The following is a 139,674-nucleotide window of genomic DNA, read 5'->3' on the forward strand; positions in this document are numbered from 1 at the left end:
ACTATCATTCTACTTAATTTTTCGTGGCTTGCAGATCTTCATCTAAGGCTGGTAACTTGCTATATGAGTCATAATCAAAACCACAGGCATTTTGGGCTCTGAGACCCCTGGCAGAGGTCTTGGCTGCTCAGAACAGCCAGAGGAATGTCCTGGGTCCTGACAGGGGACAAGGCACCTTCCAGACTGTCCTCCTGGTCCTGCAGCTGCTCAAGCACAGAGCAGGGGGGGACAAGGACTCACCAGAGCCATCTCCAGACCCACAGATCCCCCCCAGCACGAGAACAAGGCAGATGTTGCTCTCTCCCCAGCCAGCCACATCTGGGGGCTCCCCCAGCCACAGATGTTTGCCCAATGCTCTTTGAGGTTTTCTCTCCCATAGCTCAGGTCTTTACCCCACCCTGTGAGAAGCTGCTTCCCAGGCAAACCTGGGGCTGCTGGAGGGAGGCTCTGAGGCCATCAGGTGCTCCCAGCAACTTGATGAAAGCTGTCCTGGGTCCCACCTCTCCTCCACAGCTCTCTGGTTACCATGATATTTTATGAAAAATCCCTTTGCCAGAATTTTTTCTCCTGAGAAGCTGGGAAGCTTCAGCTTCTCCCTGCTACTTTGGAATGTGATTTGGAGAATTGTTTATCCAGCATGTGAATTGTTTTTAATTAATGGCCAATCCCAATCCAGCTGTGTCAGACTCTCTGAGTCTGTCACGGGTTTTTATTATCATTCCTTTCTAGCCTTCTGATGCCTCCTTTCTCTTTCTTTAGTATAGTTTTAGTATATCATTTTCTATGATATGATATGATATGATATGATATGATATGATATGATATGATATGATATGATTGATATAATATAATAAAAAATCAGCCTTCTGAGAACTTGGAGTCAAGTCTCATCTCTCACCTTATCCTGGGGACCCTCACAACACTGCAACACTCTCTGGTTTCTCAGTCTCAGCAGTGCCTGGTGCCTGGGACACAGGCACACCCCAAAATCCCCCTGTCCCCCCCAGCCCCACGGTCACTGCAGAGCAGCAGCAGGGACACTGGCACACACAGGGTCCCCGAGGGAACACAGACAGACTGACAGACAGACTGACAGCACTGAGGGCACTGTCCAGGCCAGCTGGGTTACCTGGCCAGGTGTGGCCATGGGAGCTCCTGGAGGGCCACAGTTCCCCCAGCAGCCCGGGGACACAGGGCAGAGAGCCCTGGTGCTGGCCGTGCTGCCCCCAGCCCTGCCCACAGTACCCAAAGGAGGAAGGAATGAGTCAGTGCTCCGAGGCCACTCATGCACGGTGTGGGTGGAGCAGAGCTGCAATTTCTTCCCCAGGAGATTACACTCCTTGCAAAGCCTCCTTATTTATTTCTCCTTTTGGAACACAGCAATTGCTGACTCGCCGACTCCCCCGCACCTGGGGCTGCCACACGTGGGCAGGGGACACTCACAACCTGCAGTGTGCCAGGCTGGCAGCACAGCACAGCCAGGGCCACAGGCTCCTCCCAGGACCCGTGTGACACTGAGGAGTCAGGAGGTGACCAGCAGCTTCACTGCTGGGCCACAGGACACCTGTGGCCCCGGGGGCAGCCCCCGTCCTGAGCGGGACACCTGGGGTGGGGCAGCCAGAGGGTGCCAGAAGTGCCCAGCAGTCAGACACAGCCTGCCTGGGGCAATGCTGGGAGAGAAGCAGGAGAAGCTGGGGGGATGCTGGAAGGAGCCTCAGGGCTCCTCCTGGCTCTGTGGCACTCTGTGCAAGCTGACATGGTACTGCCCCATGTCCCCAGAGAAATGCAGGGGCAACTCAGTGCCAGCTGCAGACAAACAGAGCCTTTAGTGCTGGCGACACTCCACGACACGTCCCAGGGACAGCAGCAATGTGCCAGCTCTGAGCAGAGCCCTGGGGCCGCTGATGGCCCTGCAGGAGCCCTGTCCCAGCCCCTCAGGAGTCTAACCCTAACCCTAACCCTGTCCCAGTCCTGCCTGGCCCTGGGGCTCAGGGAAATGAGGGGACGCGCTGAAGGGCTGCGAATGGGGAAGCATTTCTTTAATCTTCATTTCTTTAATAGTTTCATTGCTTTAATTTTCTTTATTACAGCTCTTAGATTAGTCCATGGTTCAACCTCCAGGTGATGATCCTGTATCCAGAATCTGATGCTTGTTCTCAGCAAAGGAGTTGATTTATCCATGCTGATTTGTGCTCCTAGTTCTTGAAGAAAAATGCACACAGAGTGGTTAATTGTGTTAAGGTGAGGAGTGTTTGGGTGTCAGAGGAGGAACTCATCCATATCAGCAATACTCCAAACATGAAAGAGGCTGATGCTGATTTCAGCTGTGAGAGCAAGAGAGAAGGGATGGAGGAGAAAAGGACTGGGACAGACTCCCATTGCAGCTTTCCTAAAATAGTAGAGCATTCTCTGTCAGATAAGCAAGCCTGCTCCCATTAGCTGGGTTAATAGGAACATGATAAAAAACCTGAGGTAAGTCCAAAGAAATCCTGGGTATCCCCATGGGCAATATCCCACAAAGTGTGGTGAGATCTGGGGCCCAGTGTTTTGGAAAGAGCACAGAGTTCTTTCCTCTGGAGAGCTGAGAGAAATCCACCACAGGGCAGGGCACCAGCCAGGCTGTCCTTTGGGGAGGGGACAGGGCTGAGGACAGCACTCAGCACAGCTCACATTCAAATATCAGAGGTGCCTTCAATCAGCATCACCAGAGCTCAGGGCTTCTCTAGGAGCAACTTCAGGCACTGCTGGGAGAGACAGAAAATCCACCAGATGTTGTCCAGGCAGGATGGAAGGAAAGCAAAATCACTGCAGGAAAGGTCACCTCAATGTAAAGCTCCTCCTGTTGTCCTCTCAATGAGCTCTCCTTGCTTGCAAGGGCACAAGCAGGGCTGAAGTCTTCCCAGCACACGGCACTGTGCTGTGTGAGGCCTCTGCTGCCCACCAGGAGGGCATGGGGAAGCAGCAATGGCCTCATGTCCTGCCAGGAGAAGTGCCCCCAGGGCAGCCTGCACCCCCCAGCCCCAGTGCCTGTGGCACTGATGGGCTGCTCCTGCTTTGGCACCCCATTCCTCCAGAGCAGAGGGAGTGCAGGGCAGCAGGAGGTGTCCCCTGGGCAGGGTGACTCCTTACACACGTGTCACCTCCAGCTCAGAGCACATCCAGCAGGCAGAGGGATGACCCTGTGGCTCTGCCCCAGCCCTGGCACTGGCTCCCAGCCCCCCTCACCCTGTGTGCCTCTACATCATCCCCCCACCAGCACATTTCTCATCCCCAGTGTGGGACTGGGGCCTCCCCTGGCTACTGGCCCTGCTGCAGAGACCTTCCCCTGGGGCTGAGCCCTGTCCCAGCACATCCCAGGGAGGAAGAGCTGTGGGGTTGGAGGCAGAGATCCCCTTGTTCAGCCCTGTCAGGTTTTGCTGTCCTTCCTCATGCCAGACACCCCCTGTCTCGCCTCCCCCAGATCCCACTGCCCACACAGGTCCCCATCCCACCTCACCCCCTCACACATCCCCCAAAACTGCCTTCCTGGTGTCTGCTTGCTAAATCCAAGCATTTGCATTCCTCAAACCTCCTCCAGCTCACTCCTGCCCCATGTCCTTGTGCCACCATCCCCATGTGGGAAGGTCATCAGAGACTGCTCTGCTCCCCAGACCTGCAGGGGCTCTGTTCTCCTGGAGATCCCACTGGGTGTTTTCTTGGGCTGCTGGTGCCACACAGGGATGGGAGGGAGCAAAACACCTCCAGCACCTCCTCAGGCCAGCCCTGGTGCCTCTGGTGCTCAGCACTCCCCACACTGACCCGCACAGTGAGCCAGGTGTGATGTGTGCCCCCATCCCCCATTGGCCTCTGTGGGTTCTCCAGGGCAAAGGGCTCTTCCAGGGATGCTGTGGCACCATGCTGGTCACACATCTGTGTCCCATCTCACAGGACAGGCTCCTGGCACCAGGACTGTGTTGGGGCCAGCCCTCTGCAGCCACCATGTCACCATCATATTTTCTGGAAATATCCCCTTGCCCAGGATTCTTCTCCTGGGAAGCTGAGAAGCCTCAGAGAAAAAGGAAAACAATATTATCTCATTTGCTTCTCCTGTGTTTTGCTGCTTTGGAATGTGTTTGGAGATTGTTTACTCACAGGTGATTGTTTCATTGGTTTCATGTGAGTGTTTTCACTCTTTGGTCAATCAGGGCCAAGCTGTGTCAGGGTTCTGGAGAGAGTCACGAGTTTTCATTATTATCTTTTAGCTTTCTGTAAGTTTCCCTTCTGTATTCTTTAGTATAGTTTAGTATAGTATTCTTTAATATAATATAGTATCTTAAAAAATCAGCCTTCTGAGCACATGGAGTCAGATTCATCATTCCACACTTCATCTGGGAACCCCACAAGTACAAGAGCACTGCGCTAGCAGGGCCAGTGGACGAGAGCAGGTACCTTGGACAGCCTCCACTCTCATTCCTGTTCCCTTTGGGAGGCAGCCAGGCCGGTGGGAGAAAATGATTATCACTTCCAAGAATTTAAAAGGTTTATTAAAACCTTATCAAAAATACAACAGAAGACTGAATAGAGAAAATATTGCAGTGCCAGGAGCAGAGGATCTTTCCCACCCTGTACTCACCCACACCAAGGAGGTTCCACCTTTTAACCCTTTAGATCCTCCCAAAGCTCTGTCCATCGACTCCTCCACTGCCCAGTGGTGGAGATCTCTTCCTCAAACCCTGATTGGAGCTCAGGTGCTGCCATGGGAACGAGCCAACCCTCCCAAATGTCCCAAACCCAGGGCACCCCTGATAACAAAACAAGGGAGTAAAACATAACTATAAATCTATAAAACTTAACATATATACAGGATATTGCCCTTTAATTGTGAGAGCCAGCCATGGCATGGCTCACCTGTCACACCGGGCGCAGGGAGGGCACGCAGAGCTCTCCAGCCCTGCATCTCCCGTCGAGAACTGAGCAGCAGAGAGAGAAACCAGGGCCGTGGGGAGGAGGAGGAGCAGCTTTGAAAGAGGGGCAGCCCCAGGGGATGGAGGTACAGCAGTGCTCAGGCAGCTGCTGCCCGGGACATCCCGTCCCTGTTCCCCCACCCCGCTCCTGCAGGACACGCGGGGCCGCTGCTGGCCTCCCTTGGTGGCCGCAAGGCTTTGTCACCAACAGCACAGGGAGGCTGAGCAGGTCCTGTCCCGGCAGCCGGGCTGGGTGCAGCCAGCCCTGCTCATGCCCGAGCCAAGCCCAGCTCCTGGCCTGGAGCTGCTGACCGGGGACACCCGGGCACATCAGCCCTGAACCCTGCACAGCTGCTTTCCTTTGGAGAGGAATCCCCGGAGCCTCTCCCAGGGGTTCCTCTTTCCATCACCTCCCCTTCTGCCCTGCAGAGCAGAAACCACTCGAGCCCCCCCCACCCACGTGGAAAACACGTGCACTCTCCTGTGAAAATGTAAAACGTTCAGTAAAGGGCAATGGGAGACAAGGAGCACAGAGCAAATGTTATCATGGTGCCCTGAGCCAAGAGCACCCTGTTACCTTCGGGGTGTCCCTTAAATACCTTAAATTACATCAGCCTGTTACATTTTCATAGACCCTCATGCTCAGTAAACTTTTCCCCAAACCAGTTCACATGCTCCAAGAATTGTTTAGCCCGGCTCCTCCTTGGGTTCACCTTTTTAGAGCGTGTGTATTCCTCGGCTGTGGTTTCAGTCCATTCCCATCACCTCCAGTTCTGGGCCCTGGCCCACACTGCCTTCAGAGGGTGAGTGCTGATGGCTGGCAGATGTGTCCAGGTGTGCTCATCCTGTGTGCTTTGGGTGTTATCCCATCCCAGCAGGCATTGAACACAAGCACACTGATATCAGCTCTTGCACTGAGATCATGAACAACGGAAATAAAAACTGTATCTTTATACCAAAGTTACTTTAACACTACAGATATACAATCCATTTCAATATCTGCAAAAAGCCAATATTACATTATGTATCTATAACACCCACCAGGACATGAGGCAGAGGGGAGGTTCTGAGGGCACTGGGCAGAACCAGGGGCAGAAGCTGAGCTCAAACGCCACTGCCTGCCCAGGGCCCTCAGCTGAGTGATGCACACTCAGGAGCTGCCCTGCCTGATGAGAGGAATGGCAGATTTCTCTTTACAAACCAGCTGTGGGTCTGCTGGTAGAGAAAACCAGCACTGGGAGATAAAAGAAACAACGGGAAGGATTCCACTGATTGATGAATGGGAAAAGATATTTTCCTTCACAAATAAACTGTAGGTTTGCTGACAAATGAAATTGGATTTTGAAAGATGAAAGTAACAATGGGGGAAACCTCTGAATTCCATAAGAATTAAAAAATTAAAAGGAGAGTTATACATTAGAGGGAAATCTTTGGTGTCAGGCATTCTGGGAAGTCTGAACCTCTCAAGTACCTCAGCCAAAGGGGAAAGAGAGAAGAGAAGTGTGGCTGGGAAATTGGGATAAAAAGGCCAGTGTCAAAAAACCTGTCCTCCAAAAATTTGAGAAACCCTGGGGGAATGCCCCATGGCCTCTCCCTTTATTTGAATAAAGTAAAAAGGACTCCTCTGTCTCCTTTTTGGACATAAACCTCTGATGTCTGTGGATTAACTTTCCTGAAGCCCAAGCTGAGCACCTTGGACTTCAGCTCTGAGGGACCCTCCTGGGTGCACAGGCAAAGCCACCAGAAGATGCTTTCACTGTTTTGGAAAATATACCAAGTTTAAATTGTTTTATTTTATAGTTTTAGTCAGTTTTGTTCACCCTTGGCACAGGGGAAGGGAACTGAACTTTCTGTTCAAGGGCTTGGTCCAGCAGGCAAGGTCTGATGAGCTTAAAACTCAACAGACTGGGAGTGGCACAGAAGGTACACCAAAGATAATGACCATTAACGACCATCAACCCCAAACATCACCCCTGGCTTGGTCAGAGATACCTGGTCTGGGGAAAAGAGAGATAAAAATGAGACCCTAATTAACATTGAAAGTGAAGAGATTGATAAGCAATAGGAAACCAAATACTGAGAACTGAGCGAGGTGGGACCAATGAACATGGAACGAATGAATTGCTATGGGTTGTGACAGTGTGTGTAAAAATTCTAGCAAAGTCTATATGTGATGGACATATAAACTGCACACCTGGGCAATGTGTGGATGCCATGATTTCTATAGCACATCCTGGCCAGAATGAAGCAATGCCTTGATTCTCTTACACTGAAAATGTTGGAGAGATTTTGTTTTTCCTGCAGCTTTAGTGACAACTGGGTGGTGACCCTGGGGAAAAAAAATGGTTTACTGCTGGTGCATGACAAAATCTTCCATCTCCTTCCATCTCCTTCCATCTCCTTCCATCTCCTTCCATCTCCTTCCATGTCCTCCCACTCCTCAGGGGTGGGGAGGCTGATGGTTGAGCCTCACTAGAGCTGGGTGAGGACCCCAGCCACAATCAGAGGAGTTGTCTCATCTTTTGAAGCAGCAATAAATGTTTTGCCACTGAAGAAGGAAAGGGAGAGGAAGAAAAAAAATGTAAATCAAAGGTAGCTTTTCCCTTGGGAGTTTAAAAGAATCTTTGCAGGGAACAGTGGATAATAAGGAAGGTGGAACATCTTTTGGTAATGCAAAAGATGGAGAGCTCTTGACCTACCCGATTCTGCTGAGGAATGAAGCGAGTGAGAGCCCCGGAAGGAACATTAGGTACACTGGTTATCAGTCTTGTTAAGAAATTCAGTGCATTAAATGAACACTTCTGAGCACTGAGGAGCTTCAGCAGTGCTGAGCACACAGAGCCCTCCCCAGCGAGCAGGTGCTAATGAAATAAAGCCATTAGAGCCCCCAAGTGACCACACAGCACAGCTGGGTGACGTGTTTAACTGCTCCCTGCTGCACTGACTGCCTGGCAAGGTCTCAGAAGTCTGTGGAGCTCAGCAGACTCTCAAGTGATGCTTTTTAAAGCATCACTTTAAGCATCATCTTGAAGTGGCTGTCTGACAAACAAAAATACCCCCAGACAGGAGGCTGTGCTTCACACAAAGGGAAAAATCGAGCCCAAGGGGCTGCCCAGCAATTCTGCCTGACTCCTCTCCCAAAGTTTGTCAGCTCATCCTGCTCCAGCCCCTCCTGCCCAGGTACCAGGAATTCACCCCAGGGACATCTGTGGCTCTCACAGAGGTGCTCAGGCAGTCCTTGTGGCATTGCCCTGCTCTGGAGCTGCTGGCCACGGGTGGCAGAGCAGGGCATCCCATCCCACAGGATGTGTGTGAGCAGCTCACACCCCTCTGAAGGGCCTAAGAACCTTCCCAGAGAAGGGTTTCAGCACTGAGTGAATACATATTAATGTGGCCCCATAAAATCCTCCATCAAACCTTATTAAAGGATAATTCACTTTCTGTCACTGGGAGCAGTCGGGCTCTGCCTGGAGGGAGCAGCTGACCCAAAATCAGGTCCTGGCAGGGCTGTGGTGCAAAGCCTGCCCTGCTGCTGGATTATACTCTTTTCTGACCCAGAGGTGGGGCAACTGAGAGGCGCTTAAAAACTTTTATTCTATTTTTAGTCTCATGAGAAGGGTGAGATTTTTTGTGGTTTTGATGCTGAAATTTCCAATCCAGCATTTTGAGCTCCACTGATGATGCTGTCTTGAGTATGGGCTCAGGTGTGACCCAACACCCTGGTGCTCCATGGACCAGGCAATCCTGGGGGATTCCTTCCACACCAGCAGGAATTGGGGCATGTGGGAAGCACCAGCTCCCAGCTGGGATGCTCTGGACAGCCCAGGATGTGTCACAGCACTCCCAGGATAACCCTGGGCTAACAATTCCTTAGAATGTCTGCAGTGTAACAGCAATCAGGCTGGATAATAATTGATATAGACTCCATGTATTACAGAAGGCTGATCAATAATGATAACCTTTATTAAAAAACCTATACTTTCATACCTTAGTTTGCTACAGGTTACCTAATTGGTTCTCCAGTTCAATCATCATCACCATTGGTTAATTAAGAAACCACTCTTTGATAAACAAATCTCCATAACACATTGCACATGTTCACAATAGCAGGTGCAGCAGGGTAAGATAAGAATTGTTTCTCATTCTTTCCTCTGATTTTCTCACAGCCTCTCCCAGGCATCATTCTGGGACAGTTTTCTCTTTCTGTCTGTGGCCAGAGAGCTGCTGCCACGCTGCAGTCAGGCTGTCTCCTGCCAGCTGTGCTAGGCAGCACCAGGATTCCCTGCTGAGCACAGGGACAGGGACAGACCAGGAGCACAGAGACGTTCCTGCCAAACCTGTGAGGATGGAGCCACCCAGAGGTCCCTCTCCTGCTCTGACACAGCAGCTTTCCCTCTGCAGCCTCATTTGCTCCTGCCAGCCAAATTTTAACAGCCAAGTTGGATCTGAAGCCCCTGAGGATGCTGCTCATGGGAACCCTCCCCAAAAAGGCAGCACAGGCAGCCCCTCCCTCCCTCCCAGCACACATGGAAAGGGATTTTTGGGGAAGTAAGAGGAACTCCCACCACTGACAGCACTGCTCCTGGGACATTTGAGCTTCTTGCCAGGCCAGGGAGGGGATGAGCAAATGGCACAGTAAGGGCAGAATCCCACAGCAATTCCTGTCCTGGCTGGCCTGGGGCACCCAACACTGACTCCTGAGAAACAATCTCTGGGAATCCCCACTGTTTAGAATCCCAGAATGGTTTGGGCTGGAAGGGACCTTTAAGATCAACTTGCCATGGCAAGGGCACCTTCACTGTCCCAGGCTGCTCCAAGCCCCATCCAAGCTGACCTTGGGCACTGCCAGGGATCCAGGGGCAGCCACAGCTGCTCTGGGCACCCTGTGCCAGGGCCTGCCCACCCTCAGAGGGGAGAATCCCTTCCCAATATCCCATCTAACCCTGCTCCCTGGCACTGGGAAATCATTCCCCCTTGTCCCGTCACTTCATGCCTTTGTTTAAACAAAGATAATTTCATTAAAAAAAAAAAAAAAAAAGAGAGAGAGAGAGAAAAAAAATCTTGACAGGATGAAACAGGTCAGATTCTCAAGGAAAGTCCTGTGCCCCAGAGCTCCTTTCCCAACAGATATGCCCCCTTTTTGCTTGCTGAAGTGCAGAAAGAATCCCCAATTCTGTCCAGTCAAAAGAAACAGCTCTTGTTTTGTGTATCATATGAAACCTCCACAAATCCATGTCTGCTGGGAAGGGATGTCTCTTCCAAACTCAGCTTTTTCAATAATATCCATTACATGCCTCTTTTCCAAATTCTTCAGCCTCCTGTGTACCCACAGCTCCACCCAGGTTAAGCTCTCCTGGGTGCTCCAGGCTCTTCCTTGCACTTCCAGCTGCTCCTCAGCTGAGGGAAATCAGGGATTTTTGAATAGAGACCAAAGACAATTTCCTTTTATTTCATTTATTTATTTAGAAACTTGAAGCCTGCTTTTGTATTTACTGTAATGTATAAAAATCAAAGCAATCCTCTCTAAGCTGCTCTCCCCCAAAAGGGGGCACAGCCATCACAGCTGGGAGGAGAAGCAGCTTTAGCTATTAAAAATCAACTAGTGTGACTAAACCTGTCCTCGGGGGGAGGAAAAAATACTAAAAAATGCTAAAAATCCTTTAGATAGGATAGAACTACACCTGTTCTGGCCAGCCCCACACGTGCCAGGGGCAACCAGTGCCTCCCAAGCCTAACCTCAACCTCCAGCCCAGGGGGTTTGAGGGGCTCCAGGCTCCCTCCCTCATCTTCCCACTCTTCACTAATCCTCCTTTACAAACACCAGCTGATTTCCTGAATTATTTCATGGCTGTGCTGGAAGGAGACATCAACTGTCCAGGCAGACACGAGAGCAAATTGCAGAGGGGCACTGGGGGGCACTGGAGCTGCTGGCACCTTCCTCCTGCAGGGCAGCCTTGCCTGGCCCTGGGAGAGCTCCAGCTCCCTCAGCCAGGGGGAACATTTCAGGCTGTGCCTTCAGGGCTCTGGGGGCTGGAAGGTGTCCCAGCAGTGTGTGACACATTCCCAGTTTGTGCAGGACACAGGGGTGGTGTGGTCTGCAGTTGTTGTGGTGTTGATGTGAGGGTCCCCAGGATAAGGTGAGAGATGAGAATTGACTCCAAGTTCTCAGAAGGCTGAATTATTATTTTATGATATTATATTAAAAGAAAATGATATACTAAAACTATACTAAAGAAAGAGAAAAGAGACATCAGAAGGCTAAACAAGAATGAGAATAAAAACTCTTGACAGACCAGAGTCCTGACACAGCTGGACTGGGATTGGTCATTAATTGAAAACAATTCACATGGAACCAATCAAAGATGCACCTGCTGGTAAGCAACCTCCAAAGCACATTCCAATTATTGTTTACGTTTCTTTTCTGAGGCTTCTCAGCTTCTCAGGAGGAAAATCCTGTTGAAGGCATTTTTCATAAAATATGACAGTGACACAGGGGCACCTCCCAGGATGGAGCTAGGGAAGGCAGCCTCGTTCTGTCCCTGTCCCTTCCTGCCAGGGCCTGGCTGGGGCTGTGGCTCAGGGGGTGGTTCCCAGCTGGGGCTCAGCTCCAGGGAAGGTGCCAGCCCTGCAGGATGCAGGGTGTGAAAAGTGCATCTGATATGACCCTACGCAGATATTTACAATGTGTATTTGCTGTATTGATGAGTAGTGCTGTATTAACATATTATTAGTATGGTAAATGTAGTTTTGTAGTTAAAAGGTAACTTTTGTAGTTAAAATAGGAACTCTGTAGGTGGGATAGTTCTTTAAGAAAGGAATGAGGTACTCACACCAAATAGCAGCCACAGGACACCGAAATCTTTCAGAGAAAGAGAATTTATTGCTTCATTATCAGAAGAAACCAACTTCTTCCAGCCTTGCTGAGCTCTGAGGATGCCATTTAGGATTCAGAAGAAGCTGACACCGACCAGACAGAATTCTGTGTTTGAATGGAATTTATGCATCATGTATGAGGTGTATGAATATGCAACAGGCTATTTCTTTGAAGGGTTAATCCTCTGTTAACGTGGGTCCTTTTTCGGGCTTATGTTGCCCAAAAAGAGGTACCTGGACTGTCCATAACTCTTTTGTTTCTATTGTCTCATATTGTCCTAATCCCAATTATCCAAAATTTTTATTACTCTAATTATATTGCTATCTTTATAACAATTTTATTACTATTAAACTTTTAAACACTTTAAAACCAAGCGATTGGCATTTTTCACTCAGGGCAATCCTGCTGCAGCTCCACTGGAGCGCACTGGGCAGGGCAGGGGCGGGACCAGGGCACCCAGAGCAGCGGCCCCATGGATTTTTCCTTCCATTGATTGACCCACATGGGGTTCATTTGCATGGAGGCTGCCTTCCTGCTCATTAGCGCTGTCCTAATGAGGCCCCTGCAGCGAAGCCTCTGTGGAGCATCCCCAGCCCTGCCCAGCCCCTGATTTGCTGAACAAACAAACTCCACAACTTGGTGACAGTTGTAAAGCCGGTATGTTTATCACAGCGCTGGACATGTGGGAATCGTTCTCCTAAGATGACATGCGTGCCTCTGGCAACTCCAGATCCTTTTTTATTTCCTTCTCAAACACATATGTGAGCAATTTCACAACAGGTTCATATATATTCATTCCACTGACTTCGCGTGGCCTTTGCCACTAATTCTTCTTTATCAGAAGGAGTTCCTGGGTCAGGTTGCCTTCTCTCAGTCTGTCTGCCCCCCCCCCCTTATTTCTGTCCTTTGGCTGCAGCAGCTTCTCCCAGCATAGGCTTTTTGGGAGAACAGGCAGTCAGACTAAGAGCTATGTTTGCAAGCTACAGACTTAACTCAAAGATTGACATTTCACCTAAATCAAAATGGATTTTTATTCTGGAAAACTTCTGCTCTTACCCCAGCCCGGCTGGTGCCCCCTTTTCTCACAGGCAGCTCCCAGATCCAGCAGAGCAGGACAGGAGGCTCCTGGAGGAGAGCAGGAGTGGCTGTGGAAGAGCTCAGCGTGGCAGGAAGGGATGGCCAGAGCCAGCACATCCCTTCTGCAGGAGCAGGGCTGCCCAAGGAGCCACTGAGACTGTTTGACAACTGCCAGTAGTACCAGGAGTAAATGATTTCCTTCTCAGAGAGGGGAATCAAGGAGCTCCACTACATCTTTTTCCATATTCCAGGAGCTGGGTGCCAGCCAGTCCATCTGCAGCAGCTGGGCCAAGCCCTGTGCAGCTGCCAAAGCACAGCAGATATAAACAATGCTCCAAACAAAGATGGTGTGTGTCTAAGAGACCCTGGAAAACCTCTCCCTCCTGGGAGCTGTTGGAGGCACAAATGGATTTCTATTGTGTTATTTCTGAAGAAAAATAAGGATACAATAACAACAAACACCAGAAAACCCTAATAAAACCAGAAAGACTGGAACTGGTGCACAGTGGACAGAGACAGGCGGGATTGCCACAGCAAAACACCGAGCAAAGAACAGAAATTCAACTTACCCTTAAGCAGGACAAGAGAAAGCCCCAAGGAAGAATTGCTGGTTCAAAAAAAAAATTAGCCCTGAGCTAACTTCAATTCCAAAGCACAGCATTGCCAAGCTTTCTGCACCTTCCCACCTGCTCCCTTTCCCCTTCAGTTTGTTTTTAGAGAGCAGGAACCCCCTGGCTCACACCTGACACCCCACAAACCAGAGCTGCTCGAGGGCTGCACAAACCCAGCCTGAGCTGCAGAACCACCCCAAGAGATTCCCAGAGCCAGGGTGGAACCAGGGGCACCAACCCAGCCCAAAAGAGACAGAGGTGCCCTGCCTGGTGCCCTGGCAGTGGGCAGGAGGGGGTGGCAGTAACAGGGAAGTCACTGTGGGAGTAACAATGGCACTGCATACACAGCTCAAAAATTGGCCACGTTTCTGATGGACTGGGGTGCTCACCACACTTTTGGAATTCCCTATTCCCCCATGAGTCAGACAATTGTTGAAAGGACACACCACACTCTAAAATGCAATCTAGATCAACAGAATGGGGGAGTGGCCCAAGCAACACCTCAGATGAGGTTGAGAAAAGCTTTATATACCCTTAATTTTAAAAATTTTTCCCCAATGTGAGAAATTATACTCTCAAAACATGTAAAAGGTTTATTAAAACCTTATCAAAAATACAACAGAAGACTGAATAGAGAAAATATTGCAGTGCCAGGAGCAGAGGATCTTTCCCACCCTGTACTCACCCACACCAAGGAGGTTCCACCTTTTAACCCTTTAGATCCTCCCAAAGCTCTGTCCATCGACTCCTCCACTGCCCAGTGGTGGAGATCTCTTCCTCAAATCCTGATTGGAGCTCAGGTGCTGCCATAGGAATGAGCCAACCCTCCCAAATGTCCCAAACCCAGGGCACCCCTGATAACAAAACAAGGGAGTAAAACATAACTATAAATCTATAAAACATTTCTTAACATACACACAGGCTATTTGCCCTTTAATTGTGAGGGTCAGCCATGGCATTGCTCACCTGTCACACCAGTAAGGAAGGGAGTTGTGCCACACTGTGACAGGAGAGCTGCACATCGCTCATGCCTGGATTTGCAGGTGGATGAGACAAGCAGCAGCAATCCATGGTGCAGGACAAGCCAGAGGCCCCACATCTGGAAACTGTCCCTGGGACTCAACACTCTAGTTTGTCCAGCACCAGTGAGCCTGTGGAGCAGGGAGAAGGAATGAAGAGCAGTTTGGGGGTTGGATGCTGTCTGGGATTGTAAAATATGTGTGCTCTATTTCCCACCTGTCAGAGCTGGGGCAGTTCTCTGCTGTTCATTGGGCAGTTTTATCTCTTCCACAACCAATCCTCCCTCAAGGAGATCTCTGCTGTTCATGGGCCATTAATTATTTATTATCTTCTGTCCATGTCCCTGCATGGCTGATCAAATTCCATCATCCCAGGGGAGGAGCCAAGCATTCCTACCTGGATCCAATCTGACCTGGGAACAGCCCAGCAGCCTTTGCCCACTGCATTCCCAGAGGAGCAGCTTTCTGCTGCCCTGCATTCCCAGAGGGAGAGCAGGCCCATCTCCAGCAGCCCTGGAGCTGCAGAGGAAAACTCCCCCCTTGTGCAGTTACCCTGCTCCAGCAGAAAAACAGCTGGCACTGCAGGAGGGCTGAGCCCCCCTGGGATGGGACTGTGCCACCACCCTGACTCTGGCAGGGTTGTTTTGTATTACTGCATTGTTTGTTTTATTGTTGTTTTCTTCCTACTGTTATTTCTGCTCCCATATCGTTGCCTGAGAGCCCCTTAATTTCAAAATTATGACAATTCAGATGGAGGGCGTTTACATTTTCCATTTCAGGGGAGGCTCCTGCCTTCCTTAGCAGACACCTGTCTGTTCAAACCAAGACACACCCCTAAAGCAGAGGTGCTCCCCAAGCAGGGCATCAGCTCCAGCCCAGCAGGAGAGGAGAGCAGGGATGCAAAGGACAGCTGAGTGCAGGAGGATTGTGGCAGTGTCAGGTTTAGGGTTGAACTCCATGATATCAAAAGGTCTTTTGGAACTTCAATGATTCTGTGACTTTGTCTGTGGCTTGTGTTCTAGGAGGACACACTGCAGGAGGGCTGGGAAAACCCCAACGTGTCCAAAGCTGCCACATGGCAACACTCAAACTCCTCCAACACCTCTGGGCTCCTCACAAAGCTCAGCATCCTCCTGGGTTTCCCACATCGGCTTCTCCAGCAGAAAGAGGATCAGCTTCAAGACACAGCCCTCAAGAAGCTGGCAGGGTTGGAGAAGAGAAGGAAAGGGTCATTTTAGAAGCTGTTTGCTCCTAAGGGGGCTTTTGGCTCAGTCCACCTGCACACCCTCAGGCAGCTCGACCACCACAGGGGCACAGTCATCAGGCTCTGCCTCAAAGTCCCATCTGAATTTCTTTGTCAGGTGAGCCTTGAACTTCTCAGCCTTGTTCCTCAGAGCCTCATCCACAGCAGAGCTGCACGTGCTGGAGAACAGCACCTGAAACAAAGTGCAGAGGTCAGGGAGAGCCCAGCCACGGCCCCAGCTGGGCACCCCCTCCCTGCAGGGACACCAGGGAGCACCAGGAGAGAGCCAGGCTGGGATCTACACCCTGGGACTGCTGCAGCTTTGGGGGACCCAACCAAAGCCCACACCTGGCACAGCACAGGCCAAGCCCATCCTGCCCTCACACCACCGAGCCAGCGTCGCACACATCCGCACTCAGGTGAGAGCTTGGTCTGAAGCAGGAGGGTGTTTGTTACTGACTTTGTACTGTGCAATTCTGAAATATGCCAAAGGGTGAGCTCAGGAAAACTTCTTGATAGAAGGCATTTTAAAAAATTCAAATACAAGTCGGCAAACTTCCAGCAAGTGTCCAAAAGGCCAGCAAATAATTGCACCCCTCATTTCCATGGGGAGAGATCTCCCAAAGTATTTTTGTAACATGGTATTACTAAGACTTCAGGACACAGAAGAAACTTAATGAAAATACCTTGAATGTCAGAAAAGAATGGGAGCTGTCTGGAAGAAGCTTGGTTATCCCCAGCACAGCCATGCCCTTGTGCACAGGGTGCTGCAGTGTGGAGGAACCTCTGCCTTCCATCCCCAAACACAAAGCTGTTGACATGTCACAAATTCACAGCCTCTGCTGGACCTCAGGGGGAAAGCACCTGTGTGATGAACAGAGCACTGAGCCCCAGAGCCCAGCCCAGCCTGGCTCTGCTCCTCCTGAACTCCTGAACCAGAACTAATTGCCATAAAAAGAAATTCCTCTGGGGAAAACACAGCCTCTTATTTACTGGAAGCTGGATAAAACACTGACAATGAGCAGCAAAGTCCTCTGCTTTGTGGATGAACATTTGCCTTTTACTTGCTCATTCTACTGGAAAACTGCCTCTTTCTAACAGAATTCTTACACAGCAATGCTGCTGGTAGGGAAAAAAAAAATTAGAAGATTTTACTTCCTACTTCTTCTCAATGAACTGCACATTAAATTAGTTATTTCACCAAGCTGGTGTTTTTTCTTCAAGCACTGGTAGGGCTGCAGAGTCACTGGTGGCTGTGCTGTGCTCTTCTTGCCTTGGCTCAAACTCCAAAAATGAAGTTGCTGCTTCCAGAGCTCAGCAGGAGCTGCAGAGACAATGCTCTCCCCACAGCTCTGAGGATCTGCCCAGGGCCAGCTGAGGCAGAGAATTCTGAAGGCTGTGTGTGAAGTGGGGTAAGGCAAGGCCCAGAGCTTCCCTGGCTCCACTTTATGAAATCCCACGGGAGCAGAGCAGCGGAGAACTCAGTGAGGAGGGGCTCAGTCTTCAAGGGGAATGTGGTGACTCCTGCCAGGGCTTAGGGGTGATCCTGACACCAGCACAGCTCCTGCTGAGGGAGTGAAACACAGACTGAGGGAGCCCTGGGATGGACAAGACTCGGGCAGCCAGAAGCAGCAATAAGTGTTTCCCAAATTGCCCTCAGCAGGAGAGAATGGCTGGTGCCATGTTCTGGGTACTGCTGGAAACTGACAGCACTGCTCTGAGCATGCTGCAAACACAGCTGGGCTGTCCTGTCCTGTAGTGGGATGGAAAAAAATCTACCAACAGAAATAAAATGTAAATTAAAACCCTCCCGAGACTTCTAAGAATCAGAACTGAAAAATCTGAAAGCCACTTGATTAAAGCAATGCTTCCCAAAACATTTTACCCAGCAATTGAACCCAAACACTTTCACCTTCTCCAGAAGTACAGCAAGAACTCGGGGTCAACAAGGAGAGGAATGGAACTGCACCTGCAGCAGAGCTTCCTGCTGGGCTGGTTCCCATTGCTCATCTTTATCAGTGTGTCTGACTTGGGCTCTTTTTTGTAAACTAAGCCTGTTTGCTGCACTGCCAGCATGGTCACCAGCAGTGGGGTTACTGCTTTCGCTGGGGCTGAGGCACAGACCTGCCCCACCTGCCTCAGCAGAGGCAGCACCTTTTGTATTTTGGAATAACCATAAATTCCCTCTGGATAAGAACTTGACTACAGGAAATCCTCAGCTGTGCTAAGCAATGGAAAAGCTTCTTAAACACTATCCCTGCCCTTAGCTCAATAAAGCTTTGCTGCAGCTCCCCTGCACACTGAGCAAACCATTCCAAAAATCAGCATCATCAGTCCTTCATGCCAAAGCTTTGTGTGTTGTTTTTTCTTTTGAAAAATGAATGGCCCTTTGGAAAAATTAAACAAACAGAAACCACGGTGCAGTTGCCCAGCCTCTCCTGTAGCTGCTGAGCAGAATTTCCTGCTGAATAACAGAGGGAAAAAGCCCAAGTAAAGCCCTGTGTGCTCAGACAGGCTCCCATCTCCCACACAGCTTTGGAATTCCTTTGGCAGCTTCTCCCCAGATTTGATGATGCCCTTCCTCCCACTCCATTTCCCAGGGAACAGCCCCAAACACACCTGTAAGGTGCTGGTTAAAAAGTTGTCCTGGGAGACAATGTCCACAAAAAAATCTGCTGGGATCTCGTTGAGCTGGTGATAGAGCACAGAAATGAGGTTGATGTAAAGGTCCTGGTACTTCCCCATGGCCTCCTCTGAGCGGCACAGGATGTTCAGGAGCCTCTTCCAGTGCTCAAAGGCATCATACACATTCCCAATCAGGAAGCAGATGAAGGCAAACTGCAACTCAGCTGTGTGAGTTCAGAGAAGGGAAACATAACAAAACACGTAAGACTAAACAGATATCCTGGGAATGTGTCCTCCCCAAAGCTCTGCAAATGATTTCTAAACTCTGGCTTTTACAAAGGGCATTCATACATCAAACACTGACCCTGTGCTGCTCTTCAGCTGGGGCAAAGCAAAGCAGGATGGGGCAGGTCACCTGTAACTGTGACTATCAGCACTGGAGAGGGACTCTACAGACAGCAAACACCACCAAACAACAAGGCAGGCCCTGCTGTTATTCTGTGAGTGTTCAGCACCACACGGGACTGCAAACAGCACTGTCCTGGAATTCTGAGAGAGGTCAGCAGTGCCTCAAAGACTGTGTTTGCCTTGTTGAATTAAGGGTCAGGGTTCATCACACTGGATGCTTGGTATCAGCTGCTTTGCCACCATTCCCTAAGGTAATTTGTTCTCTCTACATCCTACAGTTGTCTTTGGTAATTTTGAAAACAAGTAAATTGTATAACGTTAATGTACAAAAAATGAAAGAATGGACAAACAAAGGCTTATTCCAAACCTGGGTTCCCGCTGGGAGGGCTTCTCCCTCCATCCTGCAACAAAACAAAACCCTGATCCAGGACCTCCACAAACCCAGCATTTATTTGTATCACAGGTTGCAAAACAGGCTGGAGAGCAGTGGAGCTCTGGGAGGTGTGGTGTCCCCACAGCAGGGCTGGCACAGCCCGGGCACTGCCACTGTCACCAGCAGCACATGGAGCACACAGACGGAGCCAGGCCAGGAGGGGCTGGTCCCTGCAGCAGGAACGAGGCCCACAACCCCTCCCTAACAGGAACGAGGGGCTGGGGGTGCCCATCCCCACTCGATGCTCCCAGGACTCTGTAAGGTCCTGGGAGGTTCCTCAAGAGGTTCCCTGAACAGGTAAGGTGCCAGACACCAGGGCCACCTCTGACAGCTGCTTTTGACTTCATCTGGGGCAATCTGGGCTGCAGCACCATGTTCCCATATCAGAGTCACAGAACAGAATGACAGAATATCCTGAGTCAGGAGGGACCTACAAGAATCATCCAGCCCAGCCCCAGCCCTGCCCAGACCCCCCAACAATCCCACCCTGGGCATCCCTGGCAGTGCTGTCCAAATCCTCCTGGAGCTCTGGCAGCCTCGGGGCCGTGCCCATTCCCTGGGGAGCCTGGACAGTGCCAGCACCCTCTGGGGAAGAACCTTTTCCTAGTATCCAACCAAAATTTCCCCTGACAGCTCCAGCCGTTCCCTCGGGTGCTCTCCCTGGTCACACAGAAGAGAGATCTCAGCTGCCCCTCGGGAGAAGCTGCAGCTCTGGCCTCAGCCTCCTCCAGGCCATGGGAACAGCCCCTATGGCTGCTAAAAACTCCATAAACTTCTGTCCCGCACTGAAGAGGCCCCTCGGCGCGCCAGGGAGCAGGCACAGGCTGCACCCCCGAGCACAGAAATGCCATTTCCCCGGGCGGGGCTCACCGAGCAGGCCCAGCGGCCGGCCGGGGTAGCGCTGCTCCATCACTCGCTGCAGGACGTAGCTCAGGTCCATGCTGTGCCGGGTGATCTCCTCGGGGGTGGCCCCGTCGGGGAAGGCCTGCCGAGGCAGCTCGGAGAAGCGGATCTGGGTGCCGGCTCGCGGCCGCATGCGGGGCAGCCGGGCCATGCCCTCGGCGTAGCTGCGGCACTCGGCGCCCAGCGGCGGCCGGCGCTGCCCGGCGCGGTCCCGCGTGTGCCGCCCCGCCGCCTCGGGCAGCACCTCGGCGAAGGCGCAGATCAGGCCGCTCTCGGGCTGCAGCTCCTCGGCCGCCGCCTCGCTGATGAAGCTGCTCAACGACACCCACTTCTTCAGCGTCTCGTAGGGGTAGGGCCCCAGGAAGGGGTCCAGCTCCCGCAGGCTGTCCCGCAGCGCCTCGCCCTGCTCGGGCGGCTCGGGCCGCACGGCCTCGCCCGCGGGGTCCCAGCGCAGCACCCGCACCTCGCGGCGCCGCAGGCTGAGGAAGCGGCCGGAGCGCGGCCCCGCGTCTCGCCCGCCGGCGCCGGCCGCGCTGCAGTGCACGAAATGCAGCCCCGGCGGCACCATCTTTACGCCGCGGAACCGCGGCCCCACGGCCCACGCGCTGTAGTCGATGCCGAACTCGGTGCCCTCGGGCACGTCCAGCACCACCACGGCCGCGCCCTCGAAGAAGAGCTGCCGGGCCAGCTCGGGGTCCGACCGCAGGGCCGCCATGGCACCGAGCACCCCGCGACCCTGCCCGGATATCCGGCCTCGGCGGTTCCGGGCACGGCGGCGGGAGGAGCCTCCGCCCGCCCGGCCCCGGCCCTGCGGCGCTCTCGGGCGGGGCCGGGCTGCGCTGCCCGAGCTGCGCTGCGGCGGCGTCCGGTGGACAGCTGGAAGTGCCCCCGATCGACCCCGGCTCGGTCCCTGCTCGGTCCCTGTCCCCTCCGCCCATCCCCGGCTCGGTCCCTGTCCCCTCCGCCCAGCCCCGGCTGGGGGCTGCTCCCCTCTGTCTCTCCGTGGCTGGCGGCTGCTCCCCGCTGACCCATTGTCCCCAAAACCGGCCCGCAGTCCTGCCATTCCCCTGGGCCCCCGTGCTTCCACCCCCCCAGCGGGACAGACGGACAAGAGCCGTCACTGGGACTGATGGACCGAGAGGCCCCCCCGGACAGACACACGGGGACCTTCACTGTGACACACAGACACTGTCCCAGCACCGCGTCCTCCCTTCCAGAACAGCAGACAGGCTCGGGGTCCCCAGAGATGGGCAGTTCCCAGCACTCCCCGCATCCCGAGCATTCTCACAAGCACCTTCGCTGCCCCGCGCTGTGTCCCAGGCTCAGCACCCGCCACACGAAGCCGCTCCCGGCTGCAGCAGCTGCAGTTTCCGACCTGGCAACATCTTCATCTGCCCTTGATGCGCTGAGAGCCCACCTAAGAACAGCGTCCAGCTCTGGGCTCTGCAGCTCTGGAGGGTTGTGGAGATGTTGGAGTCCGGAGGTGGCCATGGAGATGCTCCAAGGGCTGGAGCCCCTCTGCTCTAGGACAGGCTGGGAGAGCTGGGGGTGCTCACCTGGAGGACACTCCAGGGAGAGCTCAGAGCCCCTTCCAGTGCCTAAAGGAGCTCCAGGAGAGCTGGAGAGGGCCTTGGGACAACGGGGAATGGCTTCCCACTGCCAGAGGACAGGGCTGGATGGGATATTGGGAGGGAATTATTCCCTGGGAGGGTGGGCAGGCCCTGGCACAGGGTGCCTAGAGCAGCTGTGGCTGCCCCTGGATCCCTGGCAGTGTCCAAGGCCAGGCTGGATGGGGCATCCTGGTCTAGTTGAAGGTGTCCCTGTCCACGGCAGGTGATGGAACAGGATGAGCTTTATATTCCCTTCCAGCCCAAGCTGTTCTGGGATTCTGTGATTTCTACCATCTTCTCTTTAGACAAAGCCCAGTATTTCCATGTGCAGTGCTCCTGTTGCAAGGTTCTCCCTTCCCTTCTCCATCCTCTCAGCAGGAAAGAATCCACCGAGACCCATGGCTGATTTAGCATCAAACACATTTATTTCACTTTTATTGAATACAAGAACAGTGAGCACACACGCATACACCACCGAGCACTGAAAAGGAGTATGACCAAAGGGGGAGAGGGAGAACAAGGGAAGAGGAGAGTTAGTGAAGGAACAACAGAGCGTTGCAGTTGGTTGGTAAGGTGCTTCTCAAATAAAAATAAATATTATTATTATTATTATTGTTATTGTTACTGTTATTATTACTCATGCAATCGCAGGCCAGGTTCAGAATGAATTTGTGGGATTGGGTAAAAACAGGCACTCATGTCTCCCACCCCTTTCCACAGAAAAGGCCCCTGGAAGAAAACAAGCAGTGGTCAGCTATCTGAAACAGAGTGTGGTGATGGGCTTGGGCTGAGCAGCAGTAAGCCACACCTTGCCAGGAGAACAAGCAGTGAGCTTTTTTTCTGTCCTTTTTTTCTTCTTTTTTAAGAAAAAAAAAGGCTTTGACAGTGCCACCCATGAACACGCTGCGGGAGCCAGGGGTTGCTCACTGCAAACAGAACTGACAGCAGCCCAAGCACAGGGAGCCTCACTCTGGAAGGCTGCTCAATCCCAGGGCAGCCTTCACTTCCCAGGCTGGGCACCACACCAAAATCAACTCTGCAGGCTCACAGCAGCCTCGGGTGGGCTGTGGAGGTGCCCCAGCGAGGTGGGCTCCCCCAACCCTGAACTGTGCCATGGTGAGCACCCTCCAGCAGCCCTGGCAGTGCCACTGCTGGGCACGGCCGGCTTGGGTGCATTGGGAAAACAAACGAGAGAAAAGGAGCCTCTTTGCAGCTGCCCTAAGTGCTCTGAGGCTGGGGCTGTGCTCTCTGGAGGTACGTGGCTGGCAGCTGGGCAGAGCCCCTGTGCTCTTGCCTTCCATGCCTCTCTGCCAGAAGAACAGAGTCACTGGGGAGCAGCTGCCCAGGAGCAGCTCCCTGCTGGGCAGCGCAGGTGGGAGCAGGGGCTGCCCACGGCCTCCTTGTGGCTCAGGCACTCCTGCTCGGGCATCCTGCGAGCCCTGGCAGGGCCTGGCACAACACACCCGGGCCTGGGCACAGCCTGTGTCAGGGGTGGGAGACTAAAGGCAATATGGTGCAGAATCATGGGCCCTTCTGTTTCTGCAGGAGCTAGAGACAATTCCAAGAAGGAAACCCATTTCTTTCCTTTCCTTTCTGGTTTTGGTTGGGAGCCTACCCGAACTGCCTGGTTCACAGTGTACAGGGCCCTGGGCTTGACCCACGGTCCCCTTCCAAAGGCAGCCCTGGAGGAGCCTCGGCTGAAGGCTGAGCTGGGAGCAGCTCCACTGACACCTCCTGGGCTCTCCCATCCAGCCTGGGATGCTGGGGACACTCTGCAGGGATGGACACAGCACACTCCCTGCACTGCCTGTCCCTAGGCAGACAGGGGAGCACTGCCACGGCCCTGCCAGCGCTGTCCCCAGCCCTTTGCCATCACACCCCTGGCAGTGGGGGAGGCAGGGCACAAGCAGCCCCTCTGCCTTTGACCCTACTACAAAACTCAAGTACCTCCATTACTGGGATCCAGAAACGAAGCAAACCCCACCCCCAGCTGGCAGGGCTCCTGCAGGGGAGCCCGGAGCCCTGCAGCTCCCACCTCGCTCCCAGCTGACCCTGTGGCTCTGGGGGCTGGGAGCCCATCCTGCCTATGGCTCTCGGAGCTGAAGCCTCCCCTCCAGGTGACGCTGCCCTTCCAAACCTCACCACCACACACTGCACATCACCAGCAGGACATTCCTGCCCCTCACCCTCTCCCCTTCCCCCACAGCCAGCAGCAGCCAAAACCTTTCCCATTCCTTCCTGCAGGACTCAGAGTCCCACGGGTGATCTAAGAGTCTCCAAGTACACCAACTACAGTCAATCCAATAGTTAACCTTTAAAAATGTTGGCATCGTCTGTACCAGCACTGTTGAATTGTTTCAGCATTGTTCCCTCCCTCCCCCTCTGTTATATAGAATAATATACAGAACTGAAATGCACATCCATAGGAAACCCCACAGGCTGCTCGTTAGAGATGAGGAACCATGTACATATTATTTGCTTTGTTTGAAATGAAACCCATTCCTAAATACCTTCAGAGAACAAGAGGTTGGACAAGTGCACAGAGAAGATAAGGAAGGGAAGGGAAAGAGGTAACAGAACCCCCAAAAAATGCAAAAAACCAGCATGGAATAAGGAGAAGGGCGAAACGACACTTGTGAATTGGAAAATAACTCTAAGGTCGTAACTTGAATGTTTTTCTCTCTTCTTTCCAGAGGTGGGGAATGGTTTTGCTTCTGCTTGTGGTTTTTTACTTCAGTTTGCTTACTTGCTTTGTTGCAAAGCAGTTTTCCTTTCCATTCAGTGTGCAACAAATGAACTCATGATTGTGTGTCCTTTCATGTAACATGCAAGATGGTGGCTTATTGTATTGTTACCAAGATTATTGTTATTATTATGACTTTAAATCTGATTTGATCACCAATCCAGGAAATTCTTCCATTTATCTGCAGAGGGTTGGCTTTGTTTGTTGGTGGTGTTGTTTGCTATTCATTTCCAGCATATAGCAGCAGTGCAAGGATGCATTTTGTTTCCTGTTTATATATATATATATATATATATATATATATATATATATATATATATGTATGTATGTGTGTATATATATATATATATATATAATATTTTTGCTATTCCTTTTTTAAAAATTTTTGTCTCTTGCCATGAACATTGCAGCCAGGATGTCTGTGTCTTGCTGCTAAATCCAGCATGAAGGCTCCTTCTCCCCTGTTCTCCAGGTTGGAATACAGATGTTGGCTTCCAGGAACATGTTGGTCAAGATTCCTGTGCAAGGCAGATGGAAAGGACCAAGTCATGGAGTGGCAGTCCATGGAGGCTCCTCTTTGGATGAGGGCACTGGACAGAAACTTTGCAAACACTTGGGGCCACAGTTTGCATTTAATTAGCAGGAGCTCTGGTAATAGGAAGGAATTCAGGCACTGTGCTGGTGCTGTGCACGAAGGACATGAAGGGAGCTCCCTCACTTTAAGCCATTTAACTAAAAGTGGGTTGATCCTGTGGATGCAGGAATGTCTGGACTCGTTTGTACTGTGGGACAGGGTGAGGCAGCTCCACCAGCCTCTCATGACCTCCCCAGCTGCATTGCTGGTCACTTTTCCAGGCTTAAAAGCTGCCAAACAGAACCTTCATATGATACAGAAATGGAAAATCCCAGTTCCGAGGAGCCTCTCCAAAGGCACCTGCAGCCTGACTGCTGCCAGAGCCCCCAAAACTGTTCCTTCTCCTCTCCACCTCTGTTCCCACTGCTCCCACACAGGGGTCTGGTGGCTGTGCCAAACCAGAGGAGCTGCATCTCCTGGCTGACAGGGGGAATGGGGTCAAAGAGGGGGTTCAGGGTGGGCCAGGACCCCCCAAGCCCTAGAGAAGTGTCTGGGACTGTGACAGCTTTGGGGTGTCTGCAGGGAGGTGCAAACCTTGCATGCTGCTGCCTACACCTATGTGTGTATACCTGGGGATCTGAGTGGGACTGAAAGCCTGTACAGTTTTTGTAAAGAAAATATAATTTCTGCCAACATTGTTCTGATACTTTGGCTTTGCATAACCTGTAGCCAAGTGCCTCAGCCTACCCAAAAACCTGAGATCCCCTCATTCCCTTCCCACCCCAGGGGGATGAGCAGGTCCTTTCCAAGTCCTTTCCTTTTTACATCAAATGCCTCCGAGCCCTGTGCTGAGCAGGACAGCAGGGTGACATCCACAGCATTGCTTTCAGTGGCATGGTAGTGGCTTCCTGACCACAACCAGGTGGCTGAGCCCTGAGCCACCATGCCACCATCTGTGGCTGGTGGGGACCAGAGACCATGACCTGTTACAGCACCATTACCAGCAGGTGTAAATCACACCTGGCAGCTTCTCCACCTACCTGAGGTTTCTTGTCCCTTTCCTCTGGAGAGGGCTCTGTTTCTCTGTACACCACAGCTTTGGTTACCAGCATGTCAGGGTGCTGGAGTTTTGCCTCTTTGATTGCTAAAGCCAGTGCCTGGAAAGCAGAAGGGTGAGAGAGAGCATTTATCCTCCCTCTCCTGCAATCAGGCACCCTGACTGCAGCCAGAAAGCAGCTGAGTAGCATTCCAGTGGGCAGAGTGGGATTCCAGGAGGACAGGAATGCAGGGGTTCAGAGCTGAACCCACAGCAGCCTGGAAGAAGAGGCTGAAGCCCAGCATGGGAATCCAGCATGATTGAGAATTCATCCATGACTCAGAGCCCTCACGAGCTGCCTTTCTCTGCTGTTTTCCTGTACAGATGCACTACTGAAACCTGGGCAGAGGAAAACACTAGAAAAATCTACAGGAATGATAAAATTTATTATTATAATTCTAAAAATTATTTCAGAGCCTTTTAATTACTTTATCTCTTTATTTTTTTTCTTAAGTAACAAATCCCTGTGAGGCCACAGGAAAGTGACCTTGTGGACCTAAAGACTTGTGTCAGTCTTTGTTATTTCATCCCAAAAGTGTGTCACTTTTTGTCCTCTGACACTGAGGCACCGTCACTTGGAGAGGCTCAATCTGTAGTGAGATTGTGCTGGAAGAGAGAGGTGACCTGGGTCACTTTAGAGTATTCCAACAGAGAAAGGACACCTAGAAATGTGTTTATGACCGTAAAAAAGTGATGCCATCACTCTGTTCTGCACTGGGATGTGGCCTTTGCCATGGCTTCATGGAGGGAGATGGCCTGAGTGTCACTGCACCCGTGGGAACCCACCCTGCTGGACAGGTCTGGGGTCTCGGTGGTCAGTTTTTGGCCAAAAGCAGTTAACAGATTCAGCCAGAAGCAGAAACATGCAGTGCTGCATCCAGGGCAAGCCAGAACTAGGCAAAGGCAGAGTATCCTGCTCCTACCTGGTCCTGGTCCACATCTTCATCTCCCGTGATGATGATGCGCTTCTCTATCCGGGTCTCGGAGAACCCTCCTTTCACAGTCTGCGTGAGGAGAAAGAGAGCTCTCACCCCTGTCCCAGCAGTCAGCTCCAGGCAGGGGAGGGAACTCTGCCACAGGAGCAGGAACAGCACCAGCATCCCCTCAGAAACTGCCCCGTAATCCAGCAGAGCTCCCACTGCCCCTGGCTCAGGGAGAAGTGTGGCACACAGCACCCCCCAGGGGGGAAGGAGAAGGGCTGGGGCAGGTGCCGAGCTGCTCAGCTCCCTCACAGAGCTGCTTCTGTCTTTATAAAATCACAGAATCACTGAGGTTGGCAAAGCTCTCTGAGATCACCAAGCCCAACTGTTCCCCCAGCACTGCCAAGGCCACCACTGATCACGTCCCCAGGTGCCACAGCTACACATCTTTGAAACCCCTCCAGGGATGGGACTCCACCAGTGCCCTGGGCAGCCTGTGCTACTGCCTGGCCACCCTTTCTGTGAGGTTATTTTCCCTAATATCCAATCTAAACCTCCCCTGGTGCAACTTGAGGCCATTTCCTTCCATCCTGTCCCTTGTTCCCTGGAAGAAAAGAGTGTATTTAATCTGGGGATGCAATGGCCATGGGTGAGACCCTCTGCTGCCGCCTCGTCTCCTTCACTTCCCAGCCCTGGCCTGCCCCTGGCTGAATGCACACCCCTGGCTGTGCTTGCCTGGCTGGATGGCACAGGTAGCATTAAGGGCACAGAGCACTCTGTGGGATTGCCATTCCATGGGACAGCACACAGCTCTTGGCTTGTTGGAAGGAGAGGGGCCCTTTCTGCTGTACCTAGCACAATATAAATCCACCCATCCCCTAATTCCAGTGGCTTTCAGGAAGTCCTGGAGCTGCTCTCACCTTGGTGACATGCGTGGTGGTGGAGGTGGAGAGCGTTTCTGCAGTGGCACTGAATATGCTGGTGAGCACCTCCTTGCCAGCAGAGCCACCCGAGATCTGTGGGACACAAGCAGTGCGGTCAGGGGAGTCCTGGGAGCCCCAGCCCTGGAAGCCAGCTAGGAGTTCCCACTGGGATGTACCCCCTCAGCCAAGCAGGGAGGGGAGAGCACAGCAAGGGAAAAAGGCAATGAGTTGTGCTTCCAACTGCACCAAGGGCTTGGGGGGGGAAAGGGAGAGGTTTCCACAGGTATCCAAGCCCACAGCAGCTGCAGAGGGCCTCTGCACTGGGCAGAGGGTCTTACAGCTGCTTTTGGCTCCTCTCTACCCACCCTCAGGGCCACTCTAGCATAGAGTTCTCAGGCTGCCTCTGTCCATCCCACTTTACATGCCAAGGGCTGGGAAGGCTGGGAAGGATGCACTGGTACCCCAGCACCAGTGCTGCTCTCCCTGCAGCACAAAGGGATGAGCCTGGAGCAGCACCTGGTGTTTGGCCAGGCTGGACTCCATCAAAACAAAGGGGTGGAGTAAGAAATTCCTTTCCAGAGGAAGGGCTGTATTGGGCAGGATGGTTGGTGACCACCATCTGCACTGGGAGTCAGGAGACTTTGTGGGTGGGTGGCCTTCGGTAACCCCGCAGGACACCCAAAGCTAAATGCATCTCAGCCCAATGCAACAGGGACTGGGGTATTTTGGGGAATTATCCTCCTCAGGCAGATGCTCAAGGTATGGATCTGGCATAGGAAAAAGCTCACAGGCTGGGGCCTCCTGACTTCTTGCTCCCCAACCTCCTGAGCATCCTTCTTCCCTTCCCAGTACCAATACATCAGCCAGGTACCAGTGCTGGGAACACAGCAGGGGGCCCAGAGGGACCAATCCCACCCACTTCCAGCCCCACAGGGTTGGCTTCCCCAGCTTGGCCTTGCTGGTGGCACCAGGTCCCCCCTCACCGGTGACAGGGAGCGAAGGTCTGTGGTGGGAGCGGCCCCTTTACCAGCCTTGGTGCCGTGATCCTGAAAGAAGAGCAGACAGGCACATTGGCTCACGTTGGCATGGGGTAAACGTGGCAGGTGTCACCCTCCAAACTGTTCCCCCCCACCCCCAGTGCGGCAGGGTCCCCCCAGCACAGTTGGCCCCAGTCACTCCCACAGGAGCAGAGGGAGCGCAGGGGACGGTGGCTCCCCCACCCTCGAGGGCCAGCCCCGCTTACTGAGGTCACCGGTGCTGTCTCTGTGGTGCCAGCCTGGCCAGTGGTGGTGGTGGTGTCCCTGCTGCCCGGGGTGCCTCCGTCCACCTGCCAGAGCAAAGGAAACCAGGTGAGCCTGGAGGTGCCACCAGAGAGTGGGTGACACTTGCAGGGACAATGTGGCCATATCCTGCTGCCAGAGGAAGCCAGGGAGGGCAGTGAAGCTACAGCCAGCTGGTGGCTGTCACCCACTATAGATGTTCCTGTGTGCCAGCACTACCCAGCAGCATGGCAGGTGGGGCCAGGGACATTCAGACAATATCTCTGGCTGGACTTTAGCTTGTGTTTTTTGAAGACTTCACCACGCCAAGGGTGAGCAGAGGCCCCCAACCACCCCACAAAGCCGCCGCCCTCCCAGCCCTGCTGCCAGGGACAGGCTTTGGTGAGCTGAGGCTTAGGGCAGCCTCAGGGCTCAGGCTCTCTGGGGAGCCACCATGTCACCTGGGCCGTGTCTGTGGTGCTGACCCGATGGGGAGCGGAGCCTTCTGCTTCGGGCTTCTTCACAGTCACAGCATCTGCTTTTGGGGCTGAGGGCTGCAGGAGGAACAGCAGAGAGTCAGCAGAGCCAGGCCCTGGGACACGATGCCAACAGCCCTGAGTGCTCTGTCCACAGCACGGTGCTGGAAAGAGATGGCCTTTAAGGTCCCTTCCAGCCCAGCCACTCTAATTCTGTGCTCCTTGTGCAGCAGCCCCTGGCAAAGCATCCCTGCCCTGGTCTTTTGCAGGTGCCACACACACGATGTTCTGTGAGTCCTACCCAGGCAAACTACAGGGCTGGCCTGCTGCCCTGGGCAGACAGGCACCACTCACAGTGCCCTGTGACCCACACACCCCAAATCAGGCCTGCTGCTCTGTCCCTGGGATTTTTGGATAGATTAATAGACACCATGGATAAGGACAAACTGTTCTTCAAAAGCCAAGTGAGAGCCACCAAACCAGTTTCATGCCTGTGCTACAGTCATTTCGTGATGTGTACCAGCTCCTGGTAGCTCTGGGTACACCTGGAATGTCAGAGCCGCAGGGGAATGGACACAGGCTGCCAGCACTGCCCTGCTGCAGGAAACTGGAGCTGCCAAGGGCTCCTGCATGGGAGATGCTTCACCAGTGTTCAGTATTCCCGAGCCAACAGCCCTGGAGTGGATCCCCCACGGCCACAGCTACACACCAGGGTTTCCAGGCTGACTCAGAGACAGCTCCCTATAATTCTGCAGGTCTTTCCTGGCTTTAGGTCTGGACTAACGTCAGCAGCTCTGGCCAGCACTGGGACTTACCTGCAGGGCTAGCGGCTGCCCTAGGTGGGTGTGCCAGAGATGGCTCTGGCCCAGCACAGAGACAAGGCCACATGGAGCTAGGGCTGGTTCTGCTGTTCCGTCCCCGTGAATGCACTCAGCCCCACACACATGCACATGCAATTTTGTTAGCCCTGCTATGACCCCTCCCAGCACAGAGTGACCCTCTATGAGCTCCAGGGCGGCTCCACGAGGCCAATCCCTCCCAGCGCCAGCATGACCAGAGAGGTTAGTGGGCAGCACATGGCTCTGCACTACACAGACTGGTCACTGAATTCATGCAGGACACGAGGACAGCTCCGACAGTCAGTGCCACGTGCCCTCCCTGCGGCGCACATGCTGCTGTGGGCTGTGCCGGGGCAGCCACACGCAGGGACAGAGGTGACAATGACTTCTCCTGGTTAGCAGATGCACGAAGCACGTGACAGAGCCATGCAACACAGACACAGCGTGCACCAGGCAGGAATGGGGGGTGGCAGCCATGCTCCCCAAAAGCAGCTGGGAGCGCAACCCGCCAGGCAATGCCGGGCGCAAGGGACACGGAGGCATGATGGCACCGGGCCGGTCCCGGTGAATGGTGTCCCTGTGTACCTCTGGCTGGGAGACATCTGGGCTGGGCTGGGAGACCTTATCCCTGCCTTTGACATCCTCTTCCAGTCCAGGAACTACTTTGTCAGTGTGCTGGAAGGAAACCAGGCCTTCATCTTCTGTTTCACTCTTGTCCTTGTCCAGCTCGGGCAGGCTGCGGGAGATGTCCTCAAAGGCTGTGCCGTGGAAGTCCCCGATGACGGTGAAGTCCACCTCTGCCTCCAGGCTGGAGGTTGAGCTGACGGTGATGCTGGAGCACTTGCGCTCAATGGCCAAATGGTTGTCCTTCAGGAAGACCGAGTCCTTCTCCTGGTCGGGCTCCTCGTCGCCGGTGTCGCTCTCGGGAGCCCTGTGCCGGGGCGGTTTCACCCTCTCCTCAGGACCCTCCCTCACGCCCGCTCTCTGAAGGAGACACAATCGTGGAGAGACGGGGCCGTGAGCACCGCGGGGCAGCGCCGGCGGGGACACGGCAGCAGCAGGAGGAGGAGGAAGGCTGCAGCAAACATCACAGAGTAGAGTCAAACACAACTCAAGCATGGAGACCGAAACCTTTCTGACAGCAGTGGCTTTGCTGGGGGAGAGAAGGCGACTCCATTGGATTGTGCCAAAAGTTTGTTGGCAATGAATCATCTCAAAAAGGCTCGGTCAGACAAAAAAAAAGCTCGGCCAGCTTGGAGGCACTTCAGTGCGCTGGTGGAAGCAGATGGATGCAAAACAATGGGTCTGACAGGAGACATTCAGAAAGAGCTCAGACGAAGGATCGAATGTCAGTGCCTCAAAAAAAACAAACAAGGGAAAGAAAGAGAGAAGAGTTTGAAAGGAAAGGGCCCATCAGCCAGGCATGGTGAGGGAGAAGCAAAGGAGGATGCCAATTCCACTGAGGAGGAGTGAGCCAATTCCACTGAGCATCCTGTGAAGCATCACCCTGGGGGGAGGTCCAGCCCAACAGCTGCCCCGGGGTGAGTCTGCCCCACTGACACCAACTGCCCTCCGGAGGCCTCGGGTGAGTCTCAGGGCAACCTGGTCAGTGTAATTGACAGCATGGCCAGAGCCAAGGGATGACCTCCCTCCATCCACTCTTCTCCAGACACGGACATACCTCTCAACTCTGCCATCGGAGGGGACGTATCCCATTGCCCCACTTTGCCATGAAGCCATGGAAAATCTACACCCAGTTGACCCTTAAGAACAGCTCTAAGCTCACCGATGCCAGAGGAAACCTCACCTCCTGGCCTCTGCTCCAAGCGTTACAGCCAGGGCCATCCCCCATGGGCCGGGCCATGCCGGCACACACCTCCCTCGGCACTGTGGGAGGTTGAGAGGTATGGGTGAAACACAGGGTGTCCAGCAGCACCAGGGGAACACACCTGCAGACACGTGTTGGGGGGTGTGTCTGACCAATACATACAGAGAGCCCTGCAAAGGGAGCGGAGGGGCAGCACAGCCCTGGCCGCGGGGCGAGCGCTCACACTGCCGGGAGAAGCACTTAGCAAAACAGCACTGAGACCTGCGACACCACTGGAACAGCAGCCTTTACATTCTCTTCTTTCAGGCTGGATTTTACTGATGGGTCACATAAATCCTTTTCTTCCCCACTTGGTTGCTGAGATTTGCTCTGGATTAGAGAAAAGGGTTAGTTGGAAGGAAATGAACTCTGCAGGAGCTGCTCTAGTGCTCACGAGAGCGAGGGAAGCTACTCCATCAGCCGGCCACCAGCTTGCTGAAGGCAGGGCAGGGTGGCAGCTAAGCAAGAAGGGGTAATCAACCAACGTAGGAAATGCAGGGGTGAAGCTGGAAGTGTGGGCACACTGCTGCTGGGGCTGCGTGTCCGTGACAGTCCCAGCTCCTCCAGCCACCCCCCAGCACCCTCTCCTGCTCCCGGCCACGGAGCTCGGGTGCCCCTCCTGGGTTCAGCGAGCAGCATTCTCCAGGGGGCCAAAATGTTGGGGGGGCGCAAAACAAAAGCTGATGAACCGACTGGGCAGCGGCTGCGCATGCAGCCAGTGAAGCCTGACCACACACACAGACAGAGAGGACAGGGATGCAAAGCGCCTGCTGCCAGTCAATGGATGTGTGAGGAGCCACTGGACACGGGCAGAGCCACAGAACATGCGCATGAATGTCCCGTCCGGACGACTCGGTGCAGTTACCACGGCCTCGGCCAGGGTGAGCTCACAGCCGGAGTCGGGTGAGGCCAGGTCGGGACTGTCTTCTTCGTGCTCGGGCTCAGCAGAGACTCGTTCCTTCAGGGAGTGAGGCTGGGAGGTGTCTCCTGAACCAGCCCCTTGCCCGAGGGCCAAGGAGCCCACGCTGGACAGAGGTCTCACTGCAGAGGGTGAGGCGAGGCCGGTGCTCAAAGGCAGATCCTGTGCCAGATTTGCCTTCCCTGTGGCTGTCACCAATGCCTCAGCTTCAGGCACATGCTCCTGTCCCTCCTGGGCTGCCCTTCGCTCTGCTTTGCCTTGCTCAAACATCTTGATCTTGGAGGCCATGGAAGTTTCCCTGTAGCTCTTGCTGTCCTCCTGGCCTCCTGGGGCCATGGCAGCATCCCCGTGCTCCTGGACAACAGCTCCTGCCAGCCCAGCCATGCACACCCCAGGCTCTGCTGGATGTGTCTCACCACTTGATTGCCCTGTCGTGCCTTCATTCACCAGGGCAGAGAGCTGGGATGCCTTGCTTCCTTGGCACAATCCTGCTGCAGGGGACTGGAAGGGTGGGACATCAGCAGCTGCTCTAGGGGGAGAGTCATCCTGTGGTGGCTGCCCTGGAGCCAGGTCACTGTCCCTGGTGCTTTCTGTGACTGTCTGGCTCCCACCCTGCAGATCTTGTCCAACACTGAATTCCGAGTCCTGCTGTGGCTCTTGTGCTTTGGGATCTGCAGTGTGGAGGGGCAAATCCTTCAGGATTGTCTCAGTCTGGTGTTCAGCATCTTCCCCCTTGGGGGGAAGCTCAGCCATGCCAAAGCTTTTGCCATCGGACAGTTCTTCTATCCCGGAGCCTCCATCTCTGGTCAGCTTCCCTGACCCTGAGCCCTGGAAGAGCTCTTTGATCATGGGCTTCTCTTCCTGCACTGGCTCTTCAGTGGCAGGCACGTTGCTCTGTGCTGTGTCCATGTCCTGGGCCATCTCCCTGGTGGCCAGGTCTCTAACCTGGATTGACTCTGCTGCAGTGTTTGTGTTTTGGGGTGGTTCTCCTGTAACAGGACTTTTCACCTCATGGGGTTTCCATGAGGCAAATCCCACATTTTGGGATTGCTCTTCAGCTTCAGGATTAGTGCCCATGGGTAGTGCCGCCTCCATGGAGGGGCTCACACGCTCGGGCATGGCCACCTCTCTGGCAGGGCTGGTGCCCAAGGACAGGTCTGTGCCCTGAGGCTCCATACCTGGAGATGGCTCCACAGGGACTGGGCTGGGTTTCTGGGGAAGGGGTGGAGGGACAGGAGCACTGGGTTTGTCCCCCTCCAGCCCCGTGGTGTGAGTGTGGCCCTGCCAAGACCCAGCTGATGATGGCGGTGACTTGGGCTCTATCTCTTCCATCTGAAGAACCACTCTGGTACTTTCCTCCCTGTCACTGTCTCCTCCAACCCTTCCCGAGAGCCCCTCCAGTGCTGGGCAGATGTCTGGGGACTGTGCTGGGCTCCCTCTGTGCTCCTCAGCCCTGGGGCCATCCCCTGTCAGGCCACATGGCTTCAAGCCTCCCACTGAGCTCTGCAGCTCCATCTCCTCTGGTCCCACCTCCTGGGAACACAGCAGGCCTTCACTTCCCATGGGTACTTCTCCAGGCACCCCAGCACCAGGTGCTTTCTCTGGCTGCAGGGACAGCTCTTCCCATCCTGAGAGAGGATGCCCCTCCAGGCTGGTCTCATCACAGCTCATCCCAGGTGGCTCTGGTGCTCCAGTGGGTTTTTCAGACACTGTCCTGTGCTGGTGACTTGCTGAGGACAGGGCTTGGAACCCTTCTGCCACAGGTGTGACATGCTCGGACCCCTCCCTGGATGTGTTTACTGGGGCTTCTGGTCTCTCCTCCAAGCCAAGCCCCCCACCAGTGTCCAAGACCAGAAGTGCTTTACTGTCCTTCTCCTCCCCCTCTGGATCTCCTAAGTAGATGATCCTCTGGGTTGCAGAAGTCTCTGAGCTATCATCGCCAGCCTTCACTTTAATTTTCAGGAGCTCTGGGGCCGTGGCTGGCACTCTGGCCTCCTGCTTCCTGAAGGCTGCAGAAGCACGATCCTTGGAGAGCACCTCACTTTCTCCCTGGGGAAGCTCTGGCTCCAAAATCTTGGTCCTTTGCCTCTCTTCAGGCTGCTGACAGGGCTTGGGCAGCCCTGGCTCCCTGGTGGCCGTGCCTTTGCCTGGCTCTTGGGGCTCCCCCTCTGCACTCTTGGTGGGTGGATGTGCCTCCCCTGGGCTAGACTCACCCCTGCTTTCCTTCTCATAGAGCTCATTCTCCCACACAGACTCAAAATCCTCAGGACTAGCAATCATTTTGGCTCTCTTCCTCGTCTCCAAGGCTGCAGCTGCTGGCTCTTCCTGGCCTGCCACGTCCTTGGCTTTTCCTACCGTCACCACCACTTTCGTCAGGCTCCCACTCGTGTTCCCCTCCGAGGTCCCTGCACGTGCTTCTTCCGTCTTGGCTCTCAGAGTTTTCCTCAGAGCTACAGCTTCCAGCCTAGGGGCTTCTCTCTCTATAAATACCCAGTGCTCCGAGCCCTGCATTGCAATTGGAGCAAGAAGAGTTAAACGCATCAGACACCCTGGCCCTGAGTGCTGCTGGCACAACTGGCACAGCTGGTCTGCCTGGCACGGGGCTGGCTACATCATCGTCATCATCACTGTCATTATTATTATTATTAGTATTATTATTATTACTATTAATTATTATTACTATTGTTCTTATCAAGGCCAGAGTTGAGGCTCTGTACAAAGAGCCTAGCCACTCATTGATGGAGAGAGGGGCTGGAAATAAGGGGCTGATGTCACACTGGGGACCGAGCCAGTGTCCTCTCTGGGGACAGTGCTCTGCTCTGAGTGGTGGCTTCCGGACACACCTGCAATACCTGGGGCTCTGCTGGTGGCACAGAGTGGGAGTGGAGTGTTCTTGTCCCAGCAGACACAAGAACAGCCACCAGGGTCTCTCTGGAAGCAGGGGAACACAGCTGGCTGCCCCCTTGTTTTCAGCTGGCTCTGGCAACTCCCAGGGGTGAGATTTCATTGGAAGCAAGGCCCTGGGTTTTGGGTAGCTTCACTCAGCATCATCCACGTGCCCTAAGATTTTGTCAGACTGCCAAGAGCACGAGCAGGGAAAGAAACCACTACAAGCCATCAGCAAGGCCCTGTCCCTTTCCTACCAGATGCTGCAGCTCAGATTCCCCAAAAGGCCATCCCTCCTTTCCAGCTCACCAGGGACATCTCCTCAGAACCCAGCCATGCTGAAAACAAGTGTTCAGCAACTGTCACCTGTGAAAGGCTCCCTGTGAAGTGTAAAAGACCACGGGCTCAGCAGCAGGACCAAGCAAAGGCCACAGAGCATCCTGCAGCACGGCCACAGCAGGAATGTCACCGTGCTGCTGGCAGGGGACACCAGGTCACTGCTGCCAGGGACACCTTGTACAATCCATGTGCTCATCCTGCACGTCAGCTAAAGGCCTCATGAGGGCCAAGAACAAAACACTGCTAAAATCCAGCCACTTTTGGAACAGCAGGTAGGAAATAGCTCATGGGAAGAGAGTTTCAGGAGAACATCTGCACCATGAGGCAGCTCAGCCACCCCTGGCAGCACATGAGGAGGGCAGTGCTGGGGCTCCCCATGGGGCTGGCACTGCCCATGGCACAGCCTGCCTGGGCACAGCCTGCAGCAGGGGCAAGGATGGTCCTCGAGGGCACCAGGATGCACTCCAGGCCCTGGGAGGGGGCTGCCTGTCTGTGCCCCCTCCAGCCAGGAATAGTTGGAAACATGAGCCTCACCCCATGCAGGGCACTGGGGGAATGTCTGGAGCAGTTGCACCCAAAATGCAAACCTAGTGACTGATACTGGAGAAGGGGAAACAGGGGGCAGAGAGGAGCAGAGCCAGAGGGAGGGAAGATAATATTAGAGGAGAGAAAGAAAGGAGGAAAACCAGTTACTAATGGAAGAGCTCCCACAAGGAAATGAGAAGTCAGTGAAAGCCCCAGCAGAAGAATGCCATTCCCAGCTGCTGCTTTCTCTGCCAGGTGTCAAAGGAAGCAGAGCTCCCTTGGCACAGCGCTGCAGGCCCTGCCCCTGCCCTCACTGCAGCCCCCCACCTGCCCCTGCCCCAGGCTCTGCCAAGATTCCCTCTGCCCCCAAAACCCCCCGGGAGCATGTAGGGAAGCACCTGGGGGCTGTGCTGTGGTATAGCCTGTGGGCCCCCCAAAAGACCACCCCACCCCTGAGGGTAGGAAAGTACCAGCTCCTTGCAGTGCCAGGACATCCATGGGGAGGGGCAGCAAGGGCACCCTCCTCCTCTGGTGCCAGAGGAATCCTTGGCAAGGACTCTGCCCTGGTCAGGCAGCCCCTCTGAGCAGCAGGGTCTGCAGGAGACCTGACCCCCAGCGCCCGCCAGCACAAGCCTCTCCCATAGCCCCTTACCCTGCACCAGCTCCCTTCCTCCACTCCTGCCTCCAGTGCAGCTTTTGTTCCTTCCACTCCATGGAACTGGGAACAGAGCCCATCAGTGCCTGCCAGGAGCAGTGGCTGCCCCGGGGCTGTTCCCAGGTGGGTGTGAGCCAGTGGCAGCAGCATCCCCCCCTGACTGGGCAGCCCTGCTGGTCTGGCCCTCAGTCCCTCTGCACTCCCTCCTGTCCAGCAGCCACACTCAGCCACTTTCCTGAGGGTGCAGCAGCTTCTCTCCTGCTCCTGCCCTGCTGTCCCACTGCTGAAACCATTCTCAGCCAGGACAAGGATGGACAGCTTGTAGGCACGTGTACAAATCTCCTCAGCAAAGCCCTCTCGTTTCTCTTCTCTGGCTGCAAAGCAGAGTCCTTCGGAGGAGATCTTCCCTGAGCAAAGAGGATGATTTTCTTCAGGCTCCTCTTCTGAGTTAAGGCCCAAGATAAATGTAGATCAAAAAGTCTGACCCCTGGAACGTCTTCATCCATGACAGGACCTCTTCACCAGTCAGGAAAACCCCAAAGTTTCAGATTTATTCCCAAACCAGCTTCTTCAGACTCTTGAGATGAGCACAGCCCAGCTCAAGGGACATCCAACTCCTCCTTGGTGCGATGTGAACTCTACACAGGAGGGCTCTGGCCACAGCTCACAGCTCAGGGCAGCCCTTTTGTCTCCAGAGCCTGAGGGCTCTGGGGGATGCTTGGAGCAAATCTCTGGATACTGGGGCACATCCCCCAGGGAAGCAGGGAGCTTGTGAGCTTTGGAGGTCAGTGGGCTGGAGGATGGAGCCACGACAAAGCTGCCTCTGAAGGGATAATGCTGGGAAGGCTCTGTCCAGAGACCAGCCTTGACCTCCCAAGAGATAAGTGACTTTCACACTTCCTGCCCTCCCTCCCTCCCCATGCATCTGCTCTAGGGACAGGAGCAACTGGGAAGGCCATTTCCACTGTGGCCTAGGCAGCACAAGAGACAGAAAGGAAAGAGAACAGCAGGAAGCAGAGACAGCCTCTGCTCCTGCCAACGGGGGCCACAGCCCTGGAGAGCCCTAGGCACATGGGGGCTTCTCCCCTGGGCATCCTTCAGTGCCCCTGCTGCCTTTCTCTGCTCTGAGGGAGACCCAGCTCACCTGAGAGGAAAGCACAGCCTCAGGCAAGGATAATGAGGGAATCAGATGTTGGGACAAAACTGGGGGCTGGAGAGGCTCCTGGCACTGCCCAGTCCAGCGTTCCTATCCTCCAGCAGGAGTGGGACCATAGGGCTGGAAGTGACAAACCATCCAAGCCCAGTGGGCCTGCAGCCCAGGAGACCTTCTGGCAGTGATGAGAGCTCCAGGCTCTGCAGATGTGCTGTCCTTGTGCCATCACCCCCTGGGGGCCATGAATCTTTCAGGGAGACCACAGGCTCTGGCCTGTGGGTATACATGGGGACATGTCAGAGCCAAGTCTCAGTCACAGATGCCTGGAGAGAAACCACTGGTGAGGCCACCTTAGCACCTGCACCCCAGCTCAGGCTGGGCACACCGAGGGCAAGACTACTCAGGAGATGAATGTACACCTCACACCTGCTGTTTCTGTCCTGCAGCTCCCAAATACTGGAATGGGGAGGGTGCCAACACGGACCAGGAGATGCTGCTGCTCCGTTGAAGGTGCCATATCCTTGCTGAAGCCCAGGCTGTGCCCTGACCCCCATCCTGCCTCCTGGGGATTGCTTCAGCCAGCCCAGGTTCAGGCTCCTGCCCATGCTAGTGACTTCTGCATGGTCTAAGAGACATCCACTTGGAGCAATAGTGTGCCCAGCCTGTCCCCCACCCCTCTGCCTCTCCCTGGGGTGCTCAAGCAGGACAAGTGTCCCAGCACCGCATGTCCTTGGGGCAAATCATGCCAGAACCAAAGCTTAAACCCCAGCCTGCTTTTGCACAGTGAAGGCACCACTCTTGGCTGTCCCCTCCCTTGAGCTAAACCCACACGCAGGGGGTGCTGAGAGCTCACACCCCTCACACTGATGGAGCGTCACCTGGCTGTGCACAGGCATGGCTTCAAGGATGCCTCCAAGGATGCCCTTTGTCAGGGTGCCTGGGCCTAGGGAACTCCAGCTGCAGCCAGGACAGCCTGAGGCTGCTGGAGCAGCCACCCAGGTGTCCAGGCCATTGGGTCACCTCTGCCTTGGGACCCTCAGCACTGGGCTCCAGCACAGCCCCGCACCAGCACTGGGAACTCTTTCCAGGAACACAGAGTCCAGCAGGAACAGCCAGGGGAGAGGTTTCACCAACAGCCCTGTCCTGGGAGGGGTCCTGCCTATCACCAGAAAGGGCACCCACCCATGGGCAGCTCTGCTCCGAGGGCACAAGACCCCTTGGCAGGCTGGGGACCCCCATGGTGGGAGTGAGAGGTGGGGGAGAAAGGGAATGATGACAACCTCAGGAGAGGAGACAAGGCTTTTCTGTGTGAAAGACTCCATGCTTAGGGAAGCTCCATGCTCAGATGCAAAATCCTCTAAGGTGTCCTCTTCCATCGTCTGTGCCAGCACGGAAACCCCAGCACCCACGGGGAGAGAGAGAGGGAGACAGAGACAGAGAGACAGAAACAAAGAGAAAGAGAGAGAGAGAGAGAAAGGGAGAATTTGAGAAGGAATGAAGGAACAAAGGGTGGGCAGGTGGGTGAGTGGATGGATGAATGGATGGATGGAAAGATGGATAGATAGATGGACAGAGGTCACAGCTGTGCCAGCTCTACATGCTCCATTCACATCTCTGCACCTGATATATTCCATGGTAAAAGCAAAGTGGGGGAAAGCCCCTCTTCCTCTTCCCAGCCGAGCGCGCTGTGAGGGGCCACAGCCCCCCTGCAGTCCCATCTCTGGGCAGTGCTGGGCCCACTGGGAACACGGGCACATCCCAAATTCCCCACAGAGCCTGTGCCCTCTCCATGACAGGGGGCAGCCAGGGCAGAGCAGCCCCACGTGTGGCACCCACCCTCCTGGAGCCATGTCCCCTGCTGCGGGCACAGCACTGGCTCAGAGCCCCGCCGAGGGACAGCAGGCAGGGAAGGTCCCTGGCAGGGGTACAGGGCATCCAGGCTGGCAGGGGGACATGCCTGTCACATGCTGCCTGCACTGAGCCCAGCAGGAACCCAGGCCACAGAGCCCAGCTGTGCCACATCCATACTCCTCCAGCACGAGGGGCTCTGTGCTGGCACCCCAGTTCCAGCACTCTCCTGTTGCCCCATGGTCCCAGTGCAAAGCCAGTGTGCAGAATATCCAGAAGGGAGGAAGTGGCTGTGGGAACCAGTGTGGCACCACTCATCTTCCACCTCCTCCCATCACCCAGGTTCCACTGCTGAGAGCACCACAGGGCACCCCTGCACAGGAGCCTGGTCCTGCTCTTCTGGGACACCCACGGGCAGAAGCTGCACGGGCCCAGCCCCACACGCTGCTCCTGAGAAGAACGAGCAAAACCCAACCCCATGGGCCACCAGAGCCACAGCCCACCTCTCAGGTAGCCCCAAAACCCATCCAGACAAGGGCTGCACAGTCTCCTGCAGTGCCCAGGGAGACCCCTCCACCAGCAGTAAAAATGGTTCAAAACCACAGAAACAACACCCCTGTCCCCAGCACATCACTCCCACTGAGCTCCATCAGGGCAGCACAGGAGCTGAAGGACTCCTCCCCAACAGATCCTGATCCTCTCTGGAAGAGAAGCAGCAGAACAAACCTCAGTGGCCTTTTCAGGGGTTCCCTTTGGGGTTTCATCTTCGTGCTTGGGTGAGGAAGAGGCTGGTGAGGAAGGCAGCCTCCTGTCCCGGTCCCTGTGAACCAGTTTGCTGTTGGGCTCCTTCAGGGTCCGCTTCAGCTCATTGATGCTGGCCTGGTGCTTCAGCAAAACGTCCTCTGGCTTGTCTAAAAACTTGGGAAGGAGAGAGGAAGAGAGTGATGGTTAAAGCAGCAGCCCAGTCCAAAGGGATGAGCAGGGGCACCGGGAGGGTTGGTGTCACACTGGGCTGGAATTTAGGGTCTCAGGAGCCAAATGAGGAGCATAATGGAGAACCATGGTCTGCAGGTCTCACTGTAGGAGAGGGAGCAGCTCTATAAGAGCAGGCAGCAGCAGAATGTGTGTAGCAGGTGAAGGACACAGCATGGCCTGGTGGCATCTCCAGGGCTCTGTGTCCTTCTGGCTGGGGACATACTAAAGCTTCCTGGAGGGGAGAGCCTTGGGATTAGCAAGGAATGGGACCCTGCTGGAAACACCAGCAGCCTCTGCTGTTGTCTGGTGCTAGGCACAAAGGGAGCCCAGGTTCTGTCTCAGTAAGGCATTTCCAGCACAGCTCCTCCAGAGCAGGCTCTGCAAAGGAGTGGAGGTCCAGGGCTGGGCAGGGATGTCCAGCATGGATCCAAGACTGGATCCCTGTGGATCAGCCCAGGGTGGGGTGAGTCTGATCTGCTGTAGAGAGAGGACAGCTCAGAGTGCTCAGGGAAGAGGGGTCAGTGTCAGAGCGTGGCTTGGGGAGGGCACGGCGCCGGGGCGCCCCCTCGTCCTGCCACAGAGGTGGGCAAACCGGCTCCCAGGAGGAACCTGGCTTCTGCCTCCAACCCAAACCCAAAGCTCTCCTGAGGTTCAAAAGGAGGCCCCCAAACACCTCCCCGGCACCTCCTCGGCAACAGAGCGGAGACCCGTGAGAGTCCGGAAAAGCCCCACCGAATTTTCCAGACGCAGAGAGCTCAGTAGAGCTCAGGAAAAGTCCCGCCCTGGCCCCGCATGCCCGGGCTGAGGGGGGCTTAGGTGTGCCCACCTCTGGGCTGGGCGCAGCACATGCACATGCAGTGGGCAAGCGATGAGGCAGGCCGGGTCGGGGCCGGAGCCCACCCCCGATGAGGCGGGCGGGGTCGGGGCCCATGCCCACCCCCGCTGGGGCTGCACAAGGAGCCTGGGCGGTGCCGGCGTGGCCAAACCCATCCCCCGGCAGTGCTTGCTCCCATTGGCAGCTCCAGCTGTGATCTCTGCTCACAGAGGGGATCCCCCGGGGAACACCCCTGGATTTGAGGCCAGGATGAATCGTTCCTGATGGGGCCACCACAGGCACAATTTGTGCAGGGAGGGTTCAGCCTCCGTCTCTGCTCAGCCCCTCTCAGGGTGGGCAGGCACAGGGCTGGTGTGAGTGCTGGCCCCCTCAGGCAGCTCAGAGCCTCTAGGCCCCTGTGGGGTGGGATGGCAGCCACAGTGCTTGGGGAGCCCCAGCCCAGCTCTCCGGGGGCTGCAGGAGAGCTGGGCAGGGGGGGATGAGTCAGTTTGGGTCAGGCAGGAGCAGAGCGTGGGTCGGGTGCCAGCAGAAGGATGGGACCAGCTCCACAGGAGAGGAGACACAAGGTGAGGACATGGTGGGGTCAGGAAGACGAGCAGAAGCCAAGTCATCCCAATGGGCCAGGGGCCCTCCTGCCCTTGGGAGGGCTCTTGCTCACAGGCATGATCAGGACCACCTTACTTAGTGGGATAGAAGATGCCACAGCTGATCCCCAGCTGTCTGTTCCTCGGGCTCCTCCAGAACCCAACCCCCGGCCCGGTGCATCTTGTATTCCAGTAAATAGGGTGACAGACGGACTTGTTTTGGGAAGGATGGACAATATGATGCACCAATGAGGACTAAGATACTCCAGAGACAGAATACCTCCTGCTTGTGCCTGGGGGTTGTTTCATGCTCCGGCTGGCAGCAAAGAGAGGGTTAAAAGTAACCAGCAGGGTCAGTTGAGGGCACTTGTCACAAACACCACAGTTAAGTTGATAGGCTGGTAGGGACCCCCCCCCTCCCCTCCCAGCATGGGGCTGAAATGGGCTTGGACAGCCCAGGGACCAGGGCAGGAGGGGTTGGGCTGTGCCCAGGTAGTGGTGGGCAATGATGTGCTCAGCCTGTCCCCATCCCTGTCCCAGAACCGGGCTGCTTCCAGGCCCAGCCCTGCCTGGAGATGAGCCTTGAGATCACCTGGAGGGCTCTGGGGAATCCAAGCTAATCTGATCCTCTGTGACAGCTCCACTTCCACTGGTGGGGCCAAGAGCCACATCCCAAGGGTCCCACCAGCCTGGGGCACAGCTGACACTGACAGGGCTGCAGGAACCCTGCCCCAAGGTGACCCTTCCTGCCTGCAGCCCAGCCCTGCTGCCTGCACCCAGGCCCTGCCTACCCCTCCACGCCCACCCTCTTCTGCCCACCTCGGCTGTACCTTCAGCTCCTTGATCTTCGTCGGGGTGGTCACCTCCTCATCCTCCGTCTCAGAGCGTCTCCTGCTGCCAAACTCACCATCCTCATCCTGCTTCTCACTCTCAGGCCCGGCATCGTGGTTCTCGCTGACAGAGGCTGGGCGCGAGAACTCTGCCCATGGGGGACAGCCAGGTCACCCCAGCCCTGCACCCAGCTCCTGCCTCAGCCCCCTGCCCCTCCAGCTCTGACAGCCAGGTCACCCCAGCCCTGCCACCCAGCTCCTGCCTCAGCCCCCTGCCCCTGCCAGCTCACACCTGGGTCAGGTGGTTCCAGGGGTCCCAGGGCACAGAGGAAGGGGTGATGTGTCCCTGAGCTGCCTGACCCCAGCCCTGCCATGTCCCTCTGTTCATGCACAATCTGAGCTACGCCTGGGGGTGGGGACAGCCCCTGTGCCATGGGGATGAGGCTGGGGACAGCCTCCAGAAGGAAGCCTGATACTGCTGTGACCCAGCCCACGAGGCCGGGCAGCTTCCGCTGTTCCTGCCAGAGGAGCAGTGTCCCCCTGTCCCCTGTACCTCCGTCCAGGCTGCGGGACATGGTGTAGCGTTTGCTGGAGGAGCGTTCGAAGAAGGGCGCGGGGCGGTCGATCAGGGCGCTGGCCTGGCGCGTCTGCGCCTGCGTGCGCCCGCTGTACCGAAACTTGGAGCCCATCACCAGGAAGCCCTTGGGGGGTGGCTCTGGGGACACCAGCCTGGGGGTCACAGGGGTGGGATAGTGTCAGCGAGCCCCAGTCAGGCCCCCTGGCACTGCTCCCCACGTGCACCTACTGCAGAAGAAGCAGGAATGTGTCTGCTTCTGGGAAAAGAGGCCTGGAGAAGGTCTAGAGAAGGTGCCTCACCTGAAGAAGGTGTGATGCTCTATGCAGACCTTCCAGAGCCTCTTGGCTGAGCGGTGGTTGGGCAGCTTGAAGCCAATGGTGCTCTCAAACTGTTCGTACTTGGGGGAGACAGAGACAGGCTGTTACAGGCACATCCTGCCCCGGGGGACACGCCAGGACCTTGACAAAGTCCTCAGGTTCCTCTGGCAGGAGCTGTGACCATGCAAAACACCCCCAAAAATCTTCTTCAAATTCATGCTGGGATGGTCCATGACCAGCACCATGCCCAGCAGAGTGATACACCCCACATCTCTGGCCTAAGCACTTTCCTCAGCTGTAAATGGCTTTTCAGTGCAAGATAAATTTCCTCAAGAAACCAAAAGCTTTTACAGCTGTTTTGGTCTGAGGGCATCATTCCAGGTGGGCTGTCCTTATCCTCCAGCCTGCTGGAACATGTGGGTAGAAATGCATTTTCCCACCATAAATGAGTGGAAATAAAGTCTGAAAATGAATGAAAAAACCTTGTGAAGATGTGACAAAAATGGCCCTTAACCCCCATTCCTGGGCAAGCTCCCTATACCAGCAGGGTCATGACGTCAGTCAGGAATGGGATCCTGGGGTCCCTCAGATGCTGAAGTCACGGGACAGCACAAAAGGAAATCCATGCCACAGGAAATGTGGGAAATATGCTCTCTTGGCCAGTATGGTCATAAATGTGGGATCCTTGGAGCAGCGGCCAGAGCCAGGTGAGGAAATCCTCACCATCAGCCCCAATTCCTCAGGACAGGTACCCAGGGGCTGCACCAGCACCTAGCACCCACCTCCCCTGGGCGGATCTTGATGTAGAAGTTGCTCCTCTTGTAGGAAATCTTGAGGATCTTGGGCCAGGCGAAGCGGTTGATGCGCAGCCGGTCCCTGTAGATGAGCAGGCCATTGGCACAGACGCCCAGCATGATGTCGATGCCCTCTGAGTCCTGGAGGAGACAAGGGGACGGGAGGGGACAGGTCAGCAGCTTGGCAAGAGCCAGCCTGGCCAGCAGCGCCACATCCCTCCTGCAGAATGCTGCAGGGGCCTGGTTGGCAGAGGGAACAGTGAACCCCAGGCTGGTGGAGTCTGATCTCTGGAGCTTCTCTGGTGTCACCAAAGCCATGTCAGGAGCCTTCCCTGCAGGAGGAAGGTTGGCAGGAGCAGGCTGGGAAGGGGCAGCACTCTGGCAGCCCCCAGCCCTGTACCTTGGCGTGGTGCAGGTCCACCCCGTACATGGAGAGCTTCTTGGCGTTCTCCAGGAAGTGGATCTCTGCTTCGCCAGGGGTCATTCCCCTGCAGGGAGACAGAGAGTGAGACACGTGGCTGGGCAGTCCAGCGCCGTGGGGCAGCTGTCCTGTCCGTGCTTTCCCCTCCCAGGGCTCACCGGTAGGTCTTGTGCAGCTCCATGATGCGCTCCTCCAGCTCCCGCGTCTGGTTGGGAGCGAAGCGCAGCTCGCTGACATAGTTGCCCACGTGCTCCTCAGTGTCGTGGTCACCTAGCTCGGCCTGCACGGCGTAAGAGCCCAGCAGGGCGTGGGTGACGAAGGAGCAGGGCAGGCGCCCCGTGATGATGTCGGCACGGAGCTGCAGGCACAGGTAGTATCTGCAGGAGGGGCAGGCGGTCAGAGTGGGGCAGGGGGCCCAGGAACCTATCTGGTGCCGGCCAGGGCAGGCTGGGGCTCTCCAGGAAGGAGGCCCATTGTCCTCACCTGGTGATGTCCTCTGTGAGCTGGGCAGGGTCTGGAGGGTAGAACTTCACAGTGAAGGCAAAGTTCCAGGGCCCGCCTGGGGAGGGGAGAGAGCAGTTCAGGACAGCACCCGTGGGGCTGCACACAGGGCACAGGCGTATCCATGTGTCCACTGATGATCCTGCTGCTCTCTCCAAGACATGCACAGGGCAGGGACAAGGGGGCTCCAGAGGCTGTCAGGGGCACAGCCCTTGGGATTCCAGCACAGCTTTTGGGGAATCCTCCCCAGAGAGCTGGGGACAGCCAAGCATCACACCTGCAGGAGCCACAAGCTCAGCATCCCAGCAAAAGCCTCCTGTGTCCCAGAAGGTGACACCTTGGGCAACAGCTCTTCTGACATCCCAGCAAGGCAATACCAAGGCAAATGTACTCCAGGACCTGTCCCGGCAAGGACCCCCACTCTCCCCACCATCCCTGTCCCCCCTGCACAGGGCAGGTGGTGCCCAGAGCAGCACCAAGTCTCAGACAGCTCTCCAGTGGCACAGAGTCCTTTGTCCCCTCGCCTCTCATGAGTAGGAGAAGAGGTGGGTAACAAACAGCTGAATGAGCAACAGTGTCCCTGTCCCCAAGCCAGCTGCCAAAGGTCCCCTCTAGGGCAAGAGGGGAGGTGACCTGCTACAGGACAGCCACACTGAGCTATCCAGGAGCCCCATGGGACACCCCAGGGCTGAGAAGGATGGACCCTCCCCAGGCACTTACTGCGAATCTGCTTCTTGATCTCCTTGGAGGGGTCCAGCCAGTTCTGCAAAGAGGAGACAGCAGGTAAGGGGGGCCCCCACCTTGGAGGGGGGGCTGCAGAGGGACCCCCTATGCTCACCTTCTGGCTGTCTGAATCGCAGAAGGTGAGGCCAAAGTAGTCCTTCTCCAGGAGGTTGAGGTGCTCGCACACCATGTCAAAGAGCACCTGGCCTCGGGCGTGTTTCTGTCAGAGACATGGACAGGCTGATGGTCAGCTGGTCCCTTGGGCTCCTGGACACCCTCCAGGTGACCACCAAAACATGCTCTCACCCAGCGTGGGCTTCAGCACATCCCAGCCTTGAAGCCCCAGGATCACCTGTGTGTCCCTAAAGCAGTGTCCCAGAGGGTGTCCCATGGCAGCAGGGATGGGGCACCACTGTGGGGACACCCAGGTCCCAGGGCTGCAGGGATGGGCTCCTGGTGGCAGTGGTGGCTGAATCCCCAAGCATAGCTTTACAAGGGCCACCAGGAGCCAAGAGCATGTGGAGTGACGGAGAGCACCCTTGGTGCAGCCACTGACAGGTGCATGTCCCCTCTGTCCCATCCTGCAGCCACTGCCAGGTGCCTGAACCGCCAGGCAGAGCTCTATCCCCAGCCATTATGCTTCTGACTTAGACACTGTTTTCTCTTATGAGTAGCTGCCAAATTTGGTTTCACTGGGCTGATATCCCTTGCAAGGGTCTTTCTTTCCAGACTTTTAACTAATTTTGAAATTTCAACTTAAATGGCTATTTCTGTGTGTGTTTTTCCCTAGGACCGAGGTACTACAAAGCTGTCTTAGGAGGAGTCCTGTCCTTCAGGACTCTCTGGACTGGGCAGAGTCTCAGGAGTGTCCCGTCCTTGGTACCTGTACAGGCCCCCAAATCTGGGACTCACCTCCACCTCGCACTCGTACTCGGATGCATCAAGCAGGGTCACCCTGCACAGGGCACTCTTCACTTTCTTGGTGGTTTTCTGGGGTGACTTCTGGGTCTTGCTGGGAGTTGTTTTGTCAGAGAGCCCGTCGGTCTCGCTGTAGTCCTTGTCCTCCATGTCTGTGCCCTGGAGCAGGGACACAGAGAGGGTTACCTGGCAGCCCTGCCTGAGGAACACAAGGGCAGAGGGGAAAGGCTCTGCACAGCAGAGTGGGGCACCTGCTGATGGACAGTGCCCAGTTTCACCAACCCACACTGCCAACATAGCCGAACTCCCTGGAAAACGGACACCAGGGATCAGTTCGGCACCCAAATCTCCCTGCCCAGGCACCAGGGCAGCAGCTCAGCCCCACAGCCAACCCGGCTGCAGCCGGGCCCGAGGAGCTCAATGGGGACACGGCACCACTGCCCACTCCCACGGCGGGCCAGCAGGGCCATTCCCAGGGCTGGCACACGGCTGCCGCGGCCCGTCCTGCCTGCAGGAGCCGTGCGGGCAGCGGCAGAGGCCGGCCGGCCCCGCCCGAGGGGCTCCTCTCGGGACCTCCGCCGAGCGCCCACGGGCCGGGCCCGCCTCACGGCCCCACGGCCAGCAGCGAGCGGCGGCACGGCCCCTCCCGTGCTGCTCCTGCCCGTCACCTCCCACGTTCCCCGGCCGACACCCACTCACCGGTTCCATGTTTCGGGTGTCCGGCTGTGCCCCGAGCTTCTCATTGGGGTCGGTGTCGCGGCCGGCGGGGCTGGGCGCGGCCGCGGGGCCCTGTGCGGCCGCCTCCAGCTGCTGCTGCGGAGCGTCCTCCTGCGCGTTCCTCACCTCAGAGCCGGGGCCTGTCTCCGTTGTCATGACCGCCGGTCACCGCGCTGTCACCGCCACCGGGGGAGAGACAGCAGGTGTCACCTGGGGCTGGGGGATGCTGCCCGGGCAGCCGGCTGGGATGCCTGGCTGCTCGGGGAGGCTGGAACAGGCTAGGGGTGTGCCCATCTCTGCCTCGCATGGATCCACTGCTAGAGCCCAGTCCCTGTCCACTCACAGATCCACTGCCAGAGCCCGGCTCCCTGTCTGTGCCAAGAGCTGGCTTTGCAAAGGGCTGGATACCAGCACAAGACACCAGGATTTCATACTCTGAGCTGGAGGACAAGAGCCAGCAGTGGGGAGGGACATCGGTGACAGGGACCCACCATGGACAGGGATGCACCTGGTCATGCAGAGCAGGCAGTGGGGCTGCTCTGACCCCCTGCTCCCACACCCCTGCACTGGCTGGAACCTTCCCTCGCTGTTTTCTAGGAGTGGGAGGAAAAGGCAGGCTGTGAGTCAGGGGAAAGGCTGCAGTGACACAGGAAATGGCAAACATGGACAGCTCCACAGCTCGCATCCGGGCTGGCTGGTTTGCTCCCCTCTGGCCACCCCAGCAGCAGCAGCACGCTGGGTTCCCACGGCCAGCCTGGGACCCTGTGGATTCCTGCCTCCAACCCCAGCTGCCTGAAAAACAAATCCAGGGCCAGGAACAGGGAGGGGAAGGCACTTTCCATGCCGGGATGCTCAGCAGTGTGTTTTTGGAACCTTTATGGTTTTTGAAACATTTTATGCCAACACAGCGTGGGCTAGCAAGGTGTCTTCAGAGGGTCCACACTCCACAGGTCAGGGAGAACCCTTTGGACCATCACCCACTCTCCACTCAGGCTGCTCAGGCCCTGCAAGCTCCCCACCCGGCCATGTCCAGCTGTGCAGCACCTGCTGGGATCATCCCCACCTGAGTCCAAGGGCTGTGGCTGCACAAGGTGGCTCAGCTGGAGCATCTGTGACCCTGTGGTCACATCACCCACCCTGCCCACAGAGCAGCCACACCAGCAGTCCTGAGTAATGCCTGCAGATCCTATTCCAATTCCAAACCCTGCTGTGGGAGGGACACCTTCCCCTATATCAGCTGCTCCAAGCCCTGCCCAACCTGTCCTTGGACACTTCCAGAGATCCAGGGGCAGCCACAGCTTCTCTGGGCAACCTGTGAGGGTGCCAGGGTCTCGGCACCCTCACAGGGAAAAACTTCTCTCCAGTATCCCATCCATCCCTGCCCTTTGGCAGTGGGAAGTCACTCCCCCTTGTCCTGTCCCTCCATCCTACGTGCCCAGTCCATCTCCAGCTCTCCTAGAGCCCCTTTAGGCCCTGGAAGGGGCTCCAAGGTCTCCCTGGATCCTCCTCTTTTCTGGGTGAATGCACCCAGCTCTCCCAGCCTGTCCCAGAGCAGAGGGGCTCCAGACCTCGAAGCACCTTGTGGCCTCTTCTGGACTCACTGCAGCAGCTCCACATCCTTCTGATGTTGGGTCCCAAGGGCTGGAGGCAGCTCTGCAGGTGGGGTCTCACCTGAGTGGGCAGAGGGGCAGAATCCCCCCCTCACCTCTGCCCACGCTGTGGGATCAGCCCAGGGCAGGGTTGATTTCTGGGCTGCCAGTGCCCATGGCCAGGTCACACCCAGTTTGTCACCAGCAGCACCCCCAAGTCCTTCTCCCAGGGCTGCTCCCCACCCAGCCAGCCCCAGCCTGTGACCTGACCCAGGTGCAGAACCTTGCACTTGGCCTGGCTGAGCTCCATGATGTTCACGTGAGCTCCTCCAGCCTGCCCAGGACCCTCTGGGTGCCTCATCCCTGGTGGATCTGGTTCCACTGCAGAGCTCAGGCTCAGCTCAGTGTCACTGAGACTCACAAAGAAACCCATCCCACACCACAGCTCCTGTCCCACTGCTGCCCTTCAGGTGTCCTCAGCCGTGGGAAGATGTGAAACCTTCCCAGGAAAATGACTAAAACTGGCTCTGGGGGTGGAGGGAACGGAGAGGAGGTGACGGAGAAGACAGGGAGTCAAGCCTACGCCTTCCGCCAGATTTGCAGCCAGGAGATCCCGGGAACATTCCCCTCGCGTGCCTGCGCTGGTTGGGTGGTCACCAAGAGGCCTCAGCTCACACCCGGAGGCCCAGGATGTCATCCCCTTGTGCCACAGCCATGTTCTCCTGGCCGTGACAGGCCAGACACCCACCCTGAGCAGCATCAGCTCCCTTTGACAGACCCCACCGCTCAGCCAAGGCCACCAGGAGCTTTCAGAGGTCATCACTGGTTTGTTTTTTCCACAGAGGAAACAGAGCTGCTTTTTTCCACTGCAAATTCGAGCAGTTGCTCGCTCCAAGCCCTCGTCCCTGTGTGGATCATTCCCAAGCACTTCTGCTTGGATCTCAGTGTGTGAATTTTTAATCAATGTGAAATCTCTAAAATGACAATGCATCACTTTGGGCCAAAAACATGCTGAGTTTTTCACTTGACATTTTTAAACTTTCTTCCAAACTACTTTTTCCCTGCAGTGATCCCTGAGGAAATGAGGGTTTTTTTAAGTGTAGTAAGCTGGGAATTCATCCCATCTCACTTCTGCATCTTGAGCTCCAGTTCCAATCTTCTGATGGTGCGCCAGGAACCTGATCCCAGGGACTGCCTTCCAGCTGAGGCCAGTGAGAGCATGGCACAGCAGTGCCAGGGTGGCAGAGCTCTGCTAAGGGAGCCTGACAAATCTCCAGGGACCATCTCCCTGCTCCCAGGGCAGGGAATCCCTCAGTCTCTGGACTTGCAGCCGTGCTGGGGAGGCTCTGGTCCCTACACAGGGTCATTGCTGGGGGCCGGGAGCTGTTGGAGGGAGCCAGGGCTGGCAGGGGCAGTGGCTGCGGGCACGGCCCCGCTGCAGCTGAGCTCTGCAGCTGCACAGCCCTGATGGAGGGACCATGCTGGCACTGCCACGCTCCCGGGCACAGCCACAAGGGCTGCATTCAGGAGCCGTTCCCGGCCCGCCCTGGGGCTGAGTGGGAAGGCCGGGGCTCCTCCAGCACTGCCACTCACCCCGGTGCTGCTGCAGCCCAGGGCCAGCCCCAGCCTGGCAGCACCAAGCCCCTGGGGACAGTGACACCTGCTGTGGGACACTGCCACCCTCCGTGGCAGCCTGGTCACCTGCACTCACCTACACCCAGGGCTGAGGAAGAAGGACACCAAGGCCCACATGAGCACCCACATGACCACCATCTGTGCCCAGCTGGGGGTGCTCAGCACCCTGGGGGTACCTGCAGGCTCTGCAGGGTCCTGAGCACACTCACGGTGAAACCTGTCCCAGCCCCCTGTCCCTCTTATCCCATGGCCTCCCCATGGCCCCCAAGAGCTGCAGAAGGAGATGTTGTCCTGGGTGCAGCTCTGTGCCGTGGGCAGGAGCTGTCCCTGATGGGAGGGGGGCAGCACAGCACAGACAGGGAGCAGCAGCCATGGAGCCTGACCCATGCCACAGGACCTTCCCTGTGCAAACTCAGCTCCTGCTGTCCCAGCAGAGACCCCAGACTGGAGGCCATGGGTTCAGAAAGGACACAGGTCCTAGAATGCTGCCAAAGGAACAATTCCACTGAAATATCTGCTGTCACAAACATGTAAAAGAGGTTTACACAACTGCAGAGAACTCAATGGAGTTCTAAAGTTATTTCTTTTTAAATAATTCCAACAGCAGGAGCAGTACCCTTCTGGGCACCAGCCCTCCCAGCGCCCAGCCTTGCTCATGCCTGTCCCACTGGAGCAAATCCCATGCTGAGGCTGTTGGAGGCAATGGACACAAACCCCCAGAGCCTGCCCTGTGCAGGCAGTGACCAAAGAGCTCCTCCTGGCACCCACAGGCCCTGGTGCCCCATGCCTGGTTTTCACCAAGGGTGAGTTTTTAGCACAAGCCCAGTTTCCATCAAGGGCTGGTTCGATGCAGCTGCAGCTGGAGCCCAGGGCTGGGGGATGCTCTCCTCAGGGGAGAGGGCTGGAGCCGGATGGCGCTCCAGGCTACTGGAACAGGCACGTGGGAACGGCGCCTGCAAAGGAAGCCTCAGCAGGATCAGAGGCAGACCTGTTTGTCATGCCTGGAATCTCCTCCCATCATCTCCCTGCCTGCTCCTCCTCCCCTTGGTGTTTTCCTCCTCCTTCCCCTTCAAGCTGGAGCGTGGATTTCCTAGCTGCTTTGCCCCAGCACTTTCCCAGCATCTCCCAGCTCCAGCCGCTGCAGCGCTCCTCTCGCAGAGCCTTCCCTTCCCCTCCCTGCAGGCTGCTCCCCACTCCCTGCCCAGTCACTCCCAGCTGCCGGGCTGTTCTCCACGGCTGAGCATCCCCCTTTTCTCCCGGCCTGGCCCTTACGCCCCTCGCTCCCTGCGGAGGCTCTGCCCATCCACGAGGCTTCACCTCCGGTGCGCCTCGGTTCCAGGCAGGCAGCAGCCCTCCTGCTGAGTGCCCAAACGGGGCTCCACCCGCTCCAGCTCCGATGGGGAGCACAGGAGTGGGTAACAACCCAGTGACCTCCTCCCCCACCCCTGCCAAGCGGGGCTGATGTTGGCAGCAAAGCCCCCATCACATTGTGGGGTTACACTGGGGACAGATGCTGCCACAGAGACGCACGGACATGGGGGGCACCCCGGGGGGGGTGGCAGTGGCTGCATGGCACGAGGCACGGGATGGAGATGCTCCCCGGGTCTGTGGCACCCAGTACCCCAACCGGGTAGGGCTGAGCTGGCAGGGGACAGGGGCACAGGCAGTGCCTTGCACCCATCCTGCAAACCTGAGGGAGCCCAGTGGGGAGTCCCGGGAATCCTCCACAGAAACAGCAAAGCAGCCCCAAAGCCCCGACAGCACACAGCACCCTGAGCACCAGTGCCACCCCCGGGCCCTAGTGCCACCCCTGGGACCTCACCCCCCTGGCACGGGACACACAAATCCCCAAACAACTCCGCAGTGCAGCCTGAGAGTTCTCCTGTGCTGCTCTGCAGCAGGGCCAGAGGATCATATGAGCTGTTTATGGGGAAGGGGGGGGATCAGAAACACAGGGGATCCCCTGCTCCTGGAGACTGAACCCTGATCTCCTCACGGGAGTCTGGCAGGGGCAGAGATCTGCAGTGTCCCGAGCTGTAAAAGTGCCCCGTCATAGAATCCTAGGACCGTCAAGTTTGGGAAAGACCTCCAAGATCAAGTCCAAGCGCCCCCATCGCCCCCGGGCTCCAGGAGCCGCATCGTCCCCAGCCCTCCCCAGGCAGCAGCTGCTGGCTGAACCCAGGGCAGCAGCGGCAGCGGGGCCGAACATCGCGCAGTGCCCTGGTGGGCCCTACCTGGGTGACAGCTGCCCATGGCTCCGGCGCGGCTCAGCCCGGCTCGGCTCAGCCCGGCACGGCTCATCCCGCCGGGCTGGCGCTGCGTCCGAGGCAGCGCCTTCTGCAGAGCCGCCTCTTCCCACGCCCCGCGCGGTGACGGATGGAAGGATGGATGGATGTGCACTGCTGCCGCAGCCGGCATGGGATGGGATGAGAGCTGGGAGCGGGGCTGCCCTCCCGGGCGTGCCGGGCGCGTCCCCCGGGATGCCGGTGCCAGACCCCTCGCCCCCGTCCCCGCAAACGCCTGACTCATCCCGGGCCGGGCACTCCCGCCGAGATCCTTCCCTGCGCACGCCTGGCAGGGAAGGAGAGCTCTGCTGCTCATCTCTATGCCAAGGTAACCTGGCATAGAGGAGCAGGTCCTGCCCTCCCCAGCCCTGCCATGGGTCCCGGGGCAGCAAACCCTGCGCTGCCATCCAGACCCAGGCTGGGCCGAGCTGTCCCAGCAGCGGCGGCTGAACAGAGGCTCTTTCACCGGACCTGCCCAGGGTGAAGTGCCGAGCGTGACACCCGGCACATCCCTGTCCCCAGGGCACGCGTCCCCTGCCCGTCCCTTGGCAGGGACAGCCCCGCGGAGCAAACACGGCAGGGACCCTCTGCAGGGTGCTCGCACCCCACAATGCAACAGGGGTTTCCTGCAGCCCAGCACTGACCCAGCCGGAAGGAGGAACAGCTCCTGCTGGCAGTGGGGACACCCAGAGCACAGGCAGGGACACAGGCGGGGCAGGCAGGGCTGGGGTCCCCTCACCAGGTGTGGGCAGCCTGCTGGGTGCAGCAGTGCCCAGGCAGGACCTGCCAGTTCGGGCACATGCTGATGGGAGTCCTGGGCATGCCAAGCCATCAGGAACACAAGGGGACAAAGCACAAGTCTGAGGACTTGCTGGGAGACCCCGTCAGGCTCTGGTTGTGGGGGTACAGGCATTCACTGTGTGGGTGACCATGCTGGATGCAGAAGGAGAAACCCAGAGTGCCCAGTTGCTCACCAGTATCAGCTCCCCAAGTGGTCCCCATGGGTTGGGATGCTCATGGACTGTTCCCCCAGTCAAAAACATCAGCCCTGGGGGAACCAGACGGGCAGGGAAGGGGTCCCAGTCCCTACAGCCCTCCCTCCAAGCCCTCCCCGAGGCTGGGCACCTTCACAGGGACTCCTGAGCCACTGAACTGGGACAGCCCAGGGGTCCCATTCTGAAACACAGCAGCCTGCAGCCAGGGAGAACCAGGAATCCCACAGTTCCCAGCAAACTCACACTCCTCCAAAATCCTTTCCTGCATTCTAATCCAAACCTCGGCAGTGCAATCCCCACAATTCAGGCAGGCCTGCAGTGGGGCCTGCAGCTGCCCCAGACCCTGCAGCCCTCCTGCGAGCACCCACCATGCCTAGGCAGCCTCAGCACCCCCGATGGCACTGCCAGCCCTGAATGTCCCCTTCCCAACTCTCCAGGAGGCTGCAGCCACTGGGGCTTGGGGCTTGGGTGACCAGTTCTTGGCTGCTCAGCACTGGTCAGGGCTGGTGTCACCCACAACTGAACAGAGTCCCTGGTGGCTCCATCAGGTATCCTGGGGAAAACAGGGACAGGAAGGACCTTCCCTCCACCCCTGGCAGGAAGCAATGATGGACTCAGAGAAAGGGGCTCAGGTTGTGGCCGGGCTGGAAGGGACCCACTGCATCCACTATCCACTAACTGCAGAGTGGCCTGTGGAAACTCCGCTGGGCTCCAAAAATCTTGGAAAGGGTCATCTGGCACTGGCACAGGCTTCCCAGGGCAGTGGTGGAGTCACCATCCCTGGGGGAATTTAAAGGACATTCAGATTTGGGGACATGCGTGAGTGGTGGCCTTGACAGTGCAGGGCTGAGGGTTGGACTTGACACACGGAATTCCTGTCCAGCCTCAGTGGTTCCATGACTGGCGAGACCCCGAGGGTGCACAAGGATTGGGGAGAACTGAACACCTACAGGTTCCAAAGGGGTCCTGCTGGCACTTGGGTCTTGTGGCATCAGCACCTTCACTGTGCCCAGGGAGGACCCACTGAACCCCTGCACACTGCCCAGGCCAGAGGCCCCTTCACGGTGCTTGAGAAGTGGATCTGGGGCTGGGGGAGGCTGGAGGCACCTCTGGAGGTCACCTTGCCCTGCACCTGCTCCATCAGAGCCACCCAGAGCCGGCTGCCCAGGATGTGTCCAGGTGGCTTTTGAGTCTCTCCAGGGATGGAGAGTCCCCCACCTCCCCGGGCACCTGCACCAGTGCTCAGCCACCCTCCCAGTGCAGAAGTGTCTCCTGAGCTTGGAGGACCCCTCCTGTGTGTCACTTTGTGCATGAGGCCCCCGGGGCTGTCCCTGGGCACTGCTGAGCAGAGCCTGGCCCCAAGAGGGCATTGCCTGCATCCCCTCTTGGCACCCCATGGACAAGCTTGACATTTCCACTCTAAGGAGAGGCAAGTGAACCCCTTGGGCTGGCACAGGCCAACTCAGGCAGCACTTTAGAGGGGGAGGCAGAACCCAGAGGTCTTCATCCGTGTTTCAGCACAGGGATGAGGCCAGCAGAAGGACATCAGCTACGGTGCCACCCCCAGAAGAGCCCCCTGTTGTATTGCATTAAATAGTTTATTTAGTTGTTGTTGCACTGGTTGATGGGAAATTTTTACTGTGCATGTTGGGTCAGGTGGATGGGTTTTCCCCCTCCCTCATCACATGGTCTCCCCCTCCCACCCCCCCCACCCCCCCCTTATACACACCTGGTCTGTCTCATGGGTACCTTGCCCCTCCCCAATGGCCTCCCATTGGCCACGGTCCTCTCTCCCCCGCCCCCATCCCCTAGGGTATAAAACCTCCTGTGTGAGAGTCCCATGCCCTCTTTTCTACCTGGGTGGCCCCATTACCTGAGTGTCTTGCACCAAGCCAATAAACAAGATACTTGCACCCACGTGGAGAAGAGCGCCTCTCGTCTTTTACCTTCGTCTGTGCGGGTCCGTGTGGGCTAGAGTCTTAAGCTAGCCGGATTTGGACTCATGTAAGGCCCTGGAAAACCACGGAATACCGCAGGTGGCGCCCAACGTGTGAATGTCCCCCCTCCCAGTTACCAAGGCGCCAGGGTGGGGGGGGCAGAGGCAGGGGGTGTACCCTCTCCTATTCCCCATGGGGGTGGGGTGAAGGGTATTTCCCTGCCTGCTTCCCAAAGCAGTGGGGCTGAGGGAGGGGGTGGTCCCCTTCCCGGTTCCCATGGGGGTAGGGCTGGGGGATGGGGTGGTCCCCCTGCTGGGTCCCACGGGGGTCGGGCTGAAAGAGGGAACCCTGGGGTCCAAAACCGGGAGGAAGAAGCAATCCCCTTGGTAGCCCCTGTTCAATACATGGGTGGTAGGGCCAGTCCTAGAACCTACCAGCCCTTCTCATATCACACAAAGCGTGAGTTATGTAAAAGTCAATTAGAATTTGGGAGAAATAGTGAAATTTTTAGAAGCATGATGAGAGCTACATTAACATCCCTTGAATTTGTTCCTACTGATATCGTAGATCTTTTCCAGTGCCTGCTTACCCAGTCAGAGTTTGATCTATAGGAAAGCTCCTGGAAGAGATCTCTCAGAGATCTCGTGGAGGAACTTGAGCAAACCCCTCAGGGTGCCAAAGATTTAGAAAACAATAACATTACTTATGAACATTTATGTGGCGAGGGGGAGTGGGATAAGCCTGAGGACCAAGCTTGGGTGTTGTCCAAATTCATTCTAGATAAGATTTCAAAAGTTGCATACAAGGCTTTTAACCACCTATCAACTGTTGAACCTAGTGGTAGTTTTCTTGACATTAAACAGTCTCCTTCAGAAAGTTTCTTGCAGTTTGTCGACCGACTCCGTGCACAGGTTGAGAGGCAAGTATGGGACCCCAAGACACAAATGGAGATAGTGAAAGAGATGGCACAGAGGAATGCCAATGAAATCTGCAGTAGGGTGCTCCTGGGACTGCCTCTCAACCCCCCACCTACACTGGCAGAGATGATCGAAGCCTGTGCTAGGAAGGCGGAACTGTTTGCTGCACCGGAGGCGTGGTCAAGGCCAACAAACCCAGAGAGAGTGGCAGCTGTATCTCCAGGAGTCAGGAGGCGACAGATGTCACCAGAACAACTTCAACATGTCATTTGCTTCATATGCAAAAAACCAGGACACTTTGCCCAGGACTGCCCCCAAAGCCAGCAACAAAGGACACCCTTCACACCAAAAAACTCCAAAGCCAGCGCAAACCCGCCCAGCGCCACGACATAAATGCGGTGGGCTTCCCTAAAGGGAAAACCTCCCTCAAAACAGAAAAGGGGGAGGAACGGGAGCGGGGTGGGGGAAAACCAAATAACCATTTACTGGATAAAATATGGGGGTCTCACAAGCGTTTCAAGCTTGTGACCACCAAAGCTTTTGCTTTCAGGTCTACCCAGTGGACAGTCATTGGAGTGGGCCTACCAGAGGACTCGCAGAACTTGACAAAAGATTGCACAGGATTGGGCAGTGAGTACTTTGTTATTGGGGACACTGCACACACACTCATGGAGATTGAGGTGGCTCCCATGACCATCAAAGGGGACATACCTAACCTCACTCTCCTGGTGCGCTGTCCACAGCCCCTCTTCTATTTGGCCAAGGGGCAAATCATAGCCCAGACCATTCCTGTTCTAGCGGAAATTTCAGTAGATGACAAGACACCCGGTGTATACTGGGCAGAAGTGGCTGGCGAGAACAAACCCATCATGGGATGCAACCTAATGCGTGGAACAGAACATCTCCACGTGGAAGGGTTGCTTGACACAGGGGCAGATGTGATAGTCATACCTGAAAGATTGTGGCCGTCACATTGGGATTTGCAGCCCGTGGCTGGCCAACTCCAAGGTGTAGGAGGAGTCACATTGGCAAAGATATCAAAAAGCATCGTGCAAATTGAGGGACCAGACGGAAAATTGGCCAGTGTCCGTCCATTTGTTACTAATTACAAAGCTCCCTTGTGGGGTAGAGACACCATGTCCCAGTGGGGAGTCAAATTGGTCATCCCTAAGACACCCCAGGATTTTTAGAAGCGGCCACTGTGGAGCACCCCGCCCACAAGTTAACATGGCTGAAAAATGATCCAGTCTGGGTAAAACAGTGGCCACTCAGTAATGAAAAGATAGAGGTGCTCAAGGAGCTAGTGGAAGAACAATTGGCTAAAGGACACATTGAAGAGATATCTAGCTGCTGGAATTCCCCGGTCTTTGTAATAAAAAAGCCAGGGGAAGGATAAGTGGCAGCTCCTCCATGATTTAAGAGAAATAAACAAGAGAATTGTGGACATGGGGTCTCTCCAACCAGGGATGCCCTCCCCGATGATGCTCCCCCAAAATTGGCAATTGGCTGTCCTAGACATCAAGCACTGTTTCTTCCATATTCCTCTACACCCGGATGATGCACCACGGTTTGCCTTTTCGGTTCCTACCACCAATGGAAAAGCCCCAGTGAAGCGCTACCACTGGAAAGTATTGCCACAGGGAATGAAATGCAGTCCATCCATCTGCCAGTGGTACATGGCTTCATTTCTGTCCCCAGTGCGTGCCCAGAAAAAAAAGGCAATCTTCCTACACTACATGGATGATGTGCTTGTGTGTGCCCCCGATGACATAATACTCCAAGACACACTTGACCTAGTGGTTAAAGTTTTAACCTCTGCTGGGTTCCAACTGCAGGAAAACAAGGTTCAGAGGATGCCTCCTTGGAACTACCTGGGCTTGCAAATCACTGCACAGACCATTGTTCCGCAGAAATTGGAAATTAAGAGTGATCCCAAAACCCTAGCAGATCTCCATTCCTTGTGTGGGTCTTTGAACTGGGTCAGACCTTGGCTGGGTCTCAACAAGAGGGACCTAGCTCCCCTTCTCAATTTACTGAAGTGAGAGAGAGAGCTAGCCTCTCCCAGGGAACTGACCCCAGAGGCAAAAACCGCCCTCCACAAAGTTCAGAAGGCTTTGGCCGAGAGGCAGGCTCATCGTTATAAGACCGAGCTGCCTTTCGAACTCATTGTTTTGGGGAAGTTACCACACATACATGGGTTGATATTCCAGTGGTTTGAAGTACAAAAAGATCCACTTCTAATCATAGAGTGGGTTTTTCTCTCCCATCAGAGATCCAAAACCATCACACAGCCACAGGAGCTGATAGCTCAGCTGATCTGGAAGGCCAGGTTAAGACTGCGTGAGCTGGCCAGTTGTGACTTTGAGTGTATTCACCTTCCAGTCCATCTTGCTAAGGAGGGAACGAGCTCTCCTGAGAAGTTGACAAAAAAAAGGTTCAATGACCTACTCCAGAACAATGCCAGTCTCCAGCTATCCCTGGACAGCTACAGTGGACAGGTATCAGTCCAGGCCCTGTCACACAAGCTGTTCAACAAGGAATTCCACCTCATTCCTCCTGAGAAAAGGAGTCGTAGGCCACTCAAGGCACTTACAGTGTTCACTGATGCATCCGGAGCATCCCACAAGTCGGTGATGACTTGGAGAAATCCCCAGACCCAGCACTGGGAAGCTGATGTTGAGTTTGTGGAGGGGTCGCCCCAGATTGCTGAACTGGCTGCAGTTGTGAGAGCCTTTGAGAAGTTTTCGGAGCCAATTAATTTGGTTACCGATTCAGCCTACGTGGCGGGAGTAGTGTCCAGGGCGGAGCAGGCAGTTCTCAAGGACATTGAGGATGAGCATCTCCACAGGTTGCTCTCAAAACTAATTTATTTGGTTTCGCAGTGGGAGCACCCTTTCTATGTGATGCACGTGAGGTCACACACCGATTTGCCAGGCGAGATCGCAGAAGGTAATTGCAAAGCAGATTCCCTTGCAGTTCCAGCAGAAATGGCACGCCTTCCAGACATCTTTCAACAGGCAAAGCTAAGTCACCAACAATACCATCAAAATATTCCAGGTCTAATCCGTCAGTTCCAGCTAACACGAAGTCAGGCTCGAGCCATTGTGGCCACCTGTCCCAACTGCCAGCTTCAGGCAGTGCCATCCCTGGGTGTTGGGGTTAACCCCCGAGGCCTCGGGAGCTGCCAAGTGTGGCAGACAGACATCACACACATTCCCAGTTTCGGTCGCATGAAATACGTACACATCAGCATAGATACATACTCAGGTGCGGTTTATGCCTCTGCCCACACAGGGGAAAGGGCTGCGCATGCTAAACAACACTTGCTGCAAGCCTTTTCAGTATTGGGGGTCCCTAGGGAGATTAAGACTGACAATGGCCCAGCATATGCCTCCAAGGAGTTCCTGGAGTTTGTCCAGTAGTGGGGAGTGGAGCATAAGACAGGCATTCCCCACTCCCCCACAGGTCAAGCTGTGATCGAGCGTGCCCACCATACACTCAAAGAAGTCCTGGCTAGGCAGGGAAATTCTGCAGTGTGGATGACTCCACAACGAAAGCTCTGTAAAGCCTTGTTGACCATCAATTTTCTGAATTGTTCATTTGAAAACATGAATCCTCCAGTAATATGTCATTTCAATAATAACAACCGGTTTAAGTTGTCACAGCGTTCACCAGTTCTCATTAAGGATCCAGAAACTTGGAAAACAAAGGGTCCTTATGAGCTCGTCACCTGGGGACGTCGTTACACATGTGTATCTACCCCCTCAGGCCCTCGATGGATACCCCAACAGTGGGTAAAACCCTTCATCCCTAAAAATCCAGCTCCAGCAGACAGGGATGAGAAGCAAGCAGCTGTCGCCTCCAAGAGAAGACGCCGCCGGAAAAAGAAGGAAGAATCATCCTAAAAGAGTGAGCTGTATTCTGGCAGACCCATGAACTTGTATGTGTTTTCTTTAAAAAAAACAAAAACAAAAAAAAAAATTGTCTGCTTTCCTTTGTAGAACAGAAAATCTACCTCCCACCTAACCTCACGAAGAGCCCTGTCCGAGTTGTCATCCTGTTCATGCTGAGCAGCCTGACAGCTGCGTGGACCGTTCCTCAGCCACGCCAAAGCATCTGGGTGACCCTGGCACAGAAGCTCTAACAGGACTGTGCTGCATGAACTTAGCATCAAAGGCACCCAATGTCCACACAGCTCTCCGAGAAGTGAAAAGCCTGATCGGACAAGTCAAGCAGGAATCCGAGGACTGTTCAAGGACTGGGGACTCTCGGGGTGGTGGACAATTTCATAATCAGCAGCAGAAATACTCCAACACATTTCCTTTCAATTTTAGTTAACAGAAAAGGGGGAGGTGTTGTATTGCACTAAATAGTTTATTTAGTTGTTGTTGCACTGGGTGATGGGAAATTTTTACTGTGCATGTTGGGTCAGGTGGATGGGTTTTCCCGCTCCCTCATCACATGGTCTCCCCCTCCCACCCCCCCACCCCCCCCCCCTTATACACACCTGGTCTGTCTCATGGGTACCTTGCCCCTCCCCAATGGCCTCCCATTGGCCACGGTCCTCTCTCCCCCGCCCCCATCCCCTAGGGTATAAAACCTCCTGTGTGAGAGTCCCATGCCCTCTTTTCTACCTGAGTGACCCCATCACCTGTGTCTTGCACCAAGCCAATAAACAAGATACTTGCACCCACGTGGAGAAGAGTGCCTCTCGTCTTTTACTTTTGTCTATGCGGGTCCATGTGGGCTAGAGTCTTAAGCTAGCCGGATTTGGACTCATGTAAGGCCCAGGAAAACCACGGAATACCGCAGCCCCCCAAACTGCCATGGTGATAACAGGCTCATCAAGAACCCAACTAATTCCTGAGTCATCACATGGAGATGGGCCTGGGCCTGATCCTGTGCTTCCTCACCCACCAAGAAATTACACCAAGATGCCTTCTGGGGGAAGGAGCATTTGGGGGGTCCCACAGGTGCTCCCTCTGCCCCAGAAGTGTCCCCCAAGCAAGCACTGAGCTGAGCTCCTGCAAAGGCAGTGCTGCTGCAGAGTCCTCCCTTGCTCTTCTGACCCCATGGCACCTTTTCCTCATATCCCCGTGATCCCACATGGTGCAGGAGGGCATTGCTGCATCCCCTACTGCCACCTGGAGCAGGATTTGGTGGCTCAGGCAGAAGCAGAGCCAGCTCCCTCAGACCACAGAGGGACACAGCTCAAGTCCTGGAAGAGCTCAGGGCTGAGCTGGGCACTGGTTTCAGTGTAGAGGCCCAGGAAGCCCTTAGATCCCAGCAGAGGATGCTGGGGGGGCGGAGGGCACCAGTGCCACCCCTGCACCCTCACCCCTGGCAGAGCTGCCAGCCATCCTTCGGAGGCATTTGGGAACCTGGGGGAAGGCAGAGAGCTGCTGATAGAGCCTCTGACTTCAAGCACCAACATGTTCCTCATTAATTTGGTACAATAAAGCTGGGGTGGAGGGAGGGGAGGGATGGCCAAGCTGTGCTGGAAAGGTCGAAAAATCAATTGAAAAAACCTCACCTGAACCAGCCCTGGGCACATCCCTCCCTGGACACACTGGCATGCCCTCAGGGAAGGAGGGAAGTGTGGGGTCACTGTGGAAGGGGCTGCCCCACTGCCCTGCACCCCCAGCAGAGAAGGGCTGGCACAGCCCAAGGCCAGGGAAGGGGGGCCTGGAGCAGGGGGAACAGGGCTGGGTCCTGGGCTGCACCAGCCCTGCTCAGGGCTGGCCCTGGGGCCCAGAGGCACGATGGCTCTCCCTGTGGGGACCAGACTGGCCAAGAGCTGCTGCACTGGCCTCGTGCTGGGAGAAAGGACTGTCCTCCCTGTGTCCCCTCCTTGAGCTCACCCAGTCCTGACAGGAAACTGAGGCACATGGGACTCAGTCACAGCAAGGCACCCTCCTGCCCCTCACCCAGCTGGGGATGGGCATTTGGGACCAGCCTCATTCCATACCCAGCTGCCATCTCAGGCCTTATCAGTCCTTGAGGGCTTAAGGTGAATGAGGAATGAGGTGAGGGCTCCTCATTTCCTGTAACCTCCAGCCAGCAGAGGCACCCTCAGGCACCCCAGTCCCACCCAGCTGCAGGCAGACACTGTCCCCACACTGTCCCCACATGTGTCCTGCTGCCCTCCCAGGGTGAGCAGGAGAAGGGAGGGTTTGAGAGCCCAGGAGCTCTGGCATGACACAGCTGACCCATGCCCACAGCAGTCTTTTCCCAAAACACCCCACTTGGACCCTGGTCCCTGTGAATGTCTGCTCAGCTCTGTCCTCAGCACCTACCTCAGAGCACTCACTGGAGGGGCTGCTCTTTGAATATTTGTGGTGTTTAGCCCAGTTCCCAATTTTTGGGATGCCTGACTCACACTTTCTGAACATCTGCAGACACCAGGGCAGGCTTCCCTCTGGTTCCTCCCCACCTGACCCTCTCTCAGCCAGGTTTGCTACAGAGAGGGACCCTGTGGCTGCTCAGCCACGAGCCCCATTGCTACCACTGACAGACTGGAACAGGACCAGGACCCTGAAAAACCCCAGAGTGTCCCCAAATGAGACTAAATAACACAAGCATGTGCAACACAGGCCCCTGCCCATAGCAGGATTCCAATCCACATTAAGGAACAGGGGCAGGGCCACTGACTCCTGGGATTCAGCAGGGCAGGAACACCACGGAGCAGCCTGTCCTTAGGCAGCACCCACAGCTCCAAGGGGAATCTGTAAGGGCAGATGAGGAACCTCTGCTGTGCATGGAGCCATCCCCTGGTGTCACGGCACAGGGAGCCCAGGAGCTGCAGGGAAGGACAGAGCCCCTCTTCCCAGGCATGGGAAGAAAGAGGATTTTCAGCTTTTGCCAAGGCAAGGACAGCTCAGAGGCCTCAGGGGTTCTCAGGCCTCACAGGCAATTATCAAAGATAAGAGAGAAATGTTTTTAAGGGAAAGGATGCAAGAGGGATCAGAGTGTGGAGAAGAGAGAGCAAGTGAGCTCGGAGCTGCAGCAGGGTGGGAAGCAGCACATGGGCTCCTTCAGCAGCTCTGACCTTCCTTTTAGGGGACACCCCGGGACAGTGGGACACAGAGGGGACACAGGTGCAGAGGAGGAGGTACCTCAGTCCTGCCCCAGGATTGGAACTGCACTGCAGGGAACACCCCAGCCCATCCCAGCCCCCCCAGTGCTGCCCACATCAGGCTCCTGTCACCTCCTCCCACCCCAGAGGCAGGGCCATGCCCCAGGTCTCGTGGGACAGGGGTGTCCCACTGCTCCAGGGAGCCTCCAGGACCTCCCACACAGCCAGGCTCACTGATACCCATCCTTGTGCTTCCCAGTTTATCTCAGACAGTGCTCCAGTGCCTGGGGTCCCCATGACCCCCTGGGCTCTCGCTGAAGCAAAGCTCCCCAGGAGCTGAAACAGGACCCACATCCAGGGAAGGACCATGGCCAGACATCCCCCTTGAACCAGTTCACAGCAGCCTTGGCAGAGATGGGTGGCAAGAGGTCCAGCCTGGAACAACCTTCCTTACCTGGCTTTGGCTCTATTCTGCTAAGAAAACATCTCCCCAGTCTCACTTCTGTACAAAGGTACAGCAACAGCATTTGTGTCCCCACAAAGCTGAGGAGAATCCTTTGGTATCTGAGTGGCCAGACACCACAAACAGCCAGACTGAGAACCCCTCAATGACTTGCAAAATGCAACCAAAAAAGCAAAGCTCCCCAGCAGCTGTGCTGGACCCAGGACCCTGGCAGGTCCCTGTTTGTGGGAGAAGCCCCTTCCCCCAGCAGCTCCTTGTGCAGGGTAAACCTCGGGGGCACAGAGGAGAGGCTCCCAGCCCTCCCCACCCTCCATGGAAGAGACAGGGAGGGGACAGGCCATGCCACCAAGCCTGGAGGAGCAGGAGTGGAGCTGCCCCATGCCCACCTCCACAAGCCCCACATGCTCCCAGCCCTCCACCATCTCCCCACATCCCCCAGGAGCTGGGACCCCTCAGGCCCAGTGCTGCTGCAGGTGAGAAGCGCCCACACCCCATGGCTTTGCTCCCATTCTCTCCTCGTTAAGGCCCTTTAACACCCTCCTGGCTGTCTCTGAGCAGTGACCTGCCCTACCCAGGCTGCTTTCCCTGTCTGTTTGCAGGTCAGGGTGTATTTATTATGGGTGGTTTATCCACATTAATGCAGTGTCACCACCACACCGTGACCCCTCCTGCACAAACCCCAAAGCACCAAAGTCCCCAGACCTGCCCACAGCACCCACCCAAAACCTGAGGGTTTGAAACTCTGAGTCCTGCAGCACACGTGTGGCTTAGCTGCTTCCAGCTGCTGCAGGGAAACTGGAACTTGGAAATTTCCATCCTCTGAAGCATCTCACAGATACACAAAAGGACTAAAAGGGTGTCAAAGGAGATTGAACAAGAGCCAGGAATAGCAACCAGGGAAGGACCATGGCCAGACATCCCCCTTGAACCAGTTCACAGCAGCCTTGGCAGAGATGGATGGCAAGAGGTCCAGCCTGGAACAACCTTCCTTACCTGGCTTTGGCTCTATTCTGCTAAGAAAACATCTCCCCAGTCTCACTTCTGTACAAAGGTACAGCAACAGCATTTGTGTCCCCACAAAGCTGAGGAGAATCCTTAGGTATCTGAGTGGCCAGACACCACAAACAGCCAGACTGAGAACCCCTCAATGACTTGCAAAATGCAACCACCCCCCCCCACCCCCGCCCCCCCAATACCAGGATTCAGCTTGGCACAGGGCACCTGCTCTGCAGAAGTCCTCCAGAAGGAAAGCAGAGGCTGGAAGCACCAGCCTGGCCATGCACTGGGCATGCAGAACAGCCTCTGAGCCCACTGTGAGCTGCAGCACCGAGCTTGGGCCAAGCCCCGAGAGGATTGCACCTGTGGGCAGTTCTTGTGGCTCCAGGTGAGGGCATCTGAGCCCAGAAAGGACACGGAAAGATGCCCAAGTAAGATTTTTGAAGCACCGGCTTGGGTTGGTTCAGAATAGCTGAATGGATTTCAGCCTAGAAAAAAAGAAGCTTCTGGGCAGAGCCCGGAGCCCTTCCAGTGCCTGAAGGGGCTCCAGGAGAGCTGGAGAGGGATGGGGACAAGGGATGGAAGGACAGGACACAGGGAATGGCTTCCCACTGCCAGAGGGCAGGGTTACATGGGATACTGGGGAGAAATTCCTCCCTGTGAGGGTGGGCAGGCCTTGGCACAGGGTGCCCAGAGCAGCTGTGGCTGCCCCTGGATCCCTGGCAGTGCCCAAGGCCAGGCTAGATGGGGCTTGGAGCAGCCTAGGACAGTGGAAGGTGTCCCTGCCATGGCAGGGGTGTGGAACAGGATGGCCTTCAAGGTCCCTCCAACCCAAACCATCTTGGAATTTACAGCTGTGCCAGATGTGCTGGAGCTCCCTTGGCAGGCAGAGCACATGTCCCCAGCTCAGAGCTGCTGTACCTGGCAGCCAGGCTCAGGAGCCGCTGCTAAGATGAGGGAGGGAAAACATCTCTGGTGGCTCCTCCCGCTGCAGCAGGGGGGCTGTCCTGAGCTGCATCACCGAGCGCTGACTCACTGAGGGCACGGAGCTCACAGCCTGCCCTGGCACTCACAGGCTGCCCTGGGCTCCTGCAGCCCCACTGCAGAGCCACACTGTGCCCCCAGAGCTGCTTTAACCCAGCCAGCTCAGCACAGGGAGCACCTCCATCATCCATCCATCCATCCATCCATCCATCCATCCATCCATCCGTCCGTCCGTCCGTCCGTCCGTCCGTCCGTCCCAGCGAGCCCTGAGCAGCCTGTGCTGGAGAGGAGAGTGGGACAAGGCTCCTCGCCCAGGGCCACAGATATGGAGCCTCTCTGCTCTGCAGCCAGGCTGGGAGAGCTGGGGGTGCTCACCTGGAGAGGAGAAGGCTCCAGGGAGAGCTCAGAGCCCCTTCCAGGGCCTAAGGGCACTGGAAACAGAGAAAGACTTTTTACATGGAGAGAGAATGACAGGACAAGAGGGAACCATTCCAAACTAAACCAAGAGAGATGATAGATCAGATGTTGGGAAAAAATTCTTCCTTGTAAGGATGGTGAGGCCCTGGCACAAGTTGCCCAGAGCAGTTGTAGCTGTCCCTGGATCCCTGACAGTATCCAAGGCCAGGCTGGACAGGGCTTGGAGCACTCTGGGACAGTGGAAGGTGTCCCTGTCCATGGCAGGGGGTGGGACATGATGAGCTTTAGGGTCCCTTCCAACCCAAACCAGTCTGGGATTCCATTAACTCCTCTCCTGCACCACCACCTGCACCAGGGCTTTATCATCCTCAGCTTAGAGAGTTGTTCTCCATCTCAGCAAACCTCCCTCCCTCCCTCCCTCCCTCCCTCCCTCCCTCCAATCTGGGCTGTTGTCTCTGTCTCCAGCAGCCAGGACAAAGCTCCTTCTGCCTTTCCACTCTCGGAAGCACAGCAGCTCCCAACTGTCCCCAGGCCTCCGTGCCCCCCATGGCCCAGCCCAGCAGAGACCCAGTTGCAGTGACAGCTCAGTCCTGGAGAAGCCAACAGCCCGGGGTGGGTCACAGAAGCCCCCTACAACCACCATCCAACCAGCAGGACCTGACTCCAGCCCTGGTGGGAAGTGCCTGCTCAGGACCCTCAGGCTCCAGCCTTGGTCCATGCCAGGGCTGCTCCAGAGGCTCTTGGAGAGCAGCAGGTCTGCAGAGCCCTGTGGGGCTGCCCAGGGAGCTGCCTGCAGCCCCAGCAGCTCCTTTCTGCCCACCTGGGCACCTGCTGGGACCAACCCCACCCAGCCAGTGCCTCCTCCTGCCTGCAGGGCTCTGCAGCTCCCAAAGGGAACAGACCCTGCTGCCTACAGCTGCATGGGCCTTGGGGCTCCCTCCTCCTCTGCCTGGCTCCTGCAGGTCCCCTTTAGTGGCACAGCACAGCTTTGTGATCACAGCACTAAAATCTGCCTCTGCTGAAAAACCTTCTCTGACCCCTCATCCCCACACACTTCTCTCAAGCCTCTTCTCTGTGTTCCCTCCTCAGGTCCAGCTGTTCCCTCAGTGCTCCTCAGGGCAGTCACAGATGGGCTTCTTAGCCCATTTCAGTCTTTTCTCAGACAACCACAATCTCACCTGTGTTCTGCACTTACACTAAAGCAGTTCCCTGCTGGCCTCACACCCCACCCCATGGGCACCTCAACTCCTGCAGGAGCAAAGGGACCCTGGTAGCGGCTGTGCTCCCCCCAGGACAGGCTGTGCTCCTTCCTGCCAGCAGCACCCACCTCATCCCACCCTCCCTGCAGCCACCTGGTGCCTGCAGGCATCGTCCCCTGCTCCCCCCAGCCCCATCCCTGTCCCCACAGCACATGCAGGGGCAGGGCCACACTGGCTTTCGACCTGAGGCTGTGGAGAAGCTTCCAAAATGTAATGATAGAACTAGGATTGTAGATGTGGAGTTTGAATAGAAGTATGTGATATCACAGGGTGGAAAACATAGAGTTTAAGGGTTTAGAATACAGTAATATATATAAAGCAAAATGGAGGTTTTGGGGCAGAGGATGGTCCTCCTTCTTCTCCTTCTTCTCCATGGGTTGTGGTGGGATTTTGTAACTGGACAGGAAACTCCACATTGCGGGACATGGGTGATTAGTTATTGGGTTAAAAGTAAAAACAATTTAGGTGTCATTTCTTAATTGGATAGTTTAGCCTTAAAAGACCTTGTAGAGAAAGACAGCCATTTTGTACCTTGTTAGGGAAATACTACAGAACCCATGGCTTGTAAGTTTGTGATATAGATAAGAAATAATAAACACCTGAGTCTGAACACAAAATACCATCCTGAGTGCTTCAGTCCCGACCTTGACAGAGGCAAAACCAGGCACTCCACCTCCAGAGAGGAGCCCCCTCCGAGCCTGCTGCCCCCACCCCTTGGCAAGGAGCCTTGGGAAGGAGGTCAGAGCAGGAGAGCACCTTGTACTCCTGCCCAGCAGGGTGGGACTGAGCTCAAAAACATCACACTGGGAACATGAAGGGCAGCATGAAAGGCAGGAAGTGAGCACTCCCTCTTCACCTCAACCTGTGACAGGTTTCACACCAGCCCAGGTGAGCTCTGTCACCTTGTCCTGCCAACCTGATCTGAGCTGTCCCACCCCATGGCAGCACTGCCAGGAAGCACCAGCTCGTCATCTTGAGGGCTGTGTCCAGTTCTGGGCCACTCACAAGAGAGACCTTGAGGGGCTGGAACGTGTCCAGAGAAGGCCACAGAGCTGGGAAAGGGGCTGGAGCAGCTGAGGGAGCTGGGAATGGGGCTCAGGCTGGAGAAGAGGAGGCTCAGGAGGGACCTTCTGGTTCTGCACAGCTCCTGATAGGAGTGGACAGCCCGGGGGGTCGGGCTCTGCTCCCAGGGAGCAGGGACAGGAGAGGGAACAGCCTCAAGTTGCACCAGCACAGTTTTAGATTGGATATTTGGGAAAATCTCTTCACTGAAAGGGTTACCAGGCATTGGAAGGGCTACCCAGGTAGGTGGTGGAGTCCCCACCCCTAAAGGTGGTCAGGAAATGACTGGATGTGGCACTCAGTGCTACAGTTTAGTTGACAAGGTGGTGATCAGTCACAGGTTGGAGTCGGTGACCTTGGAGGTCTTTTCCAGCCTGAATGGTTCTGCAGCTCAGGAAGGGAAGAGCTAAGAGGTCTGAACCTGCTGGGGGAGGAAATCACCATGGACTGGCCACGGGAGGCTGCTCCCATGGAAACCACTGAGACACGTCCACTCCTGTCCCTGTGGCACCAATGACAGGTCCAGGCCAGAGCCTGCCTGACCAGGGTGGGCAGCAAGGGCTCCTCCAGGCTCGCTGGACTGGTCCCTTCCTGGGGACTGGCCCTGCAGGGCTTTGCTGGCCACTTCAGACACCTTTGCCCAGACAGGTGGTGCTGTCCTGCCCCAGGCAGGCTGGGGCTGTCGAGCTGGTGTGCCCAGCTCCACTGAGCTGAGCAGCAGCTGCCCAGGGATGCTGAGCCAGGGAGAAGGAGCCAAGACCCGGCTGAGGCACCACTGGAGCAGACAGAGCAGACAGCAGCTCGTCATCACAGAGTGTGGCAGCCAGGCTGGAGCTGCCAAGTGAAGAACTGGGTCAAGTGGGGAAAAACAGGAGAGCAAAGGCAGCAAGGGTGGAATGATCTCATGGGAACACACTCACGTGAGGACAGTGATCCTGTGGGACACCTCCACAAGCTTTGGGATCCACCACCCAAAAGGAGCCTGTGGTGTGGGGGGCTCTCCCAACTCCCTGCTCTCCTGCAGCCAGCCCAGCCCTCACTGACACGTGTTGAGTGCATGTTTGGGCAATTATGGATTTACATGATGTCAGCAGCTGCCAGGAGCCCAGACATCTGCTCGCTCATCATGCCCGAGCCAGGCAGCACGGAGACATCTGACCCTGCTGACAGGCAGCAAAGGGCCTCCCTCCCTCCCATCCTCCCCTGGCATCAGGGCCTGCAGGGCACGGGCAGTGCCCTCCTGCCCTGGTGCCAGCCCCTGAGCCGGGGTTAATGGAGCAGCCTGAGCTCACTGCACAAAAGGACGCCCTGGAAGTGGAGATCAGCATCCCTGCAGCTCCAGAGCGTTGTGCCACACGTCAAAAATGAATCATGAGAAATTTAGGGGGGGGAAAGAAGCCACCAAATTTACAGGGAGTCGTCCCTCGAGCCAGGCTGGAGTCAGGCAGCCATGGCAGCTCACCCTGACAGCTGCCAGAGCCCATCCCGAGGGACCAAACCTCCTTCCAGCCTGTTCTGGCCACAATCCTTCTGGCACCAGGAAAAACCAGGGAAGAGGAGCACAGCCTCTAATGCATCCTGGGGGACAGGGCTGAGGCTCCTCCTCCTCCTCTGAGGCCGGCAGGATGCAAAGGCAGCGTCCTCCCTGCTCTCCTCACACAGCACGGTCCTTGTGCCAGCCGTGGGAACTGTGGGGCCACTTTAAGCAAAGTTCCACTCCCACCCTTTTGAGTGACACCTCCCAGCTGAGCAAACAAGTGCAGGAATGAGTTGCTGTGTCCCCTCAGAAGCCAAGAAACTCCTTCCCCAGCCTCATTAACACCCAAATGAAGATGTCCCAGCTGGAGGGGGGACAGCCCTGAGTCAGCCCCTGTGAACACCCAGTGCCTCTCCAGATGGAAGCACAGCCCAGACACCACGGAGCAGGGAGAGGGAAAAGCCAGCAGACCCTGCAGCCCCCAGACCCCCCTGGTTTCTCCCCCTGCTCCCACCGGAGCAGGATGGGACCAGCAGCACCACCACAGCCACCATGTGCCACCATTGAGCCCTGGTGTCACAGCACCACCCTCGGGGCAGAGCACGTCCCACCTGCTCACAGCTCTGGGCACTTCCCTGCTTTCCTTGGCACCACGGGCCCCTCTCATCTCAGCTCCAAAAGCCAAGCCCCACTGATGCCCTCAGCCAGGCCAGGGCCTTGGCTGCACCTGCCCAGCATCTCCCCAGTGCCACAGCCTGTGGAGGTGACACGGGGATGCTGCTATTGCAGAGCTCCCCAGACCCAGCCCAATTCCCTCACTCTCTCCCTGGGACAGCCACCCAGCAGCACAAGCAGAAGATTTTCTCTGTCAGCAGTGATGAGAAACCATCCTCTGCTCCCAGGCAGAGCCTGGGCTCTCTGAGAGCCATCCCTGCTGCTCACCAGTGCCCTCCCTGCCTGGGGACAGCTGTCACACAGCACAGGCACACCCCTGCAGGCTCACAGGGACCCCAAAACTCAGCCCAGAGCACAGCATCCTGGGAGGGGGGCACTTGGGAGCAGGGGGTGCATCAAGGACAGATCCTCGTGGCAGGATCCACAGCAACCCCAGCCCACAGCCCCAGGGAAGGGCCCAGGGCTCTGGCAGTCCACTGGGGCTTCCTGCACAGCCAAAGGCTGCCCAGCTTGTGCCTTCCATCACTGCAGGCAGCCCCATAAAGGCAGGAATGTGCCTCTTCCAGGGAAACACCGACCTTTCAAAAGGCATGGCTTGCAGTCAGCAGAGTTGGGAATGCACCAGGAGTGGAGAGAGGGGAAATTCATGGTCTGATGGCACAGCTGGGGCTTTCAGCTCCTCCAGGAAAGTCCAGCAAGGAGCACTGGCTGGAGAGGAGAAGGCTGGGGAGAAAGCAGGTTCTCCACTTTCACAACATCCACCAGTGCCATGGCCCACGGTGCACCAGCCCTGGGGAGGCACTGAAGGGCTAAAGCCTCCCCCAGAACATCCTCCCCATCCTCCAGGCAGACAGGGAAGGCTCCTTCCCACCTGCAGGATGTCACCTGAGCCAAACACCCTCCCAGTGCCTTACCAGCACCCAGCTTGGCAAGGGCACAAAGAAACAGGAGCCAGGGCCACAACGTGCCCAGGCAGGGCTGGGGACACCCCGAGGGACACCCAGCCCTCCTGTGCCAGCCTGGCTGTCCCTGTCACAAAGAACCACAGCCTGAGGAGGACCCAAGGCACCCAGGCTCCCTGAGCACACCTGTCCCAGAGGGGAAGGCTGCTCCTGCAGCATTCCACAGCCAGCCCCAAGCCCAGGCAGAGGGCTGCAGGGAGTCTCAGGGTGCAGGAGCTTTGGGGCTCCCCTCTTTTGGCCCTGCTTCCTAGAGCCAGGCAGGGCAGTGCTGGGGTGGGAGTCCCAAGCAAAAGGGCCAACAGAGCTTCAAGACAACTTCCTTCCTCAGGGAAATGTTTGGGTGATCTTGGGCAGAGAAACCCCAAATTAGGGTTTGGTGATACTCTCGTGCCCAAGGACAGGGGGGTGTGGGCAGCAGGAGCTCCCACTGAGCTGCCTGGGAGGATGTGGGGGTGCCAGAGCAGGCAGAGCTCAGGCAGGGACGCAGGCAGGGCTGTGCTGGGAATGGTACCCCGGAAGCTCCACCTCTGCTGGTTGCTTAGTGACCAGCATCCCACAGGAGCCACCGTGGCCCTGCCAGAAGCACCAGCCCTGCTGCAGAGCCCGGCAGCAGAGGGGGGCCAGGGAGCAGGCAGGGAGCAGGCAGGGAGCAGGCAGGGAGCAGGCAGGGAGCAGGCAGGGAGCAGGCAGGGAGCAGGCAGGGAGCAGTCCAGGTGCCTGGCAGCCTCCCCCTCCCTGCTGGAGCACCGGGATGGCTCCGTTGGGATGTGCTTCTCTGCCCTGAGCTGCACCCACAGCTCAGCCCCACCCAAAGGCCTCCAGGAAAGGGAGCAGCACTTCCAGATGGGACCCTCCCAGCCCAGGTGCAGCTGCTGCCTCCAGAAACTGATAAATGCCATGTAGGGAAGGGAAAGGACACATGGAAACACCTTCATCACATCTGAGCCCATCTCAAGAGCCGGTCCAGCTGACTGGGATCCCAGAATGGTTTGGGTTGGAAGGGACATTAAAGCCCATCCAGTGCCACCCCTGCCATGGCAGGGACACCTTCCACCATCCCAGGCTGCTCCAAGCCCCATCCAGCCTGACCTTGGACACTGCCAGGGATCCAGGGGCAGCCACAGCTGCTCTGGGCACCCTGTGCCAGGGCCTCACCTCCCTCCCAGGGAACAATTCCTTCCCAATATCCCATCCATCCCTGCCCTCTGGCAGTGGAAGCCATTCCCTGTGTTCTGTCACTGCAGGCCCTTGTCCCCACTCCCTCTCCAGCTCTCCTGGAGCTCCTCTAGGCCCTGGAAGGGGCTCTCTGGAGGCTTCTCTTCTCCAGGCTGAACACCCTCAGCCAACAGAGGCCAGCATTCCTCCAAACACCTCAAAATTCACTTGTGTGGAAGAAAAGGCTACAAGTTCACAGGAGAAGAGCAGCAGATCGGTAAGTGAAACAGGCAGGAACTCAAGGAAGAGAATTACTCTTGCAAATGTCTTTTTGGGTCCTGCCTGCAATTTATGCTGCTGTTCATCTCCCTTCTGAGGGAAGACAGATTACCTAGCTGGAAAGAGGAGCAGGAAACTGCTGTATTAACCATGGAAAACCACAGCTGGAAAATAGACCTTTGGGGGCTTCCTTAAACTATCCCCAGCATTGGTGTTTCTAGCAGAGCTCTGACCTCTCACAGGTCAGAGGCAGGGAGTAAACCTGAGCTTTCCCTTTGACTTGGCACCTGAAAATCTGACTGATCACTGAGCTGCAGGAAATCAATGCACCCACCAGCACAAGGAGGCTTCCATGAGCTTCCCACCCTGGCAGTGCCCCCTGGGCACTGAAGGAGCCCAAGAGAGCTGCAGTTCGCTGCTCCCCAAAGTCCCCAGCTCCCCTCAGCCCCAGCCAGGGCATCCATCCCTGCTGGCATATGGATGTGCTGAGCCACAGCATCCCACACTGGCTCACCCACCAGCAGCATCAATCCCTAAGGTTTTTCAGGGAAGTAGAGGAGAATATCTTAGGTGGGTTATTTTGGGTTTTTTTTGAAGATATGTTAAGGAGATATTTTCTGCAACAAAATGCCTGTTGCCATAAGGGTTTTAAACCAAAAGAAACATCCCTAAAAATCCATTTTTCTCAGCGTGCAGGTTCACCAAGGCTCAGGGAGCTGGTCACAGGTCCCACTAGGGCCAGGGCAGCTCCAGGAGCCCAAAGGCTGCTCTGCCAAGGCCTGGGAGGTGCAGCTGGCACTGGTTTCTGCCAGAGCCCGAGGTGCTGACACCTCTGCAAGCACTGCCTCCATCCAGGCGTGACACCACAGACTGCCACTGCTTGGGATTTATCCCCTTTGCTTTGTCTCACTCCCAAGGACAAAGCTGAAAACTCCTTTTTTGCCCCTGTTGAGCTGCAGCTGGAGTCTGGCTCAGCCCTGTGCAGGCAGCAGCTCCACTCCCAGGCTGGGCCCTCCTGTGCATCCCAGGGGTTGCCACCAGCTCTGCCCCACGTGGGAAGCTGGCACTGCTCCCTGCCCCCCTCCTGCACTCCAGCCAGCAGCAGGAGCTGAGTCATTCAGCAGGGCCAGCCCCAAGCAATGCCAACCCACAGCTGCACAAAGCCATCCCAGGGGCTCTGGGATCTGTGCTTGGAGCCCCCAGCTCCTGCAGCAGAGCTGCTCCAGCCCCTGCTCCCACCCAGCTCCTCCAAGGCCTCAGCACAGAGAGGAACCCCAGGCCAGCCCAGCCAGGCACAGGGCAGACATTTTCTGGAGAGCCAATATTGCTGCTTCTCCCTCACTCTCCCCCAGCCCTTCCATTTTACCTCCTGGCCAAACCTGAGCACGACAGCTGGTTTTTTTTTTCCCTTGCTGTTTAATCTCTCCCCAGCTCCCAGAGGATGTTCTCAGCGCCTGCAGAAGCTCAGCTACCTTTGATGTGTCTCAAATTCTACCCCCAGGCAGGTGACAAATATTCAGGGAACTTGGACAATTAAATGACAAGAGAAGGAAGGGCTGCAGGAAAAGCTTAAAAACATAATAAATAAATAAAGGGGAAGCAAAAAGCAAACCTGAGCAAAGCCTCCCCACCACATCCAAGGGCAGAGCCTGAGGGAGGCAGAGCCTGAGAGAACCACCAGAACCTCCTGCTCTGAGAGGAGGGTCCCAGCCCAGGCACCCTGAGCCCTGCCTTGGGAGCAGGGATCCCACTGTCACAGCTGGTCTGGCCCCACCACAGCAAATCCCAGCACAGCAATTTGTGTCCAGGAGGTCCTGGACCATGCACCAGCCCTGGGCAGAGGCTGGCACAGCCCCTGCCCTCCCAGCCAAACTGGGAAAGCTTCAGGCAGGACCAGGACCACAAAGCCAGAGGTGGCTCCAGCTCAGCCAGGTCCACCCCCGCCTGAGCGCTCTGTCCCAGCCAGCCTGGGCTGGCACAGCACCATGTGCTTCTGCTCACCAGCCTCTGGTCACCTCCTGGGGACCTGAAGGTGATCTGTGACCCTTCTAGAAGAGAAGCCTGGACTTTCCAAGAGTTGGGGCTGCCCATCTTGGTCAGCAGGGGAACGAGATGAGTGCTGGCAAGGCCACCTGCCCTCCCAGACAGCATCACCGTGCTTGGGCTGGCACAGGGGACACACCTGGAGATGCCTCTGGGCCCTGCTCCATGCCAGGAGCACCCAAAGCCACCTGACCTCCCAGCCTGCCCTGACCTCAGGGCACCACTCAGGGCAGCCACAGCCACCAGGGTCTCACATGGCTCAGCACTGTGACCCCTGCAGCAGCCTCAGGGACTGTCACTGGGGCTGTTCCTGGTGGCAGCACAAGGGTGACAACCCAGTCAAGGACTGTCACTGGCTCTGGTGGCAGCACAAGGGTGACACAATCTCCCAGGGCCGCAGCACCCGCCACATCCCCCGGCTCTGTCTCCCCGGCAACCCGGGCACCTTCTCACTCACAGCTGAGCAGCCTTGTGCACAAAAGCCCAGCTGAATCCAGAGCAGGATTAGGGCAGCTCTCTCCTTCCCTCACCCTCCCAAATCCATCCAGCCCCAATTTCCACCCAAAGCCCATCACAAAGCACCAGCTTACAGCGAGGCACGGGAGGTGCAGCTCCACCTGCCCCCACCCCAGGGGCTGTGCTGCCCCCCTGGGATTTTGGCTGCAGGAAGGTGGGGCTGGAGCAGGTGGAGTGACAGCACTGTCCCAGCACCGGCTGCCTTCAATGGCAGCATGCACATGGGAGCTGGACGGGTGACACCAGTGGCCACAAGCCCCAACCTCCCACTGCATCCAGCAAGTCAGGTGGCCCGGGGCTCTGACAGCTTCTGCACAGTGCAGAGCTCCCTGCAATGCCCCACCAAGTGTCCTGCCTGCTGCTCAGGGGGGCCCACAATAAAGGAAAGAGCAGCAAGGGCTGTGAGAAAGGGGCTGGAGGTGCTGTTGGAAGATGATGCCCCAGATCACACCAGCACCGGGGCAGGTGCTCTCCTGAACACGGCCCAGCCTCTGTTGTTCCCCTGGCAGCAAGTCCTGCAGATCCCCAGCCCACACTGGGCCTGCCCAGATGCTCCCCACAGCTCCACATCCCCTGGGCCTTGCTGTGCCAGAAAGGCTGTTGAAACACCAGTCTCAGGTGGCAAATCCTCCTCTGCAGGGATGTGAGAACAGACAGCTCTTCCGCTGCACCCAGCCCCACAGGGATCCCTGGTGCAGCAGGGCAGGAGCCCAGCCCAGCCCAAAGCCCTGGCCAGGAGGGGTGTGGAAGGTGGCACCAGAGCTCTCCATCACCTGCGAGGGCTTGGCTGAGCACAGGGCCATCAGAGCAGCAAAGTTGCCTCTTCCCAGAGCCCCAGCTCCTGCAGCCTGAGCACACAGCCCTGCAGGCACAGCAGGGGCAGCACCCAGCGTGGCTCTGCGCCAAGGTGGCTCCAAGAGCTGGGCTCGGGGGTCAGATGGGGGTGGGCACCCCAGGCTACCCCGCCGTGACCCAGCTCCTGAGTGCTGTGATGCACAAGAGGTTAAAGCTCGGCCAAGGCAAGCAGGGGTTTGCCAGGAGCCAGCCTTTCCCAAGAGTTCAAGGGAGCTGGCAGCTCCCCCAGCCTCCAGGGCCCACATTGCCACATACCAGAAACCTGTTTGCTCAGCCCCAGCAGCTGGGATGGCACAGAGCAGGGCTCGCTGACCCAAGGCATGTCTAGCAGCCAGGATGGGCCCCAAATCAAGAGGAAAGTGCAGCAGCAGCCCTGGGGCAGGGCAGGGCCAGGCAGGGCTCTGCCCTGGTACCCACAGGTGGCACTGCCAGCTCCCACTGCCTGTGCCAGGGCTGCCAGCCCTGCCAGGGTCCTGCTGCAGCACGGGGTGGAAGGCAGGGAGCATAGAGCAGCCTCATCCCCCAGGTGCTCTGTAAAACAGCCCAACAGCTCTTCTCAGGCCAGAGGGGATCTGTGCAGTGCCCTGGGCCAATTCCTCTTACAGGGACCTAATCCTGCCCAGGGTGTTGAGGGGGCACCTGGGCAGGTGCTCCGTGCTCACCTGAGCTCTGCAGGCACTAAAAACTGCCTGTGAGCAGAGCTGTGGGACTGAACCCCCAGTGACACATCCCAGAGCCCAGGGCTCTGCCCGGGGGTGGTGCCAGGAGCTGGCCCTGCCCTGCTGACCCTCTGTCTTTTGGGATGAGGAGTGACTGTCCAAAAGGTGCCACAGCCAAGTCAGCCTGGGCAGGGAGCCGGACCACCAGCCTGCAGCTATCCCTGCCCTCCTCCTCCAACCCTCACCCAGGGATGGCACCAGAGCACAGCCCTGGAATGTTCTGGTGCAGCAGGGCAGGGAGGCTGAGCCCAAGGCTGTGATGGCAGAGCCAGCCCTGGGAACCCAGCTCAGTGGACCACTGCCCACTGTGGAGCACCAGCAAGGCACCTGGGCTGCACTCCAAGAGCAGGCAGGGCTGCTGCAGCCCTTGTGGAACACCCCTCACCCTGCCAGGGACTGGCACAGAGCTCCTCCCATCCTTCCTCCTGCACAGAGCATGGGTTCAGCTGCCTTGTGCTGGGATGTGGCAGCCAGAGCAGAGCAGCTGCTCCCTGGGCAAGAGGAACACAGGGCCAGACACCCTGGGAAGCAGTGGCCTGGAGAAGGAGAGGACTTGAGGAGGGGAACTGCACCCAGAGCAAGGGAAGGCACCAAAAGGAGCCCAGTCCTGGCACAGGCTCAGCCCTGCCTTCCCCCATCTTCTCCCATCCAAAGGAAGGGCCAAGCACTCTCCCCACCATCACCATCCTCTGCTCTGCACTACACAAGGCCCTGTCAGGGTCTGAAGTGGTGACAAAGTGTCATTTTCCCCAAGGTAAGGTGACACCTTGTGCAGCATTGAGGAGGATGGGGTAGCTCAGTTGAAGGACCTGCAGTGACCAGCTGGTGGATGACCGTGTCCTGTGAGCAAGCTCCCACAGGATCAGCCCCCAGCCAGCCCCAGCAGGCAGGACCCCCTGCCCAGGAGGTGGGACCAGCCCCAGAGTGAAGGAGTTGCAGGAACCCAGAGACAGGAGAGGCTCATTGCCAGCACAATCCCTGTGTCACAACCAAAGTGCCACCAACCCCCCCAAAGCAGGGGGCACCTCCCTGGGCACAGAGCTGCAGCTGCCCAAGCCCCAGCACCCAGGAGATACGAGGGGCAGCTGTGAAACCAAAGACACCCAGACCTGGGCCAGGGCCCCCAGCTGTGCCTGGGCCACCAAAGCCACCAGCAAGGGCAAGGGGCTGGCTGGCACCAGGGTCACCAAGGGGATGGCACTCGTCCTCCTTCCTGCTCCCCATGCCAGCCCAGCACGGGGAACCCCAACAGGGATTTGCTCCCATCCAGGGGCAGAGCTTCCTGGTGGCCTTGCCCAGGAGCAGAACACTCCCTATGGGTACCCAGCCCAGGCGCCCACCCCAGGTACAGAGCCCAGGGCACCCTGTCCCACCCTTGGGGGACACTGTGGCCATGCAGGAGCACAAGAAACCCACATGAAACCCACATGAAACCCACCACTGACGTTGGGCCTGCAGCTCTGCCTCGACCAGCTGCAGACTGCTCATCCCACTGCCAAAGCCCTGCACACAAGGCAGGACGAGGCTCCCTGCCACTCCTGGCTCTCCCTGCAGACCTGCACCCCCGGGCACGGGTGGAGTTGGCATCTTGCAAAATGGCTGGAGGAGGAGAGCTGGTGAGAAACTGCTCATAAAACACAGCAGAGACCTGCCCTGCTGTGAGCCAGAGGCAGCTCCAGCCCCAGGAGCCCACCAGAGCAGCCCATCCCAGCCCTCAGCAGGGACCCAGATCCTCTGCCCACACCCACAGACCATGGAGATCCTGAGCAGGAAGGGACCCACAAGGACCATCCAGTCCAACCCCCAGCCCTGCAGAGACACCCCAACAACCCCACCCTGTGCCTGGGAGCGTTTTCCTAATGCTCCTGGAGCTCTGGCAGCCTTGGGGCTCTGACCATTCCCTGGGGAGCCTGGGAAGTGTCAGCACCCTCTGGGTGTGGAACCTTGGATAAAGAACCTGCAGCCATTGCCCTGTGTGGCAGGAGCCAAGCCCCATGGGCAGCAGGGTCTGAGCCCCGTGGTGCACATTGTCACACACTTCTGTCCCAGGACAGCAGGGTCCAGCTGTGGGGCTCCTCATCCCAATTTTCAGATAAGGACATCGTCCTCCCACCTCAGGCAGGGTGAGGGTTGTGCTGCACCTCTGCCCAGGCTTACCTCACTCTGCAGGTCAGAGAGCCACAGCAGGAGCAGGACCTTGTCCCTCCAGCCCTCCCCAGCCCTCAGGGCTGCTGGAAGCTGCTCACATCTGGTTTCCATGGCTGCCACTGTGCTGGGCAGTGGGGCTCTGGAATGGAGGAGTCCCACAGCTGGAGGGACCCTGGTGTCCCTGAAGAGGCTGGGCCACAGGCCCTCGACTCTTCCAAGCATCACAGCAATTGAATTCTGCAGCTCAGCCCTCTCCTCCCAGCCTTCCCAGGCTGCACCTGAGGCCAGCTGTGCCCAGCCCTGTGAGCCCAGGGACCTGAGCCCTGGGCAGCAATCCACAGCTAGCAAAACCCCAGAGATGGTTTGCAAACACACTCAGATCCTCCTCACAACAGAGACCACAGAAACCCAGAGAGGGGAAACCCAACAATGAAACCCCAAACCCCTCTGGCAGTGGACAGGGACAAGGCAGCCTGCAGGATTTCTGTGGGCAAAGGGGCTGCTGCCCCAGTCCCAGCTAAAGCAGGAAGCAATCCCAGCACAAAGAGAGCCACAACAAGCTCAAGCCCAGCAGTTTAGTGTTTTGGTGGGAGCAGGCCAGATTCCCAGGGGTTCCTGGCAGACAAGCCTCTCCCTGCAGCATCTCTCCGTGCTGAGCAACCTTTTCTGTGCTGTAAAACCCACTCAACCTCATGTGGGATGTAGAAAGGAGAAAAAAGCTTTCAGGATAAACTCACGCTGCTTCCAGGGGCTGCTCTCAGCACTCAGTTCGGGCACGATTCACAACCTGCAAAGAAGAAACCAGATTTGGTTAAAAAGAAGGGACAAGTCCTGCCCAGAGATGTGACAAGCACTCAGAAGGACAGCTAGAGCTGTCACCAGAGGGTGCCTGCCCATCTCCAGCGCTGTGTTTGGATTCCATACCAATCTCCCTGCTGGAAACGGGAGCTGTGCATTGCCTCAGACTCCTTCTGCTCTCCTGATGTGCAGCCAGCCCCGCTCCCTCCTGGAGAACAGCAAATATTTACTACAGCAGAGCCCACACACCTCTGAGTGCCACCAGATCCCCTGGGCATGGCCCAGGCTCTCCTTTCAGGCCATCTGTGCCACCTCTTTGTCACCCATGGCTGTGGCTCCAGGGCAGCAGCTGGCCAGCAGGGCTTTGGTGCAGGAGCCCCGAGCCAGCCCCGCTCCTGGCATGGCAGCTCCAGCAGGGCAGGAGCAGAACCAGCAGCCAGCAGGGACAGCCCAGCCTGCAGCAGGGTTTGCAGAGCCTCTTTTACATGACAAGTGCACCTGGGCAGGGAGAAGGATCTGCCCAGCAGCACCACAGTGCCACAGGAGGAGGAAGCACGGTCTGGCACAGCAGGGATAGCTCCCGCTTCTCCAAGGGTTAATTGTCGAACATCCTCGGACAGGCGAGGCCCAGCCTCCCCCCAGGCAGAAGCAAAGCAGGCCTATGCAAAGCTCCCTCCTCTCCCATGGATTCAGCAAAATCCTTTCACTCTCCACAAGCAAACATCAGCTATGTGCAGCCCAGAGCCCGCCCAAGCAGCACCGACCCAAGCAGCACAAAGGCTGCTCCCAGCCAGAAAACCTGATGTAATAAAGCTGTGAGCTTCAGCACCTCCAAGGAGACAAACCCACCTTCGAGCAGGTGAGCTGCAGGAGAGACAAGGTGATGAGGAGGGGGTGGCAGCTGCCACCTGCATGGCCCTGCCCTGTGCCTGTCACCCTGGGGAAGCACAGGCAGGATGTCACCATGGGCTGGCTCTGGGTGCAACCCTGCCCAGTGGGCACAGATCCCTGCCCAGCCTGCCTTAGCTGTCCTGGCTGTGGGGAGCAGGGCTGGGTGCCCATGCAGGGCAAGCCTGTGCCCAGCTCCAGCGCCGGTGGCACCCACAGCCCCGGGTCCCCCCACCCACAGGCACCACTGCCATGGAGCCTGAGCATGGAGCTCGGGCTGTGTCCCAGTGTGATTCAGGGATGGCACTGGTGTCTGGGGGCTGCTGTCCCATGCCAGTACCCTCATGCCCACACTGCTCCATCCCAGAGCCCAGACAAACCTCCCTCCTTCACCTGCCTACTCTGCCCACGCAGCTGCTCCTGCTCAGAGGCTCAGGAGGCAGAGCAGACCAAGCCCCTGGGAGAAGGGCTCTGTCTCTCCAGCAGGACATGGGTGCCACCAGGCTGAGCTGATCCACAGGCCGGACTCCAGCAGCAGGCACAGGGCACACAGGGGTACACAGGGGACCTGTGGGATTCTCTTCCTGCTCCAGCACAGCTTCCGTGGCCCTGCTCCTTCTCTGTGGGGCCCAATGATTTCTGTGGGTACTCCACGCTGCTGCCAGGTTTGTGCGCTTGGATTTCTCTCATCCCAGCTCAACGGGGGGTCCAGAGATGCCCAGCAGAGATGGGCAGGCAGGTGCAAGAGCAGCCAGCTTCCCACAGACCCCAAAGGAGGAGTATGGCAGCCGGGGCTCCCAGGGCTGCACCCTGCTCCTGCTGCGAGGCAGGATGGAGGATGCAGCCACCACAGGCTGGGCAGGGCAGTGGCACTCAGCACTGCCCAGCCTGCCACACAAAGCCCCTGCACTCCCCATCCCCTCAGCCCATCCCTCCTGCCCTGTGAGAGGCACCGTGGCTGCTGTGCCAGCTCCGAGCCATGGCCCTGTTGGGGTGTGAGGCACTGATCAATTAGGATCACATTAATGGAGTGTTCTGGGAATCCTGGCAGTGGGAGTGAGGCCTCCCCCAGCCCTGCTTGCTTCTGCCCACGAGCAGCAGCTCCCCAGAGCAGAAAGTCACCTCACTGTCACCACCTTGTCAGCGCAGCCAGCCCAGCCCAGGCACGGGGACAGGCACAGGGATACGGTGGCACACAGATGGAGGCACCGCTGGCCGGGCTTAGGAAGGAGCCCTGCACTGCCCCAACTCACCCAGATTTAAAGCAGCACCTGGCACAGCTGCTGATGGGTCCAACCGAGGGACAAGGACTCGTAGTGTCCCCTCCAGCACAGCAGGGGCACACACGGGAAGGGAGTGCAGCTGGAGAGGAGCCCTGGAGACACAGGGGAGTCCATGGACCACACCAGGGACTACAGACCACACCACCATGGCCTTCCCAGGCCTGCCCGGGCTGAGACAGAGCTCCAAAGCTCTGTCAACAGCGTGGAGGTGCCCAGGAGGGCTGAGAGTGCCCCTGTCCCCAAAACACAGCATGGGCAGCTGCACCTTCTCTACATCCTGTGGTCCTTCCCTTGGTCACCCCAAGTCAGACAGGTCTTACACCAGACCAAGGTGACAAGCAGGAATTTACTCATCTCATAGAATCCCAGAATGGTTTGGGCTGGAAAGGACCCGAAACCCCATCTTGTTTCATCCCCTGCCATGGGCAGGGACACCTTCTACTAGACCAGGATGCTCTAAGTCCCATCCAGGCTGGCCTTGGACACTTCCAGACATGTTATGCTACCATGGCCACCATGCCCTACCAGCAGGAAGCATTCCCTGGTTCCCTGAAGAACAGCCCCAGGGAACTGGCAGAGGTAACAGCCCCTGCCCCACAAAGGGATGTGCAGACCCAAGCCAGATCAGCCCTCCCAGGAGGCTTCTCTTGTTCTGGCTATTCCACACAACCTTCAACTATCAGGACTTGAGTAAATCTGCTAAAGGGAAATACTGCTGAGAATTTGGGCTGGAATTTTCCCCTGCCAAAGTTCACCATCACCACATCAGTCTGTATACTAGTAAAAAATAACACCTTCCCACAGTGAGCAGCAGCCCCACTGTCCAAGAACCCCTCTCCCACCTCGAGCCCTTTGTCACATCCCTCTCAGCATCCCCACAGCTGTGCCAGGTGCCCCGATCCCCTGTGCTCCTGCCAGCACAGACACTGCCAGATCCAGAGTGCACCTCATTACAGCATCCAGCTGCTCCCCACGGGATCATCGAGAGAAAAACCCACAGGACCCCCGGGCCCTTCCCGTGTGGCCACCTGGGGATGGTGGAGATGCTCCAGGGAGGATGGAGGGGCTGGGCCGGGCCATCCCCGCCCCTGGCCGGCCAGGACACCTCACTCGCTGCTGGCACGGCCCCAGCCTGTTTGATGAGCTGATTACAAAGGGGAATGTGTCATTTCAAACACACAATCAGATTTCCCGGCCCTTCTGCCCATAACAAAATGTCTCGTGAAATGGCTCATTCTGTTCTCCCATAGAAACGTGTTTCCCTTCTAAAGCCTGATACGAGGAGAGGAGGGGGAAAAAAAAAGGAAAAGGCAAAGCTAAAAATATCACCCGAAAGATACCATGACAGCAACAGATTCACAGGAAAAGGGGGCTGTGAATGTGTTAAGATCCTGTTTAATCTCTCCCCAGCCACCTAAAAAATGCACCGAAGGCAGAAACGATACCTCAACATTTCCTTTGTGTGGAGCTGACTCCACCCTGTGTTTTCCTCTCCATCTGATGCTCGGGGAAGGATAGCAGCAGACATCTCCGCTGCTGCCAGGCAGCGAGGGGCCCCGGCAGTGGGTTAGTAGGAGCAGAGGGAGGAAGGAGCTGGTGGGAGGAACCTGGCAGCAGGGCTGGGCTGTGAATCCCCATTCAGCATCGCCTCAGCTGCAGGATGCGCTTTACACTGGTGCAGCACCTGCTCCTGCTCCCCCCAGTGCCTCGCCAGGGCTCCAGGGGGGCTCGGGGACAGCCCCAACCAGCCAGGTGCTCCCAGGTCCAGTCACAGCTGGGGGGGAGCGGGCTGGGCACTGAGAGGGGGATGGAGCAGATCCTGACCTGCGGCCACATTTCACTGCCACAGAGAGGCCAAGTGGCCGAGTGAAACTGCTGACCTGCTGGCGGACACAGATCTGAAGCTTCAGCCTCATTTGTCTCGTGTTCTGAGCACAATGGGGTCAGGCCAGCATCCCCCTGGCTGTGCCCCCACCAGCCCGGGCTGCTGGGCAGCTCCAGCAAGAGGATCCTGGCCCGGGCACTGCTGAGCCCCCAGGAGCCTGCACAGGGCTGCATAGACCATCAGCAGGAGATGGAAAGAAAATCCTCTTCCAGAGATTTATCATCCAGATTTTAAGGCTCTGTCTGCTGCTTCCATTCCTGGGGAAGGGGCACGGGTGGGCTCAGGGGTATGCACACACCAGTCAGGACACTGACAACTCTGAGCTGCATCCAGAGCCCCCTCAGTTGTGTACTGGGACAGTGAGACAAGAATTTGTATCAAATGACCCATCCGGGGCTCTGGGATGTCTGTCCCATTCCACACAGTGCCATCACTCCCTGCCCGGTGCAAGGAGAGCAAACCTTGACTCCTGTCCCAGTCGTACCAAACTTCAGCCCAACAGCTCTTCTTAGGATTGGATACTAGGGAGAAATCCTTCCCTGTGAGGGTGGGGAGGCCCAGGCACAGGCTCCCCAGAGAAGCTGTGGCTGGACATGTCCAAGGCTAGGTTGGACGGGGCTTGGAGCAACCCGGGATAGCAGAAGGTGTCCCTGCCCATGGCAGGAGGGTTGGATTGAGATGAACTTTAAGGTCCTTTCCAACACACACCCATGATTCTATGGCTCCAGCATCCCTTTTGAGCAAGGCAGGACAGAGGGAGCAGCTGCCATCCAAGACAAGGGACATCCATAGGGCCTGGGCCCAGCACCCTGCTTTGTACCAGGGACACGCTGTGTGCACAGGAGAGCAGCTGCAGGAAGCAGCCACTGCTTCCACACTGGAAAACGTGGCTGCCCAGACTTCCTCCTCCTCATCTGAAGACACACTTAGGTCCTGGACACCCCACAAGCTTCCCCTCAAGGGCTGGAAGGAGAGGAAGGCTGGATCTGCAGCCCCAGGGAAGCCTTGCAACATGTCCCCAGCACTGACAGTCTCCTCCCACCATGCTTTCCCCCTCCTGTAATCCAGACAAGAGCATGATGAAGGACCAGCCTGACCAGCAGCAGTGATGCTCAACTTTACAGCCCTGAATGGCACAGGGCAGGGGCTACAAGGGGTTCCCAAGGGACGCTGGAGCTTCCTGCAGCTCACACAGACCCAACTCCTTCCAGGCTCAAGGGACAGCACAAGCTCCCAGTGCCTCTGAGCCGAGGCTGAGAGCCCACATCCCCCTGCAACAGGGTCAGGGCCAGCCCCAGTGCTCAGCACCACAGACCTGCACAGGCTGTGACAAACCCAAACCTGCTGACTCAGAGGCACTGAGTCCTCTGAGGAGAACAATGAGTCTGGCAGCCATGGCTGTCACAGCCCCAGCGCATTTTTAGGTGCTGCAAGAGAGTCAGGTGTTCATGGATGCACAAATTTCCCTTTGCAGGAGCTCCCAACACCCAGGGGCTGCCACTGTTTTGTGTTTCTCCTTTGGCAGAGGGAGCTTCAGGCTCAGCTCAGACCTCCAAGTGACAGGCACCGCACGAAAGTCTACTACAGGCAGGCCTGGCAGCCGCCCACGCCGCTCCGGCGGAGCCGAGCGAGCTGAGCCCATCTCCTTGCGCTCCCCATCGCGTCCCAGCTGCCACTCGGCACCAGAGCCCCGTGCTCAGGGCAGCAGGGAAACAGCCCAAGTGCACAGCCAAGGAGAATTAAGGCAAAGGACGCTCCAGTGATGTCTGTGAGTCTGAGCAGGAAGCTCGGAGCAAGGCCGGGAAGAGCCAAGCCCACCCCCTGCCCTTTAACCGACAGGTCATTCTCAGCAGCTTCCTAATTTAGAAACCCTAATTAGTTATGGGAAAGATTTCTTCTGTTAGGGACAGAATTAGTCAGGCACCTGAGTGGTCTGTGTGTGTCTGGAAGGCTCCTGTAGGAAAGCAGAAGTCCCCAGCAGTGCTGGAGTGAGGGGAAGGCAGGCAGGACTCCCGGAGTGACGCTGGAACCCCCGCGGGACGAGGGCTCATTGCTGCCAGCAGAAAGCCTTCATGAATTCCAGAAACCAGGGAGAGATCCAGCTCCTCACCAGGACCAAGGTCATCACCCAGAGCTTAACAGGGAGCTCAGCTGCCTGGGGGAAGAAAAAGACTTTCCCCATTCTATGCTGCAGTGACTTCTTCAGCTGAGCCAGCCACCCCTCCTGGCCACAATGACATCACTCGTTACCCTGGAAGGTTGTGGTGGTGGTGGCAGCAGCCCAGGGAAGGGGGCCCAGCACGCTCTGTGTCTGTACAGGGAAGGCACCAAAACCATCCCCTTCTGCACACCAGGAACACTCACACCTTTAGCTCAGAAATCCCATACTGGACTCCAAAAACCATTTCTAGATGCTTCCTCCTGACCAAAACATCTCCCCTAAGAGTTCTGGAGAATGCTCATATCTCAAAAACTGGTAAAAACCAAAAATTCTAGGCAGTCCTAGGCACAACATCCACAAGCAGCCAAAGCAGCAGGGTCCTGCCCAACACAGGCTCTGCACCCCACAGCCCTGCCCAGGGCTCTGCTGGGAATGGTTGCATGGAGGAGAGCAATCCCCATGGCACAGGGATGGTGGGGAGAGGAGAGGAGATGGGAATCCTCCCAGAGGGGCTCACAGCCCACAGGAGACAGCTGCACCCTTGACTCCAAACACAGAGGCCATCCCTGGGTAAGGAGGGGAGCTCTGGACCTACCACAGCTTCCAGAATATGCCCTGTGTCCCTGCAGGCAGCAGACAGGTCCTCATGGAGAGACCCAGCACCCCGGGGAGCCCTGCAGAAGGGCGCCATGCCTGCCGAGCCAGGCTCTGAACCAACATCATTAAAGAGTAATTAACTAATTTCCTTCCTGAAAGGACCACCACCCAAAGCCAGGCAGCCTCCCCTCAGCTCCAAACTCGCCCCATGGCAACAAGGACATGCAGCTGAAGCCACCAGAGCTGCTCCCCAGCCGTGGTCCAAGGGGCCTGGCACAGCCAGAGGATGTGGAGACCCACAAGGAGCAGAGAAACAACGTGCTTCCCCACACCCCGAATTTTTCTGGAGTAAAAATCCCTTTGGGCAACTGTAGCAGGAGAAAGCTGGAGGGAAAGTGCCAGCTAAGTGCAGGAAGGAGATGGAGGCATGGGCTGGTCTCGCTGGGGATGCTGGAGAAGCCACACCTCATGCACAGCAATGGAGAAGGGGCTGATCAGGAGTCACCTCACACCATCCACAGCTGAATGAAGCACAGCTTTGCCATCGCCTGCAGCACACCGAGACTGCCCAGCTGCACACCCAGACCATTGTTTGCCCACAGGAGGGTCCCCACCGAGACGGGCTGAGGGCCGGGCAGCAGGAGGGAACAATACAGAGAAACAGCCAGAGAAACAGCGATGGGAAATACAGAAACCACTGATGGGGAAAGGGCCACGCAGGTCCTCTAGTACAATCTCCCGGGTAACCAGCCTATGGAGAAAATGCTGAGCTCAAGGATACCTCCAGAGCCCACCTCCTGCCATATGACGGTACTCCAAAAATAACCACAGAAATATGCGAGGACCCATTCCAAGTTGTTCCTGGCTCTCTGCACATTCTCCCTGTAATGTAAATCGTCTCCCTGAAATCACAGCCCGGCGGTTCAATGTGCTACCTCAGCTCGGGGCTACGGATCCCGGGGCTATGCATCCCCGGGGCTATGGATGCCGGGGGTCGCCCGGTTCCTCCCGCAGAACGGGGCTGGAGCTGCCGCCTGCCCGCGCTGCCTGCCCGGCGCTGGGAGCGCCGCCGGAGCCCCGCGGGACCGGTCCGGCCCCGCCCGCAGCATCCCGGCGGGACGCGGAGCGGGATGCGCCGCTGCCGCCGAGGGAAGGCCCGGCTCGGGGCAGCTTTCCCGGCGCCGGGGCTGCAGCCCTGCCCGCCTCTCTCCTCGCAAGCGCCGCGCAGCACCTGGGGCTGCCCGGCCCCGCACCCCCGGCCGCTCACCTCGGCTCTGCCCGCTCGGCTCGGCTCGGCTCGGCTCCGTTCCGCCGCCGTGTGCCGGGCGCGGCCGCCGCCGCTGCCCGTCCGTGCCCGCTCCTGCCCCGCCGTGCGGCGGGCGCGGCGCAGCGCGGGGCGGGCCGGGCGCGGTGCGGCGCTGCGGAGGGGCGGGCCCGCACCCGCACCGCCCGCACGGCCCCGCGCCGCCTCCGCCCGGAGCCGCTCCCGGCCCGCCAGGGCTGCGGGGGCCGCGGGGCTCCCTCCGTCCCCGGGGCTCCGAGACCCCCCGCGGGTCCCCACGCACGTCCCGCGGGAGCCGGTACTTTCAGTCTCCTCCCCCAGGGCCCCGTCCCTGCTGAGCCCCCTCTCTCATCCCGTGCGGGACTTGCGGCGGGTCCTGCAGCTCCCGGGGGTGCCCGGCCCTTCGTGGAGCACCCCGGGCTGTCCACCGGCGGCGTTTGGGGGCACACCTGTGAGCCGGCCCCGGGAGATCTCCACATTAGCAGCTGGCCAGACTTGTGCATTTTGGGGATGCAAGGGCAAGCAGCATCCCCAGGAGATGTAAATGGTAAGGGGAGGCTGCTGCTCTTCAAAATCTGTGTGCACCCACAGCACGGACAGGTAGGAAACACAGGCACACTTGGATGCACAGCAGGGATGCACTGGATGCACAGCAGGTATGCACTGGATGCACAGCAGGTATGCACTGGATGCTGAGGGATTCGCTGGATGCACAGCAGGGATGCAGTGGGGGCACAGGGGTGCAGTGGATACACAAGCAGGGATGCAGTGGCCACTCTGCTCCCAGTGTAAGCCCTGAGTATGGGTCTGGCGCTCAGACAGGAGCAGGGAGGTGCACACTCGGCCCTCTCTGCCCCCCTGTGTGGCTGACCCTGAGCAGTGAAGGCTGCAGGGAGGTGCCAGCCCAGCACTGGGGTCTGGGTTCCCAGAGCTGTGGTGGCTCCCAGCTCAGTACCTGATCCCCTCTGCTCACGTGCTACCGAGCAGGACTCCCAAGAGCACCTCGTGCCCTGACTGCCCTGCAGGGCCTGCCTTTGCTCCCTTAATTGGTGGCATGGCTGCCCTCAGTGTCTCTCCTTGTGTGAGGGACAGAAAAGGCCTCCAGTGGTGTGAGGGAGACCAGGGGACCCTTCCCAGCAGGGAAGCTCCAGCCTGGAGCCTCTGCCTGTCCTCTGCAGCCAGGCAGTCACAGTGTGTCAGCACACGGTCACCTTCTGGCAGCCGTGGGTGCCAGGGCTCTGTGCCAGCTGCCTCTGGGTGCTGCTCCTCAGCTTCCTCCCCCCCAGCCCCAGGGAATCCTGTGGCTCCCAGTCCCACAGGGAGCCTGACCCCTCAGCACCAGGGCTGGGCTGGGGCGCTGGGATGAGGCAGGCTTTGTGTGAATGTTTTAGAAAGTGCCTCCTTTATTAGCCACGCCGAGGCTTTTTCCCTGACAAACCACATACCAGCAGAGAGTACCAGGAACAAAATGAGGCTGCATGGTCCAGTGGTTTGAGCCAAGGCAGTGATGCCAGCGGGATTGTGGGCTCTAATCCCCTGCTGAGCTGTTGACTCACTGTACAAACTCAGGCAGGTCCTGCCCTTTGTGCAGTGGAGAAGCTCAGCTGGAAAGTTGGGTAAATAGCAGGAACCTCTTGAAAAAAAAAGAAACACCCTACTGCATGGGAGCCAGCTTGAGGGAGGGCATTCATTTACAAATAAATATTCCAGCTGGCTGCTGAGATCCCCTGTGCAGGCACAGCTTTCCCTCTCAACCTTCCACCGCTGCACATCCTTAAGGGACAGTGCTGAAGAGGTGCTCTGCCTGCTGCAGGGGTGGCTGCCCTGCAAGAGACAGCATTTGCTGCAGGGGACACAATTGGTGTGAATTTGTAGGAAATTTATACAGGAGAAAAGCTGCACTGTGTTGTTGAAAAAAAAAAAATAATTGCATTTGTGTGCAAGCTGCTGTGACTGTCTGCATTCATCTTCCAGGCCTTCAAAGGGAAAACAGTGATGGCTGCTCAGGGGGTTCTGTCACACTCCAAAGGAAAGTCTGGGAAATGTAAATGTTAATTCACCCTTTTGAGTGAATTTGGGTCAGATAAGTCAGTGGGTGACTGCACTGGCAGCACTCTGAGCACAGATACCCTTAATGTCACTGTCCCCTTGGGATGTAGGATCCTCTTTAGGAGCCAGGGAGCTGGAAGAAGAACATACAGAACAGATTTCCCCAGTGAATCCTTCACTCCTAATCTCACACTGCTGCAAACAACCCAGCCTGTCTTCCCCTGACCACCAAGCTAAAGACTGAATCTCTCCAACAGCCCTGAAGACATGGAAAATGCACCTCTGGCCTACTGAGGAGAGGGAAAGAGCTTCCCTGGCAAAATAATCCCCTGGGAGCTCTCGGTGGCCACAGCTGTGCTGGGCTCTCCTGGCTGTTCAATAGCTGATAAATGAGTTTTCCTGCATCCCTGTCCAATTCCTGCTGCAGTGATGGGAGCAAATGGAAATACCACACATGGCAGATGGGGTGGGCAGGGAGGGGACAGCAAGACTTCTCTATTCCCTCAGAAAACACTAAGGAAATGTAAATTTTGCAAGGTTTTCAGGAACTTAACTGAAAATTAAAAGATATTTCAAGAAATGTAAAGTTATTTAAGGGAGCTGCTATTTGTTCAGATTTTTTTTTTCAGATGAATTGAACACATTTCCAGAAAACACGGCTGTTTTAAACCCCAAATGCAGGCACCACTCAGCTGGTGGAGGTGCCCTTCTGCCTGTCCATTGTCCAGTGTCCACCCTGGTTTTCCATGGGTGCACAAGGGAAATCTTGGAGCTTCCTGCAGCCTCAGTGTGAACAGAGGGACCTGTGAGCCCTGGGAGCTCCATGGGAAAAGCTTCCTCTACTGAGAGTTAGGTAAGCCCAAGTGAGGATGTCCTGACCAGATTCTCACTGTCCAGCAGAATCAACCTGAAACAACACAAAGCCCCCACAAATCAGCGAGGACTGGCATAAATTGCCAAGGGCTGGCAGATGTTTCACAGTTCAGTTTTAGGACAGATTTGGGCGTCAGGCTTTTCCCAGATTTTTAGCAGCCCAGGGAGACATCCTGGGCTGATCCCACAGCGTGGGCAGAGGTGAGGGGGGAATTCTGCTCCCATGCCCACCCAGGTGAGACCCCACCTGCAGAGCTGCGTCCAGCCCTGGGGACCCAACATTAGAAGGATGTGGAGCTGCTGAAGTGAGTCCAGACAGGGCAAAGAGATGTTCCAAGGGCTGGAGCCCCTCTGCTCTGGGACAGGCTGGGAGAGCTGGGGGTGTTCAGCCTGGAGAAGAAAAGTCTTCAGGGAGACCTTGGAGCCCCTTTCAGTGATTTAGGCTTATAAAAATGAGGGAGAACAGCTTTTTACACAGGCAGATGGTGACATGACAAGGGGAAATGCTTTTAAACTAAGAGACCAGATATTTAGATTGGTTGTTAGGAAGAAAATGTTCCCTGTGAGGGTGGGCAGGTCCTGGCACAGGGTACCCAGAGCAGCTGTGGCTGTGCCTGGATCCCTGGCAGTGACCAAGGCCAGGTTGGACAGGGCTTGGAGCAGCCTGGGACAGTGTCCCTGCCATGGCAGGGGATGGAACTGAATGGTCTTCAGGGTCCCTTCCAACCCAAACCAGTCGGGGTCTATGGCTCTATCTCGTTGAGAGCCTCCAAGCTCTTTCATTCCATCAACTTTTCCCCTCTCAATTTACCTCTGCAGTCACTCTGGCCTGGCTTTATGAGAAGGAAAGCCAAGAGGAGCAGCACATTCTCCAGCAGTGCCTGTGGAATGCATTTCTACATGGAAACCTGCTCTTCTCTGAAGGAGACAGATCAGAGGGGTGCAGCTTGGGGCCCAGCTCCAGGGTGCAGCTGTGGAAACAAACCTCCTACAAGGAAGAGCACCTTGGATCTCCTGGAGCTTCACCTTTCAGGCCCAGAGCAAACCTTCAGCCAGTCCTCACAGCCCCGGTGCTGGGAAGGGCCACGTGCAGCCATCACCAGCCCTGCTGAGGATGCTCCATGGATGCTCCAGGTGTCTTAGGTCAGAAGATGTGGCTTGGGGCTGTGTTCAATCATCATCAATTAGAGGTGGGGCAGTTCTCTGCTGTTTATTGGGCAGTTTTCTTTATCTCTTCCACAATCAATCCTCCCTCAAGGAGATCTCTGCTGTTCATGCACCATTAATTATTTATTATCTTCTGTTCATGGCCAGGGAGTGTCCCTGCATGGCTGATCAAATTTCATCATCCCAGGGGAGGAGCCAAGCATTCCTACCTGGATCCAATCTGCCCTGGGAACAGCCCAGCAGCCTTTGCCCACTGCATTCCCAGAGGAGCAGCTTTCTGCTGCCCTGCATTCCCAGAGGGAGAGCAGGCCCATCTCCAGCAGCCCTGGAGCTGCAGAGGAAAACTCCCCCCTTGTGCAGGATCCTGCTCCAGCAGAACCACAGCTGGCACTGCAGGAGGGCTGAGCCCCCCTGGGATGGGACTGTGCCACCAGCCTGAGCCCCCCTGGGATGGGACTGTGCCACCAGCCTGAGCCCCCCTGGGATGGGACTGTGCCACCAGCCTGAGCCCCCCTGGGATGGGACTGTGCCACCAGCCTGAGCCCTCCTGGGATGGGACTGTGCCACCACCCTGACAGACAGGGGGCCAGGGCCTGCTCTGACTCTGGAAGTGCTTTGTTTTGTATTGTTGCACTTGTATTTTTAATTTTCTAGTAAAGAACTGTTATTCCTATTCTCATATCTTTGCCTGAGAGCCCCTTAATTTCAAAATTATAACAATTTGGAGGGAGGGGGTTTACATTTTCCATTTCAAGGGAGGCTCCTGCCTTCCTTAGCAGACACCTGTCTGTTCAAACCAAGGCACACTGACACAGGGATGCAGCAGGAGCTGGAGTAGGGCTGTGTTGAGCTGAAGGAGGCCCTGCCTGGCACAGGGGGACAGAGCTGGGGCTGCAGGTCTCTGCAGAGGGGCTGGGAGCACCCAAAGCCTTTATTCCCTAAATCCCAGCAGCAGGGAAAAGGGGGTGTGTGTGTCTGTGCCTTTTGGGAGGAGGTTATTTTGGGAATCCCTGCCTGAGCTGCTGCTGGTGCTGATGCTCTGCGATAACAACCTTTCATGGCTCTTGCTTGTTTATGCAGGGCATGAAAAGGCCCTTTGTGCAGTTCGGGGAGCTGGCTGCCAGCTGGGATCAGTGAGACGCTCCCTGTGTGCTCCTCTGCTCCAGCCCCCTCAGCAAAAGCCCCCAAGGGAGGCTTGGGGGTGCCCACGGGCAGGGGTGGCAGCCCATAGGAGAGGGGCCACAGCTGCTGCAGCTCCTGGGCACCTCCTACCCTTCATCCTTTGGGTGGTGGGAGCGCTGGGGAGCTCAGGCAAATGTTTCCAGCCAAAGAAAACATTTCCAGCTCTTGATGCCATCTTCTTCCAGGCTGTTCAAGTGAGATCCAAATCTCAAAGAAGTCCCTGGGACAGATGTCATTAGGGACTGTCACCAGATCTGGCAATCCAGCCCTTATTATCCCTGCATGTCTGCAGCCCTGAAGTCTCAGGGGATGAGCAGACATCCCACTGCCTTCATCCTTTGCTTCCCAAGTGCTCCCAAGGACCTTCTCCCCAAATGCTCTCAGTGTCTGCCCTTCAGACAGTTGGGATACTGTAGGTAGTTATGCACATGGTGGAAAAATAGGAATAAAAGGGCATGAAATGCATTTTTTAATTAATCAAAGAGATTAATGACCCGTGTCAGAGTTAGGACACATCCCACCTGCTGCCTTGCAGGTAGGAGGCCTTCAGTGGAAGCATTGCTGCACCCCTGGGACACTGGGAGGAAGGAATATTTGGCCCCAAGCCCCAGGGCAGGGTGTGGGGTCCCTGGTGCCACCCAGCACAGCTGTAACCAGGTGCAAAAAGAGCATCGGTGCTGCAGCAGAGCTGGAGAGACTGACAGTGTTGGCAAGGGGTTCCTGCTGTGCTGTGGGGTGTGAGGGGCAGGGGGAAGGGCTGGGCAGGCCCTGCTCCAGCCCCAGGTGTGGGTCCTGAGCCCCTGGATCCACTCCCTCCTCAGCCAGGCTCCCTGCACGGACCAGCTGGTTGCAGTCCTGCACCATCCCTGCAGGGTGGCACTGCCATCCTGTGTGGGGGATGCCAAGGCTCTGCCCCAGACTGTGCCAGGCAGAGCAGTGGATATCCTGTGTCTGCCCATCCTGAGGCTGCCAGGAAGGTGCAGCTCTCCTGAGGGAGCCCCTGGCACAGGTCTGGCATGCTCTGCTTCAAGGAAGGCTCTAACAGCTCAATTAACTGCCAGTGTGGAGGTGGCAGGGTCAGAGCAGAGATGAGGGACACCAGCCTGTTCCCCTGGGAGCAGCTGAGCCCCAGAGGGAGGGCAGGGACAGGTGGAGAACGAGGTGTGAAGAGAAGAGTGGATGTGGAGACGTGCTCCTTTAACCCACCCTGCCCACGTCACCCCTCTGGGTGACATCTGATGCTCCTGCCCACCTCCTCATCCCTCCTGGTGATTGTGAGGATGGATGCTCCTTAGCTCTGCCTGTCCTGCCTCCCTCAGCTGCAGGGAGCCCTGTGGAATTCACATACTCTGTGAACAGAGAGAGACATCATTCTCTCACCCAGGATTTTTCCTGGGGAAGGCAGTGAGAAAGCTCAGAATGAGAAGAGAAAACAATTCTTATCTCTACTTGCTGCTCCTGTTGTTTGGCACGTGTGAAATGTGTTATGGAGATTGTTTAATGAGAGTGATTTGTTAATTGGACACTGGTGATGGTTGTTTGGATGGATTGGCCAGTTGGGTCAAAGCTGTGTCCTGACTGTCTGAAAGGGTCATGGGTTTTTCTTTAGTGTGATATAGTTTTAATGTAGTGTAAATAACACAGTATAGCTTAATAAAGCAATTTTTCAGCCTTCTGAATCAGGGAGTCCTTGCAGTTATTCCCTGGCTGGGGGATGCCCTGCATGGATGGAGCCCCAGAGGAGGCTGCAGTGCCAATCCCAGCAGGAACCCCAAAGGGGGCTGCAGTGGCAATCACAGAAGGAATCCCAGCCCCCCCATGACCAGCAGAAAGTGGCATTTTTGCCCAAGAACCTGACTTTGTTCTGCATAACCTTTCCTGCTGCCAAGGCTCTTCCTTCTCAGTGCAAACATCCTGTGACTGTATGGATTTTTCCATTAAGAGTCACAGGCATGAAAGGAATGAAGAAAGAAAAAGGGAAAGGAAAGGGAAAAAAAAAGGAAAGGGAAAAGAAGGGAAAGGGAAAGGAAGGGGAAAGGAAGCCATCTGTTTTGGGTTTGAGATACCTGAGATGAGCAGCCCCTGGTCCCAGCACACAGAGGAGGTGACCATGTGAAAATCTTGGCTTCTAACACTGCTGGGCACAGCACCAGAGGTGCCATCCCTGCAAGGGTTCCGAAGGTGTGGGAATGTGGCACCTGGGCACATGGCTTAGTGGTGACCACAGTGGGGCTGTCAGTGGATGGACTTGACGACTTTGGAGTCTTTTCCAACTCAGTGACTCAGTGGATCAATGAAAGGCAGGAAAATTGGAAAGATAAAATTCTGGAATGGCAGAAGATAAATCAAGAGAGGGTCAAGAATAATCTAAGGATCTGCTTAGGTGGGAAAGTCACCAAGCCATGTGGAACTCCTGCAACCTGCACAGCTCAGCCTGGAGAACTGTCCCCCAGAGTCCCAGGGGCCTAAGCTGGCTGTGGGGGGCACTCAGCTGAGGAGTGGTGGTCACCTGGCCACAGCCTAAGGAAGTTACTGACCTCCATTCCAGGAGCAGCATCCCAGCCATCATTTAGCTCCAATTAACAGCCTAATTACCGGGTCTGGCTGCAGGTGTCAGGTTACGGAGTGCTCACACCATCCTGTGGCTCCCGCACCTCTGTGGCATTCTCCTGGGGACACCCAGGGTGCTGCAGCTCACTCAGCTGCTGCCAGGTGGGTTCCCCTGCCCCAGGCTGGGCTGGCAGCTCCCAAGGACCTCTCTCAGCTTCATACCTGATGACCGTAAATGTCTGTGGCTTTAAGACAGGCTTGAGACTCAGTTTCATACAGGGAGGATTTGGGATCACTGTAGGAAGCACAATACTTTATTTCCCAAGGATCCCCAGCAGTTTGTGCTTCCTAGCTGGGTTCCATACCTGGGGAAAAGGTGGGGACCCCTCCCTTCTCTGCTGATGCAGTAGGGATGTGGATCACAACAAGCAGGGGCTCCCCTCCAGCATCTTCAAAGCAATCAGTGGATATTGTGGTTGCAGTGTGGTACAGTGTGGTTACAATCCTTTCTGGGATGCCTGCTGAATGAAGGGAATCCAGGAGAAGCTTACCCCTGGATACAACAACAAAACCACCAGGGCTAAATGAGACTGCAAGGCTTTGCCAGGTACAAGAAGGAAGACTTTGGTCTGGGATCAGCAAATGAGGAGGGCTGAATAGCTTACAGAAAGCTCTGCTAAAGCCACATTTGGTGCTAAACACTCTGGACTGAGGTCTGGATGTTGCCATGGTGCTCTTGGGTTTGGATGCAAGATTCACATGGTTTCCATCTCTCACCAAGCATCCCAGAGAACATCAGAAACTCACCCAGAGACTGGGCAGAAACAGATCTCAGTGTCCCATGTGCAGCTATAGGGTGGGCCAGCCTTTCCTGAAGGCAAAACCCTGGTCTTGGAGATGGTGTGCTGTGTGCTCCCAAGAGCCAGGGTGCCACTGCTGGCATCAGTGGTCAGGGCAGGCAGGGCAGGGCAGGGCAGGCAGTCTCCGTCCTCGATGGGCACGCACCTCACTCCCCTCTCAGTGCCAGGTCCTCTCCAGATGTTCCCTCCTGCTCTGTGCTGGCCCTGCGGAGTGCCAGGCTTTGTCCCCTTTCTGATGGGAACTGGAGCTCTGCAGCTCCCAGGACAGCAGAGCCTGTCCCTGACCCACCCAGCAGGAGAGCCATGGGTCAGCCAGAGCCAACCCCAGCTGGGGCAGTGCTGTCCCTGTCCCTGCCAGGGACCTGCTGGTGCCAGGAGCAGCTCCTGCTCCCTCCATCCCCGCTCCACGGGGCAGGCAGGGTGGATGCTGAGGGCTGGCAGCACCCCCCAGCCCTGCCCTCCTGCCAGTCCCTCCCCAGCTGCTTCCCAGCCCTGGGAACAGCCTGGCCCTGCCCTCTCCAAGGGACTTGTGTCCCCCAGGCTGACGGGATACTTGTCCTCCCTGGGACATGGGGCTCCTTCCCAAATGGCCTAACCCTGATGGGGTGGGGGCCCCTGGAGCTGAGCTCTGGGCAGTTCATCCTACCTGGCTGCTCCCAGTGCCTGGGAGGGTGTGCAGGACAGTCCCTCACTGCTGCCCACCAGCACCTGCCAGCCTGGGGAGGTTAGCAGGAAAAGCCTGAGCCAGTGTTGCTAAATTGCAGCCATCTCTCCCAGAGGATCTGCAGACAAACTGCCAGGGAGACGCTCAGGGCTGGGCTCATTCCTGGCTCTGCCCTACTGCTGGCTGTGCCTGTGGGCAGGGGGGCAGCATGGAGATGGGGCACCAGGAACATGGGATCAGTGGGATCCACAGGCAGAATGCAGCAGGGAGCTCTGCACCTTCAGGGGGTCCCTGAGCCACGGGGTCCCTGCACCTGGGGCTGCCACAGTGCTGTACCATCACCTCCCCACTGCTGTCTCCATCCCAGACACCCCTGAGCCCTGCCTGGAGGTGGCCCCTCAGTGTGTTGAACCTGGAAAAGCTCTGCTCCCCCCTGTCCCCAAGCCCAGCCCCTGGCAGGCTGCTCCTGGTGCTCCAGGGCTGTGCTGAGACTCTTTCCTGCAGCCTTGGCCTGTGCTGTGAATCCCTGTGGGGCCCAGTTCCACGAGCAGCCCCAGAAAGGGGAGGTCAGGTCCTTAGCGAGGTTCCAGTGAGGACACAGGACCCCACAGATGCCATAGGACAGGAGGAGCATCCGCCCAGGGCTGCACCCCACTGAGACAGGAAACACAAGCCCAGAGCTGAGCTGAGGAGAGAAGTCAGGCCTGGGAAACAAACCTTGTTTGTCCCAGATTCCTGCTGCCCTGGACTCCGAGCAACATCCACTGCAGCCTCTGGCATGAGGCAGCCCTGACCCTGTGGCCGAGGGCACTGAGGGCACTCAGGGCACTGAGGGCACTGAGGGCACTGAGAGCAGCGTCCCTGGGGCTGCCAGGCTCAGCCCCCTGTGCTGTGAGAGCACTTCCAATGCTCCACAGCCAATTTCCCTGGCCCAGGCGCCCTGGCAGCAGCACTAAGTGAGATTCCAGCCTTTTTACTGCTCATCACACACAGGGTCATGAATAATATTTGGAAAATAAAGATCTGTGCAGAGCCAGCCCCTGCCAGGCATGTCCAACACCCAGCTGGAGCCTCTCCCAGCAGCACAGCACCAGGCTTGGTGGTGGGCACCTCTTTTAAGGGTGTTTATTTGTGGTGCTGAGACCTTCAGCCCCCTGCCAGCTTCAGCTGGTAGGTGAGCCCAGAAGTGAGGAGGAGGGAAGGGGCAGTGCAGCAGTGCTAGCTCTGCTCCCTGGCCAGGCTCCTCTGGTCACCGTTCTCTCATTTGAGCCCTTGCAGGCAGTGCAGGGCTCACCAAAGCTCCCCCAGCCCCAGGGGATGGCAGCTGAGCCCAGGACAGCAGACACAGGACACCACAGGGATCTGTGGGAGCCACGGAGCCCCCAGCACTGGCAGAAGCCAAGGGGCCACTTGCCCTTGGCACAGGGTGCACTGGGCAGGGCGCTGAGCCTCTGCTGGGCCTGGGCCCGCCCCAGTGCCCTGGGGTGGGTAAGGCTGGCCAAGGGAACTTCGTGAAATGGGTTTACATGTGTTGGGTGTTTTGGTGGTGATACTGGGAGTGACACCTTGCATACTTGCAGTGTGCGCAACAAATGATGGACAGAACTATCAAAGAAGTTTTTATTGTACGAGAGATGCAGGAAATGGATTCACAGAGAGTTCTCAAAATCTCACAGAGACAGTGGATGAAGGTGTAGACATGGAGGAAGGCTTTGAACTAGGACCTTGGAATGGACGAGACTTATTGGAACAGTAAATAGTAGCCACCACCAGATTTGGCTTTTGTCCTTTGGACAGAGCAGATCTTTCACAGCATTAAAATTGCTGTGATGTGAAATAGCAACGCTTAAAGCAAGCAAGAGAGGTGCCTCAAACAAGCAAAGAGAAATACCAATTATAGCAAAGTTGTGCAGTACAAGGCAGTCAGTGAGTGACAAAGTTAAGAGAGTTTCTCTGTGCCTATACCAAGAGGGGGCAGCCACAGAGCCCTGGGCTCAGAGACACTGCAGGCAGTGACACTCAGAGTCACTCTGGGGAGGGGTGTGGGGGTCAGGCCCTCTCTGCTGTCAGTTCTGAGGTGCTGAGCCTGGAGAGGAGCCCTGAGGGTTCTGCTGCAGCTGGGGGCACAGGGACCAGCAGCCAGTGCTGATGGCAGCAGGGTGCTTTGGGGACGTGCTCCTGTCTGCCACAGTGGCACAGCTGGAGATCCCCAGTGCCCAGCTGGGTCAGAGGGAAACACTCCATTCTGTGCACAACCCCCCAGAAAAGGCAGTGTTTGAGGGATGTCCGGATGTCCATCCCCACCTCGTCCCCTGGGATGTCCCCTGTGGGTGACTCAGCCTGGAGGGGCCCTGGCTCAGCCTTAGCAGCCTCAGCACACGTGCTTGGCCTGTCCTGGAGGGAGCCAGGGCCTGTCCCAAGCCTGAGAGCAGGGAGCTGGTGGCCAATGCTTACCAGGAGGGGGTAGCACTGCCAGACTGGCTGTTGGATTATGCGCTTTTCTGATTTAGAGATGGGGTAACTGAGAGGTGTTTTAAAAACTTTTATTCTCTTTTCAGTCTCATGAGGAGGGTGAGACAATACAGCTGTTATAATTCACGCCATCACAATCAGAAGCCAACTATTCCCTAATTACAGTATAATATTAAGGGTTTCTTGGCCTATCAGCTTTTGCTACACCGTGCTGTAGATGCCTTAAAGCCAATCATCTAAAACTACCCTTTGTGGATCCCACTACAATGCATCTTTCACAGTTCTATTTCTCCAAATTATCCAGTCTTATTTGCAAGGCCATACTTTGGACCTTGTTTCTAGTTCCATTTCTCTCTCAGCAATGTCTGTCCTATTCCATGGCATTTCTAAGTCAGCATTTCCTATCTCAAAATTTGCATACAGATGCACACTGTGTGAGCCTTCTGTCAGGCCTGGAGAATTTCCTACAAATCCATTTCCCACACTGGCACTAGAAGTGCTCCCATGGACAGCTCCAGATGAGTCCTGGAGCAGCAGAAGCACCAGCACAGCTCCCCCAAGGGTTTCCCCTGGCACAGAGTATTGTAAATCAAAGACAACTCCAACAAGGGCAGAGAGAATGATGCGTCTGACTCCATGGATATCAGAAGGCTAATTAATTGCTTTATTATACTATATTATTCTATACATCTAAAACTGAACCTGCCAAGCACTCAACCCTGCCCACACTGCCCTGAATCTCATGACTCTCTCGTGACTGTCACCCGACAGTCCCCACACACACATGCACACACCTGGCCCTGACAGGCCAAGGAAACAAAACATCCACACTGTGGGTAAACAATCTCCATATTGCATTCTGCTTTGGCACAACACAGGCACAGCAAGTGATAAGAATTGTGTTTGCCCTTTCTCTGAGGTTCAGTGAATGTGAATCTCAGAAATCCTTGGGAAGAATTGTGCCTTGCTTTTCTCTGTGAAGAGAAATGTGGCGACAACAGAGCCCTGGGCCTGCCTTGTGGGAGCCCTGGGGAACTCATCCTGCCCCCTCAGCTCGGCTGCTTTGCCACGAGGCACATTGCCAGCCCCTGCACCCCTGCCAGGCTGTCCTGTGGGCAGCACTGATAGTGGCACTGGTCACAGGGGTCACCCAGAGGAGAGCAGCCCGGGCTGGTGCCCTCCTGCAGCCCCACCTGCTCCTCGTGCCCACGCCATGGCCAGCCCTGCTCCCCCTGCAGGCCCCGCAGGCCCTGCCGTGGTTTGGGCACAGCAGGAAGGGCCGTGGCTGCTGTGGGCAAAGCAGCTGTCCTGAGGCAATGGCTGTGCCGTGCTGCAGGCTGGGAATGCTCCTTCCTGCTGGAAAATGTGTCTGCAAGCACTGGGCACAATGTGGGACAGCATGGGGACACCCAGCAGGTCACACTGCCCCAGCTGCACTGCACCAGATCCAGGGATCAGCCCTGGCTGGAATGCAGGGCCCACCTGCACTGACACCCCCGAAAGGAAATTTTCTGGCAAAAACTCTTTGCAGGCATCCTTAGAAATACCCCAGGGAATGCCAGACCTTGGACATCAGCCCCAGCTGGCACTTGGGCAGAGCCACGTCCTGCCACCTGCTCCTGCTGGCACAAAAGGCAGAGGGGTCAGAGGGACTGGTGAGACACCCAGCCCTGAGGCAGATGTGGGCCAGCCTGTCCTGGCATCCCTCAGAGCCCTCCCAGTGCCTGGAGGGAGCTGGAGAGCGACTGGGGACAAGGGCCTGGAGGGACAACACAAGGGGAATGGCTTCCCACTACCAGGGCAGGGCAGTGATGGGATACTGGGAGGGAATTGCTCCCTGGCAGGGTGGGCAGGCCCTGGCACAGGGTGCCCAGAGCAGCTGTGGCTGCCCCTGGATTCCTGGCAGTGCCCAAGGCCAGGCTGGATGGGGCTTGGAGCAGCCTGGGATGGTGGAAGGGTGTCCCTGCCATGGCAGGGGGTGGATGGTCAGTGCCCTGCCATGGCACTGGATGGGCTTCAAGGTCCCTTCCAACCCAAACCATTCCATTACTCTGTTATTCCAGGGGAGAGCAGGGCCCAATTTCTGACAGCTGATAAATTTCTGATTTCTCCTCCAAAGGCAGAATTTCCTCCACAAAGCTCTGTCAGGATTAGCAGGCACAATCCAGGGAGCCTCTGCTGTCTCTCAGCTCAGAAGTGGATGTTCCCTGACTGTGTGAGCCCTTTGTGCCTGTAATTGCTGGGATCAATACAAGCACCTCATTTCTATTACAGAAAGATTTTAGGACCAAAATTAGCATTATCACCTCTTATCAAACGCTACTAGCACCCTTTCCCAGGCCAGCCTTTTTCCTTGACAAGGCTCTGAGCAGCACAGCAGCAGCTCCCTGCTGTCACATTTGCAGCCCAGGCCCTGCAGCCCAGGAGCAGCTCAAAGGAACTGAAATCAGCTGGAAAATGACTCTCAACCAGCCTTGCTAAATCGCCATGAAAATTTAACAACCCGAGCGAGAACTCCTTTGCCTGTTTGCTTTTCCCATCATGGCAGAGAGGATGGGAATCAAGGGCTGTTTTACAGCCCAGCCTGAAGGGACACAGCTCTGGGCCCTGCTGCTGTCCCCAAGGGCAGCACCAGCCCCTCTGCTCATGGTGCCAGGGTCACCACGTGTCCATGGCTTGGCACAGAGTCCTGGAATAGTCTGGCTGGGAAGGGTCCTTAAAGAGCCTCTGGTTCCAGCCCCACCACAGGGGCCACCAAGGGCCACCACTGAAACACACCCAAGGCCACAGAGTGTCCTTCCCCTTGGCTCTGTTACAGCAGAACCTGAACTCCTGGGCAGCAGCTCTGCTTCTGGAGACATCAAGTGCAGACCTGTGCCCCCCCAGCACAGCTGCCTGCACTCTGAGAGTGAGTTTAAATCCATGGAAAGGGGCTTGAGGCTCCCTGAGTACATCAGAGTGCCAGCCCTGCTCCCATTCCCTCTGCCCCTGGAGAAGGAGACAGCTGGAATTCTGATTTCCAGCCCAATGGGGTCCCTTTCCCAGCAAAGTCCCTGCAGGACCCCCATCCCCAGCTACTCCCGAACTCCATCCACCCCAGCTTCTCCATCTTGGTTGCTGGAGCTTGAGAGGCTTCACTTCAAGTGCAGTGTTTTGGAAATGCACTCCTATAGATCCTAGAAGAATCACTTTCCAAAGAAGTAATGGATGTTCTGTTTGATTGGATCTCACTTGTGGGTTTGAGCTGCTGTGTGGGGAATGGGCAGCCTGGGCTGCAGAAAGGTGTCCTTGCCCATGGCAGGGGTGGAATGAGATGGTCTTTAAGGTCCTTTCCAACCCAAATCATCCTGTTACTCCATGATTCCGTCCTCTAAGTGAACCTGACCCCTCTTCTGCCCTGTGCCACAACTGGCTTGGAGCTGTGGCTGGAGCTGCTCCTGCACTGGCTGGACATCTGCAAAGTGGGCACTGCTTCCACCTGGTACAGAGAGAAGTTCCCCAGATACCAACTGGCCCTCTTGGTTTTTCTTTAACCAGGAGGTGAAGGAGAATGTTGAAGGGCTCCCTGTTTGCCAGGAGGAAAGCTCCTGGAGGTTAACCATTAACTGGCACCTGCAGAGGAGTAGAGGAGCAGCCTGGGAGGCTGGAAGCTCTTGGCCTGTGTGAAAATCCCATTGAGCTGGATCAGGCTGCAGCACTGGAACGGAGACAGGCAGATCTGGTGAGGCTGAGCCTCCAGAGCAGTCAGGAGCAGCTGGGGAGGGGGGACAGCCACCTGCTCACAGGTCCCCACCCCAGCTCTGCCTCCCAGGGCAGGGAGTGCACCAGGGAATGGTTCTGCTCTTGGGGATTTCACTACAGAGCCTCCCATATCACAGGATGGGATTTCCCAGCTCTCCATTCTCCAGTGATGCAGCTGGGGAACTCCAACTGCAGCCTCAGGAGGGCCAGGACAGGAGTGGAGCTGGAGAAGGTCCCAGGCCAGCCCAGTGGTCTCTGATGGATGCTCACATGTGCTGCTGTGCAAGAAGGGAATTGAGGGATGTGGGAGAGGGCATTTGGGGTACACACAAGCTCTCAGGCCAAGAGCCTGGCCCTGGGAGGGCTGGAGCCAGGAACAGGGCATGGATGGCCTCTGCTTGGGCAGGGTCCTTGTGACACTGGGCACACTGTGAAGAGGAAGAGCAACCCCAACCCACGTGGTTGCTACAGCCTTTGTGTTATGAAAATGGGTAAAGATGGCAAAATCTGGCCAAAAGATTGTCCACTGCAAAGTTCAAATATTCAGGTTGAAACAGGGTAAAACTTCCTGAAAGGTCATGGCCCAGGTGCTCCAGCAGGGAGGGTGCCACCACAGCCCTAGTGCCCAGCTGGTGCCTCTGGTGGAAAACCAGTGGCTGTGATGGTGCCTGCAGGGCAGAGAGGGCTCTCCTGGGAGAGCAGGACATGCTCAGGTGCCCTGGGGGGCACACAGCACCTCTTCTGCAGCCTGGGCAGGCCAGCAGAGATTCTGATGCTTTGCACAGACCAGGGCATCGTGTTCACAGGGCCTTGTGAAACTGCAGGAAAGAGGCAGTAAGCCCCAAAACAGCAGCCCCCAAAACATCCAGATGAGCAGGAGGATGTGGAGATGACCCTTGGGAAGGAGCAAACTTTGCCAGACCCTGTGGCTGCTTGAGGGTGTGTGCAGAGCTGGGCAGGTCCGTGCACTGGGAGAGCCTCAGAGCCCAGGGGTGCCCTGATGAGAGCAGAGCCCTGAAGAGAGCAGAGCCTTCCTCCCAGAGCCTGCTGGAAACCCTCTGGTCGCTCGCAGCCAGCAGCCCTTGGGGACACACCCTCACCAGAGCTCTCTCCTCGCCTGTGCCTTTGCCATGGGGTCCCCAGTGTGCCAGGGGGGATCCACGAGGATGGATGGGCACAGGAGGCACAGAGCTGTGTGCCTGGTACCCTGCAGAGCCAGCAGGTGCCCTGGGAGTGGTGGGGAGTCCCACAGGGATGTCCCTTGGGAGCACTGGGCGCTCCCTGTCACTGCCTCTCTGAGAGACAGCCCCGCTGTCCCGGCAGGGCTGGGGACAGCCCTGGGGACAGCCTGGGGACAGCCTGCCATGGCCAGGGAATGGGACAGGGCTGGGGACAGCAGCACCGTCCCTGTGCCAGCCCCGGGTAGGGGCTCGGGCAGGAGGCAGCCCCTGGCTCTGGTCCTGTCGGGGATGGAGGCAGGAAAGCAATTGAAATGGAAATGCCGAGCTGCTGAATTAAAGAGCTGCTGTGAGACAGAACGGGGATGAAGAGGGAGAGACTCGAAAGGAGGAGGAGCACAGCTGGAGGAATGGGGAAGATGAAAGATGCGGGAGGGGTGCAGCAGAAAAGGGATGACGCAGGAGATGCAAAACAGGAATGGAGAGACAGAGAGGAGAGGCTGGAGAGGCAGAGGGATGCAGCACAAAGGGGACAACTGGAGCTCATGGAGATGATTTTCCCGTTCAGCGGCACAGCTCACAGAACAGCTTCCACCCTCCGGCACAGGGAAAGAGCTCCCTCTGGCAGGGCAGGGGCAGCAGGAGCTGGGGAGGGGGACATGAAAGACATCAGCCCCCACGGCCTCCCCTCCTCTCCCCTGCACCGGGGTGACTCTCCCCAGCCCTCCCTGCCCAGCCCTGGCTCACCGGGGATGTCTCCCCAGGAACCCCAGCACAGGGAGGTCCCCCCAGGGTGTCTGGCAGCCCCACAGCAGAACTGAAGGCAGCTTTGGAGCACCTCGATCCCAGCCAGCCTTTGATGCATCATCATGTGGCACAAGGAAATTCCCCTTGCAATATCAAAATCCACCCTGAATCTCTCTAGATGCAAATTAAACCAATTACTGGAAAAACATCCTTGGTAGACCTGAGAATAAGTGATCACTAATCTCTTTCTAGTGGTTTTTTGCATTTTAGAATGCTCTTCTCACATCCCTGCCCAGGCTTCACCCTGCCAGGCCCAGATTTGATTTGTTCTTCCCCTTCTTGAAGCTCAAGTCTTTCAAACTTCTAATTAAGCTTGTCAGCATCTCCTCTGGACTTTCACCTGTTTGCTTCCTGCTCCTTGAAATGACCAGCAGAAATCTCTGGCTGTGTAGGAAACAGATTTGTAAAAATTTTTTAAAATTTGATAGAAAGTTTACATAGTTTTGTAAGCCTTTTTTTGTTTGTTTTCTTTTGTAAATTTGCTTGTTTTGTATCTATGTAAAAACTAAAAAAACCAACGTGGCTGAAACTCCCCCCAGGCCAAGCAGAGCAGCACTGGGGCTGTCCTTTGTTGTGGCTGCCTCTGGATCCCTGGCAGTGTCCAAGGCCAGGCTGGACAGGGCTGGGAGCAGCCTGGGATGGTGGAAGGTGTCCCTGCCATGGCAGGGGATGGAAGAAAATGAGCTTTATGGTTCCTCCCAACCCAAACCCACTGTTCCACCCCTGCCTTACAGGGGTCACCTCTCTGGCCATGCCCTGTGCTGGCCCTGCCCTGGCAGCAGAAGGTGCCCAGGCAGAGCAGGCATCAGCAGAGTGCCCAGCAGTGCCTCTGGTCCCCAGCCAGAATCTCTGCACGAGGGTGGTGCATTGCAGGTCGCCTGCTTTGCATTTGTCTTTACTGAACTGCTGTTACCAATTCCCAGTCATTTCTCAGCAGTTGAGTTTTATTTTACATTCTGCTCATGTCCTTTGAAGCAGTTGCAGCCCTTTGTGATCTGTTTTTAATTCAGCATTTTATAAGCATGATCACTGTTCCATCCACCTTGTGGTTAATGAAAATATTGACCAGGACCTGCCCCAGGACAGACCTGACAGGACCTCAGTAAGCACAGCTGAGCTGCCCAGGTTGAGCAGCCCCCCCCCCCCCCCCCCCCCCAGTGCTGTGCCCAGCTGGGACTGTGCCCCCTCAACTGTGTTTCCTGAGGAGCATTCCCATGGCACATCCCAAAATCCCAGGGAAGCCAAGGCACACCATGGAATATCCACTGCTCCCTGTTTCCAGCTGGGCTGAATCCCCATCACTGATGGACACTGCATTGGTTCAATATTTTGTATGATTGGCAAATTCCTGCTGCCTGTTCCTTACCATGCATTATCCTTGAGAGCTTTCGCATATCCCATGTAACAATTACTTCTGAATCTCTTCAGGATCAAAGCCAGGCTGCCCAGTGGATTTCCCTACTCCCTTTTAATGCCACAGGCTGAGCTACCCCCTGCTCCCCTCCACGAGGACCCCACCTGTGCCTGTGCTTTCTGAGGTCAGAGATGGCTGTGACTGGTTTCTCATGTATGCCAAGGCAGACTTTATGAGATTTTGACAATTTGAATATTCCCATGCTCTATTCCTCCCCATTATTCTGTTCTTGCTCCGAGCCTCTTGTTGCCAACTGTAATCTGAGTAGAGTGAACACTTCTGTACATATTTGAAGCACAAAGATTCAGCTATTTCACGTGTCACCAGGCGTTCCCTTCTCTGGCCCACTGCCTTAACCGAGACTTTCCTGGACAGACAGATTTCTATTTTCATAGTCTTATCCCTCTAGGCAGAACTCATTTCTTCCTTGGTCTGCCTGATTTTCCTCTCTGCATTTCTGCTTTGCTCTACATTCATCTTAACACATCCATCTTTGATGTATAGAAATTCTGCACTATTCCCTTTTTCCAGGCTCTCCCTTCTTTCATGGTACCTGGCCTGTGCTGGCTCAGTGTGCCCCTGGAATATTCTGCTCCCAGGGGACATTCCCAGCTCTTCCCTGTTGTCCCCATTGCTGCTGGTGTTGGTCTGTGCCCTGCTCAGGTGCCAGGAGTCTCCACCACACTCCCTCCTTCAGCCTTGTTCGGGCTCCGCTGCACCCTCCTATTCTTCCTGAAGGCTTTCATTAAACCCTCTTATTTCTCCCTCTTGGATTTTTGCCATCAGTCCTTTCAAATGGGACACAAACTTTTCCTCACTGGGCAGGGGCACCAGGTCCTTGGATGCACTTTCATTCTTCATCAAGAAATCCTGTTCTGCTGGGAGGGAACCGAGCCTGAGCCTCCCTCCTGCACCTCTTCCACTCGTGGATGAATTCATAGAATCCCAGACTGGCTTGGGTTGGAATGGACCAGTGCCACCCCCTGCCAGGGCAGGGACACCTTCCACTGTCCCAGGCTGCTCCAAGCCCCAGTGTCCAACCTGGCCTTGGGCACTGCCAGGGATCCAGGGGCAGCCACAGCTGCTCTGGGCACGTGTGCCAAGGCCTGCCCACCCTCACAGGGAACAATTCCTGCCCAATATCCCATCCATCACTGCCCTCTGGCAGTGGGAGCCATTCCCTGTGTCCTGTCCCTCCATCCCCTGTCCCCAGTCTCTCTCCAGCTCTCCTGGAGCCCCTTTGGGCCCTGGCAGGGGCTCTGAGCACTCCCTGGAGCCTCCTCCAGATGAGCACCCCCAGCTCTGCCAGCCTTTCATTTGCCCCAGCAGGGATGTTCCTGGAGCTCAGGGATGGCCACACACAGGTGCCCAGAACCTTCTGGAGCACAGAATCCCCACCAGGGTGTGGGACAGGGTAGGGGGGCAGCTGGGGGTGTCCAGGAGCAGCAAAGGCTCGAGCTGAGCAGAGGCACCTTCTCCTTCCCACACAGAGCTTCCTGCACACAATGCATCCACCTTCCAAAAAGGGAGACACCAGATCTTCTCATGAAGTGCAGCAGTACAAGGAACCAAACAGAGGAGTCCCTTCAGAAGAAGGAGAGCAGGTGGGGGTTTGGGCGTGCACTCAGCATGTTCTGCCAGCTTGGGAAGAGCTGCTGGGGCTTGACAAGCAGATCCCAAACGTTTAATATGGGTCAGTTCCAAGTGACTCTTCTGTGTCTCTGGTGCTTCAGCAGTGCCAGGAATCCCCAGCTTGCTCCTGAAGGCACCTCCTGGCCTGTGGGTGTGCAAGGGGACTGTCAGGGTGCCAGGCTGAGCTGGGCTGTGGCAGAGCAGAGGGAGGAGCTCCCAGGACCTGCAGGAGCTCAGCAGCCCCTGGCAAGTGACAGCAGGGTCAGGGAAGCCAGGAAGCACCGGGGCAGATCCTCCCTGGGGAGATGAGCAGCTTGGCAGGAGCTGCTCCTCGGGCCATGCCAGCTGCTGCTCCCCCTCAGGGACTGTCATCCCTCTGGATTTGTGCATGAGCACATATGGCTCCTGGGCTGCCAGGCCAGCTTTGAAGTGATGTTGTAAAGGAGGTTTGAAATCTACCTGGCACAGGGGAAGGGAAGTGTCCTGGCATGCTCCCCAGGTGCCCCAGGAGCCCCTGGCTGCTGGCATCTGCTGCTGGCACACCCTGCCTGCCTGGGAGGGACCCTGGGGAGTGTCTGAGCAGCCCCAGACTGGGGGGCACTGCAGGATGAGGAGGGAGCACTGACGAGGAGCCTCCACATGCCAACGTGCTGCCTACAGCCTGCTTGGCTCACTGTCAGGACTGGGGAAAGGCAGGATCAGGGAGCAAGTCTGCCTTCCCCTGGGCATCAGGTGAGGCCCTGGCACAGGGCTGGCACTGCTCAGTGACATCCCTGGTTTTCCAGAGGCAGCAGCAGGAGCAGGCAGGAGCAGCAGGCAGGGGTGGGGCATCAGCCAGCAGTGATTGATGCTCTCCAGACGCAGCTGGCACCTCCAGAACGCTGTCCCTGGGCTGCAGCCCTGCTCCCCCACGGCTTTGGGGGGCTCAGGGCACACTGGGGCAGTGCCTGGTGCCAGGAGGCACAGCTGATGGGGAAGGAGAGGAGCCCCCTGTTCCCCCAGCTGTGCTGGGCTGGGGGGCTTCCAGGGAGCCATGCGGGGTTTGGGTGTGCCCGAGGGGACCGTGCCCTGTCACCTGCGGGCCCAGGGCTCAGGCTGGGTGTGCCCAGCCCTGGGGGCACGGCAGGAGCTCCATGCGGTCCCTGGCAGGGCTGGAGCCCCACTGGGGCTGGCACAGGCAGCTCCTGCTCTTTCCTTTGCTCTTTTGCAGGTGGCACTGCCTTTTTGTGTTTCTGACATGATTGCACCGATGTAACAACACTGACGAGGCTTTTTTTGACAGTGCTTCCTGCTTGTGCTGATGGCTCTCCACCCCCTCACTGCAGATGGGTTTAGGCTGCTCGGATCTGGGCATGATGCTCGGGAGGAATCCCTGGAAGGGCTGCACTCTGCTTGCCAGCCCAGCCCTGCCCTTTCTGGGCCACATGGGCTCCCTGCTGCCAGCACAGGAGCCAGGTTTCCAGAGGTCCTTTTGTCCTTGATACCCAGAGAGTGACCCTATTGCTTCCCCAATCCTTTCTGGTCCCTGTCTCTCCTTGCTGCCCTAGCCCTGGTGCTGCTCAGCTCTGGCATGTCCACGTGCTGGGTGTGTGCTGCCCTTCGTGTTCCTGCTGGGCTGCAGTGACCCAGCACAGAGGTTTCCACAGTGCTGTTGAAGTTCCTCTCAGGATACCAGGACATTCCCTGTTCCCTGATGTACCCCAGGGCACACTGAGGTCCAGCAGCTGGGGAAAGGGGCTGTGAGCAAAGTCTGCTCGTGGCACCAGCCCAGGGATGCAGCACTGAGGACTGGTCTCCCCTGGCCAGGACCTCTGGCACCTGGGCACAGTGGGATGTGGTTTCTGCTTCCCAGTAGATGACTGGGAATGTGGGGCAGTAGCAAACCCTCTCCTCACTGCTCAGCCTGGCTCCTGCAGGCTGCAAAATCAGGTCCCATCCCTGGCTGATCCTCAGCTTTGTGCCATGGATGCTGATGGAGCCACAGCAGAGGGGAAGAGGGAAGGAGTGGGCAGGGGAAGGGTGCTGCTCCTTCAGGGCTCAGAAAGGCAGTGCAGTGATGCCAGAGAGCTGCTCACAGCTCCAGCCTGGGCTGCACAGGCAGGTCTTGGAAGTTTGGGGACACTCAAGCTCCAGCCTGCTTCCAGGTGAGCGGCTCAGGAGCTGGGATGGCAGCTGGGCCACTGCTCCTGCAGGCTCCTCCCCAGAGCTACCCCGGGAGCAGGGACAGGCTCAGGGCAGCTGAGACATCTGGAGAGAGGTGACACTGTGAGCAGGGGCAGGATGCCAGGAGCTTGTCAGCCCTCCCCAGCTCATCCCTGTGCTGCCATCCCTGCTCCTGCACTGCCCCAGGCTGCCAGGGTGCACAGCTGGGTCCCCACACTGACTCTGCAGCCACTCCCCTCCAGAGAGCTCCTGTGAGGATGTGCCAGCCTGCTCAGGATGGTGGCACAACATCTGCTGCACACCACATCCAGCTCAGCAGGTCCTGGAATGGGGGATGTGCCCCAGCAGAGCCTTGCCAAGGAGCTGTGCCAGCTGCTGGGCTGGGCAGGGCTATGAAAATGGGTTAAGATCTGGGTTATGAGAGTGGGGGAAGCAGAATCTGGCCAAAAGCTTGTCTGCTGTGAAGTTCAAAAGCTCAGGCTAAAATCATAGATTCAAAGAGTATCCTGAGTTGGAACAGACCCCCAGGGATCATTGAATCCTACTCCTGGTCCTGCCCAGGGCATCCCAACAATCCCATGAGCCTGGGAGTGCTGATCCTCATCTCATGAGGAAATGAAGACCTCGGGGGGGGAGTGAAGCAGCAAATACTGGGGGTTCCACTTAGCACCCAGCAAATGACAAAACTTTGAACTTTTAACCCTGAAAGAAACAGAAGGCTGTTCCCAGCTCCAACTGAAATCTGTAAATGGGATGCAGAGTCAGAATTGAGGTCGTGTGAGTGCTGGCACCTCCACATATATCTGGGCGTGTAGCACTCTGCTTCCAGGAACCAGAACCTGCTTTTGTCAAGACTCCTGCACCCACACAACGCTCTTCTTCCTGTCCTTCTCCCAGCTTTACCAGGCTTTCCTTGATTCCTGCTGCATCCTCTCTCACTGCTCCCTCCAATCCTCCCTGGAGCTCCTGGGGTTAACACAGAAATAACAAATGCACCATTTGCTTGTGATTTCTGTGGGTTTAATGTTTAGGCATTTGTTCTATGTGGTGTCTCTTAGTTTGGGTTGCACTTAGCAGTCTTGGTGATAAGATAAAAAAATCTTTATGTGGGATTTTCTAAGTTTAGAGAAACCCAAACACTACGAGACATGAAAGACAGGCTGAGAGAAGCGCTGGTGGCTTGGCTGGAGGCCTCCATACTCAGATCCTCATCTGCTTTCCTTCCTTACCATCCTCTAGCATATCCCTCCTCACTGCCTCTCCTGTTCCCACCTCAGCTCCCCATCCATCCCTTCCCTCCCTGGTTTTCTGCTTCCCCTGTCTCAAGTTTGGCCTGAGCTGACAGCTGAGGGCAGAGAAGGAAAGGTAAATATCAGCCTTGCTCTTGAATCAAAGAGGGGCTTCCTAAAGCTCCAAGGAAAACAAAGACTTCCTTGGAAGTCTGGATCCTCCCTCCTCCCTGCAATATCTCCAAGAAATGCTGGTTCCAGGTGTCCCTCCTGAGGCACAGCCAGGGAGGTCCCCCTGTCCCCTGGCTCCTTCCCACTGCTGCTGCCAGCAAACCCTGTGAGACCCAGCAGCCCCCAGCCTCTCCTGGGCCACCGTGGTTGGAAGCTGCAGGTATCCAGAAATCCCAGCACTCTCAGGGCCCTCTGTTCCTCTCCATGGGTCCCATTCCCTCCCTCAGGTCCCTTCCCACAGCCAAGCACAGGATCCTCTCCAGGTGGAGGAACCTCCTCCTCCTCCTCACCTTCACCTTCTCTCTGTACCCTGCTCCCTGCATCATCTCTTTTGGAAACCCAGTGGTGCATCAGTGGTGGAGCCAACTTTTAGGGACTCAAAGCTTTCCCAAGGCACTGAGGTCATGGCAGAACCGTGCAGGAGCCTCTGGTGAAGTCCAGCAGAAGCTGGGATAAATCCCTCCTGACCTGAGGAGTCAGGCAGGTTCTGCAGGGTGTGGTTGCTCTGCCGTGCTTGTTTGAGACACCCTGACCTGAAAGGAAGAGCAGCAAAAGTTGTTTTGCTGTCCTTTGTTGCACCTTCCCCTCTCAGCACCAGGCTGAGACAGGACCAAGACAGCAGGACACCTCTGTGGGGCTGAGGAAAACCACGGAGCCTGTGGGCAGTCTGGAGCTTTGCAGCCCCCCAAGGTTAGGGGAGAGGGGCACCAAAGGGAGGCCATCTAAGGCAGGATCCCCTGGGAGCTGCAGGCTGGGAGCACCCCCTGTCTCAGAGGCCTGCTGGTGCCCAGTCTGGGTGTCCAGCCCACTAATTTACGTTCATTAACGCTCATTAAGGTGCATCCATCTCCTGGGAACCCGGCCCTGAGCATGCCCTGCTCCCCCAGGCTGTGCCAACAGCAGACCTGCCCCAGCCCCCGGAGGATCTCTGTGGTGCTTTCCCTTTTCCCAGTGCCAGGAGCCTGCCCAGCCCTCCCTCATCCATCAGCCCGTGCAGGGTCAGAGGGAGCAGCAACTCAGAGTGTGCCAGGAGAGCTGAGGGGAGCAGAGCCCTCAGGAGAGGAGGCAAAGCGGGAGGAGCAGCTCTGCCCGGGCAGTGCCAGGGGATGGTGCCCAGCTCGCAGCAGCTGTGCCCAGGACACGTCTCTGACGTTGGCTCCCAGCTCCCAGCCCCTCCAAAGGGTCTGGCTGGGTGAGAGTTTTGTGTTCCAGCCAAGGGAATTCGTGCTGCAGCACCTACTGAATGTAAAGCTGAGGCTGAGGCCCCAGCTCGCTTCCCCATCTGTGCTTGGGGGTCTCCACCAGGAAAAGAGGACAGGAGACATAACTCTGCCTCCCTTTAAAGTCCCCTCTGAGCTGTGCAAACCCTGCCTGTTCACAGCCCATATCCTAAGGGAGCAGCTCCTCTTCCCAGGGCTGTGTGCCAAAGCAGGTGCTGGCCGTGCCTGGGGCCATGGCCAGGGCAGTGGGTTCCTGGCTGGAATGCTGGGATGGAGCCTGCAGCACCCTCGGGAGAAGGCTGCAGCCTCCTCAGAGAAGGCAAACTGGCAGGAAATGACAGGAATTCCAGGAGCAGCCCCGTTTGGATCATGGCCATGTCGGAGCAGCTATCAAAGCTGTCAGGAAACAGGGAAGAGTTAAATATGAGACATGAATGGGAGTCCAGAGGGAGAGGGAAAACAGAGGGAAAGGGGAGAGAGGCAGAGCGCCAGACGGGGCTGTCAGAGGGGTTCCTGTGCCGTGGGGGTGCAGTGCCAGGGCCAGACAGAGACTGGAGAGGTGGGAGGGTCCAGGTGGGAGCCAGGAGGTGCCAGGCCAGGGCTGGCCAGGCCCGTTGTTCCCTTGGCACCCAGCCATGTCTCAGTGACATTTGCTGGGCTTTTTCTGTGAATCTCTGCGTCATTGCAGGGAGGGGGAGGATGCCCTGGGTGAGAAGCCAAGGAGAGGAATTTCCTTGTCCTGGGTGTGAGGGCAGCAGGAATGGGTAAGCTCTGCCCTGGGATGGATCATGAGCCAGGGAAGTAAATCTGGGCTGGGAGGCAAAGGGATGTGGGGGACAGAGTCCTGTGTGTCCCCTGCAGAGCCCTGGGTCAGAGAGCAGAGCATGAAGCTTTCTTCAGACAGCTGGAGGGGGGTTCCTGTTTGCAGCCGTGGCCTTTAATCCCTGTGGTACCAGCTGGAGGACAGCACAGCAGGGAACAGCAATCCTGGGAGCCTCTGGAACACTCTGGAAACAATTCCCTAGCACAGGTGGACAAGAACACAATGAGGGGAAATGCTGTGATGGGTCTGACACCTAAAATCTTGGAAGAACTGGTGGGGAGTGTGAAGGATGAGGGGCAGCCTTGGCTGGAGAGAGCGCAGCTGAGAGTCCTGAGAGAATGGAGCAGAGCAAAAAGCAGGATCACAAACCCAGGCTCAGGAGAGCAGACTTCAGCCTCCTGAGGGATCTGCTTGGAAGAGTCCCACAGGATGCAATCCTGGAGAGAAAAGGGGTCCAGGAGCCACAATTCATTGTCAAGGATCAACTCCTCCACTGCACCCTGACAAGCAGGAAATCTAGCAAAGGCAGCAGGGAATTGAACAAGGAATCCAAGGACACTGTGTGAATACAAATCCGGGTGTGCTGGGATGGGGTCAGGACAGCCAAAGCCCATCTAGAGCTGGGTCTGGCAGGCAGCAAGAGAAGCAGCAAGAAAAGCAAGCAAGAAAGGCAGCAAGAGAAGCAGCAAGAAAGGCTTCTGCAGCTCCACCAGTGGCTGTGAAGGACGTGGAGGGACTGGAGCAGCTCTGCTGTGGAGAAAGCTGAGGGAGCTGGGACTGCTCAGCCTGGAGCAAAGCAGGCTTTTGAGGGACCTTATTGATGGATATAAATAACTGAAGCTGGGTGAGAAGGGGACAGAGCCAGGCTCTTTCCAGTGGTGCCCAGCATGAGGACAAAAGGCAACAGACACAAAGTGAAATACAGAAAATCCTTCCCAAACATCAGAAAGAGCCATTTTACCATAGGTGGCTGAACACAGTGGGCTGCTCAGAGGGGCTGCAGAATCTCCATCACTGGAGCTGCTCAAAGTCCAGCTGGAGGTGGCCCTGACCAAATGTCTTGGTTTGAGCAGACAGGTGTCTGCTGACAAAGGCAGGAGCCTCCCCCGAAATGGAAAATGCAAACCTCTGAATTATTATAATTTTGAAATTGAGGGGCTCTAAGGCAAGGATATGGGAGTAGGAATAATAGTTCTTTTTTTAAGGAAGAAAATAACAATAAAATAAACAATGCAGTAATACAAAACAACCCTGCCAGAGTCAGGGTGGTGGCACAGTCCCATCCCAGGGGGGCTCAGGCTGGTGGCACAGTCCCATCCCAGGGGGGCTCAGGGTGGTGGCACAGTCCCATCCCAGGGGGGCTCAGCCCTCCTGCAGTGCCAGCTGTGGTTCTGCTGGAGCAGGGATCCTGCACAAGGGGGGAGTTTTCCTCTGCAGCTCCAGGGCTGCTGGAGATGGGCCTGCTCTCCCTCTGGGAATGCAGGGCAGGAGAAAGCTGCTCCTCTGGGAATGCAGTGGGCAAAGGCTGCTGTGCTGTTCCCAGGGCAGATTGGATCCAGGTAGGAATGCTTGGCTCCTCCCCATGGGATGATGGAATTTGATCAGCCATGCAGGGACACTCCCTGGCCATGAACAGAAGATAATTAATAATTAATGGTGCATGAACAGCAGAGATCTCCTTGAGGGCGGATTGGTTGTGGGAGAGATAAAGAAAACTGCCCAATGAACAGCAGAGAACTGCCCCAGCTCTGACAAATGGCAATAGAATACACAGCCCCAAGCCATACTTTACAACCCAGGACACCAACCTGCTCCCTTGGCTGTGCTTTGGGCAGGAATTTGAATAATGGAATCATTAGGGTTGGAAAAGCCCTTTGAGGTCATTGAGCCCATCCAATACCACAGCACTGCCAAGGTTACTACTAACCCCTCTTCCCAGGTGCCACATCCACAGGGTTGATAAATCCCTCTGGGAATGGCACCCCCACCACTGTCCTGGGCAGCTGTGCCAGTGCCTGAGCACTCTTTGTGTGAGGAAAGTTTTCATTCTCAAGAGTTCCAGCATGGCCTTCCAACCTCAGCAGTTCTGTGGATTTTTACTGAATCGAGTGATTGTTTAATATCAGACCCACAAAGAAAGGGCTTGTGGAGCCCTTGTGGAAGAGGCCACACTGCTGGAGGTGTTCCCAGCCGCTGTTTCATCCCTCCAGCTCTGCTGATCCATGGCTGTGCTGTGCAAGATCCCAAGTCCAGCCTGCCCTGGAGAGATGGATCCATGTCCTGCTGCCAGCACAGACCCAGCCCAGCTTTGCTGCCAGCTCCAGGCTGTGCCATTCCAGCCAGGGCACTCCCCTGCCACACCTGCAGTGGTGTGACACTAAAGGCTCCTCACAGGGTTTCAGGCTGCCATCAGCTGAGCAGCTCAGGAATTGTTTTCCCTTTCTCTTCCTCTTCCAAGGCCCATTTTTCAGAATTGGAAATGCCCCCGGAACACCCCAGTGAGGCTCAAGTGGTGTGGAGGGAGCCCAGCTCAGATCTAACTTGTGCTGGATTAAAACAGTGGAAATGTTGACCTGAGTGATGCTCAGAGCCCTGGTGTGAATGGACAGGGGTGCTCTCAGCTGAGGAGCAGGGCACAGAGCCAGCAAGGGGGGAAAGGGGCTCTGATGGCTCCGTGCACTCCCAGCTGGAGAGATCAGTCCTGGGGAGCTGCTCTGAGGCTTGGCAGTGACCCTGGCTGGGCAGGGAGATGGGCTAATGCTGCCCTGACACAGCAAAGACACCGTGGATGAAGTGGAAAAAGCCACAATCAGGCCTGGCCAGATGTGCCAGAGCTCCAGGCTGGGAGAAGAGGAAATGTAGAGGTAATTAAGGCTCATAAAAGAACATGGGAAAAACCAGATCCATCTTAAATGAGGGCAGAGGGGGTTAACTGCAGTCATACAGGGGAATACTGAAAAAAACCAGGGCACTTTGTCCTCTTTTGATCTCATTTCTGCTCATACCAGAGTTTAAATCAACAATGGAATCTGCTGCCTATCATCCCCTTGTGCCCCACCGCAGGGGAAACTGAGGCACAGCCAGGGGCTGCTGCAAACATTGCTCTCCAGCTCCTGTGAACAAGGCTGTCCACAAGGCCAGGGGCTCAGGGGTCAGCAGAAGCAGCTCTGTTACATTCAGGAGGATCCTAAATCCCTGCAGAGCTCTGCCCCTGCTAAGGTCCCTCCTGTGCAGATGAAGGAGCTGCTCCCAGCCCAGGATGGGGAACATCTCACTCTCCTGTAGCCCTGGGCACCGTGGTTGGGAGACAAACCAGCATCCAGCTGTGACCAGAACATCCTGATAGCTAAAAACTTGGAAGAGCTGTTAAATCCTTGATTTTAACAGCCCTACACAGTTTTCTGAGCTGCTGCTTTTCCAGCTGCCTCTCCAAAGGCACTGCCTCGGGCCCTGGGCTGCAATCATGGTGTTTCCAGCCTTTGAGAGTTCCCAAGTCAGAGCCCAGGCTCTCAAAACCACGAGTTATTTTGAACAGAGAAGGCTGAGGGCCTTTTTAATTCCTCTTCTCCTTCCTAAGAGTGCAATTTTCAATCACCCCAGAAGTTCAAGAGCACAAGCACAGGAGTCTTTTGCTAAGTCTTTTGCTAAGGAAAAGCCCTCAAGGTGGAGTTGAGTTCTCTGTTTCTGTGGAAAAACACAGACACCATCAGATGGGCACGTGGCTCTTGCTCCTCCTTGCCTGAAATTTCACCTGTGTTGACAACAGAGCCAGGGCTGGGTCTGAGAGGTGACATGGGGACAAATCCCCTCTCCTGTGCAAGGCAGCAGGAGCTGAGCTGGTGCCACTAGGATCCCTGCTCAGCTGCATTCCAAGGGCTGAGCAGAGCAGTCCAGCAGGTCAGGTTGGAAAGATAAGTGCCTCTGACAGTGTCCCATCAGTCTGGGCAAGGGATCCCAGGCTGCCCTTCATGGGGAGGGCTGTGAACCCCTCGCCAGCCTCAGTGGAGCTTTGGTGTGCCAGAGGAGCACGTGCTGCTGCAATGTCCAAATCAGCAATCAACAGCCTGGAATTCAGGAGTTGTGCATCCTTGGGGCTCTCAAGCTCAGGGAAAACCATGAAGGGAACCCCCTCTCATGAGGGCTGAGCAGTTTGGGGTGCACTGAGAATAATCCATGGGGCAGGGATATGTTCATCCTAACCCCAGGTGGGGAAGGGGCCCCCAAGGCCTGGCCATGCTTCAGGCTGAGGACAGTGGTCCCACACGAAGGGCAGTGGCCCAGGCACAGGGTGACAATGCTCAGGAGCCATTTCAGCTCTGCAGAGCAGCTGAGCAGTGCAAACACTGCCCCTCTGCCTGCAGCCAAGTGATGAAGAGGAAGGAAGGAATGCCCATATCTGGTTTGCCTTTCTTTGGCTGAATTCTTTCCTAGATCAGAAGCTGGGTGTTACAGCAGTGAAATGGGGTAAATTTTGCCATGTTGAAGGCAGGGCACAAAATCACAGTGCCAGAAGTGCTTGTGGGGAGGGCAGGGTTAATGAGGTGTTGTGCATTAACGGGTTTGGGAGGATGGGCTGGCTGCTCTGAAGAGCCAAATGCTGCTTTTATTCCTTGAGCTTCCCCAGGCAGCAGGGCTGTCATCTGGAGCTGTGTTTGTGCTTGTCCTCCAGTGGCTGATCCCAGTGCTGCTCACGGCTCCAGGGCTGGATGCAGATTTCCCCCAGCAGCTCTTGTGGGACACCCAGAGCTTCCCTTGGAGCAGCTGGGGATGGCCAGTGCCAGCATCCTGTCCCTGGGCTCCCCAGAACAGGAACCAGATCTGTGCTGGGGCTCTGGGGAGCTCCATGAGTGCTCCTCTCCCAGCAGAATCCACTGCTCCCGTTGCAAGAGGTGCTGGGAGCAGCTGGCAGCTGCCCCTCCCCTGCCCCAGGGGTGCCAGCACCCCCTCACCCCCCAGACCCTCTGGAGCTCACATTCCCATTGCAAAGCGACAGGTGACAGCAGGGTTTAAGCCAGACTCCTTTCCCTGTGCCCAGGCTGCTCTCCAGAGCTTTCCTGTGCTCTGCCTGGGTGCCAGGCAGGCAATTTGCAGAGGCATGAGCAGCTGCGTTGTGCAGGGATCACTGCCTCTGGAAAAAGGCCTCTCCAGCCTGTCCCCAGGCCCAGCAGGGCTGTGCAGGGATGCAGGTTTTGCCCTGTGCCTCAGAGCCAGCACTCCAGCCTGGCTCACTCCTGGGAAGCACTGCTGGCTGTGCCTGAGAGCTCATCCAGAGGAAAAGCTGGGGCAGGAGTGGAGTGATTTGGCCAAGGGATGCCTTGAACCTCAAATCACTGCTCAAAATAATGTGTGGATGTGGCTCTTGGGGGCAGGGGTTACTGGTGGTCCTGTCAGTGCTGGGTTAGTGGCTGGACTTGATCATCTTAGAGGGCTTTTCCAACTTGAATGATTCCAAGATTTGATGGGGTTTGAGTTCCTTTCTGGCCCAGCTGCCCCAAAACACAACCCCTGGCACTCAGCATTAGCCACACTCTGCAGCAGAGCCCCCCTCATTCTGGCTCTCCTCCCTGACAGGCGAGAGGAAGGGAATCCCTGGGAGCCCTGGAAGGGAGCAAACACCACAAGCAAATCCTGGTTGTTAAGATGTGGAGTTTGCTGTGTTTTCCTTCTCTCCCAGTGTGGAAGGATTAGCATCAGCCAGATGAGAGAGCAGCCAAGGCACTTCCAGCCCAGCCTGGAGCTCACTTCCAGCCAGGACAGTTTCAGACAGACCAGCACCTCTCTGCAGCACCCCCAGAAAATAACGAGAAAAGAGGGGCAGGAAGAAGCTGCTGTCAAAGTGTTTGTTGCACAAAGAGTGGCTGTCCTCTAACACTGCCAGACCCCCAGAGCTGTGTCCCCATGTCACCTGGGAGTGCTGCCAGCAGGATGGCATTGCCAGAGCTCCTCACAGCCTGCCAGGCACACAGAGAGCAGGACCCTGCCCTGGCACCCCGGGCACCCAGGGCAGGATGGCTCAGGTCACAAAACAGCCTGGAGCTCTGGAAATGAGCTGCTTGGGATCTGAACACTGCTTAGTTCTCAGCTGGGACAGGGGCTCTTTTCCCAGGGAGGCTGCTCCTGTCTCCCAGGGCTCTCAGCCTTTCCAACCTGTCTCTGACACAGCAAGATGGGGGCAGGGGGGGATATTTTGGGTGTGAGCCAAGCTGTTCAGCAGCCTTCAAGATCAGAATCTCGAATGGCTTGGGCAAGAAGGGATCTTACAGAGCATCTCCTTCCACCCCTCTTGCCATGGCAAGGGACACCTTCCACTGTCCCAGTGTCTTGGGTTGTCAGATGTGGCTGGGGGTGTGTGTTCTATTGCCATCCGTTAAAGGTTCTCTTCTGTTCATTAGGCCACCTGTTAAAACCAGGTGGGGCAGTTTTCTTTATCTCTCCCACAACCAATTCTCCCTCAAGGAGATCTCTGCTGTTCATGCACCATTAATTATTAATTATCTTCTGTTCATGGCCAGGGAGTGTCCCTGCATGGCTGATCAAATTCCATCACCCCAGGGGAGGAGCCAAGCATTCCTACCTGGATCCAATCTGACCTGGGAACAGCACAGCAGCCTTTGCCCACTGCATTCCCAGAGGAGCAGCTTTCTCCTGCCCTGCATTCCCAGAGGAGAGCAGGCCCATCTCCAGCAGCCCTGGAGCTGCAGAGGAAAACTCCCCCCTTGTGCAGGATCCCTGCTCCAGCAGAACCACAGCTGGCACTGCAGGAGGGCTGAGCCCCCCTGGGATGGGACTGTGCCACCACCCTGAGCCCCCCTGGGATGGGACTGTGCCACCACCCTGAGCCCCCCTGGGATGGGACTGTGCCACCACCCTGAGCCCCCTGGGATGGGACTGTGCCACCACCCTGAGCCCCCCTGGGATGGGACTGTGCCACCACCCTGAGCCCCCCTGGGATGGGACTGTGCCACCACCCTGAGCCCCCTGGGATGGGACTGTGCCACCACCCTGAGCCACAGGGGGCTAGGGCCTGTCTGACTCTGGCAGTGCTTTGTTTTTGTACTATTGCATTTGTATTTTAAATTTTTCTAGTAAAGAACTGTTATTCCTGCTCCCATATCTTTGCCTTAGAGCCTTTTAATTTCAAAATTATAATAATTCAGAGAGAGAGGATTTACATTTTCCATTTCAGGGGAGGCTCCTGGCTTCCTTAGCAGACACCTGTCTGTTCAAACCAAGACACCCAGGCTGCTCCAAGACCCATCCAGCCTGGCTTTGAGCACTCCCAGGGATCCAGGGGCAGCCACATGTTCTCTGGGCAGCCTGTGCCAGGGCCTCCCCACCCTCCCAGGGAAGGGTTTCTCTCCAGTGTCCAATCTAAGTCTGTTTGAGTTTAAAGCTGCTCCCTGTGTGCCTCTGAGCAGCTCCAGGTGGGTCAGGAGCGCTGCAGTGCCCGGTGCCAGCTGCCAGCGCTGCCCCTGTGGCACCACAGACAGGAATTTGAAGGACTTTGCTGCTTGAACCTAACATCAAAGCACCCAATGTCCACGGCCCTCTGAGAAGTGAAGAGCCTGATTGAACAAGTCAAGCAGGAATCTGAGGACTGGTTCAGCAGACTGTTCAAGGACTGGAGACTCCCAGGGTGGTGGGCTTCTATAATTAGGACAATTTTGTTGGTTTCTGTTGGAATTTTACATCATGCACTTTTGAAAGCCATCAACGGTTTAGTCTCCACTACCTCAGAAGCACCAACTGCAGAGTTTGTGCACCTAAAGCAAACTGATGGGCCTGCAAATGATGAGTGGTGGACGAATTCACAACCTGTGTCAGAAACAGGCTGACGCTTTTCCTTTAATTTTTTTTTTAACAGAAAAGGGGGAAGTCTTGCATTGCACTAAATAGTTCATTTAGTTGTTGTTTTGCACTGGGTGATTGGAGATTTGCACTGAGTAGTCTTTATATTGCACGGAATAGTTGATGTTATATCCCATGGTTTTTCCCTCACACACCCCTCTCCCCAGTAGCCCCTGGTGATGGTCTCTCCCCTGGTCAGTCCCTCCCCTCACCCCTCCTCACCTGTATCCCACTGGCTGTTGTCCCCTTCCTCTGCCCCCCTCCCCCAGCTCAAAATCCACCGTGAGATGGCAACAGTCTCTTTTCCGTCTGGGGGGTGCCTGATCTGCTGTCTCCTACAGAGTCAATAACCTGAGGGCTTTTGTCCCCACGTGGAGAAGAGCACCAGCTGGGGTTTGTCTGGGGATTGTCTGCTGTTCTGGTCTTGTGTCCACCTGAGATCGTGTGGGCTGGGGTCCACAGCTGGCTGGATTGGACCTGAACAGCGAGATCCGGGCAGGGCTGGGATTCCTGCAGGGATCAGGGTGATCAGCCAGGCAGAACGTGGGAATTGCTCTGAGTGTACAGGGCAGGTAGGAGCTGGGGTGATGCCCCTTCCCCCCAGCTCCTCTCCGAGCTCCCTGGTCCAGCCCCAGCCTGGGAGGCCCCACACATGGCACAGGGTGCCAGGGCTGTTCTGGGCAAGCTGAATTTGTCAGGATAGGGCACCAAAGGCTCCTTTCCTATTTCTCCAGCTGGCAGCTGCTGCTGTGGAGAGCAGGACCATCCCTGGGATGGGGAGAGGCAGCCCCGCCTGTGCCAGGGCAGGCGGGAGGGAGGTGACACCAGGGACCATGAGCAAGGACAGAGGGGGGGGTCCGGGGGCAGGGGCAGAGGTGGGTGCCAGCTCTGCTCATGGCTGTGCCCCTCCAGCTGCAGGATAACAGGATAACCCTGGGCTGGGGTGTCCTGCCAACCCCAGAGCATGGCCAGAGCTCCCTGCCCCCAGCTGTGGGGTCACCCAGGCTCCTGCTGGGAAATGAGCACCCCCAAGTGCCCAGAGCCTCTAAGCCCCTTTTGGGCTGTCCCTGCCCGTTCTCAGTGCTCCAGGCTGCCAGGGGCTCCCGAATGCTGTGACAGAGGTTAATCCTGTCCTTTCTCCTTTCCCTTCCTTCAGCATCCTCCCTTACAGCCTAAGCAGCTGCGAGGTTTCCAGTGCAGACAAACCCCAGCTGGCTCCCTTGAAGCACTCGGGGCAGGCTCTGGGCTTCTCCAGAGGCTTCCCAGGATTTCCCTGCTCTCACAGACTTTGCAGCCCCTTGGCTGCAAATAAAGGCAAGCCTCATTGTCCCTGTTTTACAGGGAAGGAGCCTCATCTGGGTCCCCAAACTAAACCTGCCTGCAGTTTTCCACTCTGCCTCTTCATCAGTGTCAGGAAAACCTGGCACAGCCCAGGTGGGATTGTACCTGGCCAAAGCAAAGCAGAGACTGCAGATGCTCCAATCCATCATCCAAAGCCCATCCCTGCAGGGACCAGCCCCTCTGAGGACCACAATAAATACTGAGGGCTGAGGAGGGAGTTCAGGCAGGAAAGAAATCAATAAATTGTCATTTTAAAAACAAGTCACAGGGGAGAAGCTTCCTCATCATTTGGGCCCTGCAGGACAAGAAAGACATTGAGGGGCTGGAGTGTGTTCATAGAAGGGAACGGAGCTGGGGAAGGGTCTGGAGCACAGGTGTGACCAGGAGAGGCTGGGGGAGCTGGGGGGGCTCAGCCTGGAGAAAAGGAGGCTCAGGGGGCAGCTTCTTGCTCTCTACAGCTCTCTGTGACAGGAAGCTGCAGCCAGCTGAGGGTCAGGCTCTGTTCCCAGGGAACAAGGGACGGGACAAGAGGAAACAGCCCCAAGCTATGCCTGGGGAGATTCAGACTGGACATCAAGAGGAATTTCTTCATGCAAAGGGTGGTCAGGCACTGGCCAGTCACAGTCCCTAGAAATGTTCCAAAGCTGTGTGGATGTGGGGACATGGTTTGGTGGTGGGCTTGGCAGTGCTGGATTGGACTCATTGATCTTAGAGGGCTTTTCCAACCAAAATCATCCTGGGAGTTACTCAGGGCTTGCTGCCTTAGGTGAGGTGCTCCCAGAGTTTCAAATGGCTCTTCAGATTGGTAGGTGCATGATGACCTCTCTCCAAGGAGCTGCACAGATCCTTCCCTTCCCTCTGTCCCTCCCAAGGGAAAGACTCTTTGTTCCCGAGGGGAAGCCGCTAATGAAGGCGTTAATATCCATGGCGTTAATAAAGGCGTTAATTGCCGTGTCGGAGCGGGTCGGGGAGCCGGGGTCCCTTGGGGTGACGATTTCCCTGCTCGGCAGAGCGCTGGGGCGGGGACAGGCGGGACCCCGGGGCCGTCCTGCTTTGGGGTCAGCACAGGGGAGCCTGCGGTGTCACCGTGATATTTTCTGAAAAATCCTCTTTGCCCGGGATTCTTCTCCTGGGAAGCTGAGAAGCCTCAGAGAGAAATGAGAACAATAATGATCTGACTGCTTCTCCCTGTTTTGCCGCTTTGGAATGTGGTCTGGAGATTGTTTATCAACTGGTCATTGTTTGATTGGTTTCATGTGAATTGTTTTTACTTAGTGACCAATCAGCATCAGCCGTGTCGGACTCTCAGGAGTCAGTCACGAGTTTGTATTATTCTTGTTAAGCCTTCTGTAAGTATCCTTTTCTCATTCTTTAGTATAGTTTTAGTATAGTAATATAATATAATATAATATAATACTATATTATACTATATTATACTATATTATATTATACTATATTATACTATATTATATTATATTATATTATATTATATTATATTATATTATATTATATTATATTATATTATATTATATTATATTATATTATATTACATTATATTACATTACATTACATTACATTACATTACATTACATTACATTACATTATTATATTATACAACACAACATCCAACCTGTGCACAGGGATTGGTCACAGGCACCCCTGGAAACCACACAAGGAAAAGCCCAGGTATTTCCCACCCAGAGTCCCAGGAGGGAGAGAAGCAGGACCACCATTTTCCAGAAAATTCTGACATTCTGAAATTCTTCCTGTGAAAAACGCTAATCACATGTTTTTTAAAATTTTAAAAGTTATATAGTAATGAAATGGTTATAAAAATAGTAATATAGTTATAGTAATAAAAATTTGAACAATTGGGATTAGGACAATACGAGACAACAAAAACAAAGAGTTATGGACAGTCCGGGTACCTCTTTCTGGGCAAAATAAGCCTGAAAAAGGACCCACGTTAACAGAGGATTAACCCTTCAAAGAAATAGCCTATTGCATATTCATACACCTCATCCATGATGCATTAATTCCATTCAAACACAGGATTCTGTCTGGGCAGTGTCAGCTTCTTCCTCTGAATCCCGACGGCGTCTTCAGGGCTGAGTGAGGCAGGAAGAAGTTAGTTTCTTCTGATAAGACAGCAATAATTTTTTTTCTCTGAAAGATTTAGGAGTCCTGTGGCTGCTATCTGGTGTGAGTACCTCATTCCTTTCTTAAAAAAAAACTGACATACAAAGTGTTTTTTTTAACGTTTTGTTATAACCTAAAGCTATATTTAACACACTATTTAAAAAAATTAATACAGCATTACTTTATAACATAACACATAGAATATTCATTTTAATATTTGCAGAAAGCCAATCATATAATACCCATTTTTCACAACCACAACATCCAACCTGTGCACAGGGATCAGTCACAGGCACTCCTGGAAAGCACACAAGGAAAAGTCCAGGTCTTTCCCACCCAGAGCCCCAGGAGGGAGGGAAGCAGGACCACCATTTTCCAGAAAATTCTGACATTTTAAAATTCTTCCAAAGGCATATGGGTAAAAGGGGAAAAAAACCGGCACATTCATATTTTCATCCCAAAAAATCATTTTGGAAATGTATCCTAAAAAAGTTGGTACATTTTCTTCTGATACTTTAAAATGTTACACCATTATATAAGTCACAATAGAAAATGTGCTCTTGGAATAAAAATGTCCTTGAAAGGAAGGATCTTTAAAGAACTTTTCTCCAAAGTAGAAGTCACTGACATGGACAATTCATAAAGTCTGATTTCAGTGAAGCAGGTTCCAGGGCAATGTCCTGGAGGAAGGAATTCACTCCCCTTGTGGGAGCCAGGCTGCCTCAGCCTGAGGTGGCTCAGGGGTCCCCTGTGCCCTGGTGGTGCTCCCTGCAGCTGGGCCATTCCTTCAGTTTCCATTCAGCTCTTCCCAAACCAAGCACTTCTCTCTGCTTGGCACGGCAGGGGCCTTTGGTCTCACTGCAACACGAGAAACTCCAGGGAAAGGGGCTGCAGTTCCTGGGGGAAGTGCTGAGAGGAGATCACAGCCCATGGAATACCCTGAGCTGGAGAGACCCACAGGGATCATCCAGCCCAGCCCCAGCCCTGCCCAGAGCCCCAACAACCCCACCCTGGGCATCCCTGGAGCTCTGGCAGCCTCGGGGCTGTGCCCATTCCCTGGGGAGCCTGGGCAGTGCCAGCACCTCTGGGGAAGAACCTTTCCCTGATACCCAGCCCAAACCCCCCTGGCAGCTCCAGCGTTCCCTCCAGGCTGCCCCTGGTCACGTGGGAGGATGGCTTGAGGAAGAGGGACAGCAGAGCCTGAGGTTGCTTGGCAGCAGCAGCAGTGACAGCAGTGACAGTCACAGCAGCAGCAGTGGCAGTGGTGGCAGCGGTGACAGTCACATCAGCTGCCACAGCTCATGGTCAGCAAAGCAGGCCTGGAAAAGATGTAATTAGTGTCATTTCTTCCATGTCCTCGTGCCAAGAAAGATGCGAGTCTGGATTTTGTGAGCTCTAAAGCTCCACCTGCCAGGGGAGGATGGGCAGAGGCTTGGGCTCAGTGCGAGGGAGCAGGGCAGGGTGGGCAGGGTTTCCTTGGGGAGGTGCTGGGCATGAGGAGCAGCTGCCCTGGCACTCTGGGGACAGGGAGGGCTGGGTGGCTCTGCCTCGGGGGAAGGAGCACCTCTGCCATGTCCCCATCCCCAGCAGCAGTAGCACCCCCTGCCCCAGCAGCCTGGGGAGGGAGGGGACCCCAGCACAGGAGAGTCCCAGCCTGTTTCACCAGCAGCAAGGAACAGGCAGGTTTGCTTCTCTTTATTTTCCAGTAAAATGCTGAGGGCTCATGGCTCTTTCAGGGAATGTGTCAGGAACCAGGGAATGAATGAGGGGTTCCTGCACACAGCCCAGCTGGATATCACAGCAGGAACAGCCCAGCTCCACTGGGCACAGCACCACCATGGGCAGCCCAGCAGGTGAGCACTGGCCTGTTAAACACAAAGGAACAACAAAATCCTACAGCTCCACACTCCAAACCTCAGCTCCAGAGGGTCTTAAAGGCTTAGAGACAGCAGAAAGGAGAAAACCAGCCCCATGCTGTGATCCTTTTCTAAATTGTATCCTATCCCTGGGTATTACAAAACGTTTTACCACCCCAGGAACTGTTCACCAATCCCTGGAAGTGGTCAAAAGGCGTGTGGATGGGGATCTGGGGACATGGTTTAGTGGTGAACACAGCAGTGCTGGGGAAATGGTTGGACTTGATTGTCTTAGAGGTCTTTCCAAACTGAATTATTCCCTGATTTTGTATTTGAGCCAATTACATTTTCACTCTTTCTCCTGATGTCTGACTCAGAATTTGAGAAAATGTAATGCTGGCACCACTGGAGAAGAAATATGATGTGAAGATAATTTTAGGTTCCAAAGGAGCTGCTTGGAATGGCTGTGATTTTGCTTTCAGCCAGAGCAAAGAGCTGGACTCAGAGCTTTTGTTAAAGAATGCATCTGGGGTAAGCCTGGGCTGCAGGGAGAGGGCTGGCACACTGCCCTGCCCCCTTACACCCTGCTCAAGTGCTATTGAGTGGCTTCCAGGGGATTACAAGCCGGGAGTGGGCTTTGTCCTGGATCCTGCACAGCCCAAGATGTCATTATCCTCCAGGAGAGCCGCTCTGCAGATGGAGCTTTGTGTTATTCCATGCAAATCATCTCCATCAGGAAGTACCTGCTGCTCCTAGCACTGAACAGTGATGGACTGATCTGAGACACCTGAAATGCAGCAAAAAAAAGGCAAGAAATAGAAGAGCCAGAGGGCAGGATGGTTTGGAAGCATCCCTGGCTGTCACCTCTCTCCCTCCACCCCTGAGCCCAGAGCCGATGGTGAATGTTACACCTCATCAGGTGACACCAGAAGTGCTGTGGCTGGGTGTCCTGCCCACCCTGACACCTGCCAGGCTCCCCCAGCAGGATTTAAGCATGGCATTAACTCATGTCTCCCCACAGAAATCAGCCCCCAAGCCACCCTACTCAGAATTCAACATGAGGAAACAAATCAATGTCGAGGTGACACCTGGGGTTTTGTGTCCCCCCTAACAGAGCTGACAGTGCTCCTGGAAGGGAACACTCAGCTCAGCTGCTGCCAGCAGCCCCGGGGGAGGGTGGGTTTAGCAGCAGGGTCGTGCTGATTCTGGCAGGTGAAACAGCTCCCATCATCCATCTGCCTTGGGAAAAACCAGAGCTGGCTCTCAGCACCAGCTGTGCCAGTGAAGTGAGGGCAGCTGTGGGTAGGGAGTGTGTGCCAGGGTGGGGACATCCCACTGGTGGCACCCACTGCCATCCCTGTGCAGGGTGCTGGGCACCTGCTCTGGTTTTTCCCCCAAACACTTTGAAATGCAGCTACAAATTCCTCTGTGGATGCCCACACTTCCAGCAGAAACACCCCCAGCACTGCTAGGCCCCCGAGGCAGCCCCAGCCCTGCCCTGCTGCGGGGAGAGGCAGGGACACAGGCTGGGCCCTGGGGCCCTGGGAGCTGGCCAGCAGCCAGGGCAGCCTGTGGCCACCTTCCTTCTGTACGTCCCCCAGCCATGGCCACCTCCCCCTGGCTGTCCCCCATTCCTGCTCATCCCTGCATAGGCAGCACAGCCACTGCCCCCCACGAGGGGAGGGTGGTCTCCCCACAAAGCAGTTCCCAGGTGCTGGGAGCAGCCCGGGACCTGGCTCTGGGATGTGGAAGGAGCTCCCCATCACAGCATCCCCCTGGCACAGCCACGCAGGGAGCCACAGCTCCCCTTGCCATGGCACAGGGCTGCTGGTGGCATGAGCCCCGTGCCCTGCTGGGCAACCCCCATGCCTGCTGCCAGCACACCCACACAGCCCTGTCCCTTCCATCCCCCCCATGCCCACTGCCAGCAGACCCACACAGCCCTGTCCCTTCCATCCCCCCCATGCCCACTGCCAGCACACCCACACAGCCCTGTCCCTTCCATCCCCCCCATGCCCACTGCCAGCACACCCACACAGCCCTGTCCCTTCCATCAGCTCTTCTCCAAAGGCTCCTCTGGGCACCGCAGGAGCTGCAGAGCTCCTCCCCTGTGCACCCCCTGCAGGGCAGCCAAACCCCAAAGAGCTGCAGAAAGGGCTGGAGGGCCAGGCTGGGATGCCATGGCTATTCCCAGGGATGCACAGCATGGGCTGAGCTGGGGACATGGGGCTGCCTGGCCTTGCAGGGATGGATGGGACACTGGGCCATGTCTCAGTGCCATTAGGAAGGCAGAGTTTAAGGGGAGGTGAAGGGTGCAGTGAGGAAATTGGGGTCAACCTCATCAACTGGTGGGTATTGTGTATTAAAAATACATCCATTTCTGATGAGGGCTCTGCCCACAGGGATGTTTGCTGTGACTTACACACAGTCCCAAAGGCCATGGTGAGATGAGATGCAGTGCCTTTGTCTCACACTCATTCAGCTGAGGAGGGACTGTCCACTCTGCAGGAACAGAGATGGGATTGGGGAGTGCTCCAGTTGTTTAAGGAAAGCTGCTGAGCCACTTCAACCTTGGCTGCTGGAAGGGCTCACACAGACAGGGTGATCTCCTGGAGCACAGGTGTGACCAGGAGAGGCTGGGGGAGCTGGGGGGGCTCAGCCTGGAGAAAAGGAGGCTCAGGGGGCACCTTCTTGCTCTCCACAACTCCCTGTGACAGGAAGCTGCAGCCAGCTGAGGGTCAGGCTCTCCTTCCAGGGAACAAGGGACAGGAGAAGAAGAAATGGCCTGAAGTGCCAGAGGGGCTGTTAGATTGGATATTAGGGAAAATTTCTTCATTGAAAGGGTGGTCAGGCATTGGAACAGACAGAGGAGTCACCATGGCTGGAAATGTTCAAAAAATATCTGTATGTGGCCCTTGGAGAGATGGTTTAGTGGTGAGCTTGGCTGTGCTGGGTTGATGGTTGAGCTCGATGATCTTGGAGGGCTTTTCCAAAGTAAACGATTCTGTGGGACAAAAAGAAGTGCACAACAAACCCCAGGGGCATCTCTCTGTGGGGCATCACCACAAGCACTGACCACTTGCTGCAACAACTGCACAATGCTGCCAGGGCTGCCCAGGCTGGGGTTGCTGGGGTGTCTGTGCAGGGCCAGGGGCTGCACTGGATGATCCCTGTGGGTCCCTTCCAGCTCAGGACATCCCGTGATTGTCGGGGCTGCCTCACCCCAGCACCGTTCCTGCTCAAGCCTTGGGACAGGAGCTCAGTGGCTGGGACACGGCTGTGGCTGCTGGGACAGCCCTGGGCCACCTCCCCAGTCCTGCCACCTCCCCAGGCAGGCAGGGAGTCCCCCTCGCCCTGGGCAGCAGCTGCAGCCCATAAACCCCTCAACCCTTATTTTGTGTTGAGGACAAAAGCCATCAACAAAGTCCTAATTAAAAAACAACCACCGAGCAAAAAGCACAGCTAATTGCTTTTTGACTGCAGAACAAAAGCCGCTCATCTGCCTAATTACACTGTGAAAATGAGAAGAATTTAAACAGGAATTATAAGTAATCACAGAAGCAAAGAGAGGAGTGAATGCCTATGGAAACCTGGATGCAGGGCTGAGCACAAAGAAGGCAGCAGCTAGAAGAAGGGGATGACAAGGAAAGTATTTAAGGCTCATTATATTGAGCTAATTGGCTGCTCCTCAAGTACCTCCCTGCTCAGGCACTCCAAGCACCCTGTGCTTCCTGGTGAGTTGAAGCTTCCCAGTATCCCAGAGGAGTCCTGTGGGTCAAAACCATGGTCTCTGGCAGGTGGGGAAACACAGGAGTCACTCTCCCACCAAGGCCACCAACCCTGGAGTGCTGTCCCCACTGGGGCACCAAGACACTTCTCCCACCTCCTGTGAAGGAAGGAGACTGTACAGGGTCTCCTGAGAGCAGGGCTCCCCCGTGGCTGGGTGAGAAAGGCTCCGAGGGTTCTGCCTGTGGTCAGGTTCACAGAATATCCTGAGCTGGAAGGGACCCACATCGAGTCCAGCTCCTGGCCCTGCACAGGACACCCCAACAACCCCACCAGGTGTCTGAGAGCATTTTTCAAATGCTCTTTGAGCTCCAGCAGGTTCCTGTCTGGGCAAGGGATGGAGAGCCACAAGGAGAGCCTGAGCCCTGCACTCAGCTCCACCCAAGCCCAGGGCTGTGCAGGGGCCCGCTGGGGTGAGCTGGGTGGCCTCTCTGAGAGAAGAGGGTGGGGAAAGGAAGAAGTCAATCTGTTCTGAGAATAGTCAGTGGGGCAGAAGCAGGAGGAGAAAATCAGGTTACATGGAAAATCTCAAGGACCTCACTGGAAAAATAAGCCCTGTTCTCCCAAGGCCCACATGGAGACAGTGATCAGGAAAGAGTCAAATTAATGTTTCCTGAGAGGTAATTAACCTGCAGAGCTCCCTGTGAGGGAGGGAGATCTTTGCATCAAGTACCAGGATGGCTCCCTGTCATCCCAAGGCTCCACCTGGACAGAGGGGTGCCAGGAGAGCAGGGACACAAAGGACACACTAGGCAGGAGGTTTTGCTTCCTGGTGGAGGCACTGGGATGTGACAGCCTGTGGCACAGGCAGGAGGAGCCTTTGCACCCTGGCTCTGTCACCTCTGGATGCAGCCCCAGAGCCTCGGAGGGACAGGCAGAGCCCACCCAGGGGCTGGGTCAGGAGGGGCTCAGGGGAACCCTCTGGGCTGAACCCCTGCTCAGGTCCCAGCTGGCCCCAGATCCAGCATTAACCACAAGATTGGATCCTGCCAGTCCCACCTGCAGTGCAGGCCAGCAATGCTCTGCTCTGGAAAGCGGTGTGTGAATCAATAGTTCATTTCTTACCGAGGGACTGGCAAGGGAGGGAGCAGCAGCAGGAGGAAATCAAAGCAAATGGGAATGACACAGGCACGGGCTGATGTCTGAGCCAGCCCCCAGCAGCAGCTGCAGGTCAGAGCAGCCCAGGCTCTGCCACACCACTTCCAGACTTGGAGGTGCTGGCAGATGTGAGAGCCCAAAGCCTTTGGTCACCAGGGTTTGTCAGCACAGCTGTGGTCCAGGTGACCAGCACAGTGGGGTCAGGGCTTTCACCCACACTGAAGACACCACCTGAGGCCACCAGCCCCCAGAGACACACTCTGCCCTGGAGCACAGACACAGCCTGGCATTCTGCACCTGACAGAGGCCTCATGGAATGGTTTGGGTTGGAAGGACATTACAGAGTCCCACCCCCTGCCATAGGCAGGGACATCTTCCACTATCCCAGGTTCCTCCAAGCCCTGTCCAACCTGGCCTTGGGCACTTCCAAGGATGGGGCAGCCACAGCTGCTCTGGGCACCCTGTGCCAGGGCCTCAGCACCCTCACAGGGAGGAATTTCTTCCTAACATCTCATCTGAATCTCTCCTTTTTTACTTTAAAACCCTTCCTTCCTATCACTATCTGCCTGTGTAAAAAGTCTCCCTGGTGCAGGACAGTGCATCCCATCCCCATCCGATCCCCATCCTCATGCCCATCCCATCCCAATACCCATCCCCATCCTCATGCCCATCCCATGCCATCCCAATACCCATTCCCATCCCATCCTCATGCCCATCCCATGCCCATCCCATGCCCATCCCCATGCCATTCCATGCCTTTCTGTATTTCTCCATTCCAGAGCTCCAGCCCTGCAGCTCAGACACGCCTGCAGTGCTGCCAAGGTGCCTTAGTTCCAGGCAGGCCTTTTCCCAGCACTAATGATCCCACCTTTTGCAGATGAATTCCCACAGGTTTTTCAAAGAAAATAAATTGCTTGAATATGTCCCAGACTCAAAAATAGTGAGAGGGAATTTGCCACCCTGCAATTAAACATTTTTCAGTGCTAGCAGCAGCATCCCAAGATCTGGGATGATGGCATTATCCTGCCCTGAAATCCCTGGTGTGCCAGCTGCTGGCAAGCACAGGCAGCTGCAGCAGGGGATGCCCTTCCAAGGGCTGTGTCCAGCAGGTGCCCAGGGAGGTTCCTGTGCCCGTAGCACACCCAGCCCATATGGGGGGGGGTCACTCCAGTGCCACCAGTGGAGAGCCCAGCATCCAGCCTGTCCCACCAGCAGGTGTGTTCCATTCCTGGAGGAAAGCTCTGACCACCAACTGCCCAGTCCAAGAAGCTACAAACTCCTTTGTGCATGGAATCAGGGAATCATTAAGGCTGGAAAGGACCTTTAAGTCAGTGTCTTGGTTTGAACAGACAGGTGTCTGCTGAGGAAGGAAGGAGCCTCCCCTGAAATAGAAAATGTAAAACTCTCCCTCCAAATTGTTATAATTTTGAAATTAAGGGGCTCTCAGGCAAAGATAGGGGAGCAGGAATAACAGTTCTTTACTAGGGAAGAAAAAAAAAACAACCACAAAACAAAACAATGCAGTAGTACAACACAAACATGCCAGAGTCAGAACAGCCCCTGACACCCTGTGGTGGGGTGGTAGGGTGGTGGCAGAGTCCTGTTGCAGTGCTGTGAGGGTCCCTAGGACAAGGTGAGAGATGAGAATTGACTCCAAGTTGTCAGAAGGCTGATTTATTATATTATATTAAAAGAAATCATATACTAAAACTATACTAAAGAAAGAGAAAGGAGATATCAGAAGGTTGGAAAGGAATTAATAATAAAAACCCGTGACTGACCAGAGAGTCCAGCACAGCTGGACTGGGATTAGACATTAAGTTAAAAAATTTATGCTCGGTAAACAGTTCTCCAAATCACATTCCAGAGGAGCAAAATATGGAGGAGCAGAGGCCTCTCATCTTGCTAGGAGAGAAATCCTGGTGAAGGAATTTTTCATAAAATATCATGGTGGCACAGTCCCATCCCAGGGTGGCTCAGGGTGGTGGCACAGCCCCATCCCAGGGGGGCTCAGGGTGGTGGCACAGTCCCATCCCAGGGGGGCTCAGGGTGGTGGCACAGTCCCATCCCAGGGGGGCTCAGGGTGGTGGCACAGTCCCATCCCAGGGGGGCTCAGCCCTCCTGCAGTGCCAGCTGTGGTTCTGCTGGAGCAGGGATCCTGCACAAGGGGGGAGTTTTCCTCTGCAGCTCCAGGGCTGCTGGAGATGGGCCTGCTCTCCCTCTGGGAATGCAGGGCAGCAGAAAGCTGCTCCTCTGGGAATGCAGTGGGCAAAGGCTGCTGTGCTGTTCCCAGGGCAGATTGGATCCAGGTAGGAATGCTTGGCTCCTCCCCATGGGATGATGGAATTTGATCAGCCATGCAGGGACACTCCCTGGCCATGAACAGAGGATAATTAATAATTAATGGTGCATGAACAGCAGAGATCTCCTGGAGGGAGGTGGGGCTGTGGAAGAGATAAAAAAACTGCCCAATGAACAGAAGAGAACTGCCCCATCAGATAGGAACAGATGCACACACACATTTCCAACCTAAGACAATCAGTCAAGCCCAGCCCTTGACCCAGCACAGCCCAGTTCCCACATCCCAAGTGCCACATCCACACACCTTTGGAACACTTCCAGGGATGATGACTCCACCACTGCCCTGGGCAGCTGTGCCAGTGCCACCCTTTCTGTCAGTGGCAGCTTTTGAAAATCCTGCCCTGCATGGCTATGCCAGGATACCTCTGTGGTGGCCAAAAAAAAGAGAAAGATTTGAGGGCAATCATGTCTGAACCATCTACATCCCCTAAAATCTTGTCAGGAAAATTAATCCACAAACATCAGAGGTTTATGTCCAAAAAGGAGACAGAGTCCTTTTTACTTTATTTGAATAAAAGCAGAGGCCATGGGGCATTCCCCTGGGGTCTCTCAAATTTTTGGAGGACACAGCCTCCTTTTTCCCAGTTTCCCAGCCACATTTCCCTTCTCTCTTTCCCCATTGGCTGAGGTACCTGAGAGGTTCAGACTTCCCAATATGCCTGATCCCAAAGGTTTCCCTCTAATGTATAACCCTCCCCTTTAATTTTTAATTCTTATGGAATTTAGGGGTTTTTTTTTCCCATTGTTACTTTCATCTTTCAATGTCTAATTTCATTTATCAGCAAACCTACAGTTTTTTTGTGAAGGCAAATATCTTTTCCCATTCATCAATCAGTGGAATCCTTCCCATTGTTTCTTTTATCTCCCAGTGCTGGTTTTATCTACCAGCAGACCCACAGCTTGTTTGGAAAGACAAATCTTCCATTCCTCTCAATCTATCTCATGCAGTGCTGTATTTGCCTTCAGTGCTCAGCAGAAGGCAGATAACCTGCACAAATGACCTGGAGAAGAATGCCCAGCACAGGAAGTCCCCTCTCCCCTGGCCCCAGGCCTGATGTGGCTCTGGACACAGGAGAAGCACACCTCAGATTGTCTCATGGGAAAGATGCTGGAGTGCAGGAGAGGTGCTGATGAGAAGAAATGTACATTTGCCTCTTGAAGAGGTTTTTCTACAGAGGAAAACTCATCCATCCTAATCTGTCCCTCCTTCCTGCTGCCCTGAACGCTGGGGTTCAGGCTTACCTGGGGCAGCAGCGATGCCATTTCTCATATTCCTTGGAAATGTTCCTGTGTGGAGTTGTGAGGTCCCCAGGACAAGGTGGGAGATGAGAATTTGACTCCATATTTCTTAGAAGATTGATATGATAATATTATATTATATTATATTATATTATATTATATTATATTATATTATATTATATTATATTATATTATATTATATTTATATTTATATTATATTATATTATATTATATTATATTATATTATATTATATTATATTATATTATATTATATTATATTATATTATATATGCTATGCTAAAACTATACTAAAAAGAATAGAGAAAAGATACATCATAAGGCTAGAAAATAATGATAGTAAAAACCCGTGACAGACTCGAGAGTCTGACACAGCTGGCTGTGATTGTCATTAAATAAAACCACTTCACATGCTGGGCAAACAATTTTCCAAATCCCATTCCAAAGCAGCAAAACAGGGAGAAGCTGAAGCTTCCCAGCTTCCCAAAAGAAGAAATCCTGGCGAAGGGATTTTTCATAAAATATCCCGGTGACATTCCTCTGCCTCAGCAAAGCAGCCCTGGTTTATGGAGGTGCCCTCAGGGATATTTGCAGGAGGCAGAGGCACTGGAGCAGGAGGGAGGGAGGTGTGTTCTGTAAGGCTGCACTCTGCAGGGAGCTGGGCATGCAGCGAGGGAGGGCTGCCAAGCCAGAGCCAGAGCTTCAGTCCCGCTGCTGCCGTGGCACTTCCAGCTCCTTTTCCCCAGAGAGAAGACCAAGGAACAAGGGATGGAACTCCCCTTGCCAGCTTGTAGCTGTACAGGATGGCTCTGACAGGGGAGAGCCTGGCAGCAAGAGCACAGGGGCTGTCACAACCCCGAAACCTCAGGGTCTGTCTGACACCTGGCAGGAGCATTTATCCACAGCTCGTGGAGCTCAGAAGCCAGAGCCAGAAGGGAATTGCCAGTATCAATCCTTCTTGTTCAAGCATTTTTATTCAGCATGGTGTCTCCCCACTCAGCCCTCCCTGATGCCAAACTTCCCACGTGTTCCAGGCAGCACTGGGGCTGCTGGGTTGGAGGCACCTGCCAAGAAGAATCATAGAAGATTCAAAGAAGAATCACAGAATCCCAGAATGGTTTGGGTTGGAAGCAACCTTACAGATGATTCCACCCCCTGCCATGGCAGGGACACCTTCCACTGTCCCAGGCTGCTCCAAGCCCTGTCCAGCCTCTGGTGCTGCCAGGGATCCAGGGGCAGCCGCAGCTGCTCTGGGCACCCTGTGCCAGGACCTCACCTCCCTCCCAGGAAACAATTCCTAGTTCCCAATTTCCCATCCCTGCCCTCTGGCAGTGGGAAGCCATTCCCTGTGTCCTGTCCCTCCAGGCCCTTGTCCCCAGTCCCTCTCCAGCTCTCTTGGAACTCCTTGAGGCCCTGGAAGGGGCTCTGAGGCTGCC

At 56.0% G+C, this 139,674-nt stretch overlaps 2 protein-coding genes and 1 long non-coding RNA gene across 15 annotated transcripts; 1 reads left to right on the forward strand and 2 right to left on the reverse strand.

Moving 5' to 3' along the window:
• Positions 1 to 14,072: 14,072 nt before the first annotated feature.
• On the reverse strand, positions 14,073 to 20,897 carry AAR2 (AAR2 splicing factor). Its single transcript, XM_059862368.1, has 3 exons — positions 20,104 to 20,897; positions 18,387 to 18,616; positions 14,073 to 15,960 (listed from the first exon to the last, which is right to left on the reverse strand). The coding sequence occupies exons 1-3, from the start codon at positions 20,849 to 20,851 to the stop codon at positions 15,793 to 15,795; spliced, it is 1,146 nt and encodes a 381-aa protein (XP_059718351.1). The 5' UTR covers positions 20,852 to 20,897; the 3' UTR covers positions 14,073 to 15,792.
• A 1,252-nt stretch (positions 20,898 to 22,149) lies between these two features.
• On the reverse strand, positions 22,150 to 90,400 carry EPB41L1 (erythrocyte membrane protein band 4.1 like 1). Of its 12 annotated transcripts, none has more exons than XM_059862377.1 (25): positions 90,283 to 90,400; positions 82,141 to 82,190; positions 48,943 to 49,133; positions 48,238 to 48,402; positions 47,441 to 47,545; positions 47,323 to 47,365; positions 46,585 to 46,660; positions 46,260 to 46,478; positions 46,081 to 46,168; positions 45,669 to 45,821; positions 44,869 to 44,966; positions 44,546 to 44,721; positions 43,993 to 44,141; positions 43,443 to 43,478; positions 41,495 to 41,686; positions 33,309 to 35,867; positions 32,666 to 32,773; positions 31,162 to 31,560; positions 29,747 to 29,815; positions 29,246 to 29,329; positions 28,986 to 29,048; positions 28,000 to 28,095; positions 27,083 to 27,163; positions 26,104 to 26,220; positions 22,150 to 25,007 (listed from the first exon to the last, which is right to left on the reverse strand). In XM_059862377.1, exons 3-25 carry the CDS (start codon positions 49,114 to 49,116, stop codon positions 24,999 to 25,001), a joined length of 5,259 nt encoding a protein of 1,752 aa, XP_059718360.1. In that variant the 5' UTR covers positions 49,117 to 49,133; positions 82,141 to 82,190; positions 90,283 to 90,400; the 3' UTR covers positions 22,150 to 24,998. The 12 variants fall into 12 exon arrangements, with proteins under 12 accessions (XP_059718360.1, XP_059718358.1, XP_059718361.1 ...); XM_059862375.1 differs by having other exon boundaries at positions 29,723 to 29,815; XM_059862378.1 differs by lacking the exon at positions 43,443 to 43,478 and having other exon boundaries at positions 29,723 to 29,815.
• A 75-nt stretch (positions 90,401 to 90,475) lies between these two features.
• Positions 90,476 to 95,065, forward strand: LOC132335875 (uncharacterized). Of its 2 annotated transcripts, none has more exons than XR_009488756.1 (3): positions 90,476 to 90,844; positions 92,962 to 93,199; positions 94,039 to 95,065. It is a non-coding gene; the product is annotated as an uncharacterized LOC132335875 (long non-coding RNA). The 2 variants fall into 2 exon arrangements; XR_009488758.1 differs by having other exon boundaries at positions 92,976 to 93,199.
• Positions 95,066 to 139,674: the final 44,609 nt, after the last annotated feature.

Source organism: Haemorhous mexicanus, chromosome 18, assembly GCF_027477595.1.
Source record: "Haemorhous mexicanus isolate bHaeMex1 chromosome 18, bHaeMex1.pri, whole genome shotgun sequence".
NCBI lineage: Eukaryota > Metazoa > Chordata > Aves > Passeriformes > Fringillidae > Haemorhous > Haemorhous mexicanus.

Excerpts from the sequence above, each read along its gene's own strand:
- AAR2 (XM_059862368.1), bottom strand. The coding sequence starts at position 20,851 with ATGGCGGCCCTGCGGTCGGACCCCGAGCTGGCCCGGCAGCTCTTCTTC. Across the intron at positions 18,617-20,103 it reads CCGGCCGCTGGGCCTGCTCG|CTGAGTTGCAGTTTGCCTTC; the intron begins GTGAGCCCCGCC and ends GAACTCACACAG. Across the intron at positions 15,961-18,386 it reads TTTTAACCAGCACCTTACAG|GTGCTGTTCTCCAGCACGTG; the intron begins GTGTGTTTGGGG and ends ACTTTGTTTCAG.
- EPB41L1 (XM_059862375.1), bottom strand. The coding sequence starts at position 49,116 with ATGACAACGGAGACAGGCCCCGGCTCTGAGGTGAGGAACGCGCAGGAG. Across the intron at positions 44,967-45,668 it reads TCAAGATCCGCCCAGGGGAG|TACGAACAGTTTGAGAGCAC; the intron begins GTGGGTGCTAGG and ends GTCTCCCCCAAG. Across the intron at positions 27,164-27,999 it reads CCACCACGCATGTCACCAAG|ACTGTGAAAGGAGGGTTCTC; the intron begins GTGAGAGCAGCT and ends CTCCTCACGCAG.